Source organism: Cupressus sempervirens, chromosome 2 (assembly GCF_028749045.1).
Source record: "Cupressus sempervirens isolate cs-2001-9-10 chromosome 2, ASM2874904v1, whole genome shotgun sequence".
Classification (NCBI taxonomy): domain Eukaryota; kingdom Viridiplantae; phylum Streptophyta; class Pinopsida; order Cupressales; family Cupressaceae; genus Cupressus; species Cupressus sempervirens.
The window spans coordinates 52,079,465-52,223,643 of NC_143119.1; the positions used below are offsets into that span (position 1 = coordinate 52,079,465).

Consider the following 144,179-nt stretch of genomic DNA (forward strand, 5'->3'; position numbering starts at 1 on the left):
AAAGGTAGACATTAGCACCCAGGACTCCACCTCAGAATGGTATAGCAAAGAGAAGGAATAGATCAATTATTGACTATGCTAGGACCTTAATGATGGAGAAAAACATTGCACTCATGTACTAGAGAGAAGTCATAAGTACTACAGTCTACACACTCAACAGAGTTCAAGTCAAGAAAGGTACAAATGCAACACCTTTTGAATTATGGTATGGGCATTCTCCTAATGTAAAACATTTCAAAATATTTGGATGCAAATGTTATATATATAAAGAGTCTAGAAATGGAAAGTTTAATGTAAAAAGTGAGGAAGGCACTTTCTTGGTTATTCTACTAGAAGTAAAGCTTATAAGTGTTTGAATGTTAATGCTAACAAAGTAGTAAAAAGCACAAATGTGAAGTTTGATGAGCTTGCAACAATTCAAAGTGTCAAGGACACCAAGAAAGAAAAATAATACAAGACCTTTGTATACTTTTATGAAGGTATACCTAACAATGGTGAAGTTGCAACTCAAAATGACAATCAGCAACAAAATCCAGCATCTGCAGAGTCATAGATAGTGAATGCTGAACAACAGATATATTCAAAAGTTGAGCTGCAGAATACAGAAAATGTTCATTTAGATTCTGAGAATAGCCAACAAGAAAAAAATGAACAAATACCTGATGAAAATATACATGAAGATTTTGAAAGAGACAACATAAAAACAAGGAAAGAACTTGTATTGGCAAAGTATGTGAAAAGACATCATCCTGCAGATCAAATTATTGGAAACAAATAGGCAGGACCAATGACAAGGAATAGACTTAGAAGTGAAACATGTCTGCTCAGCAAAATGGAACCAAAAATAGTAAGTGAAGCCATAAAAGATGATGACTAGTACAATTCTATGAAAGAAGAAATAGAACAAATTGAGAAGAATAAGACATGGACCTTAGTCTCAAGACTAGCTAACAAAAATATAATTGGAACCAAGTGGGTGTTTAGAAACAAGTTAGATGAAAATGGTGAAATCACAAGGAATAAGGCAAGACTAGTTTGCAAAGGGTGTGCACAAGAAGAAGGACTAGACTATGGAGAAACTTTTGCTCCAGTTGTCAGAATCGAATGTGTAAGAACCTTACTGGCATATGTAGCCTTCAAAGGATTTAAAGTCTATCAGATGGATGTTAAGTCCACATTTTTGAATGGTATACTTTAAGAGGAATTCTACATAGAGCAACCAGAAGGTTTTGTTGATGAAAAGAACAAAAATAAGGTATGCAAATTACACAAGGCTCTATATGGATTAAAGCAAGCCCCTAGAGCTTGGTATGAGAGACTTCACAAGTATCTAGTGCAAATAGGATTTGAAATAATTGATGATAATAGCAACATGTACAAAAAATCAGAAGAAGGTAAGGATATTCTTGTATTTGAAATATTTGTGGATGACATAGTTTTTGGAGGAAAGGAAGTACTTTGCAAAAGTTTTGCTGACAAAATGAAACATGAGTTTGAGATGTCAATGTTTTGAGAAATCAAGTTCTTTGTAGGATTGCAAGTACATCAACTAAAATATGGTATATTTGTGACACAATCAAAATACATCAAGGAGATACCGAAGAAGTTTGGATTAGAAGATTCCAAACCTGTCAGCACACCAATGGAAACATGACATAAGCTATCCAAAAATGATGAATCAGCTGAAGTGAATCAAACAATGTACAGATCCATGATTGGAAAACTACAATATGTTGTACATAGCAGACCAGACATAGCACTAGTAGTTGGAATAGTGGCTAGATTCTCTGCTAATCCTAGAGAAAATCATCTCATGGTAGTAAAAAGCATAATGAGGTATCTCAAAGAAACTGATGATTTTGGCCTATATCACAAAAAGAATGAGAAGTTTGAGCTCAATGCATACACAGATGCAGATTGGGGAGGCAACATTGATCACAAGAAAAGCACGAGTGGAGGAGCACTATTTTTAGGTAAAAGACTAGTTACTTGGACTAGCAATAAACAAACATGCACATCTCAGTCCACTGCAAAAGAAGAATATGTGGCAGCAGTAGTCAATTGCACAAACATTGTGTGGCTTCAACATCTGTTGAAAGGAATGAAAGAAGAGGTAATCAAACCTGTGATACTATATTGTAATAATACAAGTGCTATAAACATATCCAAGAATCTAGTAATGAATGCAAAAACCAAGCATATTGCAATCAAGCATCACTATGTTAGAGAATTGGTGGAAGACAAACAAGTGAAGATGCAGTGCATTCACACAAAGGAACAAACTACAGATATCTTCACCAAACAATTGCCCAAAGATTCTTATGAATATCTTAGAGGCAAATTTGGGGTAATGCCCCTAACTCAAGCAATCTAAAGCAATAGAGAAACTGCCCTACATCAACAGAAGTAGATCATTGGAATATCAAAAGAATGATGTAGAGGATGACAACAATTATAGAAATTCAAGATCAGTCACAAGCATGGTGACAGAAGGAGAAAACATGAAGATGCAAAGCCTCTATTTAGCATGTTGAAGATGCTACATCTTTGGCATTTATGTCAAAGAGGGAGATATATGAGAAACTAATCAATACAAAGTAAGAGGGAGATATATATGAGAGATGTATATGAAAGAGGGAGATTCAGAAGAGTAACAATGCAACAGTCTAGAGGGAGAAGCAGAACAAAGGATTCAATTTGTGTCAGCAAAAGAAAATGTATGTAATTTTGGTGGTAACTAAGTTGATCAGCTTAATCATTTGATCAGTTTGGTTTGCCATCAATGCCAAAGAGGGAGATTGTTGAAAATGATTGAAAAGATCATGAATGAAGAATAATGGAATTGGTAAAGAATGTTTCAATCATTTTTTTGTCATTGATGTCAAACTTGCTACTTGCAGGAATCACAATTTTTTTAGTGATCCAAATACTATCAATTGGTTGATTGACAAGGAGGTGGCAATCAATAAGATGTAACTAGAGTACCTAGAGAAATGTTGAAGTTATGATGTTGCAATGAAGTATAAGGATCAGCTAAGCCATTGATGAAATATTGTATTGATGACATACTCTAAGACAAAGAGGATGGACACGCTAAGATACATCAAAGATGTAAGGATTAACTAAGTTCATCGGAGAGAGCTGAACTAGCTAGTTAGTGCCGAATAGATTCTTAGTTGAAGCCAAGCAAGTTCAACTTAGTGTGTGCCAAGTGATCTTTAGGTTCCGAGAAGCCTTCAGGTGCCGAGTGATTTCAGGTGCCGAGAAAGATAGAAGAGCCGAGTGATATTTAAGTGATGAGTCTTCAAGTGCCGATGAACATAGAATTTCTTCAGGTGCCAAGTGCCAGTAAATAATAATAGGTGCCAAGTAACACAAAAGGAGTCGAGCATCAGTAAACTAAGATGCCAAGTTGCTGCATTATATGTTAAAGTCAAAGATTTTCTAGATTAGTAGCGATAAGTTTGTTACATCAAATTTTTTGAATTAGTTGGATGATAAGGATGATGAGTAGATGTCACAAAATTCTATGTGATCCATGCAAACCATTTTCAAGGTGAATGCTAATAGATTTATCATGAAGTTTCTAGAAGAAACAATTTGGAGGGAAAATAATACCATTTTCTCAAGAGACAATTATGATTTGAGTGGGAAATTGAGAAAAAAACTTCTTTATAAGGAGCTACAGGTCAGAGATCAAATGGGCATGCATGAGAGGGAGTTGGTCATAAAGTATGGTCATGGAAAAAAGTGAAGAGGAGTAAGAACAGAGCATCAAGAATCTGAGCTGATCAAGTGACCATAGAGTGCATTGGCATAATGAGTAGAAGAACTCATGAAGACAGATTTGAAGGGTGAACAAGCTGTCAGCACTACAAGGGAGGAAAGCCAAAGCAAAGAAAAAGAACTAAAGAGTGATCTAAAATCTGCACAGTTAGGGTTGCAATCTATATAAGGTCAAAATAGTTCGAATACTTTCTTACCATTGTATTAGACATTGAAACCCTACATTGCCAGGTTAGCTTAATAGCTAGGTGGATAAGCCTCAAGAAAAGGATAAAGAGATCCCCAGGAGAAGCACAAAGAGATCCTCTGGAAAAGGATAAAAAGATCCTTAGGAGAAGGATAAGAGATCCTTAAGAGGAGGATAGGATATCCTTAGAGAGGGATGAAAGATTCTTTTGAGAAGGTGACTGAAAATCCCATGGACTTGGGTGAGCCTAACAGCTCTATGTAAATCTTTTAACAGGGTGACATTCTAAGTTGAATGTTCTTAAATAATTTAATAGGGTCACATCTTACAATGTGTAAAGTCTTTAACAGGGCAGGCCTTTAACAGGGTAGACCATTAGAAGAAGTTGAAATCAATTGTGCAGTTATTTTGTGGGTATCACCGCCACCCCAGTTTTACCTTCTTATTCCTAGAGGGTTTCTGGGTCATCAAAATCCTTAGTGTTATGGTGTGATGCATGTTTACTTTTCATGATTGTTTAATGTTCAATTGCATGCATGATAATTTTAGTTATGTGCCATTAAGGATTAGAAGAAAAAGTTGTATTGGACATCATTGGACCTTGGATAACTAATTTGCCCCCTCTCTCAGTTATTCTAAATAATTCTAACAAAAGAATACAAATTATGTGTATACTCTTATGAAGGAATGCCTACTAAAGAAGATGCTACAAATCAAGCTACAAACCAATATCAAGTTTCAGTTACTGCTAAGTCACATACTATGAATGCAAAGTTGCATTAAGGAACCAAGCCACATTTAGATGCCAAGTTACAGAATGAAGTAGAAGCACATTCTAATTTTGAGATTAGTGTAGATGAAAGAGATGTTGAGCTACCTGATAGGGATGTACATGGTGATTCTAAAGCTGAAAGACAAAATGAAGAAACTAGAGCTAAACCAAGATTATTCAAATATGTCAAGAGACATCATCCTACTACATAGATTATTGGAGATAAAGATTCTAGACCATTGACAAGAAGAAAGAATTGACTATGGAGAGACATTTGCTCCTATTGCTAGATTGGAAGGAGTAAGAACTTTACTTTCTTATTCTGCATACAAAGGTTTCAAAGTTTATCAAATGGATGTTAAATCTACATTTCTAAATGGCATATTAGAGGAAAATATTTACATAAAACAACCAAAAAATTTTGTTGATGTTAACAATAAGAACATGGTATGTAAACTACAAAAATCTCTATATGGTTTGAAACAAGCACCAAGAGCATGGTATAAGAGGCTTCATAAGTATCTTATGAAGATTGGATTTGAAAGGATTGATGACAACAAGCTATACATAAAGATAGAGAAAGGAAAAACTATTTTTATCTAAAAATTTTATTAATGATATCATATTTGGAGGTCAAGATTCTTTATGTAAGACTTTTTCAATTTAAATGTGACAAGAATTTTAGATGTCTACGTTTGGAGAGATCAAGTTCTTTCTGAGTTTGCAGTATATTGATGAAATATTGTATATACATCACTTAGTCAAAATATATCAAGGAAATACTAAATCTTTTTGGATTTGAGGATTCCAAACTAGTAAATACACCTATGGTGATAGGACACAAGTTGTCCAAATATGATGATTCAATTGAGGTAAATCAAACACTATATAGTTTTATGATTGGAAAATTACAGTAGTACATAGCAAACTTGACATTGCATTATTTGTAGGGATAGTTGTAAGATTATTTTCTAATTCCAAGGAGAATCACTTGATGGCTATAAAGAGAATAAAGAGATATCTAAAAGGAACAGAGGAGTTTGGTCTATATTATAAGAAAAATGAGAAATTTGAATTAAGAGCTTATATAAATGTTGATTGGGTTGGAAACTTTGATGACAGAAAGAGCACCATTGGAGGAGCATTTTCCTTAGGCAAGAGGTTGGTTACATCGACTAGCAAGAAATAAAACTGCACCTCACAATCTACTACTCAAGCTAAATATGTTATTGTTGCTGTAAATTGTACAAACATTATATGGATCGAATAGTTACTCAAAGGTATGAAGGAAGAGATCATAGAACCAATGACACTTTATTGTAATAATAAAAGTTCTATTTATAGAAGTTGATGAAAGCCAACTTCATAGCTCACCAAGATCACCCGCATGACAATAACCTGTCAAAGAGAAACCAAAGAAGGAAGAGGTGGAGCTTGGAAAAACTAAACATACTAAGAGAGAAGATATTACAAACAAAGAAAAATGTATTGCTCTACTATATGCCTTGAAAATGAGTTATGAGTTATGAAAATACAATGAGATAGCCCAAATATAAAGTCTTCAAAGAAGCTTGTAGAATAATCTGGAAAGTTCTAGAAGATAAGGTTGACAACTAAGCATACATCCACAAAAGGTGGAATATCCTCGATCAAGGTGAGAGGATAAGTATGACTAGATAGGAACAGACTCTTGTGTTTTCAACAACTCATCAACTAAAACTATTAAATAAATGCATTAACCTAAGTAAACTTAAGTAAAATAATAATTAATTAATAAATAATTATTTACTCTAACACCCCCCTTAAGTGCAACTTAGGGGAATGCCTTAAGCTTACAAAAACTAAGATGAAATGCAAAATGGGTCTCAAAAACAAGGTCATGTTAGGTACCCATTTACAATGCAAAGAAATGAAATCTCTAAAAATAGGGAAAGAGAGAAAACCTCTTGGGAAAAACCCTCTCCCAAAAAGAGGTAAGAAAACCTAGTGAAGGACTGAAGAAGCCTCCAACTAGAGGAATGTCACAGAAAACAAGAACAAGAGAAGATCATGAAGAGCATCATTGAAGCATGAAGAAGCCACAAACTCTATCATATAAAAAAAACTAATGATATAAAGAACCTCCATGGAAGAAGAAGGCATAAACTAAGCGATTCTATATGTTAGATGATCCATCTCACTAAAATGAATAGGTAGCCATCCACTACAATTACCTAGTATATAGGATCAACCATTGAATAAATAGCTTACAGTATCAAGCCATCGAACCACGGAAACATTAGAACAATAGATTAACAACCCCTAAATGTAGATGGGGTGAGATGACAGGCAACTAAAAAAGTGGGCCAAAATTCTCTATAGAAAGAACTATGAATGATCAGAGAGTTGAAGAGGTACAAACACCTATAAAGGCACTATCACTGACTCTGCATGGGGAAAAAAAGGAAGAAGGAACAAAAGTGGCAAAAAACTATCCCCCCATGGTGCTTTATGAAATAGTGCTAGTACAAATGTCTCAAAACAATGTTCATGAACTTGAAATGCAAGAGTGGCACTTTATCTCAGTGTTTTTGCATAAAAATGCTTACAAATGATATCGACAATGATTTGAAAGGGAAAAAAGTTGATACAAAAGATAGCATAGCCCAAAACAAAAGATCCCATGTAATGAAAATGATCCTTGGACCTAGAACACCCAAGATATCTACCATAGAGAAAAAATACCAAAAACATGATAGAAAGAGCATGAGTAGAATCTAAAGAAAATCATAGCACTTCTAAAAAGAAGACAAGACCAACTTTCCAAAAATATAACATTTTCAAAAAGCAGAGATGGGATGCAAAAAATAAGCTTGTCAAAGTGAAAAACAAAACTTTGGACTTAACTAAAAAAATGATCCATAAAAACCAATGTCTCTATCTCGGAACCATCTTTCTAACACTTCTTTTAGATCAGAAAAATACCTCTGTATGCTAAAGTTATGGCCAAAAAATTGTCAGTAGGTCAAAAAGGACCCAGGAGAGCCTATAGGTATGTTGATGTAGGGTGACATCATGTTGATGTCAAAAAATTGCTAGGCTAAAATTGATGGCCTATCGACCATCACAGTAAAAAAAGAGGCCATGTGACAGTGTCATGTGTCATCCATGTGGAAGGAAGCTGAGTTGTTAGGCTGCCATGATAGGGGCCACGTGGTAGATGCCAACATGGCACCCATGCCATGTGGTAGCTAGAGAATAGGCCAATTGCATTGATTGTGCACTAAGCAAGCAATTCGTAGGTGAGTGATGGTGGGATGTCACCATTGGTAGTGGTGACCATAGGGGCAGTTGTCTTTGGTGGTGTTGGTGTTTGAAAATGTTGGAGGGTTTTCAATTATCCCACTAAGAAAGTGACACATCTAGGGGCAACTAACTCCAATTTTCAACATGCCATTTCTGATAGTAGGCCAACTATAAGGCTACACTCCTTCTGCACTTCAGGCTTTGCAAAACCTAGGCAAGTATACCTCAGATTCAATTGATACTCTACAAGTGCAAAACATATACCTAAATCTATTAAGTAGATTTTACCCTTATTTCTCCTAATAACTCATGAAATAACATCAATCTACAATAGCTAAATGCAGATCTATGAATCTCAAAAGCTGAGTGAGGCTTAGTTCTTTTTAGCCTGCTTCAACATGAAAGGGTAAAACATGTTTGATTTAATAATGTTGAATTCAGCAAACCTTCAAATATGCAGCAATAAGAACCAATGATCTTGTAAATGATCAGTGCCTTAACCATTGGGCAAATCCATGAATCACAAACATACATATGAATATATAAGACATATGTGCATCTTCAAATATCTGATCTATCTATTCAACTTGTAAATAGACATTCGTGCTTAATATAAACCTCATTCTTACATGATACCCCATCAGCAAACTTACAACTCTGTTGATTTCTATGAAACATTTACACAATTCCTTGAATTATCAGCAATAATGAAACAACATACAGCCTTAAGGGACTGCAACTATGATCTAGGCTCTTTGTTCAAAGACCATAAAACATTGAAACTCACTGATGAAGGGAGACAAGAATCAGAATGAAACTAATGAATCTGTTATTTCTTGTATTAATTTCCTTGAAACAATACAACCATATGCATGAAATGAAAGCATGAAAAACACCTAACAGATCTGAACTATCAATATTTATCTTTCTACTGCTATTCATACAAGAAGAATTATGCTGAAAGAAATGTGGTTTCACAGTAAATCAATGGAACCCTGCTGGTATTACCCAGAGAAAACCGCTAACCTACTTGGTTTCTCAATGACAAAAAATTGGAATGCACTAGTTTCTCAATCACAAAAACTGGAACCCCTCAAATGATAGAAAGAAAGAAAGATATAGAGAAGAAAGAATTTCTAGATCCGTTCTGAAGATGACAAGTGTCCACTTGAAATTCAATCTTCTAGCAACTGAAAAAGCTTTTTCTTCTTTCTACGATTGATCTGATCTGATTTCATCATTATTCTGTTATTGATTTGCAAATATCTCTGTGAAATGATGAAAACTTGTTGAGTCATCAAAATATCTCAATTTCCTTATGAGAATGCTAGTGAAATTTCAATTTTTACTAAGTGAATCTAAACCAATTTTGACCCAAACTAAATTCTCACTATCTTTTAACCATATTCAGGTGATTACTATGTTAAAAATCAGTTCTAGACTCTGATTACCGAATACAGTTGCAATTTAGACACCCGAGACAAATCCCCTTGTAGCATGAACCAGCTACTTCTTGTGCAAAAACTGACTCCAAAATTGGAAAATTTAGATTCTCATGATTTCGGTGGTATATGATAAGGCATACCTTGCCTTCCAGAAACACCCAAAATCTTTATTTGAAAAATGGCCCTCTTGGTATAAAAATCATGTTTGCACATCTTTGTCTTTAAATTTTTGAAAAATTTTAAATATTCTAAAGTCAAACTTTAGAAAAATCCCATTTGATTTTAAAAACTTGACATGGGTATTTTCAAGAAAAATAATAATAAAATATTATTATTTTTAACTCTTCAATATTGCCTTGACCCTTTGAATCTGGGGTCAATCCTTTAGTTTGACCAGTGCTACGTGGCACTATTTGATTGGCTAAGCCTTTGCTAACATTGCCACCTCATCATTTTTCCCATGTGGAAGCTAGTCATTTGCTGCGCAGACTACCACCTCATTTGCTGATGAGGTCACCACGTCACACACAGCCCAGGCCCGCTACCTTGCCTACTTTCTCGCATTTTTAAAATCCCTTGCATCTTCATAATGCGAGATTGCACCATCCATTAGATCATGACAAGTGGCGCATCCTCTCAAGTCGCTCTTGATCTTTAACAACTCATTGCCCACTCGGACCCGTCACTGTCACCACGTGGTAGCTCCCTACTAGCTCACGAACTGCCTACTCATTGTTGATGAAGTTGCCAGATCAGCAAGGGCGCTATGTTGCTATGGTTAAATTTTGAGCAACTTCCATTGGCAACATAGTGCCTACCACAGGATCTTCCACATGTCACAATCTCCTCGTTCTGTCTACAATCGTGCCACATCATCACCTACTCCAATGTACCACATCACCGCTTTGTCACTATTTTGGTTGGCACTTGTCCTTTTCTAATTGGCTAAGGACCTCAAGAAGGACCCACTTGTCTTCCCACACACTTCACCAAATTTCAAGGTTTTTCAGCAGGGTGTTATGTCGCCATCGAAAACCCTTTCCATTTTTTGATGGCACCATAGTGCCTTCCCAAATTTTCAACTTTTCGATCGTTTAGGCAATTATGACTTCATCTGTCTCCTTGGTACATTCCATAAAAATTAAGTCATTTCATCCAATAGGCTGGATGAGTGGGCCCTCACCTACACAAGGCTTCAAAAGCCTTTGTCTTAAAGACATTACCTTGAGTGTGTGCAATTGTATTTAAACATCTAAAAGACCCGCTATATAACCAATATGTGATAAAAAAAAATATAACCACCTCTCTTCGATACCCCTGCCTCTAACCTTCAATGTGAAGCTTGCATGATGCTGCCTCTTTTAGCACTGACATTTTCTTCCTTGCCTGGTCTGTGGCTTTGATACTATGTTTTACATGCATGATCTTCCCTTTTAATCAGCAGCCTAGATTTCTAAATGCTTTGCATCATATTTTGCTATGTGAATAATCCTTCATAATGCCTCCTCTCTATTTTTACAATTGACTGCATTTTTTGCTTCTTGCAGTCTCTCCAGGTTTTGGCGTTGGGCGTCTTCTTTTTATTTAGTATGTAGCTTTTATTTTCAAACTGCATGATCTCCATTTTAAACTTGCTTGACATCTGGACTCCCCTTTACTCACTTGAGGCATCTTTTTACTTGCAGCCTTCTAATTTTGGCATGAATCTGATTTTTATGGGTGTGGCCTAGCTCATTGGTGAGGTTTCTACTCTTTCCTTTGCATGAGGATGCTCTCTTTAATGATTGGTGGATTCTCCTCCTATCGTTGTTTGATACTTTGGGTGAAAATGTAGACTTGACAACTGCTTAAAACAAGACTTCACAAGATGACTCAAAATATCAATTTATCATCATGGAACACTTAGGCAAATTGAATGAAAGGTGTTAGAAACATTGAACACCTCTGGGGCTTAAAAGGACAGCCAAGTACAAAGTCATTTTAAAGCATTTATATGGCTCAATTTCTTCAATGGTGCTCAAAATTTGGTCTATAATTTTAAGTGCCAATAGTGGCTCTGTCTGGGGATGCATGCCCCTTGCAGGCATGGCAAGATTTTAGATCTCTGGGAGAAGCAGACCACACACTTGACAACAAAAACTCTTCAAAATAGCTTTATTGAAAACTGGGAAACTACTCTAACTATGTACAAGTGATGGCCCTGGGCCACCAAAAAGTTTTAGAACTCCTTACCTCAATGATACACCTGATTTTCATTTACATTCTCCTGAGGTAAAACTGAAAATCTCATTATCATTTGTTTCACCCAACATATCAACATTTGTAATCAGCTCAATAGGCAAAACAAAACTATCATCATCTTCATAGTGTGTATAAAAATCAGACATACTTTCTTCATCTTGCCCACTATGAAAAAATGGATTAGCATGATCATAAAAATTGACATTAAATTGAAATTGATCACCACTGACTAAATCATGGATTCCTTCAACTGGAAACACAAAAGCTTGGTCCTCTATTTCATTCAACGAGTTACACAAAAAAATTTGTAACTCACCTTGTGCCTCTGGGTGTGAAGAGAATGTAAAATCTGATTTCTCCTTGTCTGTATTATCAGTACTCCATAAATCAGATTGAACATATGTTGCATCTTCTTCACATTCCAACAAATGATTAGATCTCAAACCACAAGAATTATCATGAATTTTCATTCTAACAATATGTTGATCCGTATCAAATTTTCCCTCAAATAACTCACTAGGACAAATAATTTCATTAGTATTACTTTTCTCATCATATGAGTAATCTGAATGTATCTTAGCTTCATGAAAGCAAGAATAAAATGAATCAACAACAGACCTTATCCCTACATCTTCATCTTCAACATAGATGTCATCATGTGTATTGATATACAAACTACCATCACCTACACCTCCCAAACTTGACAAAGCATATTCTGAAACTGTATCTTCTTTAGCATCAAATTTAGGGGAAATGACTTCACCGCATGAATTTGCATAATGTGTTAAAACACAAGCATCTTTAGATTGGTTAGCATACCTTTCAAAATCATGAGCCAACAAGTCAGAAATCTCATCAACACTTAGCAAGATTTCAATACTAGTTTCTTCTCCTTGGCTGAGATCATTATCTAGATTGCTTGGCACATTTTTAACAGTAAATTTGTTAGTAGCACATTCTAAAAAATCAGAACCCTAATTATCCCATAGATCTTCTTCTTTCGACAACACCTCAACGATCGATATCTTAACACAATCACAGTCATCACTAGAAGCAAGACTATTACTACTGTCAGACTGTTCCTCTTCTTTATATTCATTTTCATAAGAAGATAAATCTATGTTATGCATATTATCAAATTGCTGATTACCGTCCTCTGATTTATAAAACTGAGATTCTTCATATTCAGTATCACCTTCAATGGACTCATCGCATTCACTAATATTAGACTCACTAGCCTTCAAAACACCTTCTACCTCCATGATAAAATCTTGGATTTCACACATCTTATCTAATCTTATCTTGGTTGGCCAATCAACCAAACATGGCATAAAAACTTCTAAAAGTACTACTAGCCAAGAAAACTCCTTAGGTCTAAAAAACTCATTAAGATTCATAACTACTAATTTGAACTTCATATAAATTTGAAATCCATTAAGTCCCTTAATATCACCAATTGTATTTCTTAATATTAAGACAGTCTTATCATGAATCCTTCTTTTCAATCTAGCAATATTTGCACGAACACTTTCACGAGTTGGTACATCATTTTCAAACCTGGACTCTAAATCCATCTCTCAAAACTATTAAACTCCTACCTCTACTTTCTTAGTGCTGAAACACTAGATGGAGGCATCCATTTCTACCATTCAATTTTCATGAGAGACAAATACCTGAAAATTAAAATATCTTTATGTGTTGCTGTCTGAAACCTTAGATCTAGTGACTGGCATAGATGCAAATATGAAACCCTTCACCCCATAGATAGAATCTTTTGTAGAGTGGCCATCTCCTTGAGGAGAACTAAATGAAATCACAACTGTGGCTCAATTTTTATCATTTCAAAACTTATGACAACAGATCAAAAAACACTTCAAAACTTATTAGCCAGAAACTTATATAGATCTCTCTTCTTGCTTAAAACTTAACACAACTTTCAGATCTGCCTAATTCAACTAAAAACTCTTGAAAAAAATTATAGGTAACCGATCTATACTAGTACAGAGATCTTTTAGAGAGTTGCCACTCACAATTGTGAGAAAGATTTAAAACATGATTCATGCATGACAAATCTAAACTGGATTTTCAACTTGTAGAACTTTGCAAAACTTTAAACACCTTGAAGAGATAAACTTCTTTAAAACAATTCTGACTCTGAATTACAATAGTACTTTGAGAATAACAACTAGTTGTATTGACTGAAGATGAACACCTTTTAGCAATACAATTTTCATTCAACCTCAAAGTTACTATTGTAAATGGATAAAAACTTACTAGGGTGCATGAAACTTCAGCAAGGAAATAAGAAACACCTCTTGCTATATATTTGTTATATCCAACTTATTTCATGCCAGAGATTTTAGCTTCTTCTATATGCAGTCCCTAATAGATTCACCATCTTGTTGGTGACTCGAATGGGAAAAACCATACTGAAAAATAGGACTGAAATATTCAACTTACACTAGAGATTCTTGTCCTTTTAATAGTGAATTACTTCACAGACTCCCCAGCAGAGTTGCCATCTTGTTGGTGACTCGGATGGGAAAAACCATACTGAAAATAGGACTGAAATATTCAACTTAAACCAGAGATTCTTTTCCTTCTAACAGTGAATTGCTTCACAGACCCCCCAAAAGAGTCGTCATCTTGTTGGTGACTCCGATGGGCAAAACCATACTGAAAAACAAGACTGAAATATTCAACTTACACCAAATATTCTTGTCCTTTTAACAATGAATTACTTCACAGCTTCCCTAGCAGAGTCACCATCTTGTTGGTGACTCAGATGATCAAAACCATACTAAAAAATAGGACTGAAATATTAAACTTACACCAGAGATTCTTCTCCTTTAAATAATGAATTACTTCATAGCTTCCCCAGTAGAGTCGCCATCTTCTTGGTGTTTGAAAACACTAGAGGGTTTTCAATTATCCCACTGAGAAATTGACACATCTAGGGAAAGCTAACTCCAATTTTCAACATGCCATTTCTGACAACAGGCCAACTATAAGGCTACACTCTTTCTGCACTTTAGGCTCTACAAAACCTAGGCGGGTATACCTCAGATTCAATTGATACCATACCAGTGCAAAACATATCCTTGAATCTATTAAGAAGATTTTACCCTTATTTGTCCTAATAACTCATGAAATAACATCAATCTACAGTAGCTAAATGCAGATCTATGAATCTCAAAAGATGAGTGAGGCTTAGTTCTTTTTAGCCCACTTCAACATGAAAGGGTAAAACACATTTGATTTAATCATGTTGAATTTAGGAAACCTTCAAATATGCAGCAATAAGAACTAATGATCCTGTAAATGATCAGTGCCTTAACCATTGGGCCAATCCATGAATCAAAAACATACATATGAATATCTGAGACATATGTGCATCTTCAGATATCTGATCTATCTATTCAACTTGTAAATAGACATATGCACTCAATCTAAGCCTCATTCTTACATGATATCCCCATCAGCAAACTTGCAACCTTGTTGATTTGTATGAAGCATTTACACAATTCCTTGAATTATCAGAAACAATGAAACAACATACAGCCTTAAGGGATTGCAACTATGATCTAGGCTCTTTGTTCAAAGACCATAAAACATTGAAACTCATTGATGAAGGGAGACAAGAATCAGAATGAAACTAATGAATATGTTATTCCTTGTATTAATTTCCTTGAAACAATACAACCATATGCATGAAATGAAAGCATGAAAAACACCTAACAGATCTAAACTATCTGTATTTATCTTTCCTACTGATGTTCATACAAGAAGAATTATGTTGAAAGAAATGTGGTTTCATAGTAAATCAATGGTACCCTGCTGGTATTACCCAAAGAAAATTGCTAACATACTTGGTTTCTCAGTGACAAAAAATTGGAACACACTAGTTTCTCAGTCACAAAAACTAGAACCCCTTAAATGACAGAAAGAAAGAAAGATATAGACAAGAAAGAATTTCTGGATCTGTTCTAAAGATGACAAGTGTCCACTTGAAATTCAATCTTCTAGCAACTAAAAAACCTCTTTCTTCTTTCTACCATTGATCTGATCTGATTTCATCATTATTATGTTATTGATTTGCAAATATCTCTGTGAAATGATGAAAACTTGTTGAGTCATCAAAATATCTCAATTGCCTTATGAGAATGCTATTGAAATTTCAATTTTTACTGAGTGAATCTAAACCAATTTTGACCCAAACTAAATTCTCACTATCTTTTAACCATATTCAGGTGATTACTATGTTAAAAATCAGTTCTAGACTCTGATTACCGAATACAGTTGCAATTTAGACACCCGAGACAAATCCCCTTGTAGCATGAACCAGCTACTTCATGTGCAAAAATTGACTCCAGAATTGGAAAATTTAGATTCTCACGATTTCGGTGGTCTATGATAAGGCATACTTTGCCTTCCAAAAATACCTAGAATCTCAATTTGAAAAATGGCCCCTAGTATAAAAATCATGTCTGCACATCTTTGTCTTTAAATTTTTGAAAAACTTTAAATATTCTAAAGTCAAACTTTAGAAAAATCTCATTTGATTTTAAAAACTTGACGTGGGCATTTTCAACAAAAATAGTAATAAAATATTATTATTTTTAACTCTTCAATATTGCCCTGACCCTTTGAATTTGGGGTCAATCCTTCAGTTTGACCAGTGCTACGTGGTACCATTTGATTGGTTGAGCCTTTGCTAACACTTCTACCTCATCATTTTTCCCACATGGTAGCTTTCAATTTGCTACGCAAACTACCACCTCATTCGTTGATGAGGTCGCCATGTCACACCCGGCCCAGGCCCTGCTAACTTGCATACTTTCTCGCATTTTTTAAATCCCTCACATCTTCATAATGTTGGATTGCACCGTCTGTTAGATCGTGACATGTGTCACAATTTAGCACATCCTCTCAAGTTGCTCTTGATCTTTGCCAACTCATCACCCACTAGGACCCATCACTATTGCCATGTGGCAGCTCCCTACTAGCTCACAAATTGCCTACTCATCATTGACGAAGTCACCATGTCAGCAAGGGCACTATGTCACTATGGTTAACTTTCAAGTAACTTACATTGGCAACATAGCGCCTACCACAAGATCTTCCACGTGTCGCAATCTCCTCATTTTGTCTGCAATCTCGCCACATCATCACCTGCTCTGAAGTTCCACATCATTGCTTTCTCACTATTTTGGCTACCACTTGTCCTTTTCTAATTGGTTGAGGACCTCAAGTAGGACCCACCTATCTTCCCACACACTTGACCAAATTTCAAGGTTTTTCAGCAGGGCGTTATATCGCCATCGAAAAACCTTGCCATTTTTTGATGGTGCCATAGCACCTTCCTGGATTTTCAACTTTCTATTCATTTAAGCAATTATGACATCATCTATCTCCTTGGTACATTCCATCAAAATTAATTCATTTCATCCAATTGGCCAGATGAGTGGGCCCTCACTTGCGCAAGGCTTCAAAAGCCTTTGTCTTAAAGACATTACCTTGAGCGTGTTCAATTGTATTTAAACATCTAAAAGACCCGTTGTATAACCAGTATGGGATAAAAGAAAATATAACCACCTCTCTCTGATACCCATGCCTCTAACCTTCAATGTGAAGCTTGCATGATGATGCATCTTTTAGCACTGACGATTTCTTTCTTGCCTGATATGTGGCTTTGATACTATGTTTTACATGCATGATCTTCCCTTTTAATCAATGGCCTAGATTTCTAAATGCTTTGCATCGTATTTTTCTGTGTGAATACTCCTTCATAACGCCTCCTCTCTATTTTTACCATTGACTACATTTTTTGCTTCTTGGGGTCTCTCCAAGTTTTGGTGTTGGGCATCTTCTTTTTATTTTGTGTGTAGGTGAGAGGATAAGTATGAATAGATAGGAACAAACTCCTATGTTGTCAACAACTCATCAACTACAACTATTAAATAAATGCACTAACCTAAGTAAACTTAAGTAAAAGAATAAATAATTATTTACTATAACACTATCAATATATCAAATAATCCTGTGATGCACACAAAGACTAAGCACATTGCAATCAAGTATCATTACTTGAGAGAATTAGTTCAAGATAAAGAGGTGAAGATGGAATATGTTAACACAAAAGAGAAAATTGCTCATATCTTCACAAAAGCATTACCCAAGGATGGTCATGACTATCTAAGAGGTTAACTAGGGGTGATACCCCTATCAAAGGTTATCTAAGTAACAAAAGGAGTGCCCTACATCAAATAAGCTAATTTCATATATTACACATTGATGTAGAGGATCTTACTTTAGGAGCTACCTAAAGTAATTAAAGAGCCAGAACTACAAATTAGTCACAAGTAAGGTGACAGAGGGAGAAATTGAAGAAGCTCATATCTACATGTTAAGATGACAAGTCTTTGGCATTGTTTTCAAAGAGGGAGATAATTTGATGCAGGAGCATCTAGTGGTGTAAGGGCAATCCTGTATCACCCAAAAATATGCTTAGTGTTAGTTTTTTTTTAATGTGTTTTCATTTTTAGATACCCATTTGGATCAGATAGAGATTCCAACTCTCATAGTTCTACTATTCACTTTTTGGGTCAGAATTTTTGAGCACCTTGGGATATGTGTCAATGTAGAAAATAAGTTATTTTATAATTGAGCCATTATTATGATAAGTTAGAGGGTGTAAGTTAGAGCGATGATTAAAATTATAAGTTTTAAGTTGCTTGGAGAGCCCCTAAGAGCACTTCAAAGTCAAATTTGAGGCACTAAATAGCCTTGTACGGGTCTAAAAAATGGGGGTGAGTAGAGATGGTCCATAAGCCTATAGAGCACTTGGAAAGCTTTCCAACAATGTAAACAGTTTGTCAATTGGAGTCCCAGATCAAAAGTTATGCCTCCTAAAAGTTGAACTACCATTTCTAGATTCTTCTAATTTTACACCAACTTCTGATGTGATTTCTAGAACCTTTTATTTTGGTGGTGGATGCCAAATAGAATATTCTAAAATGTATTCCTAATCGTAAACCTAATTGGGGGTTACTTAAAAACATTTCTAGCATTGTAAAGGAAGGTTTTGGTAGAGTTTGGGAGAAGGTACCAGAGGAGGGTTTTGCTCTAGGTTTAGACTACATTGTAAGCCCATAGGGCACATCTTTGAGTCTATCATCATTGTACTAAATGTAATAGCATATCACTTTTGATAATAATATTCCCCTTTTCCTTTTGTTTTCATTTTGGCCTTGAATTGTGCCCTCATCAAGTGGTATCAGATTAGGTTTTCTTGAGTGTGTAGACAGAGCACTGATTGTGAGGCAATTTGCACTAGGACTATGTGGTTGTGGGTTTTGATATAAGAAGATGCCTCCACAAAGGGAGCATGGTGGATGGGTCAAAGTTATTACTCTTGAGGTTAGAGCCCTTTAAAAAAAAAATTAGGCATTGTAGGAGGAGATATGTAAATGGATGAATGTTGTTGTAGGCAACAAAAGTGAGGAAGAAAATGAAGAAGGGTGAAATATTGGATAGGAAGGGGAAGGAGATGGATAATTCCTAAACTAGGTAGAGGAGAATCTTTTTAGGGCCATTTCTAAGCTTGAAAAAATACCTAAAATTGATGTTGACATGTTTTCGAGAAATCTAAACCTAGATTAGTTGATCAACTGGACCAATGAGCTAGAGAAACATTTCGGGTCTAAGGATATCAGGGACCCTGATAGGGTTAAGTTTTCAAAGGCCAAAATGAAAGTCCATGCCAAAATCTGGTGGTAGGAGATTGTGTTGGAAAGAAATAAAAGAGGAAAGGAGAAAATCATAAGATGAGATCGCATGGTGGACAAACTAAATAAGTAGTTCATTCTTGTTGATTATGAGCTTGATTTGTTTGAGAAGATGCAAGGCTTAAAGCAAGCAATAAAATTTGTCTAGGAATACATAGAGGAGTTTTATTGAGTCCTTATTAGGGTAGAGCATGCAGAATCAAACAAGGAGAAGGTTGCCCATTACCCTAGTGGGTTAAGCCAGAGCATTCAAGAGGAGTTAAGTTTGGTTAGAATGACTAGCATTGAAGAGGCATACCAGCTTTCCTTATGACTTGAGGAGAAGATAAACAAAAAGTTTGATGGAAGACAAGGAGGTCACAATCAAGGAGGAAGGGGGGGTGGCAGGTCACTTGGAGGCTGAAATGAGACCTAGAAGAAAAATGAAGCTATGGGTACTAGCTGAAACTAAAGGAATGAGGGTTTTAACCTCTCCTATGATAAAAACTTTAGAGATCAGAGAGGAAGAGGTAGAGGACATAGACAAGGTTTACGAAGAGGAGGCTTCTATGATACCTATTTTCAATGCAATGAAGAAAGTCATCATGCTTTTGAATGCCCTCAACGCCAAGGAAGGACAGAAAGGAGAGTTGATGGTCAACTAAGAGTTGATCATGTGGATGATGATGCATAGTTATCACATTTAGAGGATGCAAAAAGAGGAGATGTTCTAGTTAATGAAAGGGTCTTACTAAGTGGTGAGACTAAACCTAGACAAAGGAGGAGTTTGTTTATTGCTAGGTGCAAGTGCGAGGGTAAATGTTGTAATGTGATTGTTGATGGTAGAAGTAATAAAAACTTGGTGTCAGAGAGATGGTCTCAAAGCTAAAGATCAAGAGGGAGAAACACCCCCAACCCTATCAGATTGCTTGGGTGTAGGATGATTATAAGGTCCTAGTTAGTTAGAAATGTTTAATAAAGTTCAAGATTGGGAGATACCATGATGAAGTTATCTATGACATCATTCCAATGGATGTCTCCCATTTATTTTTGGTAAGGTTGTGGTAGTTTGATAGGTGTGCTACACATTATGGTCATGCAAATACATACTCTTTGAAAAAGGATGGATTTTTCCACAAATTAAAGACCTTGATGAAGGAGGGTGAAAAGGTATGCAATAGTTTTAGGGTATGTCTTGTTGATGGAAGAAAATTTCTAGATTGCATGAAACATCAGCATATGTGTTATGCTTTGATTCCTAGAAAAGATAAGAGAGGTAGTAGTGAAGTTCTACTTGAATTTTTAGGTCTATTAAGTGAGTATGGAGATGTCATCTCTAATAATGTTCTAGAAGGTTTTTTGTTAGTAAGAAAAATTGTTCATCAAATAGATTTAGTACTTGGATCTAGTTTTCCTAACAAGACTTCTTGTAGGATGACTTCTACTAAGACTGAGGAGCTAAACAGATAATTTTAGGAGCTGTTTTAGAAGGCTTTGATTCGAGAGAGATTGAGTCCATGTGTAGTAGCCATAGTGTTGGCACCAAATAAGGATGGAGAGTGGAGAATGTGTATAGACTCTTGGACTATAAATAGAAATACCATCAAGTATCAGTTTCCTTTTCCAAGAATGGATGATCTTATGGACTATTTGAGTGGAGCTCAGTACTTCAGAAAGATAGATCTCAAGAGTGGCTATCACCAAATATGGATATGACAAGGAGATAAGGGGAAGATTGTATTCAAGATCAAGGATGGTCTATATGAGTGGTTAGTCATGTTGTTTGGACTAACCAATGTGCCAAGCACCTTCATGTGGCTTATGAATGAGGTGCTAAAGAATTTTTTTGGGAAAATTTGTTATTGTCTATTTGGATGATATCTTGATTTTTAGTAAATCTTTGGATGGACATTTGTTGCACATTTTTAGTGTCCTTGAAAGGTTGAGGAAAGATAAATTGTTATTAATTTGAAGAAGTGTAGCTTTTTCAAAATGGAGTTAGTTTATTTGTGGTATTTTGTATCAACTAAGGGTCTCAAAATGGACCCAAAGAAGGTGAAGGTCATCTTGGAAAGGACAACTCCATGGTATATCATTTAGATGAGGTCATTGCATGGTCTGGCTAGTTTTAATAGGAAGTTCATTAGGAATTTTAGTATTATATGTGCACCCCTAATTGAAACAATGAGGGGGAATAGAAAAGAGTTCAAGTGGACTACAGAAGCTGCAAGGAGTTTTGAACTAGTGAAGAAGAAGGTGATAGAGCAACCTGTGTTGGCACTTTCTAATTTTAACAAAGTGTTCCAGTTAGATTGTGATGCTAGTGGTAGTCCTATTGGGGCTATACTAAGCCAAGAAGGAAAATATATTGCCTATTTTACTAAAAGATTGAATGATGCAAAGAAGTACTATGTTTATGATCAGGAGTTCTATGCAATATTTCAAGCCTTAAAGAACTAGAGCCATTATTTGTTGTCAAAAGAATTTGTCTTGTATACTGATCACTAGGTATCGCAGTACTTAAATAGCCAAGGTAAATTGAACTAGAGATATTTAAAATGGGTAGAGTTTATGTAAAGCTATACATTTGCATTGAAACATAGAAGTGGAAGGTTTAATAGGGTTGTAGATGCATTAAGTAGGAGAGAGTTGTTGGTGACAATAATGCAGGTTGAAGCGGTTGCATTTGATGAACTCAAGAATCTATACCTTGAGGATACTGACTTTGTAGAGGCTTAAAGTGCTTGTAAAGATCTAGTTACTCTAGATAAGACTAGATGGCTAGATTACGTAATTTAAGATGACATGTTGTTCAAGGGAAGTCAATTGTGTATTCCAAGGAGTTCTATGAGGGAAAACTTGATCAAGGAGAAACATTGTGGAGGGATGGCTGGACACTTTGGTCTAGATAAGACTATTTCCATTATTAGAGAACATTAATTTTGGCCTCAATTGTCACAGGATGTGAAGAAGTTTATGCAGAGTTGTCAAGTATGTCAAACAACCAAAAGATTTAGCCACAATATTATACTCTATCAGCCATTGCCTATTCCATCAAAGCCTTTGGAGGACATGAGTATGGATTTTGTTCTTGGATTGCCAAGGACACAAAGGGATAATGACTCAATATTTGTGGTGGTTGATAGGTTCTCCAAGATGGCATATTTCATTCCATGCCACAAGACTCATGGCGTAGTGCATATTGCAAATTTATTTTTTAGAGACATTGTGAGGCTCCATGGTCTCCCAAAAATTATTGTTTCTAATATAGATACTAAATTTGTGGGGTATTTCTAGAGGACTTAGTGGAAGAAGTTGAAGATAGAATTGAAGTTCAGTTCTACACATCATCCACAACCTGATGGACAAACAAAAGTAGCAAATAGAAGTCTGGGCAATTTTCTAAGGTTTTTAATAGGAGATAAGCCCAAGGGATGGGATTTGATTCTACCACAAGCATAATTTTCTTACAATAATTCTATGAATAAGAGTACTGGTAGATCACCATTCCAAATTGTGCATGGGAGTAGTCCAAGGATTGCACCAAAGCTGAGGAAGATGGAGAAAGGGGAGAGGACAAGTACTAAGGCAAAAGACTTTGCTAAACATGTCAAGAACCTACATGAGGAGGTGTAAGCACATATTACCAAAATGAACCTATAGTATAAGGCTAGTGCAGATCAAAAGAGGAGACATAAGGAGTTTTGAGTTGGGGATCTAGTTATGGTATACTTGAGAAAGGAATAATTTCTAGTGAGTACCTACAACAAATTGAAGATGAAGAAATTTGGCCCTTGCAAAATTTTGAAGAAACATGATTCAGGGAATGCATATGAGGTGGAGTTGCTAGATGCGATTCATATTTCTCCTATTTTCAATATTGCAGACTTAATAGAATATCATGATGATGGTGTAGATGAGAAGTTGATGCCTACTTTTGAGAAGGATGAGATAGAAGAAATTCTGGATAGTCATGTGGGCCAAAGTACCAGAAACATTAAATATGAAGAATACCTAGAGAAGTAGAAAGGATGACCAGTAAAGATCCAACTTGGATATCTGTAATGGGGGTTTCACATTAGGGTTTACCTCTACTAGCTATAAAGTGACAGGTTCACTTTTCCATCTACCCTGGGTGTTTGATGTAGAAGCATCTAATGGTGTAAGATTAATCTTGTATCACCCAAAAATATGTTTAATTTTAGTTTCTATTTAATGTGTTTTCATCTCTAGATACCAATTTGCGTCAAATAGAGATTCCAATGCTCACATTTCCACTATTGGTTTTCTTGGTTAGAGTTTTTGAGCACCTTGGGATGTGTCATTGCAAAAAATAGTTTATTTTGTAATTGATCCATAATTATGATGATTTACAGGGTTTAAGTTGGAGGGATGATTACAAATGTAATTTAAAAGCATTCTAGAAAATGAATTAGATCAAAAGGCTTTATGGTTTGAAAGTTATTGTAGTTTTAAGTTGTCTAGAGGCCCCTTAAGAGTACTTCAAAGTCAAATTTAAGGCACTAAATGACCTCGTATGGGCCCAAAAAATGGGGGATGATCAAAGATGGTCCTTAGGCCTATAGAGTATTTGGAGAGACTTCCAAAAATGCAAACAATTTGTGAATTGGAGTCCTAGATCAAAATTTATACCTCCTGGAAGTTGGACTACCATTTATGGATTCTTCTAATTTTACACCAACTTCTGACATGATTTCTAGAACCTTCTTTTTTGGAAGTGGATGCCAAATGGAATATTTTAAAGTGTGTTCCTAACCCTAAACCTAATTGGGGGTTACTTAAGAACATATCTGGCATTGTAAAGGCAATTTTTGGTGGAGTTTGGGAGAAGGTACTAGAGGAGAGTTTTTCTCCAGGTTCAGACTACATTGTAAACCCATAGGGAATGTCTTTGAGTATATCATCATTGCACTAAATGTAATAGCATATCACTTTTGATAATAATATTTCTCTTTTCATGTTGTGTTCATTTTGGTCTTGGGTTGTGCCATCATCATAATTGCTAATCAAGGAAAATACAAGAAAGAGAAATAGAGGGAGATAATTACTAATCAAGTAGTATAGACATGAAAGAGGAAGATAGTTATTGATTAGGAGAAAAAAAGAAAGAGAAATCATAACATCTACCTAGTAAGAGGGAGATACAAGAATAAATTTAGAGAGAGTTATAAGGAATAGTTTTGTGACCTATTTGAAAGATGGAAGTTGTTGGTAGAGGGAGAGATTTTAATCCAAAGAATTATTTTCTTTTTTGGTATTGTCTTACTATTTTGACCTAGTCAGTTTGGTTAATCAGTTTGGTTTTCCATCAATGCCAAAGAGGGAGATTGTTGAGAATAGATTGAAGAAGATTATTGAAGAAGTATAATCAATATGTTTCAATCATTATTTTTTCACTGATGTCAAACTTGATATTTTCTAGTATGAAAATTGCTTATATCATTTAAGTACTATCACTTATTTGATTGATGAATGTAAGGAAACATGCAATAAAGAATATAACCATTTCCACATAACCTATAACAGATCTAAGATAAATATGCAATTAAAATCCACATGCAATAGAATAGACAACATACCCACAAAAATGTGACACAAGAAATACCTAGGTAAACCCTCATTGAGGGAAAAACCTAGTGTCCAAAAGCATCCATCACCATGTATTATTCAGAAAAAACACCTTTACAATACAAGCATGCAAGCCTTCAAAGCCATAGCCACTACCAAACAATCTATGTGAACAAGCATGGATCCACACATCACATGCCATGCTTCCAACTTTCACAAATTCTCCCTTGGCTAACCTATCAAGCCTTGTCCCACTCAACTCTTACTTTTTCCCTTTTGTCTTCTCCTTTTCTCACACCAACAACTACCCTTGTGGCTATTTATATAGTAGCAAGTCCCACAAAACTACCAAGTGGTATTAGATAAACCATGTGCTAAAACTATGTGCTACCTAACTCATTGACCGCACATTTAATATTAAAAATTTAATTCTTTTCTCCAATATTTAATAATTACATGAAATATTTTCACAATGTCACAATACAACTCATCAAGTATATCCCATGGGAATCTTTACATATTGCACATCCACCTAGGTGCTCCTAGATACAATATTACATAATAAAATAAAATAATACAATATAACAATATCATGCAACGTATGCAACACCCATTATCTCAAAAATCTCTCACTTGTTGTATACATTGCATAGGGTCAATCTGTAGCCACATAAATGAACAAGTGAATAATCCCTCCCAACACATGCACCATCATGGATCAAATTACATAAAGTGCTCCATCTTGGTACCTGCAACAAAATCAAAGTATACAGCATCTCAAACATAAATGAAGCCACCTCCTATTATGCCACTACCACTGGACATATATAGAAACTATCCAAAGAGAAAGCCACCCAACTTGTTGCATTACAAGATCATAAAATATTGTACCAACTTAAATTCCAAGTACAAGAACCTAATCCAAAGATAATCACATGTATCTGTAGTTATCAAAATATCCATAGCTGAAATAATACCCATAGTATCCTGCTATCCATACCTCTAAAGGTATACCAAGTGAATCTCACATCATCAACATATCCAATATGTAACCTAAAATCACAAGTCTCAAGAACAATACCTATCACATATATACCAAGAAGCTCCCATTGCAAAAGATAATGTTAAATCTATAACCAATCCACTCATAACATCTCAAAGAAGTGAATCCATGTAGTCTCAAGGACATCCACCACACATAAACCAATAACCTGCAAGAATAACTCTCATAAGAAGTCTCTAACACCCTACCAAATTCTCTACAACCAATAAAGGAAAGAGATAAAGGAATAACAATGTCATCTCTCACATGACATACATGAGCACAAACTAGTGATCACAATCTCTAACCAATCTCAAATCCAATATAAGTGAAACTAAACATCCAAGAAAATAACCAAAACCAAAGAGAAACCATGTAAATCATAACCTATATCATATCCTTCTACACACACCTCTAGATGTAAACTATGCAAGTATGATCTCCTCCATAAGACCCCAACAAGAAGCCACAACAACACCCAAACCATATGACCAATCATGAAAGTAAGCCTCTCACAAGAAAATGAAACTCATAAATCATTCCTAATCTAAGGAATATGCCCAATATAAAATCATCTACCAAACTCAACCAGCATAACATATGCAAATAGAGATAACCAATGCTAAACCATCTCTCAAATGAACCCTTTAAAGCTAACTCATGTACCATAGCTCAAGATCCATATCCATGAAAGACAAGCATAAATAAAATAAACCTAAGAGAAATAATGGGCTATACCTCTCAAGTAGCAAACCGCCGAGTAAATCAAGAGTGGGGAATGAGAGTGCTAATAAAGATATCCAAGTCTCCAACCAAGACTCATCTAAGAAAAATCTCCTCTCAAGTCCATATCAAGTGAATGCCCCTTGGACTTCCTACTAAAACCATTAATCATTCTAACAAATAATCCTCTAATCTAAGATAAATCAACATCACCGCCATCTCTAAGTATCCATGAGTACTTGTAACCAATCAATCCATGCCAACTCTAAATGTAACATAACAATATCATGAAGTATCCAACTTATGATCGGTGTACTCAATACCAAGAAACTAAACCAAGATCATTGTCAAAGTTTCAAGAATGGCCTCAGGAACATAAATATGACAACATGATCTAACCATCTCAACCAAAGAAATAATATGTCAAAACTCGAAATGTGTATCAAGAGTGTACCATGACATAAAAATAAAACCATCCTCACACCAAGGATAATGTTGGCCTAGTTTTTCACCACCATTTTAAAAATTCTTAAATCAAGAGCCAAGAAAATGGTGAGTCTGCAGGAGACTTGTGTTGAGATTCAAGATAAACAAACCTTGAGAATTTAAAGGAATTCAACACAATAGAAGGAATGACATGGAGAAAGTTTTTATACAGCAGTAAGTGATGTGTTCAGTCCATTTCCTTACTATATTTTCATGTTCCCCAGTATGTTTTATTCTCTTACAATAGTAGTTCTTGAATTGGTTGTAATTTGTGTTGAGAAATGAGTATACCTTCAATCAATTCAGTTTTGTGAGTTGCTGTTGTAAAAATCAGAGTCAAGAATCTAAAAATGAAGTGTATCCTCTTTCTAAGGTGTTAGTGATCTGCAACTTTTCCATATTGAAAGTCTAGTTCAGAATCTACAAATGGTAAAATTGTTTCAAATCTTTTCTCACTAAGTGTGAGTGGTGACTCTGAAGTAAATCTCTATACCAGTGCATTTTTTTTCTTAATATCAGAGGCTTTCAATATTTTTGGGCAGATCTAGTTTGTTGGGAAAGAGAAATTATAAGTTTCTTGATTAATGGTTTATGTGGTTGCTTGTATTTGCTAAAGAAATTCATTTCAAAGGGTGAATCACTGTTGTGATTTCATTTTCCTCTTCAAGAAGGTGGCAACTCTACAAAAGGACTTTATCTACGGTGTGAAGGATTTCATATTTGCACCCTGTGCCAATCAGTAGATCTGAGGTTTCAGAAAGTAACACATAAAGGTATTTTAGTTTTCATGTCTTTGTCATTCATGAAAGTTAAATGGTAGAAATGGATGCCTCCATCTAGTGGTTTCAGCATTAGGAAAACAAAGGTAGGAGTTTTAAAATTTCAAGAGATGGATTCTGAGTTTAGATCTAAAAATGATATACCAACTCTTGAAAGTATTCATGAAGATATTGCTTGGCTGAAAAGAGAAATTCATAATGAGACCGTCATTGACATAAGAAATACAATTGGTGATATCATGGGTCTTAATGGATTTCAAACTTACACGAAGTTTAAATCAGTAGTTATGAATCTTGATGAATCCTTTAGACCGGAGAAGGCTTCATGGCCTGCTCTTAGAAGTTTTTATCCCACATTCAATTGATTGGTAAGCCAAGTCAAGATTAGAAAAGATTATTGAATTTCAAGATTTTATCATGGAGGTTGAAAGTTCTTTGAAGGCTAATGAGTCTAATAGTAGTGAATGCAATGAGTCCATTGAAAGTCATAATGAATATGAGGAGTCTTAGTTTTATGAATTAGAGGATAATAATTAGCAAATTCATGATGTGCATAATGTGGATTCATCTTTTTCTGATGATGAGTGTAAAGAAGAGGAAAAGTGCAACAACAATAATAGTCTTTCTTCTAGTGATGAATGTGAATTGTCACAATACCAATTGTTGAGGTATTATCTAAAGAAGAAGATGTATGTGATGATCAGAATGTTGATTTTTTAGAATATGTTACTAACAAGTCTACTATTGTAAATGTGCCAAGCCATCTAGATAACAATCACAGCCAAGGAGAAGAAACTAGTAGTGAAATCTTATTAAGTGTTGATGAGAATTCTGACTTGTTGGCTCATGATTTTGAAAGGTATGATAATCTATTTAAGGATTCTTGTGTTTTGCCACATTTTGCATTTTCATATGATGATGTCATTTCCCCTAAATTTGATGTTGAAGAAGATGTAGTTTCAGAATATGTTCTGTCAAGTTTGGGAGGTGTATGTGATGGTAATCCGTACATCAATGCACATGATGACTTCTATGTTGAGGATGAAAATGTAGAGATAGGGTCTATTGCTGGTTCATTGTCTTTTTATTGTCATGAGGCCGAGATACATTCAAATTGCTCATATGACAAGGAAAGAAATAGTAATGAATTAGTTTATCCTAGTGAGCTATTTGAAGAAAAAATTGATACAGATCAACATATTGTTAGAAGGAATTTTCATGATGATTCTTATGAATTGGGATCTAATCATTTGTTGGAATATGAAGAAAATGCAGCATCTATTCAATCTAATTTATGTTGTACTAATGTTGCAAGTGAGGAGAAATTAGATTAAAGCCACAAGGTGAGTTAAAATTTGATTCATGTAACTCGTTGAATGAAGTAAAATACCAAGCTTTTGTGTTTCAAGTTAAAGGAATCCATCATTCAATCAGTAGTGATCAGTTTCAGTTTAATGTCAATTGTTATGGTCACGCTGATTCATATTTTCATAGTGAGCAAGGTGAAGAAAGTATGTTTGATTTTTATATGCACTGTGAAGATAATAATAGTAGTTTTTTTTGGCCTAATGAGCTGATTGAAAGTGTTGATGTGTTGGGTGAAACAAATGGGAATAAAAATTTCAGTTTGCCTCAAGAGAATGTAAATGAAAATCAGGTATATGAAAGAGGTAAGAAGTTTTGAAAACTTCTCGATGGCCTAGGGCCATTGCTTGTACATTGTACTATAGTTTCCCTATTTTCAATAAAGTTGTTCAGGAGAGTTTTTGAAGTTCTGGTGTGTGGTTTTCTTCTTTCAGAGATTTGAAATCTTGCCTTGCTCGCAAGGGGCATGCATCCCTAGACAGAGCCACTATTGGCCTAGTTTTTCACCACCCTTTTTTTGTTGTATTTTGTAGTGAAAAAACACTAAATGTGTACCCAAAATAATTTGAAATTTGGTCAAAACCATAGGCAAAATTCACTAACTTTGTACTTAGCCCTATTTGACCCTAGCCTTTGAAAGCCTTAGAAAGTATCATTTCAAATAAATTTTGGTGGGACATTTTACCCTAAAGATTTATTTACATAAGAATGACCTTTTAATCTTTTTGATAAACCTTATAAAGCTTGTCTTAATTGCAATTTCTTTCAAGCATCATAGATCCTTTTGAGATCAAGGGTTGAGGCTTTCTTGCAATATGGAGTTGCAAGGTCTTTAAATATTGTATGCAAGCACCTTTTTGACATGTAGCCCATGTTGACGTTCAAACCTCAGTGCGTTGCAAAATTTCTTAAGTTGTTAGAAGTAGTTAGACCTTTTGTAGAGTTGTCAGTGTTCCCTTTGCACATTTTGAATTTACTGTGATGTCATTGGTTGGTCTTTTAATGATATTAATACTTTGCAGTTCAAATTTTGTGATCATTGATTTAGCAAGCATCAAGGGTTGGCGCTTGCCCGTAATATGAAAATGCACAAGTTTTAAGCAATGCGGGCAAGCCTCTTCATGACGCATGGCACAGAGTGACATCATGGGGCCATCTTTCTCAGAGGGTAATAACACCTTGTCATACATGAAAAATTGTCAGGTGAGTTGGAATACAAAGGAAGCACCTCATTGGTTTGTCCAGCTAAGTAAGTATATAGTCACAGAAGATTTATGATCACCATTGATCTTTCGAAGATCGACCACTGGCTCAAGCCCACAATTTGAAGATACTTGTCAAATAAGGAAAGCAAGAATGCGACAGCTTGACACGAGGAAACAATGATGTCAAGCACCTGCTCACTCAGAAAAAGATATGGGACCCACTAGCATGGAAGTTGTCAGGAGGCGCAAACTCATATAAAGGCTTCCTATTGGTCAGTATAGCTGACTGGACTTTGTTTAAATAATAAACTGAACTGATCATTGATCTAGTCTTGATCAACAACCAGTGCTTACCCACTATTTTAAGATGCAAGAAATTTAAGGAATGCGGATAAGCGATAATGCGACACATGGAACCTAGTTAGCTGACCTCAAAATGCAAGGATAAAGGGAAAATAAAAATTTTAAAATATCATTTTTTTATCATTTATGCAAATATGTTATATCCATGTTGAGAATTTTAAATTCAAAAGGGGGTTTTTTCTAAAGTTTTAACTTTAGAACTTTTAAATTTTTTCAAAATTTAAAATCAGAGTTGCAAACTCAGTTGAGTATTCTATTAGAGGATTATTTTTCAAACTAAGATTTAGAGGGTTCCTAGTATGCAAATATAGCAATATTATATATCACCGAAACTGGGAGAATCTGAATTTTTTAACTATGCAGTTAGTTTTTGCACAAGAAGCAGTCTGTTCGAGCTATAAGAGGTTTTTTTAATCAGATTCCTAACTTGCAACCAAATTCAGGTATCAAAGTTCAATTTTGATTTTTAGCAGGGTAATGACCTGAATATCAGTAAAAGACAGTGAAAATGTAGTTTGGGTAAAATTCTAATCACATTCACTTAGTAAAAACTCAATTTTCTCTAGAATTTCATAAAGTTTTCATATATTTTGGTTGTAGAATGATTTTCAATAATTAGGAGAGATATTTACAAGTTTGTTACAAGTAATGATAAAAATCAAATCAAATCAAAATGGGAAGAAAGAAGAGAGAGGTTATTCAGTTACAAGAGATTGAATTCCAAGTGGACACATGTTAGGCATAGATCAGATCCATGAATTCACTTCTTGCTATATCTTTCTTCCTTTCATTCATTGTAGTAAAGGGAGAATTTTGGAAAGTTTCTCTGGAATGAAAACACTTAGCATAATTGGCTTTGGAATTGGTGAAATCTGAATGGAAAGATCTGGGATGTGTTGATTCCAGACCATGAAGCTTTTTTTTTGGCTGTGATACCCCCTTTCCATCCCATTAGTTTCTTATTCCTGCTATTTTCTCTCTTGTATGACTACATTTTCTCATTGTATAGTTTGGTTTATTAGGTTTTTTATGAGTCAATTTCATGCATTTTCATGTATTATTTCAAGGAAATCAATACAAAGAATAGCAGTGTTTAGTTTCAGTTTAAATCTTGTCTCCTTTCTCAGTTGAGCTATAATATTTTATGGTCTTTAAACAAAGATCTTAGATCATAAGTGTAGTCCCTTAAGGTTGTATGCTGCTTCATTGTTGCTTGTAATTCAAGGAATTATGTAAATGCTTCAGAGATTCAACAAGGTTGTAGGTTTGTTGAGGAGGATATCAAGTAAGAATGAGATTTAAGTTGAACATTGATGTCTATTTACAAGGTGAATGGATAGATCATATATCTGAATATATGAATTAGTATTAGATATCCAAAATGCATGAGGGAGATTCATGAATTTCTCAATGGATGAGGCACTGGTCTATTATAGGATCATAAGTTTGTTGTTCATACCTATTTTTCATCCGCTTTCCCCACCCACATAAAATCAAATCAAAATTCAAATCATCTTTACATTTTATGTCGAAGAACCTAAATGCAATGCCCTCACTCAGCTTGTGAATATCATAGAGTTGCAATTTTCTACTGTAGATTTGTGTTATTACATGAGTTAATTGGAGAAATAAGAGTTTTATCTACTTTATATTAGATTCAGTATATGCTTTGATAACTGGTACCATACAAAGAATCTATAGGTCCACCTGCCTAAGTTTTACAGAGCCTAAAGAAGAAGAAGGGTCTAGCCTTATAGTTGGCCCAAGACTGTAGTCAAGTGTATCCATCATAGGAATTTTCTAGACTTAGATGCATCTGTCTAGTGTCTTGGTCATTTTTAAAACTGTTAAATCAGGAGCCAACAGATAACATGTCAAATTAAAGCATAAGTCACACCTTTACCAAGAATGTTGTGAGTCCTCAAGATGCAACCATCTGCACACACTATGAAGAAAAACATCTCCACATACCATGAAGAGCCATCTTCACACACCATAAAGATAGCCAAGAACCCAATGAGTCCTCAAGATCTATCCATCTTCACACACCATGAAGATAACAAGTGCACCATGAAATGTCAAATATGCTTTTGCATCATTAGGATCTAAGAAAAACCTCCAAAATTTGCAAAAACTCAATGAATATATAGATTCCAACAACTCCCACTCAACCGTGGTACTAAGTCACCTATGGCATCATAAAATCCTTCTCCCACATGATGATTCTCTAGGTCTACACACACAATCAAAAGTGTTAGTACCAAGTGAAACCAAGATCTCCAAACCCAAGAAGATGGAAACTAAACCAAGAACTAATCATTTACTATCACAAGCTCCCACCAAATCATCTATCCAAGCTATCCATGACATCATGATGAAAAACTATACTTTAACCATGATAATCAACCAAGGCACCAAACCATCAACGAACTCAAAGTGCAGATCATGAACTCCTTAATGAAACCAAATAACAATGATCCTCAACCAAGAAGATGTACCACTATAACCAAATCAAGAATCCAAACTAGTGAATATCAAGGATGTACCTGTATATACAATCATGTCATGCCAAAATTTATGGCACCATGATCACATCCATAAACTAAGCATTTGACTCTTAATGTGCTTAACTTGTCAGCATAAAATAGTCAACCACAATCCTCTACCATGACTGTACCTAGTAATTACATCTCATCCCTTCTACATGAAGAAAAATAAGAAAATTATGTGACTTAGGGCACAGACAACCCAAATCCAAGCCACCAATTTGAATATGCATGAATAATGAAAGATCAATGGGAAAAGATAACCCATAACCAAGCCATAAATGCAACTTATAAGTATAGACTTCTTACAAAACTACACAACTTGTAGACCCAACAAGTCATCATACATATCCAAATGAAATACTGATAATCATATCATCATGAGACCAATCTGAAATATAAATTGAGTATACAATGACATCAAATCCAAATCTCCAAACATACAATGTCATAAACTCACAATGTTACCATAGTCAATATATACCATAAATTATTCATACTAATATATCATTAAATAAATCATGCCAAACCTGCACCAAATCTAAACCAATGTGTAGAGCTCTCTAAGAGTTTTTCATTGACTACTTAAAGTCCAAAATATGACTCCATATGCCTCAGTTACGCCCTAATCTATGCTCAAAATAAACAACATCTAACTTTGAGTATTTAAAACTTAACAAAATGAATAAATAAATAAAACAAACCTACACCAAATCTTAATGCTTTGAATTAGCTTTCCAATTCCTATTAGAAGTGTGAAATTCGATATTGTGAGAGAAAGTTATGGTCATTTTACTAAGATAGTCTTTTTACCATTTTCACTGCAATTTTTTTTTTTGTGACAAAAATTCTGATAGGATTAAATTTGATGGCCATCATCGGCTATAACAAAAAAACTCTTGCATTTCCTCTAAACATGGACAAACTAGGGCATGTTATGTTTCAAAATTTAAGGAAACTTCAACCAAGATCCAATGGTGAGGTCTGTTTTTACCCAGGAGGTCATTTTTGTAAGCTCCCCCCTAAAACCCTCATTTAAATAAAACATCCAAAAGAATCCATTTGTCCAACAATTTCACATGCCCAAAATCTACCAACGCCCCATCATAACAACAAACCAAAAATTCTCAAATATGTAATAAAAACTCATATATCTTGCACTTTCTTTTATCCTCTCACGCATTCCCATGGATTCTATCGAGGGTTATAATAATAAAACCATAGCTTTGATACCACTTGTAAGGAAACCTGCAACAAAGAATATAATTGTTTCCACATAACGTATAACAAATCTAAAATAAATATACAATTGAAATCCACATGTAAGAGAATAGACAATATATCCACAAAAATGTGACACAAGATATACCCTACGAAACCCTCATTGAGGAAAAAACCTAGCCTCCAAAAGCATCCATCACCATGTATTATTCAAAAATGATACTATTGCAATACAAGCATGGAAACCTTCAATGCCATAGCCACTACCAAACAATCTATGTGAAGAAGCATGGATCCACACATCCCATGCCATGCCTCCAACCTTCACAAATGCTCTCTTGGCTAACCTATCAAACCTTGTCTCACTCGACTCTTGCTTTTTTCCCTTCTATCTTCTCTTTTTCTCACACCAACAACTACCCGTGTGGTTGCTTATATTAAATAATTACATGAAATATTTTCATAATGTTACAATACAACTCATCAAGTATATCCCATGGCAATCTTTACATATTGCACATGCATATAAGTGCTCCTACATACAACAAAACATAATAAAATAAAAATAATACAACATAACAATATCATGCAATGTGTGCAACACCCATTATCTGAACCATGAAGAGGATTTGATCAAAAGATGTAACAATAGCACCTAGATGAAAGATTGAATTATGATTATGTAAAGGAGAACAAGAATTAGTTAAGGCAGTGATAATATGATGTATTGATAATCTACTTAAGTTACAAAGGTTGGTTAGACTAAGAAATTTTAGAAGAACAAGTTAAATTAAGTTTGTCTACCAAGCTTGACTGAGTGAATAGTAGGTGTCAAGCAAAGTTAGTGCAAGCCAAGAAAAAAATCCATTTGAGCCAAGTAAAAGTCTATTCTAGTGTATGCTAAGAAAAATAGTGGATGTCGAGTGAAGTTTAGTTGATGCTGAGCACCAGTGAACTTTAGTTCATGCCTAGTGATTTTACAGAGGATGCAAAGAAATGTAATATGTGTTGAGCATCAAACGCAAGTTAATGACAAGTGGCTACATTATTTGAAAGATTGTGAATTCAATGGATTTGAGCTGACATGTTTGTTTTCTTGGATTGTGTAAACTAGGTAGAAGATAAGACTAATGAGTTGGTGGCACAAAATTTAAGGTAAACCATTTTTTAGGTGAATTCAAAGAGAATTAAAGGAGAAGTCTCTAGAAGAGATATGAAATATGAGGTAGATTCATTGTATCCTACCTAATCCATCCTAACCATAAATTGGACGATGGAGAATGCGAAGAAAAAGACCTTAATTTTCTATTTATAAGAATGGTTGGTCAGAAGCAAGAGTCATCATGTGCGAGAACCTAAAGAAGACAAGGAGTCAAGGGCTTTGCTTCATCAAGTGACCTAAGAGAAGAGTCTGCAATGGCATGTTAAGCAAGAAGGCTTAAGGGTATGAATGCTTGAAGGGTGAACAAGCTAACAGAGCTGAAACATGTGAAGACCAAGGGAAATGAATGACTGGAATAGAGATCTATAGTCTACAAATGGAGTTGTGTGTTGTTATTAGATCAAGCCTTACTGTTACTCTCTAATAATTGCATTAGTCTAGGGTAAATCTTTTGGATTAAGGTTGACCTAACTATCATTTGTAAATCCTATAACCGGGTGTCATTCCAAGAGAATGGTCTAAAGTCCTCTAACAAGGCTCACTCCTAATAGGGTGATTGAAATCCTTTAACAAAGTCACATTTAACAATGTGTATGTAACTTTTAACAAGGTTGGCCTTTCACAAGGCATCAATTTACAAAAGTGAAAAAGAGTAGCATGTTAGTGATAGTTTTTCTCAAATTATTCTACATAAATCATTGTGTCAAGTGTATTGATGAATCTGTTATGTTTCATGTTTACATTTCTACAAGTTGATTTGACAGTAACCTACAAAATTTTAAGTGATTGCATAATCTAATGGATACGTGCATGATGATAAATGTTTAATGGTTCACTAAGCTATGAAATTTTTAATTTATACATTTGGACCTTGGATAACTAATTCCCCCCCTACCCTCTTAGTTATTCTAAAGTATTTTAATAGTATGATAGATCAAATTGCATTTTTTTCACAAAACCCTAGGTTTGTGAGGGTTTCAAACCAATTGAGAAAGATTCAATTGCCAAATGTATTAGAAATAACCTAAAACTTTAATATTAATTGAAAAGAAAGCTAACTCTCATAGGAATTTGGATCCATAGATCGAATGTCTACCAATCTGATGAGTGCGACCAATTTACAAAAAAGCACAAGAATACACAAAATATTCCAATATTTATTTGCCCCAAAAACTTCAAAACTCAATAGCAACCATCCTCCTCTATTCCAAGAAATATTTCAAAAATGTCTAGACCAGAAAACAATGTTTCCCAACCAAATTTAGAGTTAGGTGACTGTAATCAACAAAGTTGCTAGTGGGTGCTTAAAAATTGTAAAGTTCTCATGACAAGTTCTTGACAACTTTACAATGTTTTTTAAAACTTGTGCTTGAAATTATTCTAGAGCCTCAAAACCATTACATTTGATGTTTCTAACATGAGAATGAATCAATTAACATGTTTTGAATGTGGTCTTCAACATTTGATCCCCTCGACTAGTATTTCACCAAAAATTCCTTTTAGGTCCTAAATCCCTATTTGTGCCCAACTTTGGCTCACGATATCTTTGTGTCCTTACATCACAAACCCATGTGACCCCTAGGGAGTTGTTAAAAAATCCCTATACTACTTGCATCATATGTGCCCTTAGTCTTACATCAATTTTAAGGTGCTCCTACACCATCTATGTGCCTTAAATCTTTGTTTGATGAATACAATTTATCTATTCTCCCAAAAGAATGCAAATTGAAATAATTCCCCATGTAATTGAAGACTCATCCAACTGTAAAGAAACAAAAGTCCTCTTTCTCTCATGGGATATGAATGTAAAGAGTTTGAGAAAAATTGTCTTTTGCCTTCCTTGGCGAGGATATTTGAGCTACAAGGACTAAGCTTTTTCTTTACTCATTCAGTGTGTATGATCTAACAAGTAGATAACTTCATCATGACATTAAAATTTTCATTGTTCAAAACATTTATGTCTCCTTTATTTATCTAAAACTAAAAAAATGTTTCTCTAAACCTTTGAAAAGTATTTGTTCAACATTTTGTGCCAAAATGGTGCAAAAGATATCAACAATACCTTGGTCTATCATTGATATAAATCATATATCTCCTTCATTACATTATTGCATCCCTTTTCACTATAAATATAAGTAACCATTTTTTAACTATCATGATCATGTATTAGTACTATCTTCATGATTGGTATTCATGATGTCTATCATATTACTCTTTTTGTCACTATTCAAGAGATACAATTCCATTAATAGAAATAATTATTCAAAAGTGAATGCAAAATGTGAAGAGACTCCTTCAAACCGTTTGAATAACCTTTACTTTGTTTGAAATGTACCTTGTCTTTGGATGATCTACAGAGACTTCTAACCTCTGTTAATTATGACATTCTTTTGCTTCAGATGTTCATGGGGTATTAAGTGCTCTCTATTCAATATCAGTGCTTTCCATCTCTATAACAGTCATCCATATCTATGAAAGTTGTAATTCTATCCTTTGTTATAACAACAATATCCTCTAAACTTCATTACAGATCTTTCCTTTTCAATAACAATTTCATGACAAATTTGGTCTTTTCTTTTCATGGAATAGTGATTTGATTACTACCAGTTATTCTCTAGGCCATTGTACTACAGGGTCAACCCCACTTTTAGATGTTATTTAATTCATCAAAAATAGTGACTTGATTACAAGGGGTCCCTACTCTTCAAACATATATCATCTTTTCTCTTTATTAGTGTCTTCATCATCACTATTTTGTAACAGTGCTCTTCATGAAAATTTTCAACCATTTCTCTGATATAATCCATAGCAATTAAGAATTCCCTTTATTTATTGTCCTTGACTCTTTTATGAAACCCTAATATTCATTATGGGTTCCAAGATTCATGACTTCTTGTTTTCACTGTCATGTTACTATGATCCCTTGATGGTCTTATTCATATCACTATCATTCATAATAGTGATTTTTCACTGTTGCATATTACCAAATTGTTCTTTAACAATCATCTATTTTTCTTCATGCTCTAAGATCATGACATGTTGATCCATCTCACTTACTATTTTATGTATATTGTCTTTATTGCTAAATGGATCATTGTTTCATAGTAAAGCATTGTGACAGTAGATGTGATAGCTTTTTGCATTGTAATAACTATTTTTAGGCATTCCTTTTCCATATTAATTCCTTTCACTATCTTTGCAACATCCCATATCTCGTGCTCTAGGAAAACAACCATGTCTTGAGGTTTTCAAGGTGTGATAATCAACTTCTCCATGACTAGGATTTGTCCCTTTGGCTTCTTCCTCCAATGTGAATCTCCTAAAAGTGGATATCTCATATAAAACCACAAATGTTTCTCTCCTAAAACAGAAAATACAACTACCTAACAACCAAAGGACTTGATGAAAACCTTAGAAACAAAGAAAGGCCTCCAGAAGACAATGATTGCTCCTTTTGTAGGACGATTAATAATTGTTGATCTCTACAACCTTTACAATATTGTCTATTTTTCTACCTTATACAAGTGCATACATCCTGCCAATGATAGTGCTTTCAAACTTTTGCATCACTTTTTTTTCTCTCTATACATGAAGTGTTAGAAAGTGAAGTCCACTAAGATAACTAAGAGTGGGGGTGAATTAGTTATCCAACTAATAAGACACTTATTAAAAAAGTATTAATCAGGTTAACCATGTGAAAAATATAACTAGCAACCATAAGAAGATACACATACACAATAACACCAAATATGTTAACTAGGGAAACCCTTGATCAGAGGGAAAACCCTGGTGGGGATGGTACCCGAAAAATGATGTAATAATATAAAATTTCCTTGCAAGAGGATGGACCCTATTAGGAGTTTGTGAAATTCATTCAATACATATCAGTCCTTGTTAAGAGACTTTGAATCCCTATTAGGAGATTCCAACCCTGTTGGGAGTTGTGCCAACCTTATTAGGAGTTGTAAAAGGCAAAAGGACCCACTATCCAAACCATTTCATGGCAAGATCATCAAACTCATTGTCCAACTAGCCTATGTATTATTTTGTATTCCTTGTAGAATAATAGAATGAATAGTAACTTGAACTCTTTTTCTATCCTTTTGACTAGATCAAACACTCTTCGGATCTCAATATCGTATCATATCCCCACATCTAATAATCCCTTAGATTGCTTACTCGCATTACCAATCTTCTTCACATATCACACTTCTTTCTTACTCAACTAAACCACAACACATCTTACAAACAATGAAAATAACCTTCTTTTATACCAAGTCCTCAAAACAATTCCTTGAGTTGGCCTTGTGGCTTTCCCAATTAATTATAATAGGACATCATTAAGATAAACTCTTTTTCATAATTATTTAACACTGGCATCTCACAATCTTCTCAAATCTTCCACACGTGCGATCTTAGACCTTATGCCCTTACTGAGATCATCATCAGGATGTCTTCTTCCTCTATCTAACCTCGCTTATCCAAATTTTATCTTTGCCAAAAGATATAACTCAATTACTAGAAACTACTTTCCAGAAACTTTGTCTTCAAACTATCTCCACTAAATCTCACATATCTAAAACCAATATTTGATTTTCCGTACATGCACTTAATTGCTTAATCAGGACACATTGTAGAACATGTCCTTAACCTCGCATATCCTCATCTATCAAACATGAACCATACTACCTCATTCTTTGTCTGCTACTGTACCAATATTTACATAAATAATGCTATGTTGACATCAATGACAGATAGAGTCATGAATGCAATGTCAATCATGGTAACAATCTCTCATCTGCTCTAGCAATTCTTAGGATACTCCCCCAAAGGAATACCATCAAAATTCATGCTAACATGAAGGTCTTAGGATTATAATGCACCTTCTTGAATATAAGACTTCATCTACCATTGAAAATTCTGCAAAAATAGAGAAACTCCCCAAAAGAAATGGAAAAGACCTTTTGCAATACATCCCAATGCATGGATAGTGACTATATTCTCATGAAAATGGTTAATAGACTCAAAAAAAGAGTAAAAACTCTATGTATCCTAGTCAAAAACTCTTCACAAAACATAAACATTTAAAAATAAACACTAATCTCAAGAAAATCTCTAGGAAAACATTGAGGAACAACATAAAATCTCTTGAAAAATAGTGATACTTCGTTGAAGATTGATGAAAATGCTTGAACCCAAAAAAGAACATATGAATGTATTAGATCCTGTGAATTTTCTTAAACTCTACCTCTTTTTGAAGAAAAATCCATGTCAACTGTCATTCATCATTGCAAAAGTGTCTTACATTCCTTCAACACCCTATGTTCATTATTGTAGCTCTACTCTTATTCACTAGATTCTCATAGCTTTCATTACATTAATTGTTGTTGCAATGCCTAGATATGTTGTTCTTTGATGAAAGACAATTGCTCTTGCTTGAGACTCTACTATTATTAATCAAAATTGCTTTCTTTTCTCCTTGTTGTTCCTCATTAAAACCACATGGATCCTCTCTTTTCACTTGCTCTTAGTCTTGAAACCTTTCTCCCTTTTATAAATATATGTTATTGTTCACCTTGAACCTTTTCTACTTCCAACAACCATGAAAGACCAAGGCATGAACCAAGGGCCATATTTCTCTTTCCACTCTCCCTTGACCACGAGTTAGGGCTTGGAGTTAAACAAATATGAACAAAAGGAAAACAAAATTCACTCCCCAAACAAACCATGTGACCTATTCATATATTTTGTTCTCAAATTAGATTTTACAAGGAAATGAAAGCTTAATGTTGATACACTTGACATTTTGGATAAGTAATAAAAATATTTTTGACATATTTAAATATACTCTTAACTTCTCTAAGGATATGAAGCTTTTTGAAAACAAGGGAAACCTGTTCTACACTTAGGCCAGAATTGGGAGAAAACATCCCAAGAATATGACCAAATAAAAAGCCAAGGTAAAAAGTGGAGCTTTAAATACAATTAAGTCCTAGGCACCAAATGGGATAACATTAATAATATAATCTCATGTACCAAGAATACAAATGAAATATATGAATACAAAAATATAAAATTCATAGGTTTATAGCTCAAAAAATAATGCATTTCCCTAAACCAATTAATTGGTTAACAATTTTTTGTACAAGTGAAATGTTTTGCTTGGGTACACAATAAAATGAGCACATCGAGATTTATAAACTATTTATCAGTTAATGTTATTGTGTGATTATTTTCTTTTCAAAATAAACTCTACATTGGTACCAATTTGATTGCCACGGATTTTTTTCTCATTAATCTTTTGTATTTTTGTAGATACTGTTGTCACTTAGGTTTGCACCCTTGTCCAAGGCCTATGCGCGAGGACAACCTAGTGAAACATGGAAACAACCTCCAAGCTGTGGGACTTGGACTACGAGGTTGAGTCTCCGGAGAAGGCCGGCTTCCTCTTACTGTCAAGGCGCACCTATCTATTCTCAGAAGGGAAAGGGAGAAAGAGAGCATCAAAGCAAATCTACCTAGTCTAATCTAAGGCGGTGATGCACCAAAATAGAGTGTTCAGACTCATTCCTGCCCATGTATATGCTACAAAACCAGAATAACATACAAAAGTCATACACATCCAGACTTATATCAATCAGTAATCACATACAGATCAGGAGAAACCAACCGAATGACACTAGGAAAAGGAGATTTCACTTATGTATTATTCGATAGGCCAAAGATAGATACAGTATGCAGATCGTTGATCTCAACAATACACCAATGGGAGGCAAAGTGATGCACATTCACACTGATGGCTGAAAGAGATGATACAGGTTATTACATGGCTCAGAGATAAAGGGGTCTTACACTACAAGTCTGCAAGCAGTAGCAGAGGAATCAGGAAGAATCGACCCTCAAAACAGATCACGAAACTGCCTTTATAGATCAGGCACAACTGAAGATTTCCGCGTTACATTCACTTCTTACCTACTGGCATTAACTTCCTATCATGAGAATCCAATCGGGGATCTGGATTGAAATCCTGGCCTGCGTACCGAGAAATCTCATTTCTTCTGAGAAGAGCCTGGAGAAGATAGAAACGGCGCCACAACATTCCCTGACATGGTAGATGGATCGACCGGATGGGTGGAGTGTCCTTATGTCCTGCATTCATTCCTGGTAGCTCGAAAATGATCGCGAAGATCAGATCGCAAGATACGTCGATCGCCTCTGCATTTTGGTTCATGAATCATCCAAGCCTATCAGTCGACACGACTCCCTATAAGCCGACTAGGCCACGCGGGCCAATTGTAATCCTTTGTCTTGCCACCTGGAGAGTCCTTCCGCGGTTGACCGCCTTCATCGAACTAACCGCGCCACCTTATCACATAACCGCTGGCCATCAGCTAATTGCCACGTTGAAAACCGAAATGCGAGGACACGTGTCTTCCGAGCGCTAACTCGCTATTGTAAAATCCGCGCAATTCCTCCATGGCGAGATAGCGCCGACCCTAGATTCTCGCAGAACTGATGGTGGAGAATCGACCCCTCAATGCGCTGATCGCATTAAGAAACTTGGCCCCACGACGCATCTGTGTTCTGACTTGGCACACTTGGTTGTTTCTGATTCGCCGCGGAATCTCTTTCCTGTGACTGGGCCCCATCCAAATCGGCGCCACCTCAATGATGCATCCGGTGAGACCTGACCCCACCGATACGTGTCAGTCGGGCGCGATGTCGCCATGGTAAAAATCCCGCAGCTTCACTAAGGCGACATGGCGCCTACCGTTGATCTCTTCAAATCTGACGATGGAGAACCTGACCTTTCGTAACCCTCCGTTCCTATTTGATTCGTTGGGCCCGCCATCGTGAGTATCTCCGTCGGGCGCTATGTCGCCATGGAGATTTTTCGATTGGCGTGTGATAGCGCCTGCGGCGCCGAAAAACTTTCCCGACCCGCCCTCCGTTGTAGCCTCCTGTCGGGCCCACCAACACGTGTCGTTCGGGCGTGATGTCGCCAACACTACCTCCCGTGCAACTTTCGATGACGAGATCGCGCCGACCGTTGATCTATCTAAAATCTGACGGTCACAGAACCTTGGCGAGTCGGGGCATTAAAATAGCAATTTTTTGGCTAACCGTTGAACAGGCCACGGATTTGAATTTGAACCTTTTGGTGGCAAAACCAGAGGTAACAGATACCTTTTACATAGCTTTTGGACCATGACTGATTGCATATCGAAGCGGTCTGAATTGGATGAACCTACTATCACTCTTGATGGGGAGGAGATTGAAAGAGGAAAACATGGAGCTGTAGTACAGATTGGAAGATATTGTTTTAGAAAAAATGTTGCTATAAAGCTTATCCAAATGAAGAATTATGAGGCATTCATATGAGAAGTAAAAATATTATCCAATGTAGATGCTCATACTTATATTATTAGTCATTATGGCTATGGAAAATACAAAAATTGTTTTTATATCGCATTGAAAAAATGTGATTGTACTTTACGAGATTTTGTTTTTGTTCAAACAAAATTCATGTTTCAACAAAAAAGTTTACAGAGTGAAACAGAAAATGAGATTGAAAGAAAAAAATTTCAGCATATTAAAGATTTTTGTCAGCATAATGGTATAGAAATGTGGAACAAAAAGAAGTTTCCAGTGAGGATCCCTACAGATCACACATTGAAATTGTTGAGGTTGGTTGGAACAATGTTATTATTTTTATGATTCTTATACGATTTCTCTAAAGTTATTATTTTTTATTAAGTTATTTTTAGTAATCTTTAGTATTATTTTAAAATAAAAGGTACTAATAGAATTTTTTTCTTTAGTGCAGGGCCTTTTTGCATGGTATTTCTGCTCTACATGAACAAAACATCTACCATAGAGATTTGACACCTGAGAATATCCTGTTAAAATTTGACAAAAATCATGTATGCGTAAGAATTTGCGATTTCAATATAAGTAAGCCAATAATATATGATCGCAACTTCAACTACAACAACATTGGTAAGTTGTTTTAAATATTTTTTAATAATTATTTTTATTATTTCTCCTTATTTTGGATAGGAAACCTTTTATAATTCTTTGTTGAGTTAGTATCATGATACGATGCAAGGCTATAAGACAGCTCACTAAAAATAAAGAGTAGCAGTACCATTATAATACCTTTTAGAAAAGGTTGTCATAGAAGTGACGCTAAGTAAAGAAGCTTTGTATTTTGGAGACTTGATTCTTGACTTGTCACAATGAAATACATTAAACACGTGTGACACACAGCAAGCTTCATGGAAGACTCAATTTCTTCTGAGCAATATCATCATTAGATATGATTCTAGATAATAAAAGTTTTTGAGGTAGATGAATTCGTTGCGAGGTCTAGTCTCTTTTCTTCATCTTCTTCATTAGAATTGAACTTAGTTGCTTCTTCTACAAATGTCGAGCTAAATTGCTTCATTCAGCTTACAATAAACAAGGGTTTGCAAAAAAGGGTTTGCAAAATTGTAAAAATGAAAAATGTCACACTGTAAACAAGGCAAGTGAGCTTCCAAAATACCGCCCACCGATCCAGGAAGGACGCATGCTCACTGTAGGAGAAGAAATAAATTCCCACCATTTTTTATCTCACAATATAATTTCTCCTAAATTTGGAACCAGAAAAGGTGAAAGATTGTTAGGTAAATAACACAAACCAATCAGAAAATAGAACAAAGCAAAAACAAACAAACAATGTAATGAAATCTATAGAAACCATAAGATAAAACACCACACATGATTCCTGAGGAGTGAACTAATTGCAAAACAACATGGTGAAACATAAGTCTTAGGCAGGAACTAACAATTTAGATAAAAAATTGTGATGCCAATACTTATATAAAATAAATTATATTCTAATTTTTTTTTCTATCAATTGCCTTAAATCAAGGATGAGAAATTAATTTGATCTTATGCTATCTATTCTAACAAAACGTAGTAGTGGCAGCGGTCTAGATTAATTATTTTATCTCTAAATTTGTAAAAATTATCATGTTTATTGTATAATTATATAAGGTTATGTCAACTTAGCAAATTATCATATTTTGAGCGGCACTTTAAACATCACACACTAAGGCTTGATTCCTAGATTAAAAGTGTTATATGATCAGAGTTGACTTATTTTTCCAATCTTAATTTCTTACTGTGATGTTTAAGGGTAGCCTATTTTAAGTTCAATTCTTTTTTAGATGTTAGTTAAAAATATTTTCAATAATTTCTAAATATCAAAAAAATTGAATACAAGAAATTATTGTAACAAATGAAATTTCTAATAGATCAGATGATGTATTGTTATAATTTTTGTGCAATTAATTATTATTGATATATGTTAATATTCTATAATTATTTAATATGACAATTTTTATATGTTGATTTTATTATAGGTGATGAAACTCGTGGATGGAAAGCTCCTAATCAAATCAAGGGAAAAGAAGTAGACACATTTAACTTTGGATGCATCATTTTCTTCTGCCTTACAGGGGGAGACCATCCCTTTGGTCATTTTTCAACGCGTCAAAATGGAATGAAAATTGGTCGACATGATATCTCAGCCATTAGTCATATTCCTGAGGCCTTTGACCTTGTGAATTCACTAATACGAGCTTCTCAAAGGTATGAATTTTTTTATAAGATTTATTATTAAACCTGTTTTAATATATATGGATAGATAGATATAAGAGTTCTATTGTGCACTTTGTACTCATTCCAGGCCTGGAGTACGTGATATAGAGGTACATCCATTTTTTTGGATCTCAAAGAAACGTATACATTTTCTTCACATTGCAAGTGATCGCGTAGAATTGGAAGAGCGTACCACGAATACAAAACATTCTGCGATAATAAAAGGATTTACTAATGCTAGATGGCAAGTTGTTCCAGCAGGCAACTGGGACAGTATGATAGATCAAATGATAATATCTCACATAAATTTGCAACGAGGACATCCTATGACGTTAATGACTTATGCGAACTGCTTAGAGCTTTCCGAAATCTACATTGTCATTATATAGATCATCCTCAAGATATACAGGTTTGTAATAATCTGAAAAAAAAAATTGAAAATTTATTAAATATATGTAGATGACATTTTTAAAAGATAATAATATTTATTAGAATAGTTATGAATTTAGTTATTTTATAGTTTAAATATATTTACCATAAAATAAATTCTAATATCTAAATGTATGACAGGCCTTCTTTGATAGCAGACCTGATGGAGTATTGGAGTACTTCCAGAATAACTTTCCAGATTTTTTTTTTGAAGTTTTCAAGATTATTATTAGGTCTCCTTGCTTCCAAGAAGATGCTTTTAATGATTTTGCAAAATAAATTAAGGCATCTTTCTTTGAAATATTAACAGCAGGTTTGATATACACAATGTTTTATGAAATTTTAAAATAATTCTTCTAACTGCTACAGCTACTCCAATATTCATTTCTCAGTAGTATAAACATTTATTCTATGCCCTCACTGCAATTTCTATAATTCTGAATATTCTGTATCAGAGGCATTTTAGCACACAAACAGTTCAATTACCATGTCAGTGCTTGCATTTTTGTTTTTTGATGTGCACCAGGATGGTTGCATTTGTCACATATAACAGGTTTCTGTGTAGAGAGGATGTTGGCAGTACAGTTATAGTTCTTAATGATCAAATTCATAAGGTTAACCCATCTATATTCTTCAGTTGTAAAGATTGGTCTAAACCATTTTTATGTTATTTATTGTAAACTTTTTCCCTCATTTTTCAATAATGTCTTCCAATCTTTTCAAGATTATTTTCTTGGCAATTGCTTGTCTGAAAGTTTCTAAAGCTCTTTCAAACAAATGCATTTCATGGACATCCTGTAACCCTGGCATTGCATAAAATGATTGAATATCTGTATTAAACACAAACATATTTTTAAAAATTGATGCCTCTTCTCAGTTTTTTATCTCTTCCATGGGGACAAGATATGTATTGTGTTGGCAGGTGATGCTCCAGTTTCATAACAGTTCACAGGCATAGTAAAATAAAATGAAAGACATATCAATCTTGAAATTCATCGTCATGCTGTGTGTGTGCCTCCATATGCAGAGTTCTTGTTAGCCTACTTATAAATTGCATGTAATATCCCCATATCAGATATTTTTTTAAATTCTGATTTTCCCACTATTTTCTGATTTGCCAGTATTGCTTGTAGTGGAAGGAAATGAACATCATATCGATCTTGAAACTCATTGCCATGCTGTGTCTGCCTCCATATGCAGAGTTCTTGTTAGCTTATTTATAGATTGTGCATGTACTACCTAAGTTGAATGCAATTTCAACTATAAAATTAAATTGGGACATGCATGAAGGTTCGCAATAGCTATAGAACATGTGTTGATGATCTCATTTTACCATACAAACAATGTTATATTACATATGAAAATGAATTAACATTCAAATTTGTATTTGATTTTTTAAAAAAATTAGAAAATTCTAGAACTCTATGCAGCTTCAAACACCAATACAAAAATTATAAATTCAATTTAATATTTAATTACCTCTCTACACAAGTCACAATTATTTTCATTGTCTGACAAACTGACAAGAGTGAAAAGTGCAAATATAAAGATGTGGTTACTAAAACAGAACAGCTTCATGGGATTAAGAGTATCCAAAATCACCCAAATCTAAATGCCTGCACTGGAGATCTTAATGCCATACCTCATTTTTGGTTACAGACTTGTTAATCCAGCTCCATGTCACTATCACTGCCATTCCTTACTTTCAATTTTTGCATTTTCTCCTCTCACTAATGTCGTTGTCAGAGATACCCTGTTCTCTAAATTCATATTGCATGCCAGCATATTTGAATTGATAATAACGTCCAAGTACATACTCGCCCTTGGTATCTTTTCTGAGCACATCTTTGATAGCCTCAATTCCTTTTTGGTAATGAAATTCTCATAAATATGAAGCCAACTGAAATTGGGCTTGTTTTCAATAGCTTCCATAGTAGCCTTTAGCCCCAATTCAAGTCATAGCATTTGTACTCAAATCAAGTACTTTGAGCTGCTCATGACCTTTCGAAATGGCTTTGCATATTACAACTAATCCATCATCCTCGAGTTTATTTTCTCCTGCGTGAAATGCAATTAGAAAATTCTTATCAGTAAGGCATTCTACTAAAGATGGGTTACTTTTGGCATGATATCATTTCCTGAAACCATAAAAACTCTCGAGGACGGAGCTTTATCCTTGAGGCTGCGGGCAATAGCAATCACCCCTTCATCTTGAAGATTAATATTGTGGGTCAACGACAAATAAGGTCAAGAATAAAATAACCCCACATTGAGCCCACAACTCACTTGAAATTCGTGCTTGTCGAAGACAAAGCATCCTTAGGTCATCTAGTCCTGACATTGATAGTTTCAAGGTGGATCTATATCTAGGGAAGCATGAAAGGTCTAGGAAATAAAATGAAAGGTGTGGGAAGTCAAGCATAAATACATTCTGATCAATGAATCACTAAAATGGAGTCTAATAGGTCCTAAAACCACCAATTTAGATAGGTGCTAACTTTCTAGGACGATAAATTTAGACCACACTTTAGCAGGAGTAGGAGACAAGCTCATGCTCATGACAAAGTAGACTGAATGCATAAGATGAAGTAACTTAACTCCTCATCAAATCCAAAACTTAAATACAAGGGACACTGCTTGGAAGAATGGGGTGGGGGATAGCCTTCCCAACAAGTGTATTTGTTATCATGAACCACACAAGGGAAGCGCAACAAAAGATGAAATTGAATAGTCTAGCAAATTATATCATGCTTGTTCAATCTATCAACAAGGAACAATCCTTAAAGGAAAGTACTTCCGATATTGCATCCAGCAACAGAACAATCAATCCTAAGGAAAGGTAAGGTTCCTTAAGAATCAAAAAAGGAGGAAACAAAAACAGACATATGGTCAATCAAATGACCAAGCATGCATGGTTAGTCTAAGGACCAAACAAAAATGGGGATCAACCAAAGGATCCGTTAAAAAATAGCATCGAATTTGTATGTGTGCACGCATGCATACAAATGTGAATGGACCATATGCCCCCATATTAAAGTTATTGCAAATGCCTTAACGAGAGCACTTTATTATGGCATACATGCATCTACATGAAATGTTTTCCCTATCATTTTACCCCATGAAAGGACAAATAGAGGTACATGAGCACATGACAAAAGAATGCATGAACGCGATCTACCAACTCTGGGGTCAGTATGATCATATAACTAGCAATCGCACCTTAAGGTGCAACGGGTATGTCGAAGTGATATTGTAGGTAGTTTTTTTAAATTATATTTGTGCAACTAATAAGGCCATTAGCCAATGATGTTTGTGCAAGATAATTATGCTTCATTATCATAAATCCTAGACTTAAACTTTATTAGAAGCATATAAAATTTTGCCAAAAACTAAAATCAATTATTAATTTAAAAAATTAAAAAAAAAATCATTCCTAATCTCAATTAAACACAATAGTAATGCATCAAAACACAGAATTCATCCAAAATTAACTAATTTCAACAAAATACCTCTTTAAACAAAATTTCTATCAAAATTAGTTAGTCTGAATTAGTTTGCCTACCTTATCAACGAGAATTTCCATTTGGTATCATTTTTATAAAGCAAGAGTAAGAACAAGTGATGCCATATTAAGTTACAAAAGGAAAACCAAAACATTTCAAACAGAAATTGTTTATCGGCTATTAAATACTCTGCAGTAGACAACAACCAGTCCAAGAAGCATCTTCTAATAAGACTTTATAGGAATTGAATCTGAGAGCTTCTAGATAGATTAAACATACACAGTTAAATCTAGAAGCTCTCAAAACATACACAATTAACATGCACAGATAACTTTATGGTTACATACAAAACATACAGAGTTAACTTTAGAAGTCTTGTATAAAGATATCTTTAACAGACAAGAACATTTTGCCCAATATTTTTTTATACCAATAGCAGAAATTAGAACAAAACACAAGAAAACTACTCTGACAACTTTATAGAAACAAAAGCTAAGCTACCCTGAGATTTTGTTTCATTAGCTTGAAGACGGGTAATCTGAATTATCTTTTAAAAAAACAATTCTACTAAAGAGCTTCCTAGTTGAGGCAAGAAAATAAATTAAGTGTTTTGAACAAAGATATCTCAAACCCTCATAAACGAGCTTCTCCAACATCATTTAAAACCCTCAGCAACTTGACTCCATTAAGCAACAAACCGATTGCACTCTATTCAAAGACCACCAAATAGTTGCCTAAAATATGGCAGATGTAATCTAATGGTAATGGTGAACTTAAAACTAAGATTGATTCCATCAGATGTTGCAACTTCAACAATAGCAAACCCATGGGCATATCTGAATTTTCCAGCTCCTCCAACCTTCAGGGTGACCCAAGTTTAATCTTGGTTGAGGTGTAACATATAATCCAGTGTTTGCAAAACATAATCCACGATTTACAAAAGACCAAAACGACAGTATAATCATAGGAATTCTAAGTATTTGATGTACAACCATAACCATATTTCATATGTTACAATCACCCAGTTTGAACTAGTGTCTGTAAATTTTCACAAGCTAAAGCTTAAATCAAGACAACCCCAAATAGCAACAACAAGATATTCCACATTATCCCTTTTAATGCCCAAATGATGCTTTTTCCCATGGCAAGTGAAAATTTTAAGATATTCAGTCAGATACATTGTGCATTTACTGAAACTAAGTAAAATTACTAAGCATCTATAGTTTCCCTCAACAAAATAACTCGTGAATGGAGATGGAGAACATACCTGTCACTGCCCGTATTCAGAAATATCATTGAAACTTGCAAATTTGTCACAACTTTTTTATCTTGTCGAGCTGGAAAATATTTTCCATCAAAGTTGCATGGATACGGATGCGGATACAAATACAGATACAGTATTGGGTACGGATACAACTACTTTTTAAGACCACCAATATGGATACGGCTGGACACAACTTTAATAACACATACACATATATTTAACATAGTTTTTAAGTTATTATAGGAGGTTTGCATTACTTCAAAAGTAATATTGACACATAAATATTTACAAGTTAATTTATCACTTCACAATATGTAAACATAGTAGAGTTGAACTAGAAGATAACCCAAAATATAGGTTGCTGAGATAGAAAAACATTTTATTTGTTTTTCTCATTTGATGCAGGTTTTGTTTAAACCTTTTTTTTTTTAATAAACTTTAATAGAGTTTTTTTTAAATCAAATTTGGGAAGATTTACATCAAATCTTTTAAAAAATCAAATCCCATAGTATTTGGCATGGTTGGAAAATCAAGTTTCTTTAGGCAGACATGGGTACAATATTCAACATGTATTCGGGCAATATCAGATACGTTTCCAGATTGGATATAGGGATACATGCACCCAAGGAGGGACAGAGGAGTTTTTGACCACTCTGTTTTCCATCTGAAAGAAATAATATTCATCTAACTCATCATAAAAATGTCTATGCAAGGTAAATGAAAATGTCAAACTTGCATATGCTATAGTGAACAAATGGAAATAAGAAAGATGGCTTTGAAGAGTCTGCGTGAAAAATAATGGAAGCTAACCAAGGTTCCCCATATACAGGGAAGTGTGGGATATCCAGAATAAAAAATAGTGAATTTCCTTGGGAAGGCAAATTGCACAATGGCACCACTCGGTTGCAAACATGAAAAGAGGAACAGAAACCAACCACAATATCTTGTGTCATGAAAACGATCAAAAGTGATCAACGGAACATAAAGAAAATTTCATTGGGAGATAGATCCGTGTACATGGAACATATAGTTTAACTGCAGTGGCTTGGCTTCTTATCTCATGAATGCAAGAGGAAAATACTATTATGATGACTGTTATCATTAATTGAAGTGATTAATTTGCATAGCAGATGTGTCTCCACGATATCGCAAGTCAAAGCGTCATCCTCACCCATCACCTTTATCCCTCTCACCTGACTACACACACAATCAATGCACATACAACTTTGGTTGTTTAGTCGGCACTTCCTTTGCTTTCCATCTTCCATTTTCAGCACTTGCTGCATCATTCATGAATATACATAAAAAGAAAAAATGAAATGTTTCAAAATGTTTGAATCATCTTACACTGCTGATTATGAGTTATCAACCCTCAATTTGAAAAGTGAGCTCGTTCACCTCAGAATAGGTATGCCTTCAGCATAATTATGTGAAACATTATATCAAAATCAAATATCACCATCCCCCAAAGGTAATAGAACTACAAACACAATAGTAGAAAATCAAATGAGTAATGAAGAAGAATCTTTTTAGGTTGGCATCATGGAGACCAAAAAGAAAATGTTGCTATTGTCTTGTAACATCCCAAGCAGACAAAAGTCACATTTTTGAATAGTGGCACATGCACAACATAACAGTAACAATTTATAGAAGTTGAGATACAAATAAAAGGATGTTTACAACATTTGTGATTTCTTTATCACCTTGTGACAATGGAGCGACAAGGGACATTTGAAGAAATATTAAAAAAACATATAACATGCATCACATCACAGAGGAAACACGTTACAACAAGCAAACACATAAAATCCACCACACAAGAGGATTTAGTCAAGTTTATCACCTGATATATTTATTTTCATTATTATAACTGTTATTATTAGCACTACCAACAAATATAGCCTTAAAATCAAAAGGTCTTGAATAACAGTTTTCAAGCAAAAACATTTTTTGGCATCAAGATCAGGCTAACGATGATATTGGCAAAAAGCATTGGTATAAAAGTATTTAGATTGAGATTTAGATGTGTCAATGGGCTTAATGGGAGGAAATGTTAACACATTAAATTTAAATAATTTCAACATCACATTATGCAAAGATTCAAAAAGCTTATTGGCAGATGACAAATTTGCCACACTTTTGGATGTTGTTGTCACTTGATCATCAACAATGTTGCATGATTTGTTGATTTTGATTTATTTATTTGATTTTTTAAACTTCTTGAAATTGGATGCGAGATCACTCTTATCAACGGGAACAAGAGCCATTGTGGTGCACTGCAAATTGATTCACTTGAAGTTAATAAAAATGATGCTGAACAAAATTGATGGAAAGAAGAAAACTCAGAAAGAAATATATTATCTCTAATGTTACTTTGTAAATTAGCAATGAAATAAATTGCACATCAATATCAGGCACAGGATTAAAAAATCTGAGCATACAAATGCTTAAATCGACCAATGAAATCACTTTCTCTTTAACACCTTGTGTACAATGCACTAAATTGGTTAGAGAGATTTTAGGACCAATGCTGCTTTGAAATTGTTGAATGAAAGAAATTAGCAAGCTTATAGAAGGAATTGGGTAAAGAGGCAAGGAACGATACCATTGCAAGGCTTTATCTTGAAAGGTTAGAATATACCTATGTTGTGCTGAGGAAGGTGGATTGATGGGACCAATGAAGTCAAGTCCCCACATCGCGAAAGGTCTCACCTCAATGATTGGCTGCAAAGGCATTGTTGGGTTCCTTTGTCTCTTCGTTGTAGTTTGAAAACATGACAAGTATTCACATGCTCGTGAGTGTCCTTGAACAAAGTTGTCCAATAGTATCTGGCTCTTAGTATCCAATGTGTTGTAGCCAAATCTGATCCATGTCCTGTTCCCCATTTGTCATGAAAATGTTCTAAAATGTTCCTTGCTCCTTCCTTTCCAACGCATCTCAAATATACCCCTTCATGATTATTCTTATACAACATTGCTCCTTGTAGCATATATTTTTTGCTCTTAAATCTTAGCACCCATTTCTGCATTGGCTTCAAATGTGAAGGACATCGGTGATTTAAAAGATAGTTGATTATGTCCTGGTACCATTCATCGGGATGTACCTCCTCCAACTCATAAACTTGTTGTACAAGTCCAAGTCCTTCTGATGCCATGGTTTGCGCTAATTGTTGTCCTCTAACTAGTTTCATTGGTTGGATCTCTATATCATATTCTTGAATAGTGGCGACCCACTTACCTCTTCTTTCTACAAGCTCGCTTCGCATTAACAAAGTCTTTATTGCTATGTCTAGCACGATTGCGTGTACTTTTCTTCTCAAGATGTAATGCCTAAATTTCTTTGCGGCTTTCACCAAGGCATAGGCCTGTTTCTCCACATTTGGGTAGTTCAATTTGGCCTCCCTAAAAGGTGCACTCATGAACGCAATTGGATGCTATTCACCTTCCTTATTCTTCTGAGTTAGAATGGCCGCACATGCGTGATCAGAGGAAAAATAATATATGTTGAATGGCCTCTCATAATCCGAGCTTACCAGGGCTAGTGCATTGATAATAGCATGTTTTATTTCCTCAAATGCCCTTTTCGTTGCTGGAGTCCAATCTACTTTTGCATCCTTTTTCAACATGTCATTCATTGGTTTCACGATCTCAACAAATGTAGATATGAACTTCCTCACGAAGTTGATCTTTCCAAAGAAAGATTTGAGCTCTTTCTTGCTACCTGGCACGCCAAGTTTGGAAATTGCTTCCACCCTCTCTGGATCTATCATTATACCCTTATCTAAAATCACATGTCCCAGAAGCTTCCCTTCGGTAACTCCAAACATACATTTCTTCGGATTCAAAGAGATCCCAAACCTTTTACATCTTGTGAAAACTTTCCTTAAGTCCATTATGTGATCCTCTTTGTTCTTTGAAAATAATGTTATGTCATCCATGTAGATGATTATGCATTTATCTTTTAAGTCCTTGAAGGCATAGTCCATAGCTCTTTGAAATGTTGCACCAGCATTGATCAAGCCAAAAGGCATCCTTCTATATGCAAATGTTCCCCATTTCGTGGTGAAGGCCATTTTCAATCTGTCTTCTTCTTCAACTATCACTTGATTGTATCCTGGTATCCATCCATAAATGACATCATTTTAGCTCCGTTCACAATTCGCAAAACCTCGTCCAATGATGCCAATGGGTAATTGTCCTTTTTTGATGCTCTATTCAGGTTTCTGAAATCCACACACAACCTTATCTCTTCGTTCTTCTTCCTGACTGGGACAAGATTGGGGACCCACGTTGAGTGTCTCACTGGGAAGATGATTCGTACATCGAGCAACTTCTTTACTTCTTGATATATCAGTAGTTCTAACAAAGCTTTGACTGGCCTTTGTCGCTGCCTGAATGGCTTACTCCCTTCCTTCAGTGGAATCGTGTGTGTAATGATGGTGGGGTCATATGTCTTCAAATCCTCATATCCCCAAGCAATCACTTTAGGAAATTCCCTCATCAAATTCAATATGTATGCTTTCTCCTTAGGTGTACAAACTTTTCCAATGTGGACAATCTTGGGACAATCCTCTGTTCCCAAATTAACCTTTTCACACTCATCACCTCTTGTAGGTTGATATTGTGTTTTTTGGACTTGGTCCATGTCAAATATTCTTTCTAATTCGATCATTCCTTTTGGAATAGTGTTGGTCTTTAGGCTCATAATTCCTTCTGTGTCAATCTCTGATTCTTCATCCACTTCCCCATCTATGATCTGTGCTATAAAGATATCTGAATTGGTCAAGAATTTAAGAATATGCCTATCATCTTCAAACACTTGGAAATTGTTGACGTTGTCTAGTACTGATGGAACCGATGCCAATTCCACTCTAAACTTCTTCAAGCCATCCAACTTTATTAGTGCTAGCGAGCTTGCAATCTTTGCAAGGGCATTGGCCACTTGATTGTTTGCTCTATAGCTGAACTTGACATTGAAGGCATCAAAGCTTTCTATCAAATCCCAGACTCAGTTTCTATAATTCTTCAACCTCTTTTCATGGCAAGCGAACTTTTGCTTTATTTGTTCAATTATTAGACATGAGTCCCCTAGTACATGAAGTATTTTGGCACCTTTCTTAATAGCACACAACAAGCCTAGAATCAATGCTTCATATTCTGCCATGTTGTTGGTGCATGGGAACTGCAATCTATGTGCCTCCAAATATGTTGCCCCTGTTGGGCTGACTAACTCGAACTCGGCTCTGGCTCCTTGCTTGGTTTTGAAGCCATCAAACCTTAGAGTCCATACCCCATTTCTTTCTAAATACTCCATTTGTAAATTCTTCTACTTATTTGATTCATCATCTTCTTTCATTTCTTCATTGGGTGGTGTAATTTGGTTCTTCATTTCCCCCATCATGCTACTTTCAGCTTCCTCAACTTGTTGAATCTCAACTTTCTGTTTGCCATGTTGATTCTCATGTTTTAGGGCCCCCTGGGATCCTCTTTTCCACTTGTTCTAAGGCCACTGTACACAAAGAGCAAGATAATTCCGAGTGGAATGCAATTTGAATTCTACACTAGTTGGATAATAATAAGTTTCTTACTGGTGTTTGGTTACCCAATTCCATCCCTTGTTGCACAGTTCTAGTCATGAAATTCTTGAAGTTTTCAAACATTCCTTCACCCTCATCGGACGAAGCATCTGGATCCGACTCAATCAGGATCTCAGTGAAATTCTTTCCTTCGCTCATGATGTTCATAGTCAATACTTCTACTTTCTTTGGTCTGTAGGTGCACATATTTGTTTCCACGAATGATATTTCATTTGGTTCATCCTTTTTTGTGATCGTCAATCTCAACCTCGAGGTACTGTCAATTCTGATTTGATTGGCTAGTCCCTTCCATGGGAGCCACATGTGAGAGAAGTCTGTTGCCATATATCCATTCAATCTTCTAACCCAATCTCCACCTAGGATCAATCCATAGGTATCGGCCACATCTACCACGAAAATGTCTACCATGTGTTCCATCCTTGGATCAAATGCCAACTGCATGTGTATGTTGTGTAGTTCACCTACTACTGGTACTTCTATTTTATCCAACTGAGTAACTCTTCTATTTGATCCCAAAGGTGTGATTCCCAGTCTTCTACAAATGTTCAAAGGCATAACATTACTTGATGCTCCTGAATCTATTAAGCAATTGTGAAGCAATTTCCTGAACATCCTTACTGATTGCAAAAATGGTGTTGGCTCATCTTTTCCTTGATAATACACTACGGGTGTCTTATGTACTTGCTTTGGCTTCACTCTAAAATTTGTTGGTTGAGCAACCTCTTCTTTCTTCACCTTTTCTTTATTGTTTATCAATTCTTGATTCCCTTGAGTTTGTTGTTCTATAGGTGTTGATCCTTGAGCCACGTAAACTGGTTGAGGTCTCGGTTGTCTATTGAATTCACTGATATCATCATATGCAATTTCTTGTGTAGAACTTCCTGTTTCTCTGGATGGAATGTCTTGAGATGAGTTTGTCATATTCACCCCTGGAGCATCCTGGATTACATGTACCGAATTAGGAAGTGGCCTCCCTTGAGTCTGTTTTGTTGCAACTTGAGTGTGGAATCCTTGTGATTTATTATCTTTCAAATTATCAAGGAACATGTCTCTAATCTCCGCTACCTTCAATAATTCAAACAAAGGGAGACTTATTTTAACCTTCTTCATCTCCTCTGTCACGCTTTGTCCTAATCTCTTCAACTGTTCATTGTTCACGGAATTGTTTCCAGTTCTTCCTTTACTTACTTCTTGTGTCGACTGGACATTCTGTGTTCTTTGAGTACTTTGATTGTTTTGATGTATGTTTTGTTGAAAGCTCGGTTGTCCATTCCCATTGCCAAGGTTGCCTTGTCTGTATTCAAGTGCATCCCTCGAAGGATTCGGTATATTACTCGCATCAGGGTGTGGAGGCGTATTGAAATTTTTTGGGGGTATGGAAGATGTAAAGGGTCTGTCATTCCTCCTGTTGTTCCTCTAATAAAACCTAGCATTGCTAGCCGGTTGTTGAAATGCCTGGTTCCCTCCTGTTCCTTGAACTAGAACAGTATCTTCCAAAGGTGGGAAAGAAAAATCTGCCCATTGTCATACCCTTTCTGATCTACTACCTCATCAACTGGCCCATTTTTTGACTCAGGAGGAAATCTCCCTTGGGGTTCTTCATAAGCCTCAAATTCTAGTGGGAATGAAAACTCCTCGAAGGTCAGACATTGATCATATCCTAGGGAAAGGAAAATCTCATACCCTGTAACCTTAACATCTTGCTGGTTATTTGATTCATCTATTATGTTTTGGAATAGGTTAGATGCTCTCTTGAATTCTGGACGCCCTAACTCCAAATGTTGATCTGTCTCATGGAATCTGCAATACTTGGACATGGCGGACTCAACCAAGAATATTCGGTCCACTGGTCTATTATCTGTTGAAGCCTGATTATCAAGTGGCGACACCACATTTTCATTGTTTGGACCTATATTCCAAGTTCTCCTTTGGTTGGACTAATTGTTGTACCCTTGGTCTTGTGACTGATTGTTACCTTGATAGTTATTGTTTTGGTAGTTCCTTTGATAGCTACCACCTTAGTTATTCCTTTGGTAGTCTCTGTCTTGATAATTTCTTTGATAGCCTCCTTGATAACCTCCACCTTGATTCTAGTAATTATTCCCTTGATTATTTCTTTGGGAACTTTGGAGTTAGTTGTTCTGGCTTCTCAAATAGGTGACTTCCATAGACAACTTCTTGACTTGGTCAATCAACTCTTTCATCTCATCTTTTTCTTCTTGTGTCCTTGTGGAGGAACTTGCACCTTGTAGATAAACTAGTACTGATGGCGGTACTTGAGATAATGGAGGCCCCGAGTGTACTACTAACTTATTTGCAGGCGCCTGGTATGCAAGTTGTGGAATTAGATTGTTTGGACATCTTGCACCTTGGGGTTCCATTCCTTGTTGACCTAATTGTCCTCCTATCTCAATTTATTTAGTGTAGGCCTCAGTTAACATTGTGGGAGCAGGATTTTCCATTCTCGTGAACATAGCCGTCTGGTTGTCTAAGGCATTGTAGTATGCTTCCAATGCACCAGCTTCTATCATTGTGTAAGGGGCTTGCAATCTTGTGTAAGCCTTGTGGAAATGATCATTGAAGGAACTTATCATCTCCCTATCATGCCTCCTTATATCTGCAAACCTTGTATGCAACTCCAGTGGTGTGATGGGCATACCAAAATTTGCAAGAAAGGCTTCCTTGAGTTGAACCCATCCTATTATTGATGATGCTGGTAAATTGACAAACCAGTAATAAGGTTCTTCACTTAGTGAATAAGAAAAAAGCCTACATGCGACATCTTCCTCTTGAATTCTTCTATTGCACAATGCCTCTTGGAATACCTTGATATGCTCGTCTGCTATACGATCAGGGTCATTGACAAAAAACTTGAAGCAGAATATCGCCGGATTCTTTGGTAGATCATGGTATTGTTGGAGTAAGAGTGGTGAGGCATTGTTTTGGATCCATGGTGGTTGAGCCATTGTAGGTTGATTGATCTGAGCTTGAATTGGCTGATTGACTAGGGTCTGAATTGGTAGATTAACTTGAGCTTGAACCGGTGGACTGCTTGGAGCTTGAATTGGTAGACTACTTGAGGGGCCAGCTAAGTTTGAGGTATCAGCCACCTGAAGATTCCATGGTTTCTTGGGAGATTCTAACACAAGTCCTCCTCTTGGTGTGGTGTATTTCTCAATATCCTCTACCTCTTATCAGATATCAGTCTCTCAAATATTTCAGGGGAAAAAGACCCAATCTTTCTATCCAGCTTGAAAATGATCCCAACCTGATTGTCTCTAATTCGAGTTCTCTTCAACAATAGCCTGAGCTTGTCTTTGTGCTTTCTTTTCTCTCTCAAGCTCCCTTTCCAATTCTCTTTGACGTTCTAACCTCCTTTGAATTCTCATTTCAATAGCTCTTACTTTTCTTTCCTCTTGATTTAGCACGTCAATGGTGTCCAGGTACTCTCTAGTTTTCTCACTTTCCTCCCAAGCAGTTGAGCACAAACTTGCTACAATGTGATCTTGAAGTGTTCTCCAAGTTTCTCTAGGCTGATTTGATCTAGGGAGTACCATTCTTCTTCATAATTAAATGCCAACAAATCCTCAAAATAAATAAATTTGGCCCTCCTAGCGCCAGATAATGTTGATGCGAGTTTTGTATCACTTACATAACATATTAGGATTTGAATATTCAATATGGGATATCAAACATGTAACTCCTCTCTTGAAAAGTTATTACCTATGAAGACATAAGCAATAGCTCCAATGTTCCTTACATCATTGGATACTCGCTCAGTTTTATCAATGTGATATGCTGGTAATCACGTAGGTGGCCTTACACAAATTGTTGAGGATGACTTGGACTTTGGTGGGATGAAGGTGATGGTGGCTCGGTTTGTGAAATGTGCGGAGGCAGATAATGTTGATGGTAGTGATGATGGAGGATGTGTCTGCCAATGGTGATGTTGATGGGAAAGTGATGGCCGTGGAAGGTGAATGGATGTGTTCTAATGCTTGACCTACTCCTTCTAACTTCCCTCTCTAAGCTTTGACTACCCAGCTACTCACTATTCGACTCCTACTCCTATGAATGGAAGGTTAGCAAACAAACGGGGATCGAACCTAATGAGAGCTGACCAGTGGCCTCACTTCCATAGGTGCAATGATTCAAAGGAACAATAAACTAGTTTACCACACAAAGCTTCCCAACCAGCCGCTAGGATGCTAGTGGCCTAGTATTGATCCCTATCAAACATTTACCAATGCTACCATACAACTATCCATCTACTTTAACTTCACTTAAACAACTTCAAGTGCAACCAACCTAAAACAACTTGAAAGAAAATCTAACTATGTGGAAGTAGAAAACATGCAATAATACCCAATGTTCTTAATCAACATGCAAATCGCAACAATGAAAAAGAGAGCAATTTTGGTATTATCTTCGCAACAATTTCTCCAACACTTTACAAATGAGAGCAAATGACCTTTTATAGGAGCCAAAAATACAACAGACGGTGGAGATCAAAACAAAATCAACAATCCAGATTAGATCCTCAAAACCCTAATTAGGGTTGCCACCCCATCGGCCAATGAGAAGCTACCACCTCATCAATGGACCAATGAAAAGAAGTGCAAAAAGTGGCAACCAATGAGAAGGCACCAAAATGGTGGCCAATCAGAAATAGACACTTGTCCTCTTCTAGAAGAACGGGGAAATTTTCCACTTGGGCTTACATCAAATGATCTTCTAATATAAATCTTCCTTTTTCTTTCATTTTTTTAGCTAAGGCAATGAACTTAGCTAGCCTTTTGTTAACTTTAGGAGGACAAGGTGTGTGCTTTGCCCTGAGTTCCACTAACTTCACCACGCTGCTTGTTGCTTGTAGTATCTTTTCGTGATCCTTCTCATATTCCTTCACAAATCCAATAAAAGCACTAAAAGAGGAAAGGGTGCCCAAATGATTTTTCCTGATGGCAACCTTTCCCAACTCATCCAACCTTGATCCAAAATCTGTCTCATTGATATCCTCTTCTCTAATATCCTCAAAATCAACTGTCACCCCAACGTTAATCATCATGGTTGAAATAGAAGTGTCGACACTTGGACTGTGTCGTGCAATCTCATTATGTATTTCCTCAAGTGTTCTAAATCTGGTAGTTAATGCCACAAACAAAGATTCAACTATACGCAATCCTCTCTCATCAACCAACTTGGCCCTTTGCAAATATGCCTCTGGTAGCCCAATGAATGCCTATAGCCTAGGCATAGCCAAATCTTTGATGGGAAGGAAACCTTTCCACTCTTCTTCGAATAATCTGAACTTGTCTCTAACAGCCACTAATGACTAGAATTTCGAGATGAAGGAAGAAAAGAAATTTTGCCCATCTTGGATTGTATTATGGATCCAATCCCTAACTTCATGTAGCTACGCTAATATCTCTCCTGAATTGCTCCTATTGTCTTGATGAAGGGCTGCCTGGTGCAGCTATTGGATGGGCTGGCTATCTCTTCAATATTTGTTCTCGACCTCCAACTTTACTATCCTTTCATTTTCCTTCCTTAACCTTTCTCTGATTAATGCTATACCTTCCTGGACCTCCTCACACTCCATATCATCTATATTCCTTCCCAAGTTATGTTCCACTATCTCATATTCTTGGGACACAATCTCATTCACTACCTTGTTTACTGTTGGAATAGAAATTTGAACCTTTCGGTGACCATCATTGTCTCTCCTGATTACCCTTGCACCGTTCTTGCCATTTGTTTTTGGTTCTAACTATCACCCTTTTCCATTAACCCTTGGATGTCCTCAGCTGTATGGGTCATTACCACCTCGCCTCTTGGCATAAGCATTTGTCTTAACCATAGTGGTGCAGTGCATCTCCCCAAATCTGGATTTGGTTCCACTAACAAAGCATCACCAATGGCCTCGGGTTCCTAACTTATTGCCTCGATGTCAATTGGTCCATCTTCTTCTCTACTAGTTTCTTCCATATCATTTCCTTGTTGGTTCTCCGAGAGAGGGGAGTACTCGGTGCTTTCACTATAACCACTTGATTCCAAATCAGAGCTAACCTCCACCGCAATCCCTTTATCATTTGAATTGACCTCCTGGCTTCTAGCCTCAATTATACTCTCTCTTGATGGCATTGCATGCTCTCTCTTGGCTGGAGGCTCTGGATGTTCTTTGCCCTTCTCTACCTCCAAAACTTTCTTCTTGCTATTTCTAATCATTTCCTATTGCTGGCTATTTCCTTCATTCCTTTGTCCGACTGATTCTGCTTGTCTCTCTTTTGGCCTCATCATCTCGTAGGTAAGGGGAATCCTTTGTCTTTGTAGCTTCCTTAATCTTTCATTATACCATGACTCAGTATGTAAATCCACTGCCCTTGTGACTGCCTCCAAGGAAGGATCCTGATGGTCATCCCAATCCACTAGATTCAATTATGTTCCTTCTACTGTATTATACTCTTCTCTCAACACATTTCCATCATCCTCCAGTTGATCCAGAATATCAAAGCCTCTCCATCTAATAGCCCTCATCATGTTCACTGACAGCCTTGAGAAAGCTAGCTTTCTCACATGAAAGTCATCTTTGGCGTTGGCCCAAAAGTCTTCTATGGTGAGAACATGCTTGAATTCATTTCCATGAAGTACCTTGATAAGACCATTAGGATCGAATCCTTGCCTTGCTTTGTACCATTCTAGATGATACCATTCCAATTCCTTCTCTGTGGCTTCAAAGGAAGCCCGATTGGGGCAACTATCATTGCCAATTACGATTGAGAATGAAATGTTTGTTTTCCCTTTGTTTCTCATTATTCTATCATAGTGCTCAAGTTGCCTGGCCAATTCTAACAAAACTACCTTGTTGGGTGGGTACCTTGGAAGCCTCTTAGGACGAATTCTACTTCCTGCCACTCTAATGTATGTAAACTGCAAAATTGGATGAACCAACTCCCATACTTCTTAATTTTTGCTTCTTCTTTCGGTGAAAGTCTCTTAGCAGGTGTCCCTTGTAGTACCCTTAGTGTCTTCATTGCAAAGGCATCACAAAATATCTTGTAATCCTTGTTGTTGTGCAAATAGAGCTACGGATAGCATTCATGTACCAAATATTGTCCCGTTCTGCTACCAACTTCTCCTAAGGCCTTAAGTTCCGAAATCTTGTACAATCTAGCAATTAAGTAGAATAGTTAGGAGCCCATGTAGAATTGCCTTTGGTTTTGCACGGTTCTAAGTTGCAATTCTAAGTTCTCGCTTATGATCTTGGCCCAATCAAACCTTCTTTTCCCTTTCTCGATCTCATCAATGAAGAAGTACATCCAGTTTTCAAATTGCATCCCTTGAGCTAGGCCCATGATACGACTGAGCAGAACAATGAGATCACCATATTCTAGTTTGAAATCTGCCATTGTAAGCCTCGATGATCTGTTAACTCCTTTCTTTCCCTCGCGTATCCAATTCTACTTTAGATGCATGTAATAGGCCACTTGGTTATCTTGAAATGATTTAGTTGCTTAGTCCATCATCACAACCATCATGCCCTTGTACTTGGGAATGTTGAATGTTTCCTCAATTGCTTGCTCGCCAATCTTGGCCAACACTCTCTTCCCTTTATCAAAAATAATGGACTTACTGTTTAGATCAAATCTAGATGCACATTCCACAATCAATTATGGACAAGGCAATGTGGGAGGAAAAACTGCCGCATGTACAATTCCGCTCTTGTATATCCTTTTTGCCAAGGGGGATTGTCCTTCCTTTAGTCTGTCCCTCATCTATATCATGTCCACTATACTGATATTGGTGTTGGTTATTCTCTTCATTTTTGAAAAGGGAGTTTTGAGCATCATATCCTCTTTGTCTTTCTTAGTGTTTGCCTGCTTAGGATTCTTACTTGCACTAACATGCTCGTCGCCCTATTACAGGATGGTAGAGTGGTGGACCAGAAGGCAAGAAGAACCAAGAGGAGCAATTCTTAGACTAGAATGAAAGAAGGATGTCATCTTAAGGACCCCTTGCAACTCTAGATGATGAAAATTCACCTTAAACAATAATCTTACAGCGACTTTTCAGAACCTAGGACAAGACCTCAAGAACTCCAAATCCCTTTTCAAATTAGAAATTTAAACCTCTAAAACTATCCAACACTTGCTCAATCAAACAAAAATCAAACTTTCATATACATACCTTCTCCCAACAAAATCGCCAAGTCTGATATAAAAAATGCAGTCCTAAATAGGGAAATATCAGACCTTCACCATGAATTGTCCATGTCACAAAATTAGATCTGCCTCAAGAAAATGCCAAGAGTGGAAAGTTCTGCCCTTGTCTTAATTCGCCCAAGCATGGAAGTCCTCAATTTTCTCAAAAATGTCACCTAGGGCACAAATCGCAGCCCACAAAAAGAGAACAAATCATTAAACTCTGCAAAAATCTACCCTCAAAGGAAATCGCTAAGGCCTGAAAATGGCCAAATGCAAGCAAAATTGCCCAACAAATTCAAGAAAACTGCCTTCCACAAAATCTCCAAGCATGGAAAAATCTGCTCCTCAAGGAAATTCTCCAACAAAGGAGAGGAAGAAATGAATTGTGAAAAAGAAATGGGAGAGAGGTCTCCTTTATACCCAATTTCTTTACCCTCTAAGCTGGTCGACTTGGTCCTGCAGGAGAGAAAAAACAAAAATTAAATCCAAGTTAAGGCCCATAATTAAATACTTAGCTCAAAATTTAATCTTGCCAAAAAGAAAATTGCATTTTAAATTTGCAAATTAAGTCCAAATTGCAAAAAGAAATTAAATAATGCCTTGAGGGTGTTAAATATTTCCATTTAATGAGGGTTTAGTAATTAATACATCATTAAATTTGGATTTTGGCTAACCAAAAGCCATTTTTTCAATATTAAATTACCAAATTCATTAAAAACTAAAAAAGTTTTCAAGGAAAATTAATCCAATTAAAGCCAATTTTTTGCAACTTTCTACCAAATCGATTTTGCCAAGCTATTTAAAATTTTATGACAATAAAATTGCCCCCTAGAGTCAAAAATTGATTTTGCAATTTAACTTCATCCTATAAGATTAAATCCCCTTTTTCACCAAAAAAAAAAGATTTTCCAAAAACTTAAGTCTAATTAAAATTTCCCTTTTGAAAATATCCAAATTTACACAATTAAAACCAAATTTTCAAAAGAAATCGTCTAAGTACAAAATTCACAATTTTATCCTGCCAAGTTGAAATTAACTTTGAAAATTATTTGGCCTAGGGATAGAATTGATAGCTCTAGAAAATCAAGTTGAAACCGGGTGAAAATACATCTAGCCCTCTCTACTAGCCCTAAAGGCGATCAAAAGGGGGGGTCCCCCAAGATTTGGGGCGATGTGTGAAAACCTCACAACAAATTTCTGCAAATTCTTTGGACTGAATATGGACTAGAATCTACATTCTTTATCTCCTTATGGCTTGTTGTGAATAACTTCACATTATAGCCTTTAATTGGATTAGAGATGTAATTCATAATTCTGTCTTTTGCTTCTGCAGTTTGTATGAGGGCAGTAATGATTAAGATGCAGGTCTACTTGTATTTGATCTTGTGTGTCCTTAGACTTCATCCTTACCCTCTATAAGTATAGGAGTCAAGGGACATGTCCTTTGTCCTTAGAAAGGACATGTCTCTTCCAAAAATCATTTACCTAACCTCTAGAAGTCAGCGACTTTCTAAGGATAATTAAATATTAATTACAAACACAAACAATGTTGTTAGATTAGTATTTAAACCAAACTCCTGAGGATAGACGCTGATCTCGCAAAGGTAATAAGGCAAAGACTTAATCCCTTACTTATCATGCTATATCAGATCTGATCGATCTATTATCAGATTAGTATGATTAATAAGTTACAAATTTAACACTCCCTCTTAACTTGATAATCATACTGAGAGATATCATATCTAGTAACATCAATAAAGATGAACAAGCAAGAATTGATACTCTATATCTATCAAAATCTCCTTAGCATGTGGTATCATCGAACACATGATACAATGTCATATTACTAAGCCTGTAGTATGACAAATCCCTGATACTAGTGATAACAGTATTGCAAAGAATACAATGTACATGATAAATCTAAAGAGTATTTTAATTTCTTCATTTATCTAAGTTGTGACTCATAGGTGGTATTTCTATATCACAACATGATCCTGAGTTTAAGACCTACCATAATACAGGATAAACCTAGAGAACAATAAAATTCTTCCTTTATCCAAATTGTGACTCATTGACATAGCAATGTCAACATCACAATATAATCTTGAACTCATCTAGATCTTACAGTAGAACTCTATTGTTTAGCACATTATCCAAGAGATTTTCATCTCTCATAACGTCTTATTTACAAGTGTTCATTATCTCAGAGATCGTCACCTCTTAAATAATGAATATAAATGGTGGAGCCCATAACAGTCAATAGCCTGACAAATAAAATTATTTTATTAATAATTAAAAGAATACAAATGGATTACAACTCAACCATACCAAGTCTTCTCCTGAAGTGGTCTATCTTCACTCTAGATAGAGGTTTGGTGAGTATTTATATTGTCTGATCTGCAGTGCAAATGTATTCTAATTTTATATAATTCCTGTCTACCATATCTCTTACATAATGGTAAGGAATTTCAATATGCTTAGACCTGTCATGAAAAATTTGGATTCACTAAAAGCTTGATGGAACTCTGATTATCACAATGAATAATCATAAGATTCATGGCTTGCCCAAATAATCCCACAAGTAACTTCCTTAGCCAAACTGCTTCTCGAGAGGTCATTGCTGCTGCAATGTATTTGGCTTCTATAGAGCTTTGAACTACCAAAGACTGCTTTTTGCATATCCAAGATATCATTGTTGATCCTAAACTGAAACAACATCCGAAAATACTTTTCCTATCTTTAACACTTCCACCCCAATCTAAGTCAATGAATCCATGTAAATCTAAGCCAACCTTCTTGTATTTGAGTCCCCAAAAAAAAGTGTCTTGTAACTATCTCATAATGTGTTTAACTACAACTAGGTGAATCTCCTTTGGCTCACACATAAACAAGCTTAAAGAATTAACAACATAGCAAATATCAGGTCTTGTATTTACTAAGTACATAAGGGACCCAATCATCTATCTGTAGAGAGTAGAATCTATGGAAAGTGATTTTGTAGCTGCTTCTTTAAGTTTATGTAGATTAGTCTCCATTGGAGAAGACATAGACTTGCAATTCCACATTCCAAATCTCTTCAAAATGTCTAATGTATACTTCCCTTGATTAAGTATGATACTATCAAATTTTTGTCGTACTTCCAGTCCTAGAAAGTAATGAAGGAATCCCAAGTCTTTCATCTTGAATTCTCTAATTAGATCTTTCTTGCATTGATCTATAAGATGATCATCACCTATTATTAGTAAATCATCAAAATATAGTATCAGAATTACCATATCATCTTTATCTCTTTTATAATATAAATTTGGATCGGCTTCATTCTTGAAGAATCCTAAATCAGTGAGATATTTATCAATTCTTTCATACTTGGCCCTTGGAGCTTGTTTAAGCCCATAGAGCGCGTTCTTGAGCCTACAAAAAAAACGTTAGGAGCATGAGTTTCAAATCCTTCAAGTTGCTCTAGATATACTTCTTCTATAATCTTTCCATTTAGGAATGTTTTTTTTACATCCATCCAATGTACTTTCCATCCCTTCAATGCTGCAATTGCTAGGACTACTCTTATGGAGGTATATCTGGCAATAGAAGCAAAAGTTTCTTCATAATCAATCCCTTCTTTCTGAGAAAATCCTCTGGCTACAAATCTAGCTTTATACTTCTTAGTACTACCATCAACAACATGCTTTAATTTAAATATCCACTTGGAAGAAACAACAGATTTTCCTTTAAGTCTTAGAACAATTTCTCAAACATCATTCTTCATAATGGATTGGTATTCTTCTATCATAGCTTCATTCCAGGCTTTATGTTTAGTAGCATCGGAAGGATTGGTTGGTTTTATTTTGGACAAATCATTCATGTTTTCTTTATAACTAGAAAACCTTTTAGGTCTTTTGCTTTCTCTTATTGTTCCAGAAGGTGCAACAAAGTCTTGTGCTTCCTCTACTATTTTAATGGCCCAAAGTGGTCTTTTCTTTAAATTTTGAGTTTCTTCAAGATTTAGATTTTGAATTCCGTCTTCAATTTCTTCTAAGTTCTCCCTTTGAGACTCAAACTCACTATTTCTTTCAAAACTAAGCAAAGGAGAAGGTTCTTCAAAACTAGGTGCTTTTCTGAATGCTAGATTTTCTTCAAAAATTACATCCCTACTAAGTTCAATACTTATTAGTCCAGGTATGAAATCCTATATGCCTTAGATGTTTCACTATACCCTACAAAAATACCTTTCTTCCCAGAGGGTTCTAGTTTAGTTCTCTTTTCTTTTGGAACATAATATATATGGGACACCCAAAAATCCTAAGATGGCTTATATTAGGTTTGACCTTAGTAAATACTTCTTTAGAAGTTTTATCTCTAAGGTAAGAATGCAGGCTTTTGTTTTGAATATAAACGGCAGTATAAGAGGCTTCTGCCCAAAGATAATATTCTAGATTTTGATCAAATATCATAGCTCTAGCAGTTTCTATAATTGTTCTATTCTTTCTTTCTACTACTCCATTTTGTTCTGGATTATAAGGAATAGTGTACTCCCTCTTAATCCTTGATTCTTTACAAAAACCTTTTAAACAAATCTGAGATCTATTCCCCTCCATTATTAATTCAAAGAGTTTTAATTTTATGTCCTGATAAGTTCTCGGTTAATGTTTTGAGTTCTTTAAATCTCTTTAGGATTTCTTCTGATTCTTTACAGTTTAAGAAGTAAATCCATGTTTTCCTAGAGAAGTCATCTATAAACAAAATATAATACCAAAATCCTCCAAGTGAAAGAGCAGACATAGGTCCACATAGATCTAAATGAATTAATTCCAAAACATTATTTGTTTTTCCAGTGCTATCATGAAATGGACTTCTAGTGTTATGAAATGGAATTCTGGTGTTCTTACCCAGTGCACACCCTTTGCATATGCGTGAGTGGTCTTTGTTGAGTTTAAGTAAACCAATAACCATCTTCTTCATAGCTGATAAAGTTTTGAAGTTTAGATGCGCTAATCTTCTGTGCCAAATTTCATTTATGTCTTCAGCTTGATGAATTAAGGCTTGAATAGATTGACTAGATTTTGAATTCAATTCATACAAATATCCTTTTGTCTAACCAATCAACTTTGTTTTCTTGATTGAGGAGTTCTTAGCCCAAGTTATTACTTTGTCGTCCACAAATGCAACATTATGCCCAACATCTTCAAGTGTTGTAATTGAGATTAGATCTCTTTTAATTCCTAGTACGTAGAGTACACCTTTAAGAAGAATAGAATTTCTAGATTTTAGCTTCAAGGTGTAATTTCCAATTCCTTCGACGGAATGTGTTGAATTATCACCAATGGTAACTGCGCCATTAACCTTTTCTGATAAAGAATCCAATGCTTCTTTGTATCCTGTTATATGTCTAGAAGATCCACTATCAATTACCCATGCTTTGCTTGAGATTTCATTTGATAGTGATGAATACAATACACAATTCTTGAGATCTTAGTTAATACAATACACGATTCTTGAGATCTTAGTTATCTTCTTCCCTAGTAACATTTGTACAGTTTGCTTGCTGTTTAGAATTCTCAGGACAATTAGATCTATAATGTCCAAACTTTTCACATCTGAAACATTTTATCTTGGGTAGATCTTTCTTGGGTTTCCCATTCTTTTGATTTTCCTTTTTTTTCTTGAAATGTTTCTTCTTGCCCTTATAGGAGTTTGTATTCAGAACATGAAGTTCTTCATCTTCTATTTTTAGTGTCCCTCCTTTCTTTAGTTTTCTAGATTTTTCTTGAAGACAATCATTCTTAAGTCTGTTGAAGTCGGGAAGATTATCTCTGGCACTTACTCGTTGTGCAAAAGTCTCCCATGAATTTGGTAATCCATCTATAGCCATTAGTGTTAATTATGTGTCACTAATAATGGTTCCTATACTTGACAATTCATCTCTAATGCCGGCAAGCCTTAAGAAGTAAGAATTCATTGATTCTCCTTTCTTTATCTGAATGTGATTTAGTTGCCTTTTCAGTGCAAGAACTCTTGTTACATTGTTGACATCAAATGCAGTTTGATGTTTTGTAAGCATGGGTACGATATCATTTTTTGCTCCATCTAATATGATTTGAATTGCTTTCCTATTTCCTTTGCTCCAGATGCATTTATGAGGTTCAACTGGCGGTTGCTTGGATGCTTTATCAACAAATTGTTTTACATCATTCTCTTCAAGAATCATCATGATTCTGAATTTCCAAGAATCAAAGTGTTCTTTCCCATCAAACCTGTCCTTGGGTCTGATTGTATATGCCATTGAAAATAGGAGATAGTTGTTAGATATATAAAATCTAATTACTGAATTTTGTAGAGCCTAGGTTCGACTACCAGAGCTCTGATACCATGTAAAGTTTTTGCAAATTCTTTGGACTGAATATGGACTAGAATCTTCTTTCTTTATCTCCTTATGACTTGCTGTGAATAACTCCAGATTATAGCCTTTAATTGGATTAGAGATGTAATTCAGAATTCTGTCTTTTGCTTCTGCAATTCGTATGAGGGCATAATGACTAAGGAGCAGACTTGTATTTGATCTTGTGTGTCCTTAGACTTCATCCTTACCCTCTATAAGTATAGGAGTCAAGGAACATGTCCTTAGAAAGGACATGTCTCTTCCAAAAATCATTTTCCTAACCTCTAGAAGTCAGCGACTTTCTAAGGATAATTAAATATTAATTACAAACACAAACAATGTTGTTAGATTAGTATTTAAACCAAACTCCTAAGGATAGATGCCGATCTTGCAAAGGTAATAAGGCAAACACTTAATTCCTTACTTATCATGCTATATTAGATCTGATTGATCTGTTATCAGATCAGTATGTTAATAAGTTACAGATTTAATAGGATGTCCTAAGTAAATGGTCTAGATGCTTTAGCAGCAAAACTGTAGCAAAGGTTGTCAAAGGTGTTTGCTGATTTTTGGTGAAAATTTGTCCATGAAGCTTGAAAATATTTAACGTTTGATATGTACCCAAAGGATGCCTTATTTTTTCACCAAATCCACAAGCATGTGAAAGGAGGGAGCTTTAGCCAATTGTTTCAACTACACATTGCATGACGAAAAGGACATTGTAGAGATTTTGATTCCTGGAACTAATAGGGCTGCTAGTGTTTCGGATAGATTTGGGCCACTTTGGCAAGTCTCCAGTGCAACATGACATCTAGGGACACCAATATGTTTAATGCACGGCTTCTGAGTTATGTTTTGGTGTTTCCTTCAATGATTTTACTTCCTGCATTAACAAGGAGGAAAGCATGTGATGGATTTGATCATTTTAATACTAGAGTTGTGACAGCGTATTCCATAATGAAGAAACAACTGGACCTAAGTATAAACAGGTGGAAGAAGTTTGAAAGCCTTGTGTGTCATCATCCCCATTTTCACGCAGATATATACACATAAAAGGTACAATTTTTCTCATCTTTGAAACTTGGCATTTTTTTCTAAAGCGAACTGCCTATCATTCCTCAAGGAAAAAGGGGATAATATATGGAGCCTAACAGAGCAACTAAATCAACTTGTAAGTCAGGTTGAGATAGTATCGGAGTCTTCCCTTTTAGCTATGAAATTTTAGTTTTGGTGTCTAGCAATCCATTGTTTGAGGCATGAGCTTGCAGACAAAAAACCCCAAGTAAATCTTTCAGATTCAAGTTTTGGGGACAGCTATTTGACATCAATCAGGAAACACCACTATGAGTACCATGAGTAATAGCAAACCAATCCTCAAGGGCAGATCCTTACAATAGACACTCAAGAAAGAAGTCAAGACTCCAAAGAGAAACATCAAATGGGCAGCAATCATACACATACATTGCTTTTCTATTTTATTATTTCTCGTGGTCTCATCACAATGGTTAAAGAACAGTTGCTTAAAATGAGACAGCTGGAGTTATTATTGATCTTTGGGATGCAAAGGTTCCTTATATGATAAATGTGAGGAGCTACTAGCATCTATCTGGAATGTGTGCAGGATAAAACAAAGATCGGTCACTTTGACAATGTTGATAAAATGTAACAGTGAGGAGTACAATAATTAGATCAGAGGAGCATTCGCATTCGAAGGATAGTTAAATATTTTTAAAAATGGACCCATCCTGTTAGGAACAGTGAAGTATAGTTGGTATCCTCTCAATGTGATACTAATATACAAAAATTGGACATCCAAACCAATAACCTTGTCACAAAGGACAGTCAAGTTAATGAGCAGCTAGACAGTAAGGTTCAAGTAGTGGTAGATCAGATTGAAATGTTCAGCTACTAACAGATTTTGAGAAGCCATAGTGGAGTCCAGTCCCATTTACAGTTCAATGATGGTAACATTTAATAAATTATAGCAGACATTAACCAATGCATTGGTAGTTGCCTTAGTTGCCAGATTCATCCTAGACAGGGCGGATCCAGATTTGGATCCGATCCCGATCCGGATTTGTGCTTGAATCCTTGAGGATCTGAGCAGGATCCTTGATTCTACCTGTGGGTCCATCAAGATCCATGGCCTATGGATCCTCAAGGATCCAAGCCACAGCCTGAGGACCGCAGGCCATGGATCTTGATGGACCCACAAGCAGAATCAATCAAGGATTCTGCCAAGATCTTCAAGGATCATGATTTCATTTTGTAATTCAGTAATTCAATGTGAATGTGTTGATTTTCTTTTTAATCGTCAAAATAGACCAATTATCAAGTATACTAGGTTCATAGATCCATACTAGAATCATAGATTCATACTATGAAATGATTTAGTTTTAGAATTATGTATATTTCTCTCATTTTTTAGTATATAGATATATTTATATACACACGAATCCTCCATGAATCAGAATTGGGGGAAAAAATCCTGAATCCACGGATCCGATTGATGTGCCTGAAACGGATTTGTTTTACGAATCAACAAATAAAAGGTAGTTACATGTGCATTGTATATCCTTCCACATTTTGAAAGCATGCCTATCTGGACAATTACAGCCACCACATTTGACAAAATTCTGCTAGCTTTACCTGTAATATACGACAACAACGCCCCCCCCCCCCCCCACTATGCTTTGCTTGATTTGATACAAAATTCTTCTAGCTTTACCTATGATATAGGAAGGATCCTAGCAAAGGTTGTAGAATTTGGCTTTACATTGACTTATTTCATTTTTCATAATCTCAATCCATGAGATGACATCTCTAAGTTATTATTTTAAATATTTAATAGTTTGCATACCTTGTTTACGCTTTCATGTCTACCTGGACAACTACACATGACCTGTCTATACTTACACATTTTCTATACATGGAAGTTAGACGTGCCTTCTCTCTTCTTTCACATTATGCATACATGTCTACCTAGGCAGTTATAGCCACAACATTTGAAAAAACTCTTGTATCTTTTACCTGTAATATATAACAAATCCCCTTTCCACTATGATTTAATAGGTGTCCATACATTCCTCCAAAAATCCCATTTTTAAGCCAGGTGGAAAGGATATTGGCAAAGGCTGTGAGATGTTAAATTACACATACTAATTGAATTTGCTTGAAAGTTTCCACAACCTTTAATAATTAAATTTTGTAGATATCCTGCAAGCATGAAATTTCATAAGATGAAATCCCTTTACAACATTCTATAAAACATCCATGCGCCTTGTCTACTCTTCCGTATTTTGCATGTATATCTGCCAGCTTTAACATCTTATCTCTTCCCATTATGTTTTGATGGATGTTCATGCCCTATTCCAAAGCTCCCATTTTCTCACAATTGTGGAGGATGTTGGCAAAGGTTATGGAATTTGGCTATACACCTGCCAATTGTTTTTGACATAAATCATAACTGTCAACCATGAAATGACATCTCTAAGACATAAGTTAAATAGTCCATTTGCTTTGTCTATATTTCCATGTCCATCCAGGCAATTACACGTGCCTTGTCTATACTTACAGATTTTGCATACATGGGCAGTTACAAATGCAATACATATGCCTCAAGATTTTGCATACATGTCTGGCCATATTTTTATGCATATATGGGTAGTTACAAATGTATGTTATTTTATTCAAGATTCTTTATACATTTCTTCCCACAGCTTTCATTCGTTGCAGTTATAAATGCATTTTCCATGCTTCAAGATTTTACATACATGTCTGCCAAGACAGTAACACATGCTTTGCCTATGCTTCCACATTTTGCATGCATCACAATTACACATGCATCATGTACCCTTCCAAATTTTGGAAGCATGTCGACTGGGCAGCTACAGCCACAATAGTTAACAAAATTATTCTATCCTTTACTAACAAAATATGACAGAAAACTCCTTTCCACTATGCTTTCTTGGATGTGCATTCCCTATTCCAAATCTCCCATGGTGGCACAAGTAGGAAGCATACCGACAAAGTCATGAAATGTGGCTTTACAGCTGCCAATTGCATCTTTAAAAAAATCAGAAGCCTATATAATAAATCAATTTACAGTGTATCGTAGAAGCATGGAATTGCATGAGATGGTATCTCTTGGAGGCAATCTGTCAACAAGTTAACATGTATAGTCTATTCTTCCCCATTTCACATACGTATCTACCAGAGCATTTCCAACTATATAACAAAAGATCTCTTTTCATTATGCTTTAATGGATGTCAATGCCTTGTTCAAAAGCTTCTATTCTGGCCTAGGCAAGGGAGGATACTAACAAAGGTCATACAAGCTGGCTTGACACCCACAATAGCATTTTCTTGAAAGTCTCTTAAGCCTTTTCAACAAATCCATTTTGTGAATATCCTGCAACCATTGCAGTCAATGAGATTGCATATCCTAAAGGTATGTTTTAAAAGAGTCAAAGTGTATTGTCTTTTATACCACACTTTGCATACATGTCTATCAAGGAAGTTGCAACTACAACATCTAACAAAATTTCTTTATCCTTCATGCTTTGATGAATGTCCACACTATGTGCCAAACCTCCCATTTCAGCAAAGGCAAGGAGGAGGATGGCAAAGTCTGTGAAATTTGGTTTTACACTTGCCAATTGCATTTGCTTGAAAATATCCACATTTCACAAGTAGGAGAGGATTTCCATCTCTTCTCACAGCACTGTGTTCCTCTGAAATGGTGAAAATGGTGGGGAAAAGGGAAAGGAACCGAACTGGATATGGGAATGACAAAACCAAAAAATGGAATCTTTCAAAATGGTCAAAATAACAAACTGAAATGGAAAAGACAAGTGGACAGGAAAGGTTGAGTTAAGGACTCACAAGGCCTGGCCACTCAAAGCAGCCAATGGTTAGAGAATGCTGGTTTAGCATTCCCAATTGTGGGGATGCAACAATTGTGAATTGAACTTGTAAAATATACAAAGAAGTTTGCATTTGTCAAAACACTACAAATCTACATCATGTAGGCAAACATTGAAACATATTTTTACCTATTATCTACACATGCTTTGAGCAATCCACTCTCAATGAATTGTTCTATGATTGATTTGCTTGTTGAAAAATAACTTTTGTAGTGATATCATGCTTGCTAGAGTTCAAAAGATGCCCTGAACCTGCATTTTCATGTTTCTTTGCTCTCCTGCATCCTGATGATAGATCATGTAGTATGATCCAAAACATTGTTGCTAAAAAACATTCCCACAATCGATCCCAGGTAAAGCATACATTGATATGGATTGTGGAAATCTGATAGACTTAATTTGAAAGTCTCAAGATGAACGAATAAAAAAAGATAGTTTTGTATTTGCTTCATGTTGATGAGATGGTAAATATAATAAGAGGTCTTTATGAAGAAGTGGATGAAGGGATGAACCCACAATAGTAAGAGGCAATGATTTTGAATAGATATGCACAATGAAAGCCACTGTTATAAAAGAAAAGGATTACATATCTGAAATGATAAGACATTGACAAAGAATCAAGATCATGAAGAACATAATGACAGCAGCGCAGAAAGTAAAGAGCAGCAGTTATAAGTTGGGACAACAACATAAACCTTTGACAAGAGAATGCATATGACAGAAGGGGCAGTTGTATATGTTTGACAGAGACGCCACTGTTAGAGCAGCAAAGTGAATGATAACACAATTGATACAACAATTACTGAATATGTTGTGTTAAGAGCAAAGGGTGAGGAGATGGCTGTTGTAGAACAGAGATATCAAGGTATTAGGATTGAGAAAACCATCCATGGCAACAAGAAGGAATCAACAACATAGAAAGGATGAGAGAGCAGTGACCCATAGTGTGCGTACAGAATGAGGTTGCTTGCAGATACCTGTTTTTTCCATGAAACAGCAGAAATTTCCATTAGAGAAAGTAGCATGTTTTCAAGAAGACAAGAATTTTGCACTATATAGAACAACAATGAAGAACAGCATAAACTCATAAGGAGCAGCGATATATGATTAAAGGATGCCAGGGTACAGTGGATGGAAAAACATAAATATGCAAGAGCAGCAGGTTTCATGAGAAGGTATCAGGGAAACAGCAGTTAGTGTGAAAGGAAGGTCACATTTCATCAAAGAGCAACAACAACTAAAGATGTCAAAACATTAGATACTAGTATTCAATGCATGAATAATAAATGCCTTTAAAGGAAGAGTGGCTAAGTATGATTTTAACAGTATATCATGAACTAAACTGCAAATTTCGAGTTGTTATCTATGATAAGAAGTAGAGTTCCTTAACGCATATGCATTCACTTCCTCATTCATATAATATTAGATGTAGTTTTCAGCGTCTTTGGGATAATTTTCCTCCATAAGAGAACCTTTTACAAGTCTTCGATGAGATCATATGCTGTTTCAAGAGTTTCATTTATTTTTTCAAGAGTTGCATACACTGCTTTATAGAGCATTCACTGTTCTTTGAGAGTTACGGTTCCATATGAATCATTTACTTCTTTCATAAACTATTTTGAGAGATCTTTCACAACCTTAAGATACCCTTCTTCCAAGAGATTATTCGCTATTTTAAGAACTTCACACAATGCATAGAACAAAGAGTCCAACATGAAGAAAAAAGGATTTCATAAGGAAAAGAGCAGATTTTAATGAAGAAGAGGAGCACTGTGCAAGAGCAGTGGTTTTTTTTATAAAAGAGCATTTAATTTTAATGTAAAAAGCAGTCTTCAATGCATGAATGTAAGATGGAGAATAAAAGAGGACAGCAAAGATCTCATTAAGAAAAGTAGTAAGGAGTTGAAAATAAATAGTTTATTTATGAGGAAAACAGTTCATCACAGAGAAACAACAATTTCAACAAATAAGTGCAGGGATCTAGTAAAGAAACCAAGTGGAAATATATAGTATCATAAGGAAATGCATTAATACCATGAAGGAATAGCTACATTGAAAGTAGTCTCAATGATGATGATGAATGACATTCAAGGCTGCCGTGAGAGTGTTTAAAGATTAAAAACGGTGATTTACAATATACAAAGCAGTGTTCAAGAATGAAAAGGCATGACAGTGGTGCAAGATTTTGTCACATATAGCAGTGATGTCCATGGAAAAAGGTCAGTGAGAAAGAGAACACTATCATGAGAGTGATCATTTTGTTCAACGAAATAAAAACAACAGAGGTCTGATATTAAGGTCATGACAGCCAAAACACATCGATATTGCAATGTACATGAAAGTGGAAGACTAAGATTAATATATTTTCAGAACATCAAACCTAATGCCAGGGATATTCACCAAATGAATGAAGAATGGATTAGTCCATCCTGAATTGGAGACAATTTGTCAAATCTTTGGATTAGTCCATCCTGAATTGGAGACAATTTGTCAGTTTTCTTAAAATTGAAAAAAACTACCTATAACTCTGGAGTTAATAGATAATAAGTGCAATTTATTAAACAATAGATATCCGATATAATTTTGATTCTCGCTCATCTAAATACATAGGAAAATTCCACAGAAAATAGATCTTGTATATCAATTAAACATTGAAAAAAATGTAAATACATTTAGAGAAGAAAAGGCATGTATATGAAAGGGCCAAAATCTAGCTGAAGTGTACTCTAGTTTACCAAGAGCTGAAAAGGACTTCACCTATGATAGTCTTTCTGTATTTAGAATTTTAAAATCACTTTTTTGGCCAGTTCAATGTGTGAATGATCCAGCTCAAGTTGCAGTATAGAAAAAGGCAAATATTCAAACAAATTGGGAGTTAATAGGGGTGTCGAGGTAGAAATTAGTTCTAATTTATTCACAAGACCACCAAGGCGAAAGATTTTGGGGGTAATTCAAACCATTTTAATTATTTTCAAAAGTGAGGCTTCTCAGCAAATCTTTTAGATTAGTTTTCCTAGCTAGGTATCATATATTTTAATATTTGCATTTAAATAGACTAACAAACAATAACCCCAGATGGTCGTATTCATGTACTACCTAAGTTGAATGCAATTTGAAATATAAAATTAAATTGGGGCATGCATGAAGGTTCACAACAGCTAGGAAACATGTGTTGATGATCTCATTTTACCATACAAATGATGTTATATTACATATGAAAATGAATTAACTTTCACATTTGTATCTGACTTATTAAAATAGAAAGCGAATTTCGGAACTCTGTGCAGCTTCAAACACCAAAACAAAAATTAGAGATTCAATTTAATATTTATTTACCTCTGTACACAACTCACAAATTTTTTCATTGTGACAAACTGACGAAGTGAAAACTGCGAATATAAAGATGTGGTTACTAAAACAGAACAGCTTCATGGGATTAGGAGTAACCAAAATCACCCAAATCTAAATGTCTGCACTCGAGATCTTAATGCCATACCTCATTTTTGGTTTATGGACTTTTTAATCCAACTCAGTGTCACTATCACTGCCATACCTCACTTTCGGTTTTTGCATTTTCTCCTCTCACTCACTATCGCTGTCAGTGATACCCTCTGCTCTATATTCATATTGCATGCCAGCATATTTAAATTGATATTCGCCCTTGGTACCTTTTCTGAGCACATCTTTAAATTGATGATAACGTCCAAGTACATATTCGCCCTTGGTACCTTTTCTGAGCACATCTTTGACGGTCTCAATTCCTTTTTTGGTAATGAAATTCTCAGAAATACGAAGCCAACTGAAATTGGGCTTGTTTGCAATAGCTTCCGCAGCAGCCTTAGCCCCAATTCCAGTCATAGCATTTGCACTCAAATCAAGTACTTCGAGCTGCTCATGGCCTTCTGAAATGGCTTTGCAAATTACAACTGATCCATCATCCTCGAGTTTATTGTTTCCTGCATAAAATGCGGTCAGCAAATTCTTATCAGCAAGGCATTCTGCTAAAGCTGGAGCTGCTTTTGGCGTGATCTCATTTCCTGAAATGATAAGAACTCTCAAGGATGGAGCTTTATCCTTGAGGCTGCGGGCAATAGCAATCACCCCTTCATCCTTAAGTTGATTGTTTCCTGCATAAAACGCGGTTAGCAAGTTCTTTACAGCAAGACATTCTGCTAAAGCTGGAGCTGCTTTTGGCGTGATATGATTTCCTGCAACCACAAGAACTCTTAAAGATGGAGCTGTATCTTTCAGGCTGCGGGCAATAGCAATCATCCCTTCATCCTGAAGATTCATATAGCCTAAGTCAACGTCTGTGAGACCTAGATGTCCAGAGATGACTTGGCTCAGCTGAAGCATGCGCACGTTTTTGGTAAAATTGCTCATTTGTAACATACTGCCTTTTCCCAAAGCTCCTCTTGAAGCCGTAGCGTCATAGATGCCATTGTTGTTTTCTGAGAAATCGAAATCGTCCAGAGCAATGCATTTCTTAATAAGTTCCAGAAAGGTCTCTGCTACATCGTCTCCTTCTTCCGAGTAAATGACAAAGAAACTATTAATCCTTTCAATAGATGGAAGAAGTTCAAAAATGGCTCCGAAAGCTTCTAGGGAAATGTTGCCAATAATGAATCCCAAATTTTCCACCTTTTTCTGAGATTTCAAGAGTGGTGCAAAAGCTTCGACGGCATTCTCTCCCAATTCCCCCAAATCAAGAGTCAAGGATCTCAGCATGCACCCTTCTAAAGCAGATGAAAATATTTTCATAACCTCAAGTGCCTCTTCCTCAGATCTTCCGCACAAAAAATTTGTAAGATCCACATCTTTTAAAGTTTTGTGAATATCCATCAGGACTCTTTTTGCAACAAGGGCTGCCTCCACTCCATAACTGCGGTTGCCAATGCATATCTTGGTACAAGAGTTCTTGAGCTCTTCCAATGGCCTGAAGAGCTCTATGGCTAAAGGTTCGTCAACAAGTCCTCCCCATTTCCCTCTTGATATATCAAATTCAGTTTCTCTCACTTCAACGATTTCGTCATCTGCTTCTTCATCTCCTTCTTCAACTGTTTCTTCATCTGTTTCAGGAAACGTTTCTTCATCGACTTCTTCAACTATTTTTTCATCTGTTTCAGGGAACGCTTCCATGAAATTAGGGTTTTCTGTCTCCGCAGGGGGTCCTAGCTCAAAGGCATCTGTTATATCTTCTATTTCTTCTGCATGTTCTCCTGCCCTTTCTGTTGGAGGTGAGAGGTTCGTGAATGATATTCTATCTGCATGACTCTGGATGGTGTCCATGACCTTTACCAAAAGAAAAAGAGCTCTGTTTCTGTGATCTGTACCAAAACACCCAAAACGAGATTTTGAATATATATAGACTGAATACAATCATTATAGTGTTAATTTCAAAAAATGAGGAGTTGCAGGTAAACATTTCGATAAAATAATTTTGCGAGAAAAAGAAAGCAATACAGGATCATGTACCTGAAAACTCCTGGAGTCGTTACAATATATTTCCAAATTTGTCTGGCAAGGTGAAAATTCAATAGATTTATGCAATGCAAACTCAGAAAACTTGTTAGGCAGAAGTATGTTCTGCAATCGATGGTTCAAAAATATGAGAGAGCGCAAGACGATTAAAATAATCTCGTCGCTATCTGTCGCCCACAACCATTAGCTTTGCAGCTTTGCACGCCTTTTATGGTGACGTTTTTTTTGCCTATGCATCTTCTAGTATCTATCCATCTTCTAGTATCTGCCCTGTTTTACGTTAAAAACAAAGCTCAATTAATTAAATTAATTAAATTTTTAATTTACTATACTTAAAAATATTTATATTTTTTTAGTTAGTGTAGATCCCCAGCATATGGCATTAATTTTTCGTCACATAAAATATTGTTTCAAGCTAAGGTTTCGAATCCAATATTTATACCGAGAGGCATATACAATGGGAGAAACACTTCCCAGCACGAAGAATATTCCAAGGAACAATCCATGTAAGGGAAAAAGATTTTTATGCCGAGAGGCATATACAATGGGACAAACACTTCCCAGCACAAAGAATAATCCAAGGAATAATCCGTGTAAGGAAAAAAAGATTTGGTGAGAGTTACAAATGAAATTAAAATATAGAATGCCATTTGGCAATCAAAAAGATTTGGTGAGAGTTACAAACGAAATTAAAATATGGAATGTCATTTGGCAATCAAAAAGATTTGGTGAGAGTTAGAAACGAAATAATAGGCCTCGAGAAAGTAGGGCCCGAAAAAGTAGGACCCAAAAAAATAGGGCACGAAAAACTAGGGCCTGAAAAAATAGGGGCAAAATAATTTTAATATGATTTTTTTTTTGTTAAATATAATTTTGCATGCACATTCATACTTCTTTTTTGTGGGGAGTGGGGGAATTTGAAACAAATTCGTGGAATGTGAAGAGACGTCTGTTGGGGGATATGAGGAGCCTCTCAGAAGTTATAAAACCAAGGCTCACCATTTCATTTTCATTTTATGTTTTTGCGGGAGGAAGAGGTGGAGGTTATTGGAGGATTAGATTGGAGTTTTTGAATAAGAGTAGATTGAAGTTTTGGAGTAACATTTTTGCAGTTGAAATTTCTATTTTTTATTTACATTTTCATTTAGATTTAGATGTAGATGTAAATTGAAATTCAGAATTAGTTATAATATTCTACTTTGATTTAGATTTCAATTTTAATTAATTTGATTTAGATTTAGAATTATGTTCGTAACTATTTAGGCTTGCATTTAATAGTTTAGTATTGCATGTTTGATTTAGATTTAGATTTGTATTCAAAATCTATTTGATTTATATATTTTATAATTCTTTTTATTTACATATTTTAAAAGTGCATGTTTCAAATTAGTTTTATATTTGCATGTTTCATATTAGTTTTAGATTTTCATAGTTCAAAATAGTTTTGGTTTGCATGTTTTAGATTTGAATGTTTCACAATAGTTTTACATTTGCATGTTTCTAAGTATTTATATTTTCATGTTTTAAAGCATAATTTTATCATTAATCTAGATGAGAATGCCACCATATCAATACAATTTATAGTTTATTAAAGTTAATGATTTATTTAAAGTAGGTAAATCATATATTTAGTATATATTTTAACATTATTGAATTATAAAATAAAATAAAATATTCAAAATAATAGCTAGCCAAAATAATATTAAGCCAAATGGATGTTGAAATAATAGAACCTAAAAAAATAAGGCCAAAAAAATAGAACGCAAGAAAATAGGGCTGAAATAACTTAATTAAAATTTTTAATATAAAACATTTTCTTTTTGTTAAATATATTTTTGCATGCACATTCATGCTTATTTTTTGTGAGGAGTGGGAGAATTTGAAACAAATTCATGGAATGTCAAAAGACATCTATTGGGAGATATGAGGGTTCTCTCATAAATTATAAAACAAATGCTCCTCATTTCATTTTCATTTTGTGTTTTTGCAGGGAGGAAGAGATGGAGATTATTGGAGCAATTAGAGGTTTTTAATAGGAGTAGATTAAAGTTTCATATAGTTTAGCCTTGTATGTTTGATTTAGATTTAGGATTCAAAAACTTTTTGATTTAGATATTTGATAATACATTTCTTTTGTAGATTTTTAATGTGCATGTTTCAATTTAGTTTTACATTAGTTTTAGATTTGCATATTTCAAAATACTTTTGGTTTCCATGTTTAGATTTGTATGTTTCATAATAGTTTTATATTTGCATGTTTCATAATTAAATTTAATCATTGATGTGGACAAGAAGGTCACCTTATCGATAAAATTTGTATTTTATTAAAGTTAGTGATTCATTTAAAATAAACGAATCATATATTTAGTTTATATTGTCATTATTTAATTAGATTATATATGTGGCCACTAAATATATTAATTAAGAAAGAAAATCATAAGTCTAAATAGATTCCTTAATGATAGGGAGATTTATTGATTACAATTCTTAATCATTGTAATAAAAATTGCATTAGCATTATTAAAAATTCAACAATATATAATGTTCTTACATGATCATGGAGAAATAATTTTCATAAAATTGACTCATATATTCTTTCACACTTTTAACATCATCTGAATTGTTGTGTTGGGACTTATAACTTCCCTTTCATGAATTAATTTTTCCACTATTTGAGTCATTTGTATAACATATATCCCAAATTTGACTATAGTTGTACTCCAAATACTCCAACACTACACCTAAATCTCATACTTCCCTTAACCCTGTCCCTTATTTTAGTGTAACATTTAACCACTTATTAACCCTAACCATAACACTGAGTGTCATATAAATGAAATTGTAAACCTTGGATCTTAACTATAACTCTTACTCTATATATGATTGTACTAATCATTTAGTAAATTATATACCTTAGCCTAACCCTATATGTACAAGTATCTAGAAATAAATTTTTTTTTTTATAAGTGATATTATATATACACACACACCCACAGAGAGAGAGAGAGAGAGAGAGAGAGAGAGAGAGAGAGCATATATGTAGACAAGAAGTTGTACTAATCATTTAGTAAATTATATACCTTAGCCTAACCCTATATGTACAAGTATCTAGAAATAATTTTTTTTTTTATAAGTGATATTATGTATATACACACACCGAGAGAGAGAGAGAGAGAGAGAGAGAGAGAGAGAGAGAGAGAGAGAGAGAGAGAGAGAGAGAGAGAGAGAGAGAGAGAGAGCATATATGTAGACAAGAAGTTGTACTAATCATTTAGTAAATTATATACCTTAGCCTAACCCTATATGTACAAGTATCTAGAAATAAATTTTTTTTTATAAGTGATATTATGTATATACACACACCCAGAGAGAGAGAGAGAGAGAGAGAGAGAGAGAGAGAGAGAGAGAGCATATATGTAGACAAGAAGGAGCTCATATTATGTTTCTTATAGAGGCATGTTTTATGGAGAGAGAGAGAGAGAGAGAGAGAGAGAGAGAGAGAGAGAGAGAGAGAGAGCATATATGTAGACAAGAAGGAGCTCATATTATGTTTCTTATAGAGGCATGTTTTATGTAGAGAGAGAGAGAGAGAGAGAGAGAGAGAGAGAGAGAGAGAGAGAGAGATTATGAGGTGTATCTAGACAGTAGGCACAAAGAGAGTTAGGGTTAGGGTTAGGTTTAAAATTAGAGTTAGAGTTGGGATTAGGGTTAGGGTTAGAATTAGGGTTAGAAATATAGTTAGGATTAGAGATAGAGTTAGGGTTATGGTAAGGGGAAGAATTAGGGTGAGGGTTAGAATTAGGGTTACAAATATAGTTAGGGTTAGTGTTAGGGTTAGAATAAGAGTTAAGGTTAGGGTTAGAGATAGAGTTAGAATTAGAATTAGAATAAGGGGTGGAGTTAGAATTAGAGCTAGAGTTAGGGTTATATTAAGGGTTATAATTAAGGTTATGATTAGAATTAGTGGTAGAGTTAGGGTTATGGTTAGTGTTAGGGTTATGGTTAGGGTTAGCATTAGAGTTAGGGTTAGGGTTAGTGTTAGAGTTATGGTTAGGATTAGCATTAGGGTTAGGGTTACAATTAGAGTAAGAGTTAAAATTAGAGTCAGTTATAGTGTTAGTGTTAGTATAAGAGTTAAAGTTAGACTTAGAGTTAGAGTTAGGGTTCAAGTTAGAGTTAGAGTTAAAGTTAGAGATAGAACTGTGTTCAGGGTTAGATTAGGGTTAGGGTTAAAGTTACCTTATTAGATTTAGGGTTAGGTTAAGAGTTAGGGCTAGGATTAGGATTAGAATTAGGATTAGTGTTAGAGTTTGAGTTATATATAATGTTAGGGTTAAGATTAGGGGTAGGTTTATTGTCAAAGTTAGGGTGAGGGTTAATATTCGGGTTAGGATTACAAAAAGTGTCAAAGTTAGAGTTAGGGTTAGAATTAGGGGTAGGGTTAGAATCATGGATAAAGTTAGAGTTGGAGTTAGGATTAGAGTTCGAGTTAGAGTTAGATTTAGGGTAAGAATCAGGGTTAGGATTAGAATTAGCATTAGAGTTAGAGCTAGGGTTAGAATTAGGGTTAGGGTTAGGGTTAGGGTTAGGGTAAGAATTAGAGTTAGAGTTAGAGTTAGGGTTAGAGTTAGGAACAAAGTTATAATTAGGGTTACAATTATGTTTGGGTTAGAGCTAGAATTGGGGTTAGGGTTAGAATTAGGGTTAGAGTTAGGGTTATATAGGTTCAGGTTAAGATTAGGGGTAGAATTAGAGTTACGATTAGAGTTAGAGTTAGAATTAGGGTTACAAATATAATTAGGGTTAGAGATAGAGTTAGAATTAGAGTTAGAATAAGGGTTGGAGTTAGAGTTAGAGTTAGAGTTAGGGTTATATTTAGGGTTAGAATTAAGGTTAGGATTAGAATTAGTGTTAGAGTTAGGGTTATGGTTAGTGTTAGGGTTATAGTTAGGGTTAGAGCTAGAATTGGGGTTAGGGTTAGAATTAGGGTTAGAGTTAGGGTTATATAGGTTCAGGTTAAGATTAGGGGTATAATTAGAGTTACAATTAGAGTTAGAGTTACAATTAGGGTTAAGGTTAGAATTAGGGTTACAAATATAATTAGGGTTATAGATTGAGTTGGAGCTAGAGTTAGGGTAAGGGTAATAATTAGGTTTAGGGCTAGAATTGGTTTTAGAAGTAAAGTTAGGGTTAGGGTTAGGGTTAGATTTAGAGGTAGGATTTGAGCTAGATTTAGAGATAGATTTAGAATTAGAACAAGAGTTGGAGTTAGAGGTAGGGTTAGAATTAGGGCTAGGATTATGGTTAGCATAAGGGTTATGGTTAGAGTTAGGGTTAGCATTAGGGTTAGGGTTATAATTAGTGTAATTTTTAGTGTTAGTGTTAGGGTAAACTAGCTTTCACACACACACACACACACACACACACACACACACACATATATATATATATATGCAGGAGCATCCAGAGGTATAAGGGCAATCCTGTGTCACCCAAAAAAAAAAATACTTAGACTTAGTTTCTATTTGATGTGTTTTCATTTTTTGATACCCATTTGGGTCAAATAAAGGTTCCAACTCTCACAGTTCCACTATTAGTGTGTTTGAAAATCTCAAAAAAATAGGAGCATGTATTTGGGCCATCATTTTGATAAACTAGAAGGTGTGAATTCGCCAGATGAATGTAATCATGATTTAGAGCATTCCAGAAAAAGAATCAGGTCAATAGGCCCCACGGTTTGAAAGTTATTGCAGTTTTTCGAGTTTTGGAGACCTCCTAAGAATGCTTCAAAATCAGGTTTGGGGCATTAAATGACCTCGAAAGGGGTCAAAAAATGGGGGATGAACAAAGCTTGTCCATAAGGCTATAGAGCACTTCGAGAGCTTTCTAAAAATGTAAACGGTTCGTCAATCGGAGCTACGGTTCAAAAGTTATGCCTCTCGAAAGTTTGGTTACCATTTCTGGATTCTTCTAGATTTGCACCGACTTCTAACGCAACTTCTGGAACCTTCTATTTTGTTGGTGGATGCCTACTAGCACTTTCTAGAATGTACTCCTAGTCCTTAACCCTTCAGGGTCTATTTAAGGAGATTTCTGGCATTGTAAAAGGCAGTTCAGAGTGGAGTTTGAGAGGAGGTACTGAAAGGAGAAATTATATCCAGATTTATGCTATTGTAAGCCCTTAGGGCATGTTCTGAAGTTTATTTTCTCTGTACTATTTGTAAAAGCTTATTTTCTCAGTTAATATAATTTTCCCTTTCTGTTGTGTCCATTTTGTTCTTGGGTTGTGTCCCCATCATATATATATAAAATGCCGAGAGTCATCCTTCTCGAGGCACCTATTTTAATTCAAATCGTATCCAACATAAAAAAAACCATTACGATTTAAATTAAAATAGGTGCCTCGAGAAGGATGACTCTCGACATTATATATATATATATAATTGAAAAATATTCATAAAATCTAATGATAAGAATGTAATAAATGTTGATGTCCTATCACATGAGCTCGCCAACGCTCAACACATGCGGACGTATAAGTCTAAATCGTACAAATTTACAAAGCCCAGCTGAAACTCCATGTATATCTCTGTATACGTAGACACTTGTCGCATAGCTCTTCTCATTGGCCCATTCTGCCAAGTTTCACTGCCACCGACTCAAGCATTAACTCGCTTCCTACAACGAATGAATATTATAATAAAGTTTAACTGTCTATGTCAATGGACGATATTATGGAATCCCACGACATTAGTCGCCCCTTCAAATCTTTAGTTAATTGTTGTGCCTTCGACGATTGGACTGCTTTCTTAACACCACACCGACATTGTCATAGGAATTCATGATATCTTTTCTTCTCTTTGAAGTCATATTCGTGCCATCATATGAACTTTTTTATAGGATTAACGAAGTTATGAAGCTTTGACAAATGATAATACAAGTCTTTATATATGAGAAGTGTTGTTTTTTCATTTAAGGAATCTCTTCTTCTTTTCTTCAACTATTTAGAAACTTTTTTTACAGACATAACCTTTTCTTATTATAAATAAATCAAATCAAATCTTAATTTGATAAAACATTGGGTGGGAAATTAAATAGAAAGTTTCTTTATTGATCTTGAGTTAATTTTCAACTATTTGGAAACTTCCTTTAAAAACATACCTTTTATAATAAATCTTGATTTAATGAAACATTGAGTGTGAAATTAAATAGAAAGTTTCTTTATTGATCTTGAGTTAATGAAATTGAAATTGGAAAATTGTGATTAGAAAATTTCAATAAAATGTTTAGATATTGAGATGCATTTAGGTTCTACTATTGTAAAAAGAAATACTTTTAATTTTAATAGATACCATAAGATTTTTATTTTAAATTAAAATTTAGTTAAAAATCAAATATTTCAATAAAATATAATAATAAATTTATTTTTGTTCATTAATTCACAAATTATTAAAAATTTGGAGATTGCAAAGTGTTTTCATAAGTGTATTTTAAAATTTTAAAAAGTTCTAAAATAGTAACACACAAATAATAGTTCTTATTATTTTTTAAAGATTAATAATTTAAAAAATCAAAAATTTATTTTTTTTCAAAATCTTCACTTAATTATTTTTCAAGATACTAAATTACAAATAATAAAATTTTAAATAATTTATTTCAAATTAAATTTATTTTTATTATGTTTTTTGAGTTCTAAAAAATATATTTAACAAATTATAAATTATAAACTTTAATCACTCCTATACATGAATAAATTTAAAATATTCTTACTTATATTTTAATTTGAATTACTTGGTCCACTAATTTTCAAAATATAAGTAATAGTTTTCTTAAAATTTATGAACTTAATTATTTCACAATAGGCAGGGACTCCTACTCTAAAAATTTAGTAAGTGAAGTAATATTTTTTAAAAAATTATGACTGAATTATGCATTGAAATAAAAAAATTTAATATTTTAATCACCTATTTTAATTATTTATTGCAACTCTTAGATGAATCTTAGTTTGAAAGATTTATAATATTTTATTATATCGAAAAAAATTATATTGTATTTATTTCATTCATCCACTACTAATATTTATTAAATAGTTCTTTCAATTATCATTATTTAAATTTTAATATTATATTATAAAATTTTAAAAACAATATATTATAAAAAAAATTGGATACATTTTTTATCAAATTATATAGCATAGTACACAAAAAGTATTGTTTCTATTATTATATTTAATAATATATTGTCAAAGTATTAAAATTATTATTCAACTTATTTCTTATGTATTATAATGTGTGAATCTTATGTGAATAAATTTGTTGGTTAAAAAAATTGATGCTTCTTAATTTGAACAATTTGCCACAACTACATGATTGTAGAAAATCAATTATGTATAAAATATATTTGAAAAAAATTGAATATGATTATTAAAAATTATGGAAGCACACATTAGTATATTTGATACATATAATAAATATATAATAAAATTAAAACTAAATTTATATCAAAATTAAAACAAATACTATTAAAGGCAAGTACTAAGCCACTATGTGGCACTTGTTATAAATATTTCATATAGAAAGTCATTTGTTGGTAAAGTTATTTTTTATATATATTGGTTTAGTTTTGTAGTGTATGGCAATTGTAACTTGACTATTAAGCTATTGTATTTATGAACATTCATTCATTCCTTTTGAAATTATTGGGGAATGACTTTTACTATTTAATTGATCTCTTAGGTATTTATAGCTTCTAGAGCAATATCAATGATATCATTATCTAACACAAGTTGTCCCCACCTTGAAACTCTCACCCTTGACAAGAATGATCATCTAAAGGATATTAAAATCCTATCTGGGAAGCTACAAATATACAATTGTATTTCCTTTTTGAACACATGTTGACAACTACAACCCCAATCTGACTCCAAAAGAAGGCTGGGACACTAGCTCGCAAAGAGCTCTTGTTATTTCTATTTATTTTTTACTCAAATTAAATTTTATATTTTTTTTAGAAAATATTGTATGTAGTCTATATTAGTTTTTTTAAATATTTGATTTATAATTAATATTAAGATTTTGACATATAAATGGGTGTCAAATTCAAAATAGCTATCCAAAATTTAGTAACAAGGTTTCCATTTTTTTGTTTTATTAATGATTTCAATAAATAGCTAATATGAATTATATTTTTAATTATATTTTAGATTAAGTTTTTATAATTTAATTTCTAATAGAAAATTAAATTGAATTTTAGTTTGCATATATAAAAAATTAAATTATAATAATTAAAATATATATACTATTAACTTAATTTTCTATATATTAAATAATGATAGTTTTAATTTATTTTATACATATTTTGAATATTTATTAATTAGAATATAGTTTCTACACATTATAGTTATAAATAATTATGTTCTTAATAAATATATTTCATATATTTTATTTATATAAAAAAAAATATTGATGAATAGACCTTTCCTACTAATTAAATATTAAAGATACATATCTGCGAAGAAAAGGGGTCGGGGGTAGTTCACTATGTATGAAGTTGGATAAGACAACTATTCATAACTAAAAAACTATTATTAACAAAATAAATAAAGCCCTCAGGTTGCAAGAGCAGTGCCAACCGAGGGAGGGTCTTTATCATCAAAGCCCTAGCAGTCCATTGGGTTGGCAGTTGGCTCAAGGGGAGCCCAACCATTAGCAGGGACGGGAGAAGCATCATCAAGTTCTTTTTCTCCCTTGGCCTAGGCAGAGAAATAGATAAGTCCAGCCAAGGGAAAGCCCACTTAGGGTCTCTATGAGTAGAAGGCCAGCTTGCATCAAGGGCAGTAGCAGGAGCCACAAGGGACCAACCTGAACCCAACATCCACGAAGGCGAGGCTGAGTGGCGACGACCATTGAAATTTCCATTGGGAGAGAGGAGAGGAGGTTGCAAACGTGGAGTATGTGAGCAGCGTGCAAAACTACTCTGACCTATTAAATCTGTAACTTTGATTACCATACTGATTTGATTATGCAGATTCCACATATCTTATCTTGCATAAAATGCCTTATGAAGGCCTATATATACATTGGTCCTTGCCTAGGCATATCGATGTCTCCTTTGAGATGATTGTGTTTATGTATTAACTTAACCAATCTTAGTTAAGTTTAATTACAAACCAATATCTCCTTTGACCATCCATTATGAGAATGCAATTATGGGCCGACCTAGATAGGGTCATATCCCTTCAAGGGACTTGCCCTTTGGTTGATGTATTTATATAGGGTGTGGTTGTAGTTAAAGGACACACAAATAAAAATAGTTTGCCCCTTAAACAATACTTCCCTAGACGAATACTTGCTGAGATAAAACATTTCCAGAATTATATTTATCACTTCACTCAAGTCTGGTTATTGAAGATCATCTGCAGCAAGCATCATAAAAGAAGGTATTATTAAAGTTTGATTTATAGCAGAACTTGTAGAAACTTTACTTGGTATTAGAGCTCTAGTAGTTGAACCTAAGCTCTGCAAATTAAATGATCAAACCTTAATATCTAGCAACATCCTTCTATCTTTAATGGTGAGCACAATCAAACCCGAGGATAGATTTGATGGAAAAGAACACTTTGTTACTTCAAAATTTAGAATTATGATGATTCTTGAAGACAATGATGTGAAATAGTTTGTTGATTTAGCATCCAAGCAACCTAGTGTTGAACCTAATAAAACAATTTGGAGTAAAGGAAATAACAAAGCCATGCAAATCATATTAGCTGGAGTGAAAAATGAAATAGTACATATGCTAATGAAACATAAAATTACATTTAATATGATGAATGCATTAGTAAATGTATATGAATTAAAAAATTTGACTAGAACCCTTGTACTAAAAGGGAAACTAAATCATATACAGATAAAGAAGGAAGAATCTATGAATTTTTACTTTCTAAGGGTTACTAGTCCAAGAGATGAACTTGCAAGTATAGGGACCATAATTTAAGACAAGGAACTAACACTTATGGTTATAGATGGGCTACCAGATTCATGGGAAACATTCACACAAGGATTAAGTGCTAGAGGCTATCTTCCTAACTTCAATAGACTCGAGGGAGATTGCCTCCAAGAAGAATCTAGAAAACTTACGAAAGGGGGAAAGTTGAAAACTGAAGGTGAATAACTTCATGTTCTCAACACAAATTCCTATAAAGGTAAGAAGAAGAAGGGTAATCAAAAGAATGAAAAAACTAAGAAATATCTATCCAAAATAAAATGCTTCAAATGTGAAAATTTTGGACACTTTAGATCTAATTGCCCTAAGAATACAAAGCAGCAAGTAAACTATACGAACATTACTAGGAAAGAAGATAACTATGATCCTATGAATCATGCATTGTATTTTGCACTATCAAATGACATATCAAACAAAGCATGGGTGATTAAGAGTGGATCATCTCAACACATTACATGATACAAAGAAGCACTAGACTCTATATTAGAAGAAGTTGATGGCAAAGTTATCATCAGTGATAATTCAGCTCATTCGGTTAAAGGAATTTGAAATTGCACCTTGAAACTGAAATCAGGTAGTTCTTTACATCTCAAAGCAGCAGTACTCTATGTACTAGGAATAAAAAGGGATCTTATCTCTATTATAGCACTTGAAGATGATTGGCATAATGTTGCATTCATGGATGGTAAAGTAATGACCTGGTCTAAGAACTCTTCATTCAAGAAATCAAAGGTGATTAGTCAAAGAAAGGGGTACTTGTATGAATTAAATACAAAACCTAGTCAAACTATTCAACCGTTAATTCATGAAGCTGTTGATATAAACAAAATATGGCACAGAAGATTAGGACATCTAAATTTCAAAACCTTATCGACTACGAAGAAGATGATTACAGGTTTACCTTAGTTGAATAAAGATCATTCAACCATATGGAAAGGGTGTGCTCTGGGTAAGAACACAAAAAGTTCATTTCACTAAAGCACTAGAAAAACTAATAATATTTTGGAATTAATCCACTCATATTTATGAGGACCTATGTCTATTCCTTCTCTTGGAGGGTTCTGGTACTATATACTTTCAATAGATGACTTCTCTAGGAAAACTTGGATTTACTTCTTAAAGTGTAAAGAATCAGAAGAAATACTTTAAGAGATTTAAAGAATTCCAAACCTTAACTAAAAATTTATTAGGACACAAAATTAAAACTCTTAGGACTGATAATGGAGGGGTATATACTTGAGATTTATTTAAAGAGTTTTGTAAAGAAGTAGGAATCAAAAGGGAATATAGTGTTCCTTATAACTTGCAACAAAACAAGGTAGCAGAAAGGAAGAATAGAACAATTATAGAAGCAGTAAGAGCTATGATATTTGATCAAAATTTAGAATATTATCTTTGGGAAGAAGCCTCTTATACTATTGTATATATTCGAAATAGAAGTCCTCACTCTTACCTTAGAGATAAAACTCTTGAAGAAGTTTTTACTAAGGTTAAACCTAATATAAGTCATCTTAGGATATTTGGATGTCCAATCTATATACATGTTCCAAAGGTAAAGAGTACTAAGTTAGAACCCTCCCGGAGAAAAGGTATTTTTGTCAGGTATAGTGAAACATCTAAAGCACATACAATTTTCATACTTGGTCAGAAAAATATTGAACTTAGTAGGGATGTAATATTTGAAGAAGATTTAGCATTCAAAAGAGCCCTAAGTTCAGGAGAACCCTCTCCCTTACCTACTTCTAAAAAAAATAATGAATCTAAGTTTCAAAGGGAGAACATTGAAGAAATTGAAGATGAAATTCAAAATCTTAATCTTGAGAAAACTCAAAATTCATAGAAAACTCATAACCCTAAAGTTTTTGTTTGCAGGCTCAAGAAAGCTCTCTATGGGTTTAAATAGGCTCCAAGGGCCTGGTATGAAAGAATTGAAAAGTATCTTACCAGCTTAGAATTCTCCAAGAATGAATCTGATCCAAATCTATATTATAAAAGGGATAAAGATGATATGGTAATTTTTATATTGTATGTTGATGATTTACAAATAATAGGTGATGATCATCTTATAGATCAATGCAAGAAAGATCTAATCAGAGAATTTGAGATGAATGATTTGGACTCCTTCATTACTTCCTAGGACTGGAAGTATGGCAAAATTCTGACAGCATCATACTTAATCAAGGAAGGTATACATTAGCCATCTTGAAGAGATTTCGAATGTGGAACCGCAGGCCTATGTCTTCTCCAATGAAGACTAATCTACACAAACTTAAGGAAGTAGCAACATAATCACCTTCCATAGATTCTACTCTTTATAGACAAATGATTGGGTCTCTTATGTACTTGGTAAATACAAGACCTAATATTTGCTATGTTGTCAATGCCTTAAGTCAAATTATGTGTGAACCAAAGGAGATTCACCTAGTTGTAGTTAAACACATTATGAGATACTTACAAGGCACTCTTAGCCTTGGGCTCAAATATGAGAAAGTTGACTTGGACATACACAGATTCACAAACTTAGATTTGGGTGGAAGTATTAATGATAGAAAAAGCACATTAGGATGTTGTTTCAGTTTAGGATCAGCAATGATATCATGGATATGTAGAAAGAAATCATCAGTAGCACAAAGTTCTATAGAAGGTGAATACATTACAACAACAATGGCCTCTTGGGAAGCAGTTTGGCTTAGGCAGGTACTAATGGGATTATTTGGTCAACCCATGAATCCTACTATTATTCATTGTGATAATCAGAGTTCCATCAAGCTTTCTATGAATCTAGTTTCCCATGATATGTCCAAGAATATTTAAATTCCTTACCATTATGTAAGAGATATGGTAGACAGGAATACTATGAAATTAGAATACATTTGTACTGCAGGTCAAACAATAGATATTCTTACCAAACCTCTCTCTTGAGTGAAGATAGATCACTTCAAGAAAAGACTTTGTATGGTTGAATTATAAAACATTTGTATTCTTTAAATTATTAATAAAATAATTTTTATTGTCAGGCTATTGAGCATTATGGGCTTCACCATTTGTATTCATTGTTTAAGAGGTGACGATCTCTAAGATAATAAACACTTGTATAAAAGATATTATGAGAGATAACAATCTCTTAGATAATATGTTGAACAGTAGAGAACTATTGCTAGATCTATATGAGTTTAAGATCATTATTATGATGTAGATATTTCTATGTCTATGAGTTGCAATTTTGATAAATGAAGAATTTAATTATTCTCTAGATTTTATCCTGTGTTCTGGTAGATCTTAAAGTTAGGATCATGTTGTGATATAGGACTGCCAGTGCCTATGAGTCACAGCTTGGATAAATGAATAATTTAATCATTCTTTGGATTTTATCTTGTATATTTTATGCTTTGAAATATTGTTATCACTAGTATTAGTGATAAGTCATTTCACGGGTATAGTAATATGACATAGTATCACGTGTTCAAAGATACCACATGCTTAGAAGATTTAGATAGAAATATAGTATTAGTCTATGCTTATTCATCATAATTGATGATGTTAGATATGTTATCTCTTAGTATATTTATCAAGTTAAGAGAAAGTGTTAAATCTGTAACTTTGATTACAATACTGATCTGATTATGCAAATTGTACAGATCTTATCTTGCATAAAATACATTATGAAGGCCTATATATAAATTGCACCTTGTATAGGCATGATAGCATCTCCTTTGAGATGATTGTGTTTAAGTATTAACTTATATAATCTTAGTTAAGCTTGATTACAAACCAATACCTCCTTTGAGCGTCAATTATGAGAATGCAATTGCGAACCGACCTAGATATGTTCAGGTCCCTTCAAGGGACTTGCCCTTTGGTTAACATATTTATATAGGGTGCGGTTGTAGTTAAAGGACACACAAATAACAACAATCTGCTCCTTGAACAATACTACCCTCGATGAATACTTGCTAAGATAAAACATTTCTAGAATTATATTTATCACTTCACTCAAGTCTGGTTATTGAAGATCACTTACAGCAAGCATCATAGAAGAAGATATTATTAAAGTTTGATTTATAGAAAAACTTGCAAAAACTTTACATGGCCTCTCTAGTGGTCACAAGGAGGAGTACGATCACCAGATAAGGCATCTAGTGGCACTTGAGCAATTGTACAAGGGGTATTTCCCCAATGTACTAAAAGTTCCTGTAAGTGAGCAACCTCCAGCATGACCTTATCTATTTGTAATTGAATCTGCATCATGCCCTTATTATAAATATGTTTGAACAATACTGCCCTCGATGAATACTTGCTAAGATAAAACATTTCTAGAATTATATTTATCACTTCACTCAAGTCTGGTTATTGAAGATCATTTGTAGCAAGCATCATAAAAGAAGGTATTATTTAAGTTTGATTTACAATAGAACTTGCAGAAACTTTACATGGCCTCTCTGGTGGTCATGAGGAGGAGTATGATCACCCTATAAGACATTTGGTGGCACTTGAGCTATAGTACAAGGGGTATTTCCCCAATGTACTAAAAGCTCCTATAGGTGAGCAACCTCTAGTGTGACCTTATGTGTTTGTACTTGAATCTACATCATGCCCTCATTAAAAATATGTGCTTCAAAGTACATAGCAACATGTATACCAAGAAAGTTGTGAGAGAATAAATCAGCATTGCGGTTCTTCCAAAGAGTATATAATATCTCCATTCTTAAAGCATGCCATATCATGAAGTACTTGAAAGGAAGCTTGATCAAATCTCCTAACACAATCATATGGCATGTAAAAGCCTATGGGTAGAAAGGCTTAGAAAAAACATGGATCCAAAGCCAATAGTTCTAGACTCGCTTACAGAACCAACAAAAATGGAGGAAGCTTTCTAGCTAACCATAAAAAGAATATCTAGGGTTCAGGACTCCCAGATGTCAGAGCCGAGGGCCTAAAGGCAACCTCTGGAAAAGTAGGCATTGGGAAAAGTGAGCTATTTTTGGCTCCATGATGCTGTTCCAAACTATGGCAAATCTAAGACTCCAAGTCTTGTGAGAGGATTGCAAATGCCAATGCTAATTGAGAGTATCAATCATTGAAATGTGGGGAACTAGCAACCGATAGCCCAACCTGAGCTTGTAATTGGTCATAGAGGTGGCAAGATACCACTTCCAATCTTTTCACCATGGGCAAGATGAGTGAATTCCAAGCTTGTGTAACATATGGGAAGGCACCCAAAAACTAGAAGATCAATTATTTGTAGACCTAGACAGATTTTGAATTATTAATAATTAGAATATAGTTTTAACAAATTATAATTATAAATAATTATATTCTTAATAAATATATTTCACATATTTTAGATAAATAAAAATATTAAATATTTATTTTTTATAATATTTACATGTCAAAACTTTAAATTTTATTATAAACACAATATACTTTTAAATGCCCCATAAAATATTTGTTAAAATTATAATCTTTGGATATAAATCATCAATTTTTTTTAGAAATTCAATAAAAAGCTTTAGTTAGTGTAAAGTAAATAGAGATATAGGTTTTGTAGTGGATATATGCCGACATTCCTTTAGAGAGATTTATTTAAGATATCTATACTACTAAATTATTATGTTTAAAAATATTATATAAAATTTATATTTATAGAGTATATAGTATTAAATGCAATTTTAAAATAATATAATTATAGAGCCTCTTTGTCTTTTCTAAGCTTCTTATTATCAATAAATTTCAAGCATTTAATCTTATGGTCCCAAATAATAATAATTATAATTTGTCTTATATACATTATATTTTATAATATAATTTGTTTAAATGGAAGTGGAAGAGTCTCTTGAAATTTTTATTAATAATTTGAAGAGTCAATCTTAGAAATGCTAAGAGTACTATGAGCAGTTTCTCACTTTCTTCATTGGCTAAAAGGAATTATTAGCAAAGATACAATATTGGATATCATTATAACTATCAATATGAAAAATGGCCAACAAACTTTGATGACCTAGGGAGAATTAGTTATTGAAACACTTGAACCAACATCTAGAGTATTTTGATCCAATGAAACAACTAACAAAGATTTGTCATCTTCGTGCATGGGATGAGAAATAGATCATGTATCCCCAGAACTAGTCCAATTAATTAGAGAGAATCTTTGCACCAACATACTTGATCAAGTGATGGAAATCCAACAATATATCTTCATATACATAATGAGTAATTCTTTCCCTAGTCACAAAAGGATCTTGGTAGATTAGTCGTTGGCTATTAGACTAGTAAAATCCATGAAGTCACCAATTTGAAAATTGCCTAAAATAAAATTGCAACCATCTAATAATTTGAACAAGAGGAGAATGAGAACAAGTATGGCTTGATGTGAGAATTGGCAGATGTCAAGATCATGTCACCATCTAAGAGAGAGTCCATGCTATGAGAATTCTTCATTAATTGGTTGTTCTACCTGTGCATTCTATGTAGAATCATAAGATTTTATTAACATAGCATTAAATTGCATAAGAGGAGTATTGTTGTTCATTTGTGAACTCTAAGCCATGTCTTGATTTCTATCATAGTATTAACCATCATTGTTAGGTGCATTCTGAGCATCATCATACTAATTAATATTTGCATATCGAGTGTTATTGTTGTTATTGTCAACAAGAATACTTCCATTATTCAGATGAGTGTTCCACAGTTAGTTTTGTCTTTGGAATCCATTATTATGGTCAAGAGGATTGAAGTTGTTCCTCCCATTATTGTATCCTATATTGTTGTTCCCACTATTTTTGTTGTTTCCATTGAAGTTCCTATTATATTTTTGGTCATAATTATTGTTGTAGGGACCAACGTTGTGTTGGAGTTCTTGCTAGTAAAGAACATATTAGTTGGATTTAAACCTGATACCAAGAGACAAAGACCAAAGAAAAGTCTAAGGATGAGCTAAATGCCATGTTCAACAAGGCTAAATCTTAGTTTTGGACCAATTAACAGAGTCATCAGGACTCACTACACTTTAGGCTCTGTTAAGCCAAGGTGGGCAAACTTATGGGGTTTATCTCAATAACTTGATATTCTTCTATGCAAGATTGTCCCCTATAGTAGAAATGGTCGATATCTTCTATGATTTGTTGATAAACTTCCTGATTGTAGTAGCTAATTATAACCAAAGAAAGGAATAGAAAACAAGCCATGACCAACACATTTATCTCTTTAATACATAAAAAGTGGAATATATTCAATTAAAGTTTTGATATCTCGGCATCATCTGGGTATGCAACAATAGAGAACATGTATCCTTCAAGTTTACTAGTCCCTTATCCATTGGGCATCAATTAAACCTTCACATACAGATGGAAATTTGAAGTATACTCGTATATCCAAAAATTTGATCTATCTATTTGACTTACAAACAGACATCAATCTTCATAACAACTCTCATACTTATGGTGAAATCCTTCTAGTGTAACCTACAACCTTGTCAATATAAACAAGCATTTACTTGGATTCTTTGTTCCAATAGAAAGTTTATTCTGACATACAACCTTAAGGGATTGCAATTGAGTTCAAGCTTTTTGTTCTCAAATAGAAAAGATTGCAAATGATAGAAGCAAGAGATGAAAATCAGAATGAAACTAAAATAAATGAAACTCTTGCATTAATCTCATTGAAACCAATACATCATCTGCATATCAAAACTCAGAAATACACAATGAATGACTGTATAGTATGAAATGGCTCCAAAGGAATACAATACTTCTATTCATAATAGAAGAACACTGAGAAAAATGGTATCACATTAATGGGAAAGGATTTCAACCAGACTAGAACCAAAAATTAGTTACACTGTAATGAAAAGTATCCAAAACCTATAACCCCTACAAAGAGCAAACAAGGAAGATATATAGGAGAGAAGATATTTTAGGAATTTCCCTTTGAAATTGACATGTGTGCCCTTGAAATGTCTTCAATCTAAAGTTGTTGAAATTGAACTTCCTTCAACTGCTTGCAATTAAAACCATCAATGATGCCAAAATATCTGATATATCCCCTACATAATCTGCAAAATATCTCATGGAGAAATATCAAGAAATCATCACAAAATGTACTGAAGCCTTCAAAATCTGATGGGCAATTCAATTGCACTATTGCCAAAAACACAATTGCCTCCAATTGCTTTTAAAAACAATCAAATCACTCTTTAATTTGCTGGAGAAGTCAAATTAGATATAAATCTAACCATTTTGAGTCCTACTTTCATTCTGAAACAAAAATATGCAATTTTCACTAAGAAGCCCCCAAAATTACAAATCTGCTTGTAGCCACTTCTAGTGAACACCTGCACAAAATCTAATAGAAAAAATGCAAAATTTTCTCTATGCCAGTTTTGACAGTATATTACACTATACATTTTGAATAAAAACCATGCCCCTGAGACCATTTCAAAATTTTGGCTTTCGGATTGTGAATAGTCATATAAAATTGAAAAATTTAAAAAGTTATATAGTTAAAATATATAAAACTTTTTAAAATAATTCAAATTTTTCAATTTGAAAATCTAAGCATGGAAAACTTTATGAAATTTGATTTTATATTATATCCATTTCCCCAATCCACAACCTGAAATGTCCCTTTTCTGATTTTATATGATATTCAAGCCTCTAATCAGATCTTTAAGATCAAACAACCAATCTTTCAAAGATCCACCAATTTCTCAATAAACCCCAAATCGGGTATGCCGGAAATAGTGTCAAAAACTTCACAGCTTCACATATTATTAGTAAATCTGAAAGTAGACATTTTTATAGAAATTTCAGCACCATAAAAGCCTAAAAAATGATATTTTCAGATCTGTATAACATTTACACAATAGCTCCCAAACGGAGGATAAAAACAATGCTCATCGGGCTCCCGAAAACAACATAGAATAGCCCAGAAACACCACAAAAACACTAATAATCTATCACAGAAGTATAATCATGACCAAATAAATATATTCAACTATATTTTAACATCTAAAAGTCTGAAATACAGTAGCAACCCAAACTGATATGAAATACTCAACCGGAAACACCAAACTCTTACAAAAAACACACCCGAAAAACCACAAATCTGCACTGTTCAGCACAAAGAAAAACTTTGCATGAGCATGCAAATGGAATGGCTTCAAACTCCCATCCTTAGCCTTCCTAGAAACCTATAAAATCCTGTTCTTGGGTCTCCTTCTCCACAGGTTTGGCAGCCTCTGAAGAACAACAAATAAATGAGCAAAATCAACTTTTGGAATCAGCCCAAAATGCCTCCAAACTCCTTAAAAGAGGGCATAACCATAACTCACGTCCAAGAGGGTTTAATAAAACATATTTTAATAATAAATTTCATTTATTAGTCCATTAGCTTCCAAAGATTATCCCCTTTTTCTAAAACTTCACCTTTTTGGGCCTGCCTGCCTTAGGAAAGATTATTATTTTTAATTATTTGAAAAGGGGACATGACAAGTCCTCCCCTTCCAAATATTGCTTGTCCTCAAGCAATGGATGAACAATAAACTAATCAATCCACCTAGATCCCAAATGTAGTCATGAACTATACTATTGTCAATTAACATAGGCTCCTGCAATATCCTCTACAATATAACCAAGAGGAATCCATAATCAAACTGACAATTACTGCTCAACCAAACTCCAAAGTCACAACTTCCACAGTTAGAAACCCATAAGAAAACAAACTCTTAGAACATCAAAACCCAAGTAAAGTGGACAAATCAAACTACCAACACAGTAAATACCATCAACGCATTCCACTGGCCTATACAGAATGTACAATCCAACTCTGCAACAATGGTGAATGCTCCTGAATGAAACTATACCAAGTATGGAGAATCCACACACTGTACAACTCCTGCAGTCAACACAACTCTGTAGATCACCGATGCACCCCTGATGGTGAAAAGCCATCACAAGATAAATAGCAAGAATTCGAACCCAAACCAAATTTGCCTGTCATCAACTCCTCAACACAAGGATCAAATGCTAACTAATGTACATACCTTACAATATAATGTTGATAACAAAAACCAACCTCAGTCAACAACTCACCATGAACAAGTGATACAACCCACTGTGACTGATCACCAGCTAAGTTAGGAGATGTCATAGCCAAAGGAGTAGAATCAATAACAACACCCGCTAAAGCATCACTCTAAAACTCCTGCTCTAAGTCACGTATTATCAAGCTATCAACTGTAGAACCTATCGCCATGTCGTGCCCATCAAAACTCTCATCTCGAGGCATCAAACTATCCCATAACTGATGATAAGCACTAGGAACCAAAGTACATCTTTGTATCATCATCTCATCAACATGGTCATCAAAGGTAAATTGATGAGCATACCTCACAATGTAATGCTGATAGAATGCGCCAATCTTAGTCAGTGGCTTAGACTACAATCTAGATGTAACTAACTGCAATCGATCACTAACCAAGTTAGAACTGACTACTACCTCTAAAGACATCGCCAAGGGAGTAGTATTACTAGCAGGAACCATGCCAACTATCGGCTCACCAACATCACACATGGTCTTTGATACAACATCTCTAGTCTTCGTGCCGTTAGTGCTAGAGGTCACCACCATGTTAGGCATACCACAACAAACTGCTGCAGCACCCAACTCAACTGAACCTGACTCTAGTGGGGATGAACTCGATATGCCAATGTTAGTAACAAGGATGGATGCATCCCCATCTCCACTATCTTTGACAATCTCGACCATGGACATCCTCGGATCATCAGACACCACAGCTTGTGACTATACAGAATCTAGTAAAGACTGTAGTTGTTCTAACTCCATGGTCACCTTAGCCAAATGAAACTGTGACTCCTTGAAATCCAACTATGTACTCTCAAGAATCTCAGAAGTCACCTCAAGCTGCTCAGTAAGCTCACTCACCTCATCTTCCTTGGCCAAAAATGCATCATATGCTGTACTGCCCCACTCCATAAGATAATCTCTGTCAGCTACCAACTGCATATAATCCTGTCTCAGAATCTGGATAGCCTCCCATAAAGAGTGGAACTCTGTCAAGGAAAGATAACTGCCTCCCTACTCATCACTAGTAGGAGAACCCCATCCATAAACTGCTAACAATTGACAAGCAACATCGAAATGTTGGCAAGCGATAGCAATGTCTTGCTCACTAACTCTCAACTGACTAGACACATGATGGAACTGGCTTGACTGTCTCCTACAAACCTCCTCTAATGCACTGTCTAAAGGAGTATCCTCAAAGTTACTAGTCTCTAGAGTATTACCATCCATATCCTGTGAATCAACTCTAAAGCTCATATCAACATACAGAGTATCAAAAGCTATAGCATTACTGTCCAACTCCTTTGTACCCAAGGAAACTAAGTCTTCAAAATTGCCCACTGCATCCTCCTGGATGTCATCAATGCCAATATGATCCTAGGACTCATCTGTACACACTGCCAAATATGAAAAATCATCAACACATTCCAGCAAGTATGGTCGACTAGATATATGAACAAAGCCCAACACTGGTGTATAAAAACTAATACCAACATCAGACAAGCTGCTAGCACAAGAAAAGACAACACCGTGCAATCTGCTAATCAAATCCATGATAGCACCCAAACAAACACTGCTACCAAAAAGTGTTAAAGATCTCCAGTCAACTGAATCCCAAATGCCAATATAACAATCTCGAGTCCATATCTGTAAACTAGAATTAGCTGGTAACTCAAGAAAAATCCTCACTTGAGTAATATGACCAATACCAACTAACTCCACATACCTGTCATGATGAGATAATGAAGTCACAATACTATCTTTGTTCACTTTCAGCTGGCTGGACAAATCGTGTGAAGTACTACCAGCCTCAACCTCATGTGACGAGGCATCTAACTGTGCCTGGTACTCTTTCTCAACAAAGTCATGAATGCTTAATGTTTACTCATCTCTACCAGGTATCTCACCATCATGCACAACAACATCCTCATAATCATCATCTGAACCCACTATGCTGTAGTCACTACCTGTTGTAACTATACCATCCTGAATACTTGTGATATCACCCTTTAATGACCTATATACAATTGTCTTAATTTGACTATCAAGTTGACCATTACTATCAATCTACGTAATATCCTTTCTCACTACCACCTGTGGCGGAGTAGAATCTAAGACCTCTGCCTGGCTATAAGCTAGTTTCTCAAACTCCTCATGCAAGTTCTTGGTAATCGTGTCACCTACCCTATGAGAAAATTTTCCAAATAAAAATCTAGTCAACTTATCCACCTTAGCTGGGTCAAACAACATGTCATTCATCATACGGTGGTGCTCAACCAACTATTCAGACATGTGATGGCTTATTTTCTTAAGTTTATCTCGAATGTCTAAATAACCATCCTTTCTACTATTCTAACTCTAGATATCAATTGTCCAAGATCATGTCCTCTGAGACTCTGTACTATACTTGTCCATTCTGGATAAAGTAGAGTGTAACCCCAATAGGTTATAACTTCTTCAAACACCAAGAACTAACATGCAAATGATTAGAAGTAGCATGCAACCATAGATTTTGACATGCAGCTAATTAGAAGCATCATGCAACCACCAAATTCACCAAGAACTAACATGCAAATGATTAGAAGTAGCATGCAACCATAGATTTTGACATGCAACTGATTAGAAACAACATGCAATCACCAAATTCACTAAGAACTAACATGCAAATGATTAGAAGTAGCATGCAACCATAAATTATGACATGCACAAGATTTGGGTAGTTGTCAAAATCGACATGCAAACTTCTACAAACCCTCAGGCTGGCAAGATCATAGCTCTGATACCACTAAAATGTCCCTTTTCTGATCTTATATGATATTCAAGCCTCTAATTAGATCTTTAAGATCAAACAACCAATCTTTCAAAGATCCACCAATTTCTCAATAAACCCCAAAATCGGGTATGCCGAAAATAGTGTCAAAAACTTCACAGCTTCACATATTATAAGTAAATCTGAAAGTGGACATTTTTATAGAAATTTCAGCAGCATAACAGCCTACAAAATGATATTTTCAGATTTGTATAACATTTACACAACAGCTCCCAAACAGAGGAAAAAAACAATGCTCATCGGGCTCCCGAAAACAACATAGAATAGCCCGGAAACACCACAAAAACACTAATAATCTATCACAGAAGTATAATCATGACCAAATACATATATTCAACTCTCTCCTTCTCCACAGGTTTGGCAGCCTCTGAAGAACAACAAAGAAATGAACAAAATCAAGTTCTGGAATCAGCCCAAAATGCCTCCAAACTCCTTAAAAGAGGGCATAAACCTAAATCACATCCAAGAGGGGTTAATAAAACATATTTTAATAATAATTTTCATTTATTAGTCCATTAGCTTCGAAAGATTATCTCCTTTTTCTAAAACCTCACCTTTTTGGGCCTGCCTGCCTTAGGAAAGATTATTATTTTTAATTATTTGAAAAGGGAACATGACACAACCCCTACCAAGTGTCAATTTAAATTTTTTTGAAATGCTTAGGCGAGCCCCACATGCATCTTCCCCACTTGAAATATATGAAACTTTGAAAAATATGGGTCCGTGATATAGAGATGAAATTGTAACATCATTGCCCATATTCTTTGAAATCCTGATCACGCGATGAAACATTGATGAGCACTTTAATTAATTAATTATTTCTCATATACGGCAATATCATATTAATACTATATTATAAACCCTCTCCTATCCTTTGATGGGCACACAATTGCAATATCTCAAGCCTTGAGGATTTACTTCTCGATCTCGTGACAAGCTCCATCTCGTAATATCACAGGTCATCCATTATCTTTCCATGATCTTACAAAATTTTGTAAGATCATGGCCTCCTTCATTATGCCTAGAGATCCCATGATAGGCCCCTTGGATGTGCCGCATGGCACTTATTCCTTTACATTTGCTTGGTCAAAATTTTGACCCTCATTCCTCCACACTAGCCATGGGTAGTACCCATCCACATGCAACATGTCTTTAAGACACTTATATCTCATCCAATCATAGATTTATACACCAAAAAATCCTTGCACCCCATGAATCTGGGAAAAAACAAAAATTGTTGTCTTAAGCTCCATTGTTGTGGCTTTGCCTGAAGAATATTGGAGCTCTGGAAGCCATGGGCTGCCTATCTCCAATGACATGGTCTCTTCTCCTACGTACAGGTCTACTTTGTCTATTGTCTATGCTGCCATGGATGTTTCTTTACTTGCTATGTCCTCTTCTTACATGGGTTGCACAACACATGCTGCAGCTCCATTGGGTAGTGACTTGCAATGTCATGGAGACCTTGTATCTCCAATCGTGGGCTTCATACTGGTTAACACACTTGCCCCTCCCTAAAATGTCGACCCTCCATCTTATTATGATGTGGCTTCAATGTGGAAATGTGGGGCTCCTCTTCTTCTTGCCAAGTTGTTTCTTGCTAAAACATCCTCTTTGCATGGGCAACTCTGTATTTTATGCAGTGGCAGTATGCTTATGGAGTATTCCCAACCGTGGGTAGCCTTCTTCAGCATGGACTAAGATTATGCATCTTATTTACTCTAGCCATGGGATGCCTCCCCTATGGATTCATCCGCTTTCCCAAACCTTGGGCTCGGTTGCTCCATTTCCTTTTTACTCTCTTTTTGTTTTAAATGCCTTTGCCAATGTTGTTGACTCTGTCCATTTCTTGCATGGGCTGGTATCATTACAAGCTATAGCTCCCTCATTTGTTGTGGTTGTTGAGCATGGATTTCCTCTCAAAAGATGGCATCTCTCCACTTTAAGCTACTCCCCTTCATTTCTCTGCAGATGGAAACCCTGCTACATTCTCCTTATGGTGTGAGTTACTTTGTATGTGAATAAGAAAGTCTTCTTTTTATAATTTCATGACAATCCAAAATAAATTTTTCATTTTACTTGATTTAAAATGCTTATGATAAGTTCACCTTTATCCAATGGAATCCCAACACATTGCCAGTTTTGAAATAAGAAAGAAAGACCTTTCTTTCAAGGAAAAACCACTACATTTGGCATGATGGAGAAGAAATGAAAATAACATCCATATTTATAATCATGAAAATAGGAAACCCTTGTGTTTAGCAATTGCAACCTGAGTGACTTCAATCCACACATAATTTAATCCATCTAATGTAAACAGTCAGGCTCGAAAGTGGGTCCGACTAAAAAAATTTCATTTATGAACAACTAATAATGAAAACTGATCCAATAATCACCTCAAACTATCTAGAATCAAATTTTATTACAAATCCACCATTGAAAACTCATTTTAAATAATTTTTGCACCACTGTGAACTTTGTGTCAGGAGGCATGTTGCCTAGCTTTAAAAACTTATATAAACACTTGGTTGGGCTCCAAAACTTTGGATACCTATTCTCTCTAACACATTTAATCTAGGCCTACAAAATATCATCACATGATGACATTGGGGTCAAAAGATATCAACCTCTGAACATGCCTACTTAAATTCACTTGCAAATAAGCATGTCAAAAAATTGGAAAATGTGTTTGGTTTTGACTTTGAAAATTGGACAAATGGGCACTTGAGGTTCTAGAAACTAGGGAAATAGTTCCTTGTCATTGGGAGAATGTAATTATGTGATTTGGGCTCATGACAAATAATAGGGCGAGTTTGACGAGCATCTGAAGTTGGCTACCTAGATTTGCAGGATAGTGAACACGAGTAAAACAATATTTTTTGCGAATAGAAAGGCCCTGGGAAAGTATGCAGATAGATTCATCAAGACATGAAAACTTACACACTTGTAGTGTTTTTAGAGTAGAATGCAAGGGAACAAATCATTTGATCTAGGCAATCATGGACTCATAGATATGACATCGTGAACAGAGCTCCTGATCAATCCGCACTTCTGATTACCAGTGAAACTTTAAAAATTGCAAACAAAATCACGTTTGAAAATTGATCAAATGAATTTTTCATAAACTCAAATCTAGAGAATAACAAGTGTTTAACCCCTAGAATATAATGCAAAAGGAAATTTCTTATTTGAGTTGGCTGATCAAAAGTTATAACTTATCAAATAGGGCTACCTAGAAATATGAACAAAATGTAGATGTATGAAAACAATAAATCACCGACTTTGAGGGTTTGAAACCTAGCCAAAAATATTAAAAATGACTTAATACTTGGAATATAGGTTCTTTTATATGCATAATAAACATCATCAAAGTGCCGGGTCATGAATCTTAATCGGGTACTAGATATTCAAATACAAACATGACCTTCTGTCGCTATTTGACACTTAGGCAGAAAATGTAGAATACTTCGTAGAATGGCTCAGAATGTTAGTTGGTCTTCATAGAATACACAGACAAGCTTAATGAAGGGTTTTAGAAACATAAAAGACCACTTAGGCCTTAATACGACAGCCAAGTACATATGCATGAAAAACATTTATAGGGGCTTAAAGTAACTCAAAATTTGGAATGGACACTCAAAATGGGAATGCAATTTTGAGTGCCATTAGTGGCTCTGTCTGGGGATGCATGCCCCTTGTGGGCATGGAAATAATTGAGATCTTTGGTTGAAGAAGACCACTCAAAATTTTCTCTGAACAAAATTTTGAAAACAAGAGAACTATTCTAACTATACAAGATGGTAACCCCAAGCCACCGAAACTCCTTCAAAATTCTTACCTCTATCAAACACTTGATTTTCATTTATATCTCTCTGAGGTAGGCTAGAAAATTATTTTCCATCAATTTTACCAAACACATTAATATTCTCAATTAGCTTAGCTGGTAAAACAAAATAACTTTTCAAACTTTCATAGTGCATACTAGGGACTTCTTTAATATAATGCTCACTATGAAAACAGGGGTCAACATGCTCAAATATACCAGGATTAAACTGATAACTCTCTTTAATAGATGAATCATGCATGCTCTCAAATTTGGGAAAAATATTAGACACACCTTGAAAATGTGAATCTCCAATTATAGCTGATTGATATTCAAATGAGTATACAAGTTTATACTCACCAATATTATCTTTGTTAATGACTGAAACCAATCCAAGGATCTCCACTAATTCTTCACAATCAGCAAATGGATCAGTCACATTAAAGCATTCATCATAAAACTCCCCGTAAGGTGTAGGCAAATTTTCAATAACCATTTCATCTAACACCTCGCATAATCACAATTGAAATGCTGATTAGCTCTCACCTCATATGAATAATCATAAAACTTACTATGAAGTGCTAGCTTATTTTCAAAGATAACCCCATCAAGTACCTCATCTTCGAGCTCAAAAAATGTAGCAACACTAGGATATTCATTTTCAAAAATGGAAGAAGAACAATCTGATTTGTTATAGCAATATGACAGTGTGTCACCATTAAGCTCATCCTCTACTAAATCTGAAACATCCATGTCCTCTTCAAGTAATGGATTGATCACTCAATGCAAGGTTCCTCTTTGAACATTTTGACAAAATATGAGCTGATCATCATCATAGTCTCCATCATATAAAGAATTAGTATAAACCTTAAAACCATTTTTGGCATCATTGTCATGAGAACTTTCACATGTGAAGAGGAAAAATCAGAATCATCATCATCATTACTTGAAGACATAACATGCACCTCATCAACTAAGCAAGTGGAATATAAATCAATATTACTCACATCATCTTCACTAGGATGATTCAAATGACTTACCCACCAATCATCTCTTATTTTATCATGAGGTGTTGTTGCACTAACTATAGAATTATTATATGTTGATGGTTACAATTGCACATAACCCCATGGCATTCATCTACACAACTAGGTAATTGATCTTTGTAAATAACCTCTTTGTCTTCACATTGTGTAAATAATTAATCTTCAAAACTTTCAACTACATGCTGGTTTATACAAATCAAAGATGGAATTTCACTTTCATTTTTAAATTTAGAAAAAGAAATTACACTTTCACTTGGATAAGGACACTAACATTCCTCATTGCTCTCTTCCTCCCAATCAACATCAAACTCGTATGAAGAAGAAAATGTAGTATCATTTTCCTCACCTTGATTAGAGTAACTACTCTTATCATGTTCTTCATATGATGCCTCTTCATCATATACCAGATCAAAAACAATGTTTAGATCCCTTGAAATACAACTTTAAGCTTTTTCACCCACATAAAACTAAGATGAATGCCTTGCAAATTCATGATTAGTTACATTCTCAACACAAAGAAAATCATTAACTCAAGAAGTAATAACTAAAATTAAATCTTCTACATATAATTTATCAAGTGAATCACCCTTAACATCTATTGCTAAAGTACTACAAACATATGCACCCTGTTAGTCAAGAACAAGATCATCTCTCCCTTGAAACAAAGAGACTTCAACTTCAACTTCACATGTTTTTATTCTGAATTTTTTATAAGATTATCTACAATAGTAGGAGAACGCATACACTAATCTATATTTGAATATTCAACATGATATTGTTCTTGATTTTTGTCTTTATTATGCAAGCAAGCAGCCTTAGAGAAATGACTCCTAGTAAGTCCATACTTCAAGTTATTCTCAATATCCATAGCAATCATAAAAGCTTGATATAATGTCTGAGGTTCTTTATCCCTTAACCAATGACTCATTTTCTTATCAAATGCACCAAGGTAAACTATTAGACATGTACTTGATCATTCGGTCTATATTTCTCAGGGATCTCATTCACGGTCCTTACAAATTTGATATTAAATTGAGGGACAAGTTCACCATCCTCAATATGAATCCTTAAGAATTTACCATATGAATAAGATATACTTACCCTTTCTCCATATTTCTCCATGAAGGTTGTGTACAAATCACTCCAAGATGAAATAGAACATGTTGGTAAGAAGTAAAGCTAGTCTTTAGCATCACCTTCTAAAGTTTGAACAAATAATTTCATGTGCACATCTTCAGGAGCAATATCATAGTCACCCTTCAAATCACTAAAAACTTGAACATGCTGAATAGCTGAAATAGTATGGTTGCCACTAAATTAGGCAATTTTCTTTTAATATCATTAGGAATAACATTTGGGAAACCATAGATACCATTAAATTGTAATGACATGTATCTCTTGGTAGAAAGGATCTATGATTTTGGTCAATGGACTGCATACTAGGTGAAAAGAAATCTGCCATCTCTTGCAAAATTACAACTCACCAAAATAACTTTCAAAATTTATAGCTTGCAGTAGATCTGAAAAATCATCTATTAATTTAAATCTCTAACATATTCCTAGATGTAAATACATTTTTTGAAACAATCTTTCATAGAATATGTCAAGATGTAGTAAACATTTCTCGTACTTAGTGCCAAAATATCACTTGATGGAGAATTTTTTTTCTAAAACTTACTTTCTTGAAAAGAAATCTCAAGAATGAGGAAAATACCTTAACTGTGATGCTTGCAAACCTCTTCAATGATTTGAGAAATTAGTAGATTCAAATCTTGTCCTAGTTAGTAACTCTTGCATAACATCACCCATTTCCTTTACAACAATTGCCAAGGGCCTAAGATGACTTCTTCAAATTTGTATTCCAACTGTTGCAACCTTCACAATACCCTCAACTTCACAATTGCACTGGTGTAGAGATATAACTTCAAGTCACCACTCACTAAATGAGAAAAGATTTTTCCAACTTGCACAAAACAACAAGCTAGTCCTAAATTTATAACAGGTATTTGAAAACTCACACAACCTTGGAATTTCACACCCTTAACAAAGTGAAAGAAAACTTATTCTTGACCCTTAAATGCACAATAGGACTTTGTGTTCACTCATCTATTACTCATCTTCAAAGATACTGATGCCAACAATAAGGCACAACTGAGAGACACAAATCCAGTAGGAAGATTAAAAAAACTTACAATTCCTTACTGTTGTAGTATTTTCATTGCATCAATCCCTACCAGAGTCAACATTTTGTTAGAGTTCTTTCTAGTAAAGAACATATCAGGAGGATTTAAACCTGATACCAAGAAACAAAGACCAAGGACAAGCCTAAGGATGAGCTAAATCCTATGTTTAGCAAGGCTAAATCTTAGTTCGGGACTAATTAATAGAGTCATTAGGACTCACTACACTTTAGGCTCTGCTAAGCCAAGGTGGGAAAACCTATGGGGTTTATCTCAATAACTTGATATTCTTTTATGCAAGACTATCCCCTATAGTAGAAATGGTCGATATCTTCTATGATGTTCTAATAAACTTACTAATTGCAGTAGCTAATTACAACCAAAGAAAGAAATAGCAAACAAGCCATGACCAACACTTTTATCTCTTCTATACATAAAAAGGGAAATATATTCAATTAAAGTTTTGATATCTCAACATCATCCGAGTATGCAACAATAGAGAACTTGTATCCTTCAAGATGACCAGTCCCTTATCCATTGGGCACCAATTGAACCTTCAGATATAGATGGAAATCTAAAGTATACTTGTATATCTAGAAATTTGATCTATCTATTTGACTTGCAAACAAACATCAATCTTCATAACAACTCTCATACTTATGGTGAAATCCTTCTAGTGTAACCTGCAACCCTGTCAATATAAACAAGCATTTACTTGGATTCTTTGTTCGAACAACAAGTTTATTCTGACATACAACCTTAAGGGATTGTAATTGAGTTCAAGCTCTTCATTCTCAAACACAAAAGATTGCAAATGACAGAAGCAGGAGATGAAAATCAGAATGAAACTAAAAGAAATGAAACTCTTGCATTAATCTCATTGAAACCAATACATCCTCTGCATATCAAAATACACAATGAATGATTGTATAATATGAAATGCCTCCAAAGGAATACAATACTACTATTCATAATAGAAGAACACTAGGAAAAATGGTATCATAGTAATAGGAAAGGATTTCAACTAGATTGGAACCAAAAAGTAGTTACACTATAATGAAAACTATCCAAAAATTGGAACCCCTTCAAAGGGCAAAAAAGGAAGATATATAGGATAGAAGATATTTTAGGAATTTACCTCTGAAATTGACATGTGTCCCCTTGAAATGTCTTCAATCTAAAGTTGCTGAAACTGTACTTCCTTCAACTCCCTACAATTAAAACCATCAATGATGCCAAAATATCTGATATATCCCCTACACAATCTACAAAATATCTCATGGAGAAATATCAAGAAATCATCACAAACTGTACTAAAGCCTTTGAAATCTGATGTTAACATGTCACTTTTTCTTTTGCCAGGCAATTCAATTGCATTGTTGCCAAAATCACAATTGCCTCCAATTACTTTTAAAAACAATCAAATCACTCTTTAATTTTCTAGAGAAGTCAAATTAGATATAAACCTAACCATTTCTAATCCTAATTTTTTTTTGAAACAAAAATTTGCACTTTTCATTGAGAAGCCCCCAAAATTACAAATCTTCTTGTAGCCACTTCTAGTGAACACCTACACAAAATCTGATAGCAAAAATAGAAAATTCACTCTTTTTCGGTTCTGATGGTATATTACACTATATATTTTGAATAAAAACCATGCCCCTGAGACCATTTCAAAATTTTGGCTCCCAAATTGTGAACAGTCATATAAAATTGAAAATTTTAAAAAGTTATATAGTTAAACTATATAAAACTTTTAAAAATAATTCAAATCTTTCAATTTGAAAATCTGAGCGTTGAAAACTTTATGAAATTTGATTTTATATTATATCCATTTCCCCAATCCACAACCCTTGCCAAGTGTCAATTTCAGATTTGTTGAAATGCCTAGGTAGGCCCCATGTGCATCTTCTCCACTTGAAATATATGAAACTTTGAAAAATATGCATCTACGATATAGAGATGAAATTGTAACATCGTTGCCCATATTCTTTGAAATCTTGATCACGAGATGAAACATTGATAATCACTTTAATTAATTAATTATTCCTCATATACGACAATATCTTATTAATACTTTATTAATATTATAAACGCTCTCCAATCCTTCAATGGGCACACAATCGCAATATCTGAAGCCTTGAGGATTTACTTCCCGATCTCCTAACAAGCCCCACCTATTGATAAGCACTTTAATTGACTAATTATTCCTCATATACGACAATATCTTATTAATACTTTATTAATATTATAAATGCTCTCCAATCCTTCAATGGGAACACAATCACAATATCTCAAGCCTTTAGGATTTACTTCCTGATCTCCCGACAAGCCCCACCTCGTAATATCTTAAAACTCTCTTAAGAGCTTTTTGACCTCATGACCAATCGTATTATCATGGGTCATCCATTAGCTTTCCATGATCTTATGAAATTTTGTAAGATCATGGCCTCCTTCATTACGCCCAACGATCCCATGATAGGCCCCTTGGATATGCCACATGACACTTATTTCTTTACATTCACTTGGTCAAAATTTTGACCCTCATTCCTCCAAGTTGGCCATGGGCAGTACTCATCCACATGCAACATGTCTTTAAGACACTTATGCCTTGTCCAATCATATAATTATAGAGAAAAAAATTCTTGCACCCCATGAATATGTGACAAAACAAAAACTATTGTCTTGAGCTCCATCGTTGCGACTTAACCTTAAGAATATTAGAGCCATGGATGTTTATTTACTTGCTATGACCTCTTCTTATGTGGGTAAACTTGTAGTATTTTCAAAGTAGAATTTAGGGGAACAAACCATTTGATCTATGAAATCATGGACTCGTAGATATGACATCCCGAATAGGGCTCCCAATCAATCTGCACTTCTAAATACTAGTGAAACTTTAAAAATTGCAAACATAATCACATTTGAAAATTGATCAAATAGATTAATCATAAACTCAAATATAGAGAATAACAAGTGTCTAACCCCCTAGAATATAATGGGAAAGGAAATTTATTATTTGGGTCAACTGGTCAAAATTTATAACTTGTCAAACAGGGCTGCCCGAAAATATGAACAAAATGCAGATGTATGAAAATAGTAAATCACCAACTTTGAGGGGTTTGAAACCTAGTCAAACAGATTTAAAATGACTTGAAACTTGGAACATAGGTTCTTTGATATGCATACTAAACATACTCAAAGTGATGGGTCATGAATCTTAATTGAGTACCAGATATTAAAATGCAAGCATGCCCTTCTATCGCTATTTGACACTTAGGCAAAAAATGTAGAACTGAAAACTACTCAAAATGGGACTTTGCAGAATGACTTAGAATGTCAGTTGATCTTCATAGAACTCACACACAAGTTGAATGAAGGGTGTTAAAAACATGAAACACCACCTAGACCTTAATACGACAGTTAGGTACATATGCATGAAAAGCATTTATAGGGGCTTAAAGTAACTCAAAATTTGGAATGGACACTTAAAATGGGAATGCAATTTTGAGTGCCATCACGTTGTTCCTTTGAAAATTATATTTTTTCCCTTGTGACAACCTTAGATGTGTCAGCTTGTTGTTTATACGTGACATAGTCTTCTTCATTTGACCAAATTCAGAAATAAAGCTATTGTTTGCTTCTACGGGAATTGCTACCTTTTACTCAAAGAAAGTAGTTTTCAGTGGTTCATACCCTAGATATGTTAGAGCGAGGTTTTGTTAGAGAAGGTGCCTACTATAATGGAACAAGATTCATGGGTATGAACTTGGTAGGCATTGTGGGTACTCTAGTAGGGTATGTTGGTATTGTCATGACGACTTGGGTTGGAAGCATCATTTCTCCTCCATTAGGATTTTCTTGCTTAGTGAATGTTATTTCTTCCACAAAGACCTTTTCCAATGTATCAATATTTTCTGTAGGAAATCTTCTTAGAAAGATAGCAGTAAGAGGGTCCATAGCATTCAGATAAATCTGAATAGCCACTTCAATCGGTATAGTATATGACATTTCCAATTTGCAATATGCCATGTGAAAGTGGTGATTGAAGTGAAAAATTGTCTCAACCAAGTCCCTTTTAATTCATATGAATTGTTGATGTATTATTGTTAGGTTGATAAAAGTTTTGAATATTTCTAGGAACAATCTTTCGAATGTATCCTAGTCTCCAATACATTGCAATGGCAAATTAATGTACTAATTAAAGGCAATTTGCCCCAAAGAGTAGGGAAATAAATAAAGAACCACATACCTATTAGCAATCTATTTTTAGTTGCAAATTTCTTTGAATACTTTGATGTGATCTAAGGTAGTTCATGTTTCTCCATAAATGAACCTTGGGAAAAACTTCTCAGGATTCTTGGGAAGGTCATGGAGTGCATCTCTCAAGTTGATTGGTGAGTCTACAGTGTTTGAAAAAAAGGCCGTTGGAGGATTTGGTGGACCTAAGGGTGGTTGTTATGGAGGTGGAATAGTTGGAATATTTGGTGGTCTTCTAGGTGGTTGAAGTGGAGGTGGAGTTGAAGAAGATGATGAATTTGTTGAATGGAAGTAGTTAGATTTAAGTTATTCCTTTATTACTGTGTGGTTTGCAAAAATGGGAGAGCTCAAGAAACTCATGTGTACTTGGTGAAGATCTTAAAGTTCACTGAAATGAGGATTTTGGATCAAAATCCTCTAGTTTGCATCAATTCTAGAAAAAGTGCACCTTTGCAGAAGTACACTTTCTCACAAAAGAGGCACAACTCTAAATTTGGTGCAGCAACACACCTAAATTTCTCAAAAAACTTAGAATTTTTTTTGAACTTAGTAAGAAATGCAGAATTTTGAAACGTTGACAAATTTTCCTTTAATTCCAAAAATCAAGAGGCCCTCCTTCTAACACCACTTCTATTGAGTTTTCATTTTGCACAATGCTTAACAGTAGGAATCCTTTCGAATTCCTCTCTTGAAAAGTTGATTTGGGATCAACTCCAAGGTTTCAGGTGATCTTGTGGCCTACTGGAATCCACTCAGTTCAATATAAATGTGTTTGTTCATGAGGAGGCCTTTGTTGGTTCGAACCAATTTTGAATCAAATAATCAATCTTCTTGCTGTTTCAAAATTAACCATAAAAGAGATATGTTTTTTGGTATTTTTAATTTTTAATGAATGTAATATAACATTGTAGCTAGTATGAATTCCTATTTTAACAAGGTGGTTAGTGTTATCCATTTTGCCTCTTGCCAAAATTTGAAATTCAAATGCTTGCCCCACCCAACGGTCACCTTCCCATTTTATATTATTTAAGTGACCTGGAAATATCAAAAAAAATAAAATAATAAAACCTTATGTTTGTTCCATTAGCCTACAACTTTCCATGTCATCAGATCAAGCCAGATCTATGGTGGGCGCTTTCCTACATTTTGAAAATGCACGACCTCTACACCTTGTGAGAAAGCCCTTTTGTGATGTGTGGCAAGTGGGTTTGTTTTTCTTGTGGGCTGTAGAGGGTGGACAGGTAACTGATGAGCTGGAAATTTAATTGGTGCCCGCTTTCTCGCATTTTGAGCCTCGTCAGACCTTTTGATAGTGCGGGGAAGCACTTTGGTGATGTATGTCTGGCTAACATCATGCTGGGCATTTGAAGAGGATCAATATGTTACGAACACTGTCAGATCTCCTGAGATCAATGGCTAGTGCATGATCACAAGATAAAGCTACAAGGAAGTTAAATAATGTGGGCATGCCCCCTTGTGACACCTATCCCATGACCTAGCATGTTCTCAGTTCCACCTTCCACCATCTAATGCGATTAGATCAACAGTTGGTGCATGCTCGCAAGAACAAGATGCAAGGATTTAAACAATGTAGGCATGCCCCTTTGTGATGCATGGCATGGTATGATGTCATGGGACCACCCTTCTCAAAAGAGCTAATGATGGCCCGACTTCTATGGCATCTGTTAGGTGAGTTAGAGTATGATGAAGGCATCTCACTGGCCCATCCAGCTAACCAGATATGTAGTTCTGTAGAGCTAGGGTCACCGTAGATTTAAAGAGGATCAGCGACTCACATGCCCGCAATATGAAGTTGCAAGGATTTTAACAAATGCGGGCAAGCACCTTACTACCACATGTCCTTGTGGGGTCAATTTTGTCCCAAGTGGTGCCAGTTGTATGCCAGGGTAATGATGAGCCAAACCAGGTGGTTGCTGAGGTGTTCATGGGCCCATAAATTTTTGTGTACAGGTGTAGTATATGGAGGATTTTTTGCGATCATCGATCTTCTGTAGATCGACGATCAACACTCGCCTACAATATGGAGATGCAAGGACTTTGAGTAATGCGAGCAAGCGCCTTGTTGCCGTGTGTCCCTATGGGGCTAGGCTGGTTTCATAAGCCAAAGGGTGACGCCAGGGTGATGCCAGTTGGGGCCGGGTTAGGATGAGTCAGATGCCAAGTGTTTTGGGGGTCCTAGAGTTTGAAGAGAAACATAGTATTATAGGGATATTTTGTGATCATTGATCTCATGGAGATCAATGATTGGTGCTTTCTTGCTTTATGAAGATACAAGGACTTTAAAAATTGCATGGAAGTTCTTAAATAACACATGTCCTAGTGGGCCCAGTGGAGGTAGTAATAGTCAGATGCTGGTAGTTATGTGACTGTCATGGTCAGGGTTCTGAGGAGGTGGCATGGTTAGTTAAAAGGCATGGTCAAGCTCAAGAAGACTTTGCAGGTTGGCAAAATGAAAAGATACTATTGGCTCACGTGGCTCATCCCGGTGACAGAGTTCGATCGACTTGCTGATCATGCTGATTCACAGGCTAGAAATAGAGGAATTTGAAGTTTTTGCATGAATTTGACCCTCATGATTGATTCCAACCACTTTTGAGTGAATGCTAATATCGAAAAATGTGGGAAAATACTCTATCCCTCCCCAGTCGATCCATCTACCTGGTTAGAGTAGAGCCTCTAGCTCTCCATCATATTGAACCCTATACCCCTAATCTCATCAACATGAATTGCACTGTCCTAGAAGTGGATGAGAATGACATAGTGAATGAGCCTACTACTATCCTGGCAAAAATACCTGATTTTCTCTTAGATGAATGGGCTAATGCATATCAATTTGATCCTATGTCAAAAACCCTTGAAATAGGCCTTAGTACATACTATATATTAGAGAAGGATGCTCTGGTTTCCAATATTGTGGAGACTAAAAGGGACATGAGTGGGATATGGAGTATGTACTTTGATGGATCAAGGAATAAGAATGGATCAGGGGCTGGTGTGATGTTGATTTCTCCTGCACAAGTAAGGTATTACTTCTCGTTCAGGCTCCAATTTAGTTGCACTAATAATGTAGCTGAGTATGAATCCTTGATTCAAGGTCTCTTGCTCAAAGAAGAGGAATTCGGGCCTTAAGTGTGTATGGAGATAGTGAGTTGGTGGTCAATCAAGTAAGAAATCAAAATATCACCAAGAACGGTTTTCTCAAGTCTTATAAACATAGGGTATGGGATTTACTTGAAGGTTTTAATGCATTCAATATTCAAAACATCCCTAGAAAAGAAAATAGACATGCTGATAGACTTGCAGCAATAGGTGCATCTTATGATGTGCCAGGGAATCTTGAGGAGAAGAAAAAGCAAAAAATTAGAGTGGTAGTAAGGCCTGCCATCCCTGATAATAACATACATTGGAAAGTGTTTGAATCTGATGAACAAATTGTGAGCTTCGTGCAGAATGAAGCGAAATTTTTATATAAGAACTAGTCAAAATTGTAGGATTAGTATGGTGATCAAATCATTAACCTTAGTTCCAACAAGTTGCCTAGGGGTCTTATTACTTTAGAGAGTGTTTTTAATCCTGATGACCAAGCAAGAGGCAGAGTTATGAACCTAGCTACTGATGAGGATGATCACACCCCAATCATGATTGCTGATGGAAAATTCTTAAACATGGGGAAGTATGTTCTAAAATTGAGCAAGAAAATTTTATTCACTTGTGTCAAGAATTTAATGATATATTTTCCTGGACATATGATGATTTAAAGGGTTTTGACCCAAGGTTGTTTTAGCTTAACATAGACTTAATTGATAATGTCAAACCAATAAGACAAAAACAAAGGCTAATGAATCCTAAAATTAAATCCTTAATGAGAAAGGAGCTATCCAAATTGATTGAGGCTAATATAATTTTCCCCATCAAGTACTCATCATGGGTAGCAAACCTTGTCTCTGTTAGGCAGAAGAATGGAGAAATTAGATTGTGTGTGGAATTAAGGGACCTTAGCCAAGATTCCCTTAAAGATCACCATCCTCTCCCTCCCATGGAGTAGGTTTTGTCCAAGGTCAGTGGTTTAAAGAGGTTTTCATTTCTTGATGGATTTTTTGGCTACAATTAGGTGCTGGTCAAAGAGTTTGATAGGTATAAGACTACATTCACTACCAAATGGGGTACCTATGCTTACTGTAAAATGCCATTTGGACTAACTAATGCAGGTGCTATATTTAAGAAGGCAATGGAGATGGCCTGTAAAAGCATGATTGAAAAGTTTTTATTAGTTTACCTTGATGATATCAAAGTTTATTCAAAGAATGTAAAAGATCATTTTAATCATTTAAGACAGGTGTTCTCAAGGTGTAGAGAGTTTGGGGTATCCCTCAACCCAAGCAAGTTTGTCTTTGCTACCAATCAAGGAAAATTATTAGGACACATTGTATCTAAGGATGGTTTAACCATTGATCCAAAAAGAAAAAAAGAAATACTTGCTCTTCCCCTTCCTAAACATAAGAAAGGGCTGCAAAGTTTCCTTGGTAGGATAAATTTTGTGAGAAGATTTATCCCTAATTTTGCTACCATGGTGAAACCCCTTACAGCTATGCTCAAGAAAAGTATGGTATTTGCATGGACCAAGGAAGGGAAGGAAAGTTTTGGAGAGATCAAGGCAGCCATAGCCTCAGCCCCTACTCTCATTAATCCAAACTTTGAAAAGGATTTCATCCTTTATACCCTAGGTGGTGAGTCAAGTATTTCTACTATCTTGACTCAAGCAAATGATAGAGATGAAGAGTAGCCCATAGCCTGCTTTAGTGAAGGGCTTAAAGAATATGAAGACAAATAAAACTATGTAGAGAAGAAATCCCTTGCAGTCATCAGAGCTTTAAAGAAATTTAGACACCTCCTATCTCATAATAAAATTCATTTGTTAGTACCCCATGCCAGTGTGAAGGATTTCCTTTTGAACAATGATATTAGTGAGAAGAGAGCTAGTTGGATTACAAAAGTGATGGAATATGATGTTGACATCCAAATTACCAAGCTGGTAAGAGGGAAAGGGTTGTGTAAACAAATGATATCATCTTAAGAGTCAGATGAGGAAGTTTCCATGGTATTAATAGAGGAACAAGAGGTAAGAAATGATGACCCAAGGAACTAGATGGATGATATGAAGAACTTCTTATTAGGCAATGGATATCCTCAAGGATTAGATAGAACTAAAAGAAGGTAGTATAGATTGCAATCAATTCCTTATGTCATAGTTGATGGTATCCTTTTCAGGAAAGATTTTAATGGAGCCCTATTAAGATGCATTGACATAGACCAAGTTGAAATAATGATCAAAGAACTTCATGATGGTCCTGATGGTGGTCACCTCTTAGCAAGGACAATCGCAATGAAGATCATGAGAGCTAGTTACTACTGGCCATCCTTGTTCCATGATTTTCATAAGTATATAAGGAAGTGTGAAAAAATGCCTTCTTCTCTGGTAAACAAAATCTTGTAGCCCTTCCTCTTCATCCCATCCAAGTGGAACAACCTTTTTCTCAATGGGGATTGGATTTCATAGGCCCTATCAACCTTCCTTCTAGTTCTGGTCACAAATGGATTTTAGCTACTATAGATTACTTCACTAGATGGACATAGGCAGTTGCATTGAAGGACACCATAGAACCTTCAGTTGTTGAGTTCCTTGATGGAATTGTGACCAGGTTTGGTGCTCCTTCAACCATTATTTTAGATAATGCAAAGTCTTTTGTAGGAGCTTAGATTTGTGCATGGGTAGTTGACCATAATATCTACTTGAGCACATCCTCAAACTACTACCCTCAGGGTAATGGCTTGGCTGAGTCATCTAACAAGAATTTAATTAGGATCATGAAAAGGACAATAGAAGATAACCAAAGGTGTTGGCATCAAAAATTGAGAACAACAATGTGGGCTAATAGAATAACACTCAAGAGGTCAATAGGTAATTCACCATTTATGTTGGTATATGGTAGAGAAGCAAGGCTTACAATTTCATTTGAGTTCCTATCCCTTGAACTAGCTCATCAACTAGAGCTAATTGAAAATGATGTCGTGCTAGTGAGAATGACAGAGTTGATGGAGCTGAAAGAAAAAAGAAATCAAACCATGTAGACCCTGGAGACACATCAACAACAGGAGAAAAAGAGCTTTGACAAGAAGGCTCAAGTCAAAATCTTCAGAGAGGGTGACTTGGTCTTGAAATGGGATGCTGAAAGGGAAAAACTAGGGAGGCACTCAAAATTTGATGCACTATGTAGTGGTGCGTATCTGATTGTCAGTTGCAAGCAGGCCAAGCTTTTCAATTGAGTAGGCCTGGTGGTGAGATCTTGCCTATCCCAGTCAATGGGATCTATCTCAAACCATGTTTTTGACAGGGCTTGATTTTCCATGTACATAGTTATTGTAGTTTCCTTTTTGTGATTTCTAGCTTTCCAAGAAGTGCACGAGCACATGTGTTTTGCAGAAGGTTTTCAGTCCCTGGTTTCAGTTGCAGAGGGCAAGTTTTCTAGATTTTTAGTATTTTGTTCCTGTAGAGGTAGGGTTAGGGTTTCAGTGCATTGATCCATATCTTCCATGATCTATAGCACAATGGATGCGCAAGGACACTGGTTTTATGTGTAGTAGGCTCACATCCCCTCTGAGTCGCTAGAAATGTTATTCATTTTGCCTCCCACCAAAATTTGAAATTCAAATGCTTGCCCAACCCAATGGTTACCTTCCCATTTTATATTATTTAAGTGACCTGGAAATAAAAAATAAAATAAAATGATAAAACCTTATGATTGTTTCGTCGGTCTGCAACTTTTCATGTCATCAGATCAAGCCAAATCTATGGTGGGCACTTTCTCACATTTTGAAAATGCATGACCTCTACACATTGTAGGAAAGCCCCTTTGTGACGCATGGAAGGTGGGTCTGTTTCTCTTGTGGGCCGTAAAGGGTAGATAGTGTAAGGAAACTTAGGTGCAAAAACAGCTTCCTACACTAATCTCATAAGGAAAGTATGATGAAAATCCTATTAAAATCTTCTTCACTTACAGATTCAATATCATGTAAACAACAATATTGCAGCCAACCATGCATACAAAAAATAGACAAAGAAAGGAACACATAACACAAGGATTTTCTAGTGGGGAAAAACCTTTCGGTAAAACAACCCCACCCCTTCAGAACCTGCACAATGTATTATCTTCAACACAAGGTTACAATACACTTGCAATGCAAGTTCAACATCAACAACATAAGACTCCAGTAGCTACTCACAGTACCAAAAATACACCTTTTTCACATTGTATCTCTTCGCAACACTAAAAAATGCTTATAACATCTGCTTTACTTTAGGGCTACTCCCAAAGGTAAACTGTATTAGGGTTTTACCATTCTTTGAGAAAATAGGAACCCTGAAACCCCACTATTGGGGTAGAGTGTATAGTACTCAAATATCTTAGTTACCACATGTCTTCACCTATCATTGAATCTTCCTAACATAGCTCTTACGTGTCATAGGAATCTGTCATAACCGTTTTAGTCATGATCTCCTTATACACAATTCAAGATGTCGACACATCAACATTATTTACAAGAAAAACATTTTACAAAATAAATAATAAGAATAGGAATTGTACAAGGTTGAGACACCTTATTCCTAACATTCTCCCACTTGTCGAACACCTTGTAAGAGCAACAAGAACATAACAAGAACTAACCGCTATAGGCCGAAAGGCCCATAAACTCTGAACACCATCTGAACTCACACCAAATAGTAATCTATTCTGCATCAACACCAACATCATAACACAATCTCTTAAACCAAATGGCTTCCTTACAAGCATGAGTAGCAGCCATGTACTCAGCTTCTATAGTGGACAAAGCAACCACAGGTTATCGCTTGCTCATCCAACTGATGGCACCACAAACATAGTGAACACATAAGCACTATTGGATCTCCTGCGGTCAATATCACCTGCCCAATCTAAATCCACAAACCCATGAATATAAACTGAATGTGGAGATCCAGAAGAGTTACCATGATAACATATGGAGTAATCTGATGTACCCCTCAAATATCTAAATACTCGCTTAACTGCATCCCAATGTATTCATCCAGGATTAGCCATAAATAGACTTAGGACTCCCACCGCTTGGGCAATGTCTGGTCTAGTACAGACCATAGCATACATAAGACTACCAACTGCACTAGCATAAGGTACTCTACTCATGTCCTCCACCTCACTAGGAGATTTTGAACAATCATTTATAGATAACTTTGTTCCCACACGAATAGGAACACATAGTGGTCTACAATCTGCCATGCTAAACCTGTCCAACACAGACTTCACATACTTACTCTGACTCAACCAAAGTTTTCTATTAGACCTGTCTCTACTGATTTCCATACCCAAGATGTACCTAGCTGCACCAAGATCTTTCATCTCAAACTGTGCTAACAACTGAGGTTTGAAATTAGAAATCATACCCTTACCCTTCCCAAATAGCAACATATCATCAACATATAATGCAACAATAAGAAGGCGATCATTTTCAATTCTGAAATAAACACAATGATCTGATTTTGATCTTACAAATCCAATTGACAATACAAAATCATCAAACTTAAGGTACCACATCCTAGGAGATTGCTTCAAACCATATAGAGATTTCTTGAATCTACAAACTAAGGATTCTTTACCTTTAACAATGTAGTGCTCAGGCTATGACATATAAATCTCTTCCTCCAAATCACCATGAAGGAAAGCTGTCTTTGCATCCATCTATTCTATCTCTAAATCATATGATGCAGCAAGAGATAACCAAAATCTAATGGATGTTAACTTTGCAACAGGAGAGAATATTTCACCATAATCTATTCCCTCTACCTGTGAATACCCCTTTGCAACCAATCTAGCTTTGTACCTTTCAACACTACCATCTGCACATAATTTCTTCTTGAACACCCATTTACAGCCAATAGATTTTCTCCCTTTAGGAAAAGGTACAAGGTCCAATATTTTGTTTTTCTCTAATGAAGCCATCTCATCATCCATAGCCTTAATCTAGGAACTTGCATCTTCCATGCCCAAAGACTCTTTCATAGATCTAGGCTCATCAGTGTTAGTAATCAAATCAAAAGCACAATTAGAATCTAACATAGAATAACCAAACCTTTGTGGTTGCTTTCTTTCTCTTGTGGATCTCGTCAAGGGCTAAGGTTGAGGTTGTTCTTCCTCTTCTTCTAAACTATTAGAGCTGCAAGAGCTCTCCTCATCATTAGACCCAACATGGTCTCTCTGTTCAGTCTTCTCAGGGGTAGGAGGCAACTGAACAACATCTTTTTCATTTTCTTTTTCATCTAGTTGTAGCACAATAGGAGAAGATGTTAGCTCTCTAAAAATAATATTTCTACTATACAACACCTTACTAGTCACAGGATCCCAAAGCTTGTATCCTTTCACACCAACACTATACCCAATGAAGATACATTTAACAACTTTGTTATCCAACTTAGATCTTTTCTCCATTGGAACATGTGCATAAGCTTCACAACCAAAAACAAGAAGATGTCTAATTGAAGGCTTCTTACCAGAACACACCTCCATGGGTGTCTTATCAACAAGGGCTAATGTAGGAGATCTGTTAACTAGATAGCAAGCAGTGGCCACAGCTTCGGCCCAAAACCTTTGTTCTAAACTAGCTCCACTAAGCATACTCCTAGCCTTCTCCATCAGTGTCCTGTTCATTCTCTCTGCAAATCCATTTTTCTGTGGGGTATACGAAGTTGTCTTATGCCTCTTGATACCTTGTTCTTTACAGAACTGTTCAAACTCTGCTGAGCAAAACTCACCACCATTGTCAGTTCTCACACACCTAATCTTCTTACTAGTTTGATTCTCTACAAGGGCTTTAAATTCCTTGAATCGACTAAAGACTTGTGTCTTACTTTTAAGGAAATAAATCCATGTCCTTCTATTGTAATAATCTATGAAAGATACAAAAAATACAGACTTGGATATTGAAGGAACTTTTATTGGACTGAATACATCAGAATGAATAAGATCCAAAACATCAGAAGATTTGTGAGAACTAGAGTAAAACTAAACACGATTTTGTTTACCATATACACAGTGTTCACAAAAGTCAAACTTGAGATTGCAATCATTTAACCCCTCAACGAGATTTTAATTTTTCAGGGTTCTGAGACCCTTCTCATCAATGTGGCCAAATCTCATATGCCACAACATTGTCTTTTCTGCAGGAAGCTTTCCTTCCAAAGTGTTTGCACCCTTAGGTACACTTGTTGCACTACCATCAAAACCACTAACCATAATCTTCTTTACTGCTCGTTCAAATGGTGGGGATGAAGTGATAGTTGCTCTCTTCTTTGAAATAGAAGAACTATTACACTGAGAAATGTATCCATCAAGCTAAAACAAAGTACCTCTCCTAGTACCCTTAGAAAGCACCATAGCTCCTCTCATCATCTTACATCCATCTTCAAAAAAAACAACTTGCACACCTACATCATTTAGCATACTTACAGATAATAGGTTTTGTGCCAAACCTGGAATGTACATAACTCCATTGATTCCCTTTACTCATCCATCAGGGAATTTGATAGTGACCCTTTCACGTCCAACTATCTTTAGGTGAGAATCATCACCCAAGTACACCTTTCCACCATCAAACTCTTCATATCTTGAGAACCAGTTTCGATGAGAGGTCATTTGAAAAGATGCACCCGAGTCAACCAACCACACATCATCAGATGCATGGGCTGCCAAAGCTACAATGAATGCATCACCATCTTCTTGAGATTTTTTAGAACCATAATCTGAGGCTTTCTTCTTCTTCTTAGGCTCTTTACAGTCTTTACAGAAGTGCCCAATCTTATCACAGTTCCAACATTTTTCCTTAGACTTATTGGAAGTCTTTGACTTCCCATGGGATTTGGATCTACCCTTATTGTCATTTTTCTTCCCTCTTTTCGTGGATCTCCCACAAATAGCAAGGGCTTCTTTTTTCAAAATAGAAGCCTTTCTTCGCATCTCCTCTGATAGCAGCGAAGACACCACATCATCCATTTTAAAGGTGACTAATGTGCTTCTGAGAGCCATCACAAGATGGTCCCATGAATCTGGTAAAGAACACAAAAGTGTGTAACAACGATCCTCCTCCTCTAACTTGACACCACCTGATGTCAACTGTGCAGCCAACAAATTAAATGTATTTAAATGATTTGTTAAGGATACACCTTCCTCCATTCACAAAGAATACAACTTCTTCCTCAGGAACAACTTGTTTACCAAAGATTTGGCGTGATACACGGCCCCAAGTCCCTCCCACAAACTATATGCAATTATCTCATCTAGAACATTCAAAAGGACTGCATCGATTAAATAGAGTCTTATGAGATCCTTAGCTTTACGGTCTTTGATATCCCAATCTACTTGAGCTATAGTTGCTGGTCTTGTAGCACTTGTAGTTTCTTCCCACAGGTCATGATCTTCCAACATGTCTTCCATCTTGAGTTTCCACAACTCGAAATTAGTGCCATTAAATTTCTCCACCTCCATTCTTTCATATGATGAACTCACCATCTCAATCTACATATAAGATTCAGGATGCTCTACACAAGACTCCCACTCAACTTGAGATTAGCTCAAAAAACCCTACCCAACAACTAGGATCAAAAGTTGATCAAGCTTTGATACCACTTGTAAGGAAACTCAGGTGCGGAAACAACTTCCTACACTAATCTCATAAGGAAAGTATGATGAAAATCCTATTAAAATCTTCTTCACTTATAGATTCAATATCATGTAAACAACAATATTGCAGCCAACCATGCATACAAAAAATAGACAGAGAAAGGAACACATAACATAAGGATTTTCCGGTGGGGAAAAACATTTTGGTAAAACAACCCCACCCCTTCAGAACCTGCACAATGTATTATCTTCAACACAAGGTTACAATACACTTGTAATGCAAGTTCAACATCGACAACAAAAGACTCCAGTAGCTACTCGCAATACCAAAAATACACCTTTTTTGCATCGCATCTCTTCGCAACCCTAAAAAATGCTTATAACATCTGCTTTACTTTAGGGCTACTCCTTAAGGTAAACTGTATTAGGGTTTTACTATTGGGGTAGAGTATACATTAATCAAATATCTTAGTTGCCACATGTCTTCACCTGTCATTGAATCTTCCTAACATAGCTCTTACGTGTCATAGGAATCTGTCATAACCATTTTAGTCATGATCTCCTTATACACAATTCAAGATGTCGACACATCAACATTATTTACAAGAAATACATTTTACAAAACAAATAATAAGAATAGGAATTATACAAGGTTGAGACACCTTCTTCCTAACAGATAGGTGGTTGATGAGCTAGAAATTTGATTGGTTCCCACTTTCCTGCATTCTAAGCCTCGTTAGACCTTTTAATAGTGCAAGGAAGCACTTTGGTGATGCATTTTTGGCTGACGTCACGGTGGGTATTCATAGAGGATCATAATGCACATGTTATGAACATCATTAGATCTCTCGAGATCAACAACTGGCACATGCCCACAAGATAAAGCTACAAGGAAGTTAAATAATGCGGGCATACCCCCTTGTGACACCTGTCTTGCGACCTCGCATGTTCCCAGTTCCACCTTCCACCGTCTGATGTGATTAAATCAATTAATGGTGCATGCTCGCAAGAACAAGATGTGAGGATTTTAAACAATGTGGGCATGCCCCTTTGTGACATGTGGCATGGTATGATGTCATGGGCCCACCCATCTCAAAAGAGCCAGTGACGGCCTAGCTTTCATGGCATCTGTCAAGTGAGTTAGAGTATGATGAAGGCATCTCATTGGCCCATCCAGATGACTAGATATTCAGTTATGTAGAGTTAGGATTGTCGTAGATTTAAAGAGGATTAGTGGCTGGTGCATGCCCACAATATGAAGTGGCAAGGATTTTAAGGAATGCGGGCAAGTGTCTTGTTGCCGTGTGTCCTTGTGGGGTCAGTTTTGTCCCAAGTGATGCCAATTGTATGCCAAGGTAATGATGAGCTTGACCAGGTGGCCACTGAGGTGTTCGTGGGCCAGGAAATTTTCATGGACAGGCGTAGTATATGGAGGATTTTTCATGATCTTTGATCTTTTGCAGATTGATGATCAACACTTGCCCATAATATGGAGATGCAAGGAATTTAAGTAATGGAGGAAAGCGCCTTGTTGCCACATGTCCCTATGGGGCCAGGCTAGTTTCATAAGCCACAAGGTGATGCCAAGGTGGTGGCAGTTGTGTGCCAAGGTGATACTAGTTGGGGCCAGGTCAGAATGAGTCAGATGCTAAGCATTTTGGGGGTCCTAGAGTTTGAAGAGCAACATAGTATTATAGGGATCTTTTGTGATCGTTGATTCCATGGAGATCAATGATCAATGCCTTCCTACATTATGAATATACGAGGATTTTAAACATTGTGGGGAAGCACCTAAACAACACGTGTCCCAGTGGGTCCGGTGGAGGTAGTAATAGTTAGATGCTGGTGGTTATGTGACTATCACGGTCAAGGTTCTAAGGAGGTGGCATGGTTAGTTAAAAGGTGTGGTCAAGCTCAGGAAGACTTTACAAGGTGGAAAAATAAAAAGAGACTATTGGCCCACATGGCTCATCTTGGTGATTGAGTTTGATCGACCTGCTGATCATGTTGATTCATGAGCTAAAAATAGAGGAATTTGAGGTTTTTGTAGGAATTTGACCCTCATTATCGATTCCAACCACTTTTGAGTGAATGCTAATCTCAGCAAACTTGGGAAAATACTCTATCTCTCCCCAGTCGATCCGCTAGTCAGAGCTGTTTAATGGCGTTGTTTTAATCTTCTCAAGGCCCTATTCCAACCAGGATCAAATATCATTGCATCTAAATTCATGCTCAGATCAAATTTTCTTTAGATCTCCATGATTGTTCTTTGTAGGACTTAATGGCAGTAGTTGTAGAGTAATTGTAGTTGAGGAATGTCTTAGTTACGCCTAAGCTATAAAGGCAAATTTTGTAGATTTTGTTTAGGTCAACCCTTCTCTGATTTCTCTGATATTGCTCTGCAAATCTTTAGTGTAAAATTCCCTTTGCCTCTAAACTATATGACATTCTACCTTATCCCCTTCAGCCATTGATGTAAAGTGTAAGAACTATTTGCCTCTCATTGGTGTTTTGTAGAGATTTGCAATCTGCATGACTGTATCTCTTCTGGCCTATGAATGATACATAAGTGAATCTTCTCTTCCTTATGTCATTTATTTGGGTTTTTTGATCTGCATGTGATTGTTAGATTAAAGCAAGTCTCAATGTGTATATCTTTTGGTGTCATGATGGTTCAATAGTGCATGTATGGGCAGAGATTGGTTTGAACACTCTATTTTGATGCATCACCCCCTTAGATTAGAATAGGTAGATTTTATTTTCATGCATTCCTTCTCCCTTTTCCTCTCCAAAAATAGTTAGGTGCACCTTGATAGTAAGAGGAAGCCAGCCTTCTCTGGAGACTCAACGTCACAATTCAAGTCCCACAGCTTGGAGGTTGTTTCCATGTTTCGCAAGGTTGTCCTTAGGTAAAAACTTTGGACAAGGGTGCAAACCTCTGTGACAATAGTTAGTAAAGAAAATAATGAGAAATTTTAAAGGTAACAACATGAAAATAAAATCCTAATGGACATAAGCTATGAAAACATGTTTAGGAGTTAAGCTTTCGAAGAAATCAGTGGGTAATCAATGAAAGTAGGAGTAGTGCTTTCTTAATTCCATTGATGTAATCATCGATGGGAATTCAATAATCATAATATGTTTCACTCTTCATCAAATTGGAAGGCCATAGAAAGTGCACTTATGCGAGACAAAGAGTCATGCAAGAATAATATGGTGATTTCTCCTCGAGCTAGATACGCCAGCCAAATTCATAAAACTGTAGAAAACACCAGAATTAAAAGATCGCACAACCAAAAATAATACAATAAACTTTTGGCTCAATCACAATTCCATGAACATAAATTCAAAAAACTATGACACATTTAGGCAAGAATCACTACACTCCAAATGGAAGCACCAAAAGAATAATATTATTGTAAAATAATGGTAGCCCTGATTAGATATTACAATCCAGTATGTCTGAGAAATCATCTCCTTAATTTGTGTTGAGAGTGAGAGATATCTTCATGCAATAATATGCTTTTAATTTAATAAAACAAACTAATTATGTACAAACTAACAATCTAACTGGTGCTTAGTAAGACTCCATCCATTTTATATTTATTAATTGGATGCATGGGACTTTACATGTCATAAAACAAAGAATTTATGAGAGAAAAAGAAAAAGAAACCCTTTAGTCAATGTGGAAGTGTCTAGAAGTGTCAAAAATAGAAGCTAATCCTTCATTGGGCATCTGTTAGAGTTAAACTACTGTTAGAATTGTTATAATGCATTTTTGATGCATGGAAAGCTCTAATTTTGGAACTAGCAGTTAACTGTCAGTGCATCTCTAGAAAAGTGCACCTCAGAAGAAGTGCATCAACACACCTATGCACCTCTAACTTCTTCAAAATTCTTCCAACACTTTGTTTCTAAAAAGCACACCAATGCACATGGTGCACCAACGTACTAGCACACCAATGCAGCAGTGCTCCTCAAAGGTCCAAAATTGCAAAAATTTCACCAAGTGTCAAAATTTGAAATTTCAGCTTCTGGGTTTTGTTCCGCTTCATACCAAAGCTACATCTGGATGTTTTCCCTTGAATTTCTCAATAATCTTAGTGATATTTGATGCATCTAGTAAATCTGAAGCATTAGACTTGTCCTTAACCTTTTGCTTATAGTTTTCTACCTCAATACAGGTCTCAGCAAAATTGCTAAGTTTAGTATCCAACTCTAGCAAGGCTTCTTCTATCCTGAATGCTTGTTAGATATCCTCATCACTAGAAACTTCTTCAAAATTATTCCTAAATTTCTCTACTACTACCTCTATTGGCATCAAGCTTTCTTGTGCATAATCTTCAAATATGTCTAGACATGCATCATTGTAATGTTTCTCTACTTCTAAAATTTTCTCTTGAGCTTGATCCTTGAGCCGGTGGATCTCTGCGTGTAATGATTTCATTACTTTATTACTATTTGCTATCTTTTCTATCTAGTCATTAATTAAATCTAGTTCTTATATAGTATATATGTCCATGATCATTCTGTACCTTTGGCCCTTTATCACCTAGAGCAATTGTAAATCTTTTCCCCATGCATGTACCTCATCCATAATACTAAAATCCCGTTTCAAAATTGCAACCATTTTATCAATATTTTCTTGCATAGTGTGAAGTAGCTTCAGATTTCCTTTGATCATAAGAATTCCCTTTTCCTCAAAACTTCTCCACCATTGCTGACAAGCATTCAAAAATGGATCCAACTGTACTCCTCCCCCATCTCTTCTATTAAGTGCAACATTTAGAGTCGCCTTGGGGTGTTCGAGATCTAAGGGACCAACAACTTTGGCTAAATATCCTTTTAGGATTTCATTTTTTCTATGAAGTGGCATGAGTTCTACCCCTTCTTGTTCTAAGCTTCTAAACACCTCCTTCATCCCCATTGTTACCATCAACTTAGTAGTGTCTAATGTGGGCTTCTTGAGCATAGCTTCTTTGATTTGATAGTCTTGTGGACCCAAGTTTTCTATTAGGACCTTAGGTTTCCTTAGGACCTTGATTAATTCTATCATATCTTCTTCATCAGTATTGAATTGTTGCCTTTTTTTTCCTTTCATCTCTTTCCATAACCATATGTTCAACTGAAGGCTGACCTCTAGATGATGAAGAAGTCTGTTCTATGATCCCCTTTCCCTTATCACTCATTGTGGGGTTTTCTCCCTCTAGGATGTCTCATCCTCTATAGTTTCTATTCTTGTGGAGCCCACATCTCTCACCTTAGTATCTTGGGAATCTTGCTGAGGATATTTGACCATTTGTCCTTCTACAGAAACTTCATTGGTTGCTATTTGTTGTGGCTCTTCCTCCTATCCATTTTGAACTTATTCTTCTTCTATATTTGGTGGTAGAGGAGTAGTAGAGACTTTATCAACAACAACTATTGCTTAAAATAGGGATAGAGGAGAAATCTTATGACCTTGTGATTCTGGTGGCATTTGAGTCCAATCTTCTTGTTGGGGCTCATTAGTCAGTGTATCCCTCATCTTGTCTCCCACCAATTTGGTACCTAAGGGCATGAAATAAAAATCTAACATCTTAAAGACATCAGTGCCCTTTGCATCCTACTCACCAATCCATTTTTGTATTTCATCCTTTGAGGTAGTTGTTTGCAAAGGTTCTTCTAGGATTGGTGGTGGTGTAGTAGTTGAACTTCTTCTTCTTTCTTGTTCCATGGCTCTATCTAGCTAGGTTCTCCTATTCAATGGAAAATTATCCTCCTAATCCTCCTCCTCCTCCTCCTCTTCTTCAGGAATAGGCTCTAGAATAAATGGGGAATGCACTACTCTCCTGATCATCATTTTCCTTTTGTTGATCAGAGTCTTGATTTTTCTTCTTCTTTTAAGTGCAGAAAGGGATGCTTGTTCCATTTGCCAAGGTGGAGAGATCTCTTGAACCTCAACTTCTATCATTGTTTGGTTGGGTGCAACAAGTGGTGGTAATTGAGGGTCAATCTAAACTTGTGATGCCCTAGTACCCTTTGGCCCTAGTACATTTACCTTTTCTTGCTATGGGGATGTTGAGATTTCACCTTCTTCTAGCTTGACTCTTTTTGGAGAATTCCTCTTTCTTTTTCCCTTTCCTTTTCTCTCCTAAGGGTGATAAAATGAAACTAGCTTGTCAAGTTGGTACACCATTTTGAGTCTTATTGGTGACTGAGTTGCAAAGGTAGGGGTGATGACTTTTTTCCCTCTACCTTTGGTTAGACGGGCTTGTGCATGAAAGATTACTATTTCGGGTATTGGATCAAGCTTAAATGGTTTGTTGATCCAATCCTACATCATTTTAATGATGTGCCTCACCCTATGGTTAATGTCAAAATTTTCTTCTCTGTCCACCTTAGCATTCACTATGGGTCATTCCCCAATTTTATTAACGTTGAAAAAAGGATCAAGTAGCTCTCCTAAGTCTTGTTGCAATTTATTCAATGGGATCTTTCTTTATAAGGCCTTTTCCACCAAGTACAAAGTCATCTACAATAATCCCTTATTCAGATATTATAGTCATTTGTAATGTTCATCCAATGATCTTTGATGGCTTCTTCATGCTAGAATTCCTTGCCTACTAGATATTGTACTTTCCTGATATTATCAAAACATGGCCTTGGAGAATTGTACTCTTCTAAGGGATATTGATCCCATTCACATAGGAAAGATGAAATATCTTGTTTCTAAAGCACCCAAAAAGGTCCTATGGTTAGAGGCCATGTCCAACAATGTTTATGTTGTTTTCTAACTCTATCATATGCAAACCCAATTTCTCGAGCAATCTCCAAGAGGACAAGTCTATCACAAGGGTACCTTGGAAGCTTCTTTGGGTTGACTATGGTACTAGCTACCCTTAGATATATAAATGTTTCAAATTGAATGTAATATGCTTTGAGTACCATTATTTGTGCCACTGCATCATCTGATAACCTCTTCACACAATCTCCTTCTATGAATCAAATTATGACAAATACGAAGGCATCATCAACAATTCTATACTCCTTTCTTTGCTCTGAGAGCTTCTTGTTAACCAACTAAGCATAGATGATTTATGGGCATGCATTAGGATCTTGCATGCTACCTCTCTTGTACAAGCATTGGATAGTCTATCGCCCTTGTAGCTAACAAATACACCAAATATGATGTCATATAGAAATTCCTTTTATGCTTTACCACCTCCAACTATTCACATAAATTTTCATTCAAAGTAGAGGCCCAATCAAGTGGCATCTTTTCCATCTTGATGGTCTTGATAAAATGCACCAGAAAGATGTTTAAATGTCTGGCTACTGGCAAACCCATAACCCTACTTAAAAGTATAATTGAGTATTTGATATCTTCTTTCATATATCCTATGGTTATGTCAACTTTACCATTCTTCTTTCCCAAAGGAGTCTTCTCTGTAAGGTAGGCAGATTGAATAATCTCAGTGGCTTCCTCAATATGCTCTCAGTACCACCTTTTTTCTTGTTCATAGGTAAGCTTGATAAATTGATCTACATGTGGGAGATGGAATACCTTCTCAATGTTGTCTAATCAAAGATCAAGGACAATTTCCCTAGTTATACTCTTCATAACCCTCTCCTTAGGAACAAAGTGTTCTGTAAGTGCCATGACAAGCTCTAAAGATTGTACTAACATTGGGTGGGAACCTGCATTCACCAGCCCTGATCAAATGAATGTCGAAAGCATAGCAAACCTCTTAGTAGGTTTTTTAAAAATCTTTAGGAATTCCCCCAAATTAGTGTGCCCCAAGTCTCTATCTTTAATTTTTGAGTAGTCATCCTGGAATCTCAATTTTCATGGAACGCCTTGGAATTTGAAGACTATAGGCTTCAATGCCATTTTCTTTCCTGGAGGAGCTGAAGAGGATGCCATTATATTTGCACAAAGGGATAGCCATTAGTTCAGAAAATGATAAATTAAAACCCTAAAGTTGAATCACACAAAATTTGCACAACATTGCTTGAAAACAAAGGAAAAACCTATTTTACCCTTAAAAGAAAAAAATATAGCACATCAAGCACACCAAGGAGGTGTTCTCTATGTGCAACACTTATTAATGTTTTGAAATTTCCATTGAAAACCTTAGGTGCACACTAGTGCACCAATTTAGGTGTACTAATGTGCACCTAGATGCGTTAAAAATGCTTTTGTGTGTTTTTTTAATTTAATTTTTAATTTTTTGGGTGTGCACTAGCGCACCAAGATAGGTGCACTAGTGTGTACCTCAAAATGGTCTTTTAGCATTTTTCCCTTTCAAAGTTATGTTTTTTGTGAAGGGGGGAGGTGCACAGAAGTGCACCTTATTAGGTGCACCATTGTGTACTTCACACTTGCTTAAGTTTTGTTTGTTGTAAGTTAGAGTAGAAAGTGGAGTGGGGGATTTGGAGTGAAACAAATCCACACCTCTATGTGTGTGGTGCTATGAACTTCGAAAGCCAACGTAATGGAGGAAGGTCCAAAGATGCAGACTTCGTTTCTAAAGGAAACAATTATGAGAAAAATGAGGGAAGAGTGGAGCCCCCCCACCCCTAAATAGACAATGCACACTTTGGCGTAGCTGTATAGGTGCACTTTAAGACATTTCCTCCTTTTTAGGTGCACTAGCACACCTCATAGGGTGCACCTAGTGTGCCAAAACTCTTAATATTTAGCATTTTTCCTTGAGTTTATTGAATTTTTGACCTTCAATCTTTTTTGATAGGATCTAGACATGACCTTAGGAACTAGGGAAGACCTCAGAATGGCTTGAATCCTAGACCAAGAGTCCAAAAAGCCTAAAAATAAAGTAGGGGGTCCTTGTGTCTATTAGGAGATGAGGTATGCATTGTAGAACTACAATAAGAAGTCTACTAGTTCACTAGTGTCAAGAAAGGACTTTAACATATGCTAAGGAAACAATACTTCTTTCAGCATTTCAAGCCTTTAAGATGCTCAAATTCAATCACTTGGTGAATCCATCTCTATATCTTGGTTTCTAGACTAGAATTGATGTAATTCATGCCCAAAGCTTAAACAAGGGCATTTTCTAGAGGTGATTTTCAGTTTACTAAACTTCTATTTCAAATTCTAGAGGAAAACCAAATACACTTTCTCAACCACTATTTAGGAGTTTAGGAGTAGCACATACACCTATTAGATCTATTTCTACTCCTTCTATTGATAGATCATAGACTAGGGTACCATATTTTCATCTAAATAGATCATTATTCCATATGGTCCTCCCTCTAAATCAAGTGTGGGCTATGTTTAATGGTGGCAGTCCTCTTGAATTAGCCCAAAGAAATGATATCCCATTATCTATTCTTAAAAGTGTACTTGATTTAGTTGGAGGAACTTCTATTTCCCCAATAGAACATATTCAACAAATTTCAAATATCTACAAATACATGGTATTACAGAGGATGATGTTGCTATTAGACTTTTAGCATTATCATTAAAGGGAAAATCCTTATAGTGGTGTACAAGATTACCACATAATTATATCACTAATTGGGATGAGTTAGGAGAGATATTATGTAGACATTTTGAAGATAAAAGTGATTTTTCAAATTCTTTAGAATAACTAAGAGGGAGCGTGAATCAAGTATCCAAGTTCCAGATGTACAAATAAAGCTTTTCACAATTTATTAAACCCATATCCATATAACATATTCATCATGCATGCATCTCTAGATCACACAATCACTTAAACTTATAGGTTATTATCAAATCAACTTTATAGACATGTAAGCATGAAACCTAATAGATTGAATAACACATTTGACACAATGGTTTTATGAGGAAACCCAATTTGAGAAAAAACATAAGTAACATGCTACTAATTCTCACTCTTCTAAAGTGATGCCTTATGAAAGGCCAACCTTGTGAAAGGCCAACCTTGTTAAAGGTTACAATGCACACTGTTAAATGTGACCTGGTTAGAGGATTTCAATCACCCTATTAGGAGTGAAATTTGTTAGACAACTTTAGATTATTCACTTAGAAGGTCACCTAGTTAAAGGATTTAAAAATAAATATTAGGTTAACCTTAATCAAAAGGATTTACCCTAAATGGGTACATTGATTAGAAAGTAATAGTAAGGCTTGATTTGATAGCGACTTATAACACACTTTGCAGATTACAAATATCTAGTTTAGTCATCCATTTTGCTTGGCTTTCACACACTTCAGATTTGATAGCTTGTTCACCCTTCAAGCATCCATACCTTTAAGTCTTGTTACTTTTCATGCCAATTTTAGACTCTATAGTTTGGCCACCATATGAAACAACACCCTAGACTCCTTGTCTTCTTGGGTTCTTGCACATGCCAACTATTGTTTCACACCTTGTATCCCCTTATAAAGAGAAATTAGATCTTTTTTCATTCATCCTTCATCATCCATTTTAGGGTTATCTTGGATTCAATAGGATGCAATGAAACTACCTATCTCTTCATTTTATTCCCGTGTAGAAAATTCTTCTTCAATCCTCTTTGAATTCACCTCAAAACAATTTATCTTGAATTTTGTTTCACTAGCTCATCAAGCTTATCTTTCACATAGTTCACACAACCCAAGAAATCAAACTTGTCAGCTCAAATTCATTGAATTTATGATCTTTCTCATAATTTTGACACTTAGCATTAACTTACTTTTGATGCGTGGCACATACTACATTGCTCAACATCCACTATCAAAACACTCAACACAAACTAAAGTTTACTAGTGCTCAGCATGAACCAAACTTTACTAGACCTACATTGTATCACTTAGCATACACTAAACTTTGACTTTTCTCAGCTCCAAATTTTTTTTTTCTTGGCTTGTACTATCTTTTCTCAGAACCTACTATCCACTTGGTCAAGCTTGGCAAACTTAATTCTTCTCTCTTGTTCTTCTAGACTTTGTTAATGTATCCAACCTTTGCAACCTTAAGTAAATAATCAGTGCACTATAATATCACAGTCTTAACTGATCTTTGTATTTATTTTGCATATCATAACTCAACCTTTTCTCTAAGTTCTATTGTTACCTCATTTGATCAAATCCTCTTCATTAATCAAACAAATGATAGTACTCAAATCATCTAAGTAATTTTCTTACTAGCAAGTAGCAAGTTTGACATCTGTGACAAAATAATGATTGAAACAAAAATGTATACTTGTATCAATATGTTTTCAATAGTGATTACCTATTTCTTCTAGAGAAACTAACTACCACTAAAACAAAACCCCATAAATATATGATAGCTTTTAATTATAGATTCCAAAAGATATGGGATAGAATACCTGCTATAGTAAAATCTCTTTCTGGTAATGCTCTCCTAAACTACATAAGAGCTTTCAATAGTGAAATTTCTACTACTTTGCAAGCCATGGTAGGGGATACTTTACCAGATGCATATAAAATTTCCATAAAAGAAAAAAATATCTTGATTCAAGGAGGTAAGTTAGCTCTAAATCCTCTACTACCTTTCTTTCTTGACATGCCTACTTATCAGCCAATGGTAGCCCCTATTCCTACAATATCCACAAGCCAACCTCTTGTCATTAGCCCAATAGCCTCTACATCCTCCAATGATTTAGGAGAGTTGAAAGACATGATGTAGGGCCTGATGTTAAGTAGTCAAATGTTGCAAGAGTAGGGTTCCAATATAGACAAGAAGTTATAGGATCAAGAAAAGAAGCTAGAGGATAACTTCTCAATGGTGCAAAAGATGAGCAACAAGGTGGTGATCTTTGAGATGCAACAAGCTCAAAATAGTAGGTCTTTCCTCTTTGACATCTTTGATTGATGTATGATTGAACTCTCCTTTGATATCTTCAAGCAAGATTTGTGTGATATGACACACAAAAATCTCCCTATATAGAAATATTCTGTGAAATGACAATAAACTCTCCACAAACTCTCCCTCTTTGACATCTTATGCCAAAGATAGTATTCACCGAATTAAAATGTGCCTTATGTAGTAATTCATATGTAATCTCCCTTTCAAATACTACATAAACTTGACTGATCTTCAATAGGCTCTGGTTGATGCATCAGTAAACTTCATTTAGTGAGCTTCAAATAGGATAATGACCCCTAACTTACCTCTTAGATACATAAATGCATCTTTAGGTAATGGCTTGGTGAACATGTTTGCAATTTGTTCTTTACTATTCACATATTCCAATCTTACCTCTTTGTCTTGCACCAGTTCTCTTAGAGAATGATATTTCATTGCAATGTGCTTGGTCTTTGTATGTATTATAGGATTATTTGATATATTAATTGCACTAGTGTTATCATAGAAGATAACCACTAGATCCTTGATCTCTACCTTCATACCTACCAATAGTTGCTTGAACCAAACAACATTTGAGAAATTAATTGCTACAAAAACATATTCTACCTTTGTTGTAGATTGAGAAATGTAATTTTTCTTCTTACTTGTCCAAGAAACTAGTCTTTTACCATGAAAGAAATCTCCATCACTGGTTCTCTTCCTATCATCAACACGTCCTGCCAATCAACATCAATAAAGGCTTTTAAATCTAAATTGCCTCCTTTCTTGTACCATAATTCATAGTCTTCAATATCCTTCAGATACCTCATGATTCTCTTGATTTCCATCATATGATTTTCTTCAAGATTTGCTAAGAATCTTGCTACCATACCAACAACTAATGTAATATCAAGCCTTTTATGCACTATGTTGGTGTTTGAAAATGTTGGAGGGTTTTCAATTATCCCAATGAGAATATAACATATCTAGGGGCAGCTAATTCCCATTTTCAACATGCCATTTCAGACACCAAGCCAACTATAAGGCTTTGACCCTTCTTCACTTTAGGCTCTGCCAGACCTAGGTGGGTAGACTTCAGATTCAATCGATATGGTACTAGTGCAAAGACATATTCTTGAATCTATAACAGGTAGATTTGACCCTTATATCTCCTAATGGCTTATGAAAAGACACAGATTTAAAATAGCTAAATTTAAATCTATGAATCTCAGAAGCTGAGTGAGGGCATTACATTTAGGTCCTTCAACATGAAAGGGAAGAACATTTGATTAATAATGTTGATTTCAACAAACCCTCCAATATGCAGCAATAAGACCTAATGATCCTGTAACTGATCAGTGCCTTAACCATTGGGCAATTCCATGAATTAAAAACATACATATGGATATCTGAGACATATGTGTATCTTCAGATATTTGATCTATCTATTTAACTTGTAAATAGACATCTATGCTCAATCTGAACCTCATTCTTACATGATATCCCCATCAGTAACCTTAAAACCCTATTGATTTCCATGAAGCATTTACATAACTGTTTGAGTTACAGGCAACAATGAAATAACATACAACCTTAAGGGACTACAATTACAGCCTAAGCTCCATGTCAAAGATTATAAAACATTGAAGATCACTGATAAAGGAGACAAGATTCAAGATGAAACTCAAAAATTTGTTGTTCTTGGTATTAATTTCCTTGAAATTATACATTCATATGCATGAAATGAAAACACAGAAAACACCTAACAGATATCAACTATCTATATTATCCTTCCTAATGCTATTCATACAAGAGAAAATATGTTGAAGAAAATGGTTTCACAGTAAAACTCTTGAACCTTGCTGGTATTACCCAGAGAAAACTGCCAACCCTTACAATGAAAGAAAGAAAGAAAGATATAGGAGGAGATGAATTCCCAGATCTGATCTTTGCTTGACATGTGTCCACTTGGAATTCAATCTTCTGCAATTGAAAAACTTATTTTCTCTTTCTACCATTTTGATCTAACTTTGTTTCATCATTACACTGTAACTAATTTGCAAAATATCTCTTGTTGAATGATGAAATCCTTTGTTTGCAAAAATATCTGATCTACATCAAGAATGTTGATAAAACTCCATTTAACTATCTTAGAAATGACCCCAACTACATTTTCACTGTGTTTTACTGATTAGGCAAATGCATTTTCAATTTTAGCTTATTCCACTAAGAAGACCACAAATTTCATGTGTTTGGATATAACTTGAACCCATGAATTCTTGTGTAGAAATGAACTCCATAATCAAAAAGTTTGTCTTATCACAATTCTAATGATATATAACATTGCTATATTAGCCTCTTGAAAACCCCTTGAAAGTTCCTTTGAAAAATCTATCCCTGCTATGGCTCTATGACTGAACTTAAAAAATTTCAAAAATTTAAAAACTTCTAAAGTTCAAACTTTATAATAAACCAGTTTTGCATTTAAAAGTCTGCACATGACCTTCAATTTTTTTAAAAAATGATTAAAAATTTGATATTTTAAAAAATTGCATTTTTTCTTCACCCTTGTATTTTGGGTCAACTTAGGTTTGACTGAGCTACCATGTGGCAACACTTAATTGGCCGACCTCTATCCAGTCACCTACAATGAACACAGTGCCATATCATCTAGCCCAAGGCCGAGTGCCATATGTCACCTTTTTGCATTCCTGCACTATTTAACCGGTGTGCAACTTCAAAATATGGGTGTGTACTATTAGTTAGATCTGCCACATGGTAGCATCCTGTGCATATGTTGTTTGATCTTCTATTTGGTACCACATCATCTCTGAGCGGGACCTGCTACCACTTGTCCAAATTTTGCATGCCCACATTGCTTAAACAGTTAGCATTTTGGTTTTGTGATTATGTCCCCACTGCATGATCTTCCACATGGCATCATCTCATGCGTTGGTCACCACATCATCCTATGACCATGTTTGTTTAAAAATTTGCTAACATCACCATACCAACTGGCCACATGTTGGGTCCTCATGATAACCTAGTTCT

General features: G+C 35.2%; 2 protein-coding genes across 7 annotated transcripts; one reads left to right on the forward strand and one right to left on the reverse strand.

Moving 5' to 3' along the window:
• Positions 1 to 43,838: 43,838 nt before the first annotated feature.
• Positions 43,839 to 46,999, forward strand: LOC149571019 (serine/threonine-protein kinase/endoribonuclease IRE1a-like). Its single transcript, XM_089815671.1, has 3 exons — positions 43,839 to 43,926; positions 46,373 to 46,601; positions 46,699 to 46,999. The coding sequence occupies exons 1-3, from the start codon at positions 43,839 to 43,841 to the stop codon at positions 46,997 to 46,999; spliced, it is 618 nt and encodes a 205-aa protein (XP_089671797.1).
• LOC149571020 (RAN GTPase-activating protein 2-like) lies at positions 45,090 to 82,564 on the reverse strand. Of its 6 annotated transcripts, none has more exons than XR_016359755.1 (4): positions 82,378 to 82,564; positions 80,399 to 82,229; positions 48,682 to 49,097; positions 45,090 to 45,595 (listed from the first exon to the last, which is right to left on the reverse strand). XR_016359755.1 is itself a non-coding variant. In XM_089812585.1 (2 exons), the coding sequence occupies exon 2, from the start codon at positions 82,189 to 82,191 to the stop codon at positions 80,485 to 80,487; it is 1,707 nt and encodes a 568-aa protein (XP_089668711.1). In that variant the 5' UTR covers positions 82,192 to 82,229; positions 82,378 to 82,564; the 3' UTR covers positions 80,191 to 80,484. The 6 variants fall into 6 exon arrangements, 1 of the variants encoding a protein (XP_089668711.1); XR_016359757.1 differs by lacking the exons at positions 45,090 to 45,595; positions 48,682 to 49,097 and adding exons at positions 52,784 to 53,003; positions 53,154 to 53,286; XR_016359756.1 differs by lacking the exon at positions 48,682 to 49,097.
• Between the last annotated feature and the right edge of the window lie 61,615 nt (positions 82,565 to 144,179).

Coding starts and splice junctions, on each gene's coding strand:
- LOC149571019 (XM_089815671.1), top strand. CDS start 43,839: ATGTCGCCATGGAGATTTTTCGATTGGCGTGTGATAGCGCCTGCGGCG. Junction 43,927..46,372: donor GCCCTCCGTTGTAGCCTCCT/GTCGGGCCCACC, acceptor ATTTTATTATAG/GTGATGAAACTCGTGGATGG. Junction 46,602..46,698: donor CTAATACGAGCTTCTCAAAG/GTATGAATTTTT, acceptor TACTCATTCCAG/GCCTGGAGTACGTGATATAG.
- LOC149571020 (XM_089812585.1), bottom strand. CDS start 82,191: ATGGACACCATCCAGAGTCATGCAGATAGAATATCATTCACGAACCTC.